Here is a 144,179-nt window from a genome sequence, read left to right on the forward strand (position 1 = left end):
AATATATCTTTTTAAAAATAAAATAAAAATTTTAAAAAATAAACTGATGCAATTTTGCCCCTTAGCAACTGAAATTTTTATTTTAAAATCTTTTGATTTTAAAGAACTGCACAGCGTACAAAAATGTCTTAGAAGCCATAACCAACTATCTCAATTTATAGAGGAAATTTAAAGCTGCCACATGCCTAGAACCCATCTCTACCTTCCACTGGACATTCTCCGAGGCGGAGGACAGGACAGGGAACTACACTGCATTTCCTCAACTTTTAAAGTATTACTGTCCAAATTAGTTTGAAATAACTGAATGTGCCTGGGATGCTAATGGGCACACATACCCCAGGCTAAGTACTTTTAAGTTTCTGCAAGGTAGTTTTAAGTTTTTGCAAGGTTGTCGGCATGTTCAGACTCAAAGAATGATAATTAAAGTAGGGTGTCCTCAGCATATGTACTTGTGTGTACAAAGGCATACAAGTGCTTGTAAAAATGAAAGAGATGGCTATGGCTCAAATTAATTTAATATGCACCTGAAAGTGTCAGTACAACCAACAAATTACTGAGAAAATAATGAAATCATTTTCTTTTAAATGTTAAAAAATGAAATCAAGAATATAAGCCATAATAGAAGTCTAAATACTTACAAATAAAAAAAATGCATCTAATTCTACAAGGGTGGAGGTGAAACAGTAATTTAAAAAAAACCGTTTTAAAGAAAGTATTTTTATTGAAAAAGTGTTTAACAGATTATAGCAACTCGGCTGTCCAGCTGTTACACACATTAACAGATTCAATCAGAGTTACATAATGCTCACTCAATGCAATGATACATTTCCATAATACGCAATACCACCCTAAGAACTGTGCCAAATTTTAAGATCAGAAGACAAATCCAGGAACTTATTAGCAAGATAAATATTTACAAATACAGTGTAGGGAACAAGTATTTCAATGGTTTTATCAGATGTCTTTCTTTTAGGTGTAATATACTAGGGGAAAACATCTAGCAGTCTAGATGAGATGGGAACTTGGCCAAAAACAAAAAAAGCGAATGCTTTCCAAAATATTCCAGCGACCCCAAAGTGAGACAAATATGCAGAAGTCTTAAATTCTCATTAGTTGGCTTTTACTAATTGATGTTGATACCATGCTGCTGTTTATAAATTATGAAAGCAGGCTTTGTTTCCTTTGGTATTCCTGCAATATTTTAATTTGTAAGAAAGCGTGCATAAAGAACTCTGTTTAAACCAAAGCAAGGTGGCAAGGAAACAGGTTACCGTGGAATAATAAGGCCCTAAGAAAGGCAGCAGGTCGTATAGTTACCTCCTTGTGGGCAAAATCCCTGCCCTAAAACTATGCAACCTACTACCTCTTCCTAGGAACCCCCCTTTTTTTCTTGCCAGTCTTCTACTTGGCAGAGGCACTTCAAAATCACCTGTTAAATTAGGCTTTGGTTTTTTACCCTCAAAGTTAAACCAACTAGAACTTTCATTGATGCTTTAAAAATGTTACTGGTCGGTCATATGATCTTATATGCTTAAAATCAAACCTCTTGTTACAAAGAAACAAAAATGTGTCAGAGGAATGCAAACCAGAAGCTAAATAGCTAGTCCACCTTATATTGTTGGAGCCACCAACTTTTAAAAACATTTACTATATGGCCAAATTTAAATATCAAACTTCATAAAACTTACCTCTTTATAAGGTGAAAAATTAGGTGACACTATGTATAAATCCTTCCTGTAGCCAACTGGTACAATTTAACTTTCTGGCAGTCCTCTTTAGATGCTAAAATCCTAGGTTGCAACCAGTCCTTGAACCCAGTTATTTTGTTTTTAATCTTTTAATTATAATAAACAGAAGCAAATTATGAACACCTTTTTGTTGCTATCAAAAACAAGCTTTCAGAGACTATCACACTTTCCACAAAGACACTTTCAAATGCTTTTACAAAATGTAGCATAATTTGACTCACTAACTGGGATTTGGCTAGTAGGTGTTATGAAATGGGTCCTTATGTAACTTAATAAAAGACAGAAATTCATTTTTCTTTAGACCTCAGTTTAAGTAAGGATGAGTTTCCAAAGGCAGAGTGAAGATGACAGCCACAGTGGAAGCAGCACGAGCCAGAAAAATACAAAACTTCACGACTGTACTTGCCACACAAGCAGGTGTCAAGATTTAAGTCTAAGAGAACTTAAACTTTCCCACTTTTCTTTGGCACCTTTTGGTTTCCCATTCCCTCAATTTATTACAAAAAACAAACAAAACAAAACAATATATCCACAATTCTGGACCATGCACTTGCCCATGTATGCTAGGGATGAAACAAAAAAAACATTAATTTGGCCCAGATAAACCTCATGGGTTAGACCCAACAAAGAGAGAATTTGATGTTTTCTCTCATTCAAAGTTCCTGCTGGGAATGGCACTGCACTGTCATCTTAGATGAGCAATTGTTAACCTTTCACCTCATGGCACACATAAATTAGTTACTAAAATTCTGCAGCACAGCAATATATATATATTTTCTGCTGATCTGACAAAAAAAAATGAGGTAGTATTTGGCTGTTATTTATTTATTTATTTAATTTATTACAATTTAGGGGGGGAAAAGTCAGTGCCCTGACTAAATAGTCAGATGTTGCATGTTTTAAAAGTTCTTGTAGCACACCAGTTGAAAATTGCTGTCTTAGACACCAAGATTTAGAATAAATGTAAATATTTGGGAAGAAGTGACCTCACTCACCTCCACATTTTCCTGTTTCTTCTCTGAAAACAAAATAAAAACAGCAAGTACTTAAAACAGGGAGCTCTTAGCCTTGCCTGATTATAAAACCCCAAGAAAACATAGTTTGGCCACTGGAAAAAAGCTACAACGTGAGCCTTTATGGGTGTTAAAAATCAAGCAGCCGGGATCCAAGATGGCTGCGCCCAGGTGAACACCTAGCCGCAGCCGCACACAACAATTTCAATAAAATACAACTAAAATATAAAACGGACATTGCCCAGAACTACAGGAAGGTTGACTGACTGGAAATTCTACAGTGAGAAGCAAGGAGAAAACCAGAAGAAGGTGCGGAGGAGCTGGAAAAGCCAAGGTACGGAGACGAGGCGCGAGGAGAGGACTGAGCCGGAGAGGAGGGAGAGGCGGAGTGCCTGGCGGGCGTTCCCTAGCGGAAAGGAGATAAAACTCCGACTGTACTGGGCCCCCGACTGCTCTGATCCCCAGTTTTAAGCCAGACCCCGGGGACTCAGGCTCAGCCATAGGGAGCCGGGCTATAAGGCGGAACCCCGGGGAAGTGGTGAAAGGAGGTCCCGGCTGTGCGCACGGTCGGCTGTGCCGCGGGATTGCCCTGACGGGAAGGAGACTGGGGCTCCAGACTGCTCTGAACGCCACCTCCAACTCCACTTCCATCTGAACTGAACCCCAATACCGGGCTCATTGTGGGAGAGCATAGACTGTTTGGCAGCAGGCGAAAATCGAGGGCACTTTCTCTCAGAGGCGCCGGCGGCAGCGAGCACTGACAGACCCGCATAGGGCGGGGCTGACAGAAGCCAAAGCTGCAGGCTCCTCCCTGAAACCCCGTCCCATCTGTAACTGCGAAATGCGACAACAAAATAGATCACAAACGAAAGAAATGGAGCACAAAAAACATCTGGATATAGAGTTCAAATCTACGCTTATAAGGTTTTTCAAGAATTTCCTAGAAAAGATGGATAAGGCCTATGAGGATATGAAAAGAGATCAACTAGAATTAATAAGGAGTCATCGAGAAATGATAAGGAATCAACAAGAAATAAAGAATACATTGTCTGAAATAAAAAATATTTTACAGAGTCCTAAAAACAGAAGGGAAGATCACAAGAATCAAGTCAAAGATTTGGAACATAAAGAGCCAGAAGACACTCCTCCACAGAAGCTAGAAGGCAAGAGAATCCAGAAAATTGAAGATAATGTAAGAAACCTCTGGGACAACTTCAAGCGAACCAACATCAGAATTATTGGGGTCCCAGAAGATGAGAGAGTGCAAGATATCAAAAACATACTGAAAGAAATAGTGACAGAAAACTTCCCCCACCTGGTGAAAGAATTAGACTTACAAGTCCAGGAAGCGCACAGAACTCCAAACAAAAGGAATCCAAAGAGGACCACACCGAGACACATCATTATTAAAATTCCAAGAGCAAAAGACAAAGAGAGAATATTAAAAGAAGCAAGAGCAAAGAAAGTAGTAATCTATAAAGGAGCACCTATACGATTGTCAGCTGACTTCTCAACAGAAACCATGCAGGCCAGACGGGAATGGCAAGAAATATTCAAGGTGATGAATAGCAAGAACCTACAGCCAAAAATAATCTACCGAGCAAAGCTATCACTCAGAATCGAAGGCCAGATAAAGAGCTTCACTAATAAAAAAAAGCTAAATGAGTTCATCACTGCCAAACCAGAATTATATGAATTGCTGAAGGGGGTTCTTTCAGAAGAGAAAGTAAACAAAGATAAAAATTATGAACAACAAATACGTAACTATCAACAAGTGAATCTAAAAACCAAGGAAATTAAAAAAATCTGATGAACAATATTAACTATTGTATATAATAGAATCAGAGGTATGGAAGGGGAGTGAACTGATGATTCTTGGGGAAAAGGGGAGAGTGGGGCATGGGAAGAGACTGAACATAAACTGTGCACCTATGGATGAGGACAATGGGGAGAGGGGAAAGGGCAGAGGGTGGGGTGGGAACCTGGTGGAGGAGAGCAATGGTGGGGGGGGAAAAAAGGAACATTTGTAATAATATGAACAATAAAAACTTATTAAAAAAAAAATAAAATAAAATAAAAATCAAGCAGCCCTTTCTAGCATTACCCTCACATTTTCTTTAAAACAACACTATGTATTTCCCCAGGTGACAGCTTCAGGGGACCAGGGGACCAGCCCCATTGTGAACAAAGGACCACTTCAGATTTGGGGGGCAAAGTTCAGGTCTTTGTGACTCACCAGGGAACAGAACCCAACTCTCCTCCAGGCTGGAGAGAGGAAGCCATCCAATCACCTCACCAATGGGCAGAGGTTAACAACACTGCCCAAGGCCACCTCAAACCAGGGAGAATGAATCATAAACAACTCCATTTGAGCTCCAACAGTGCCTTTCCATTCTGTATTTACCCTTATCACCCAGGACCCCCCACAGACATGGAAAGGAGGGTGTAGGGTGACAAGCCTTTTCATAATTCCTTTGGATAGGTCTGCTCTCCATTAAGATTGCCTGAAATTTTCTCCACAACTTTCAGATTTTTGATCAGCTTCAACTTTCTGAAATACATGTCAGTGTTAAATAAATGTCTATTGTAGGTACACTATATCCAAACAGAGAAAATTAGCAACTGGCATAAAAAAAAAAACAAAAAACCTGTAAATACAAAACACTGTCAAAGTTAATTCTTTCCAGTTTCAGTATCATCTACATAAAAAAATGCAGCAAGTCGACTCCGCAGGGAAGGCAATAGATTGTATAGTTATCTCCGGAACAGGGTAAAATAACTACCCCACAACTATACAATCTACTACCTCACTCTGATAGAGCAATCTTTTCTTCTGGAATGGAGAGCACAATCTTTTTCAAAATAAAATGCAACATAAAATTATCAGCATCAATCTAAATAAAGCATAGTTATTTTGATATACAGAAATAAGCAAAAGTATCTTCCCTCTATACAGTCTACTGACTAAAGTTTGTAGTCTTTAAAAGAATAAGCAACTTGTACGCCATGAAGAAATGGTGCACCAAAGCAATTTTACACAAATTAATCTTAAAATATATTGTATAATTAGCTTGCAACTTCCTATGACGCCGCAAGGATGCAGACTTTTCTATCACGTTAGGAAAGACAGTAGATTGTATAGTTATCTCCCAGTGGTGGGTGTGACCCTAAAACTATACAACCTACTACCTCATCCCACAGTGAAGAGAACATCCAGGTGACTGACGAGAAGTGGAGCACTGCAGGAAGGCTTTCTCCTCAGTAATCCTGGTTCTCCTGTGTGATTAAAGGAGGGCAGAAAAAAAGAAGTATTAGATCACTTTTTTCACTTACTTTGAATATAAGTTTAACAACAACAACAACAACAAAAAACCTTACACAAATCAGCAATTTAAATTATAGCTATGGATGATCTATGTATTACTTCCTGAATTCAGTTAATATTATTTTTCTTTTAAAGAAAGAAACATCGATTTGTTGTCCCACTTATTTATGCATTCATTGGCTGCTTTTTGTATGTGCCCTAACTAGGGATTAAATCTGCAATCTTGGCATATCTGAATGATATAACAACTTACCTACCCAGCCAGGGATTGGTTAATGTCATTTTAAATGCTTGGTTATCTAAATCCACTCCTAATACAATATATTTACAAGATCCAGAAATCACCTTTTTACATCACTTGATTATTACCAACTTGTGATCTTATTGTATTTGCTAGAAACAAAAATTTCATAAAATCATGTATCCCACCTAAAAGAAACACACACATAAACCCATTATAAAGTACAAATTTAATGACTTCAAATCCCCAAAGTCCTATACTTCATGTGTACTCCACAATTTAAACATAATGAACAAAGGGAAATAAAAATATACACACAAAGAGAGCCTAATTCTTAAGTTCTTTTTGTTCAGGTTTGTTTTTACTTTTTTGTTAACCCTCACCTGAGGATATTTTCCCATTGATTTTTAGGGAATCAATGTGAACATAGAGAAAGACAGAGAGAAACATCAATGGGAGAGAAACATATCAATAGGTTGCCTCCTGCATGAGCCCAGACCATGGCCCAAGCCAGGGAGGAGCCTGCAACTAAGCTACGTGCCCTGGACCAGAATCAACCCAGGAGGAGCCTTTGGTATGCAGGCTGAGCTATTTCCAATGAGCCAAACCAGCTAGGGCATTAAGTTCTTTTTTAATATGTTTTTATCGATTTCAGAGAGGAAGGGAGGGAGAGAGAAACATCAATGCTGAATCACTGATCTGCCTCCTGCCTATTGGGGATTGAGCCTGCAACCTGGGCCCCGAACAGGAATCCAAACCACGATCTCTTGGTTTAAGGGTGGATGCTCAACCACAGAGCCACAATGGCCAAGAGAAATCCCAATTTTTAAGCTAGCCTAACTCATGTTTTCCATGCTACCAAGGGTGCTTTGAGGATCAAAGTTAGGGTCTAAGATATTTAATACCTTGGTACAATAATCTCTGAACTAAAGCAATATGATCAGTTTGGTTTTGTAATAGAAATCATAATGCCCAAATTAATCCAAACCATATTAGTCTTCAATTTATAGACTTTATATTTAAGAACTGTAGATTACTTACTTTCTAAGGTATGCACTAAATTTAATATCATAGTTACTAATTAGTAACTTAGTAACCAAAACCTGTAATAAAAAACACTCATGGTTTTCAGTTCAATGCAATTCAAAGTCCAGAAATAAACTCCATACTTTGGATTAATTGATTTTCAACAAGGGTGCCAAGACAACTGAATGGGGAAAATAAGTTTTTTCAACAAACAGTGCTGGGACAACTAGATACCCACATGCAAAAGAATGAATTTGGAACACTGCCTCACACCATACATACAAGTAACTTATGACAAATGAAGGCAAAGGATCTGAACAGACATTTCTTTAAAAATATGGCTCACAAGCACATATGGCCACTGATTCAATAGGACACTCATCATCATTCATTAGTCATCAGAGAAACACCACCAAACCACAATGGGACACCAACCACTGCAGGCCCACTAGCATGGCTACAATTAAAAACAGACAAAAAGGCAAGTTAAGTACTATCGGCAAGTAGGTGGTGAAAACAGATCCCTCGTATTCCGCTGGCAGAAATGTAAAATGGTGCAGGTGTTTTAGACTTCATAAAAAAGTCAAATAGTTTTACCATGTGACCAAGAAATTCCACTCATAGGCATACTCCCAAGAGAATTAAACATAGAAATGTATTCAGCAATGTTCACAGCAACAATACTCATTTGAAGTCAATAGAAACAAAGGTTCAAATCACTGTAATTTAGCCTTTCCAATCCCCTCAGCTTTCCTAGCTGAAGCATCAATACTCTAAACTAAATAATCTGTAAGAATTAGGGGGGAAACTTAACAGGCATCCAATACACATATGAAAGGGCTCACGTCAAGTCCTTCACGTGTTCCATCTTATTTAATAGTCATCATCTCTATTTTACATAGGTGCTAAGTTTAACAAGTTGCCCAAATTATAGGAAATATCATTGGATCTCCAAACTTACTGTACTTGAGCCAATTTCTATTCTATAAGACCAGATGATTCAAGGTAAGAACATGAACACAACTGTCCTTAAAAAATAAATAAATAAACAACACAAGCCTTTCTTATTCTAGTGTACAGGGTGTATTCCAAACCAACAGTAAGCCAGTGGTCCCCCTATCCTAACCTCAACCCTGACCGATTTTCTCATTTAAAATGTCTGAATCATCAGCAAATGTAAGTATCTAAAATTAAATGTAGTATCTAAGAGTTCGTCATTTTTCAACCTTGCAAGTGTGACATGCTTTACTTTATTCTATTTTTCTTGACCCAGTAGTAACCAATCTGGCAATTTACCTACCAAGGGCTATTAAAATGATCTTCCATTTGAGAGAAATATATACAAATATAATCCAAAAGTTGGGTGTTGATGGGTGAGGAGCAAGAGGAAGATATTATTCAGCATCACTATTCATTAGAGCAGTGGTTTCTACCTTTCCACAATCCACAGCAATAAAAGTCTTTTATATTTCTAAGTAGCACATGTCTATAAATGTATACTAATAAAACACTAATTCTGTTAAAAAATCAGCACTAATTCTTACTCTTATATTTTATTATATACAATAAATTGATTTTGTGATCCACTGATGGTTCTCAGCCTGCAGTTTTTGTGTGGTTTTAAAAAAATATATTTTATTGATTTTTTTAGAGAGGGAGAGGGCTAGAGAGTTAGAAACATTGATCAGCTGCTTCCTACTGTGGATGTGCCCACATCCAAGGTACATTCACTTGACCGGAATCGAACCTGGGACCTTTCAGTCTGCAGGCCGACACTCTATCCAGAGCCAATCAAGTTAGGGCAGCCTGCAGTTTTTAAGAAAACATCTGATTAGAGCAAATTTTTTTTTCTTTTTTTTTTTTTAATATATTTTATTGATTTTTTACAGAGAGGAAGGGAGAGAGCTAGAGAGCTAGAAACGTCAATGAGAGAAAAACATCGACCAGCTGCCTCTTGTACATGATTAGAGCAAATTTTTAAAACTAATATCTAACAGCTGAGAGGAGGCACTGTTAATTAAGCAAGCTTTAAAAACCACAAAATACAATCCTAATACTACTATTTAAGAATGATAAGGACCCATGGAAATACTCATTAAGAGATAAAGTAAAGGCCGAAACCGGTTTGGCTCAGTGGATAGAGCGTCAGCCTGCAAACTGAAAGGTCCCGGGTTCTATTCTGGTCAAGGGCATGTTCGTTGGTTGCGGGCACATCCCCAGTAGGGGGTGTGCAAGAGGCAGCTGATTGGTGATTCTATCTCATTGATGTTTCTAACTCTCTATCCCTCTCTCTTCCTCTCTGTAAAAAATCAATAAAAATCTATTTAAAAAAAAAAAGAAAGTAAAAACGCTAACATGTACACTTATCACAACCATATATTTCTTGGCTTCTGGGAACGAGAAAGGAGTTGAGTAGCTAGTGCATTTTCTGTTCTTGAGATATTTTCCCTTCTATAAAATGTACTGCAGAATCAAAGAGCTGCTTGGAGCCTGGATTATTTACCATGTCCTCAGATCATCTCTGGGGCTCTGTTATTTTAATTTATATATATTTAAAAATCAGACAAGTCTTAGAGAGATGTTAAGAGAAAATAAAATACAAAAAGCACCAAGTACAATGCCAAATACTAGTGGATGGATTCTCAATATCCCATAGCTGCAAACATTCTCAAACAAGATGCTACCTGAATTTTGCCTTTCAGATAATTCTTTTAAAATAAGTAACATACTTTTATAGCTATTTTCTATCCTTATTCATATAGTTCCTCAATCTGTAGCTTGCCCCTCCCCATTAAAAATTAAGATTGTCCCTGGCAGGGTATCTCAGCTGATCGGAGCGTCTTGCCAATAACCAAGGTTGTGGCTGAATCCCCACTCAGGGCACATACAAGAATCAACCAATGTATGAATGCATAAATAAGTGGTCTCTCTCTGTATACACACACACTGAGTGGCCAGATTATTATGATCTCTGAACATGTAATAATCTGGCCACTCGGGGTGTGTGTGTATATATATACTGTATGTATGTGTGTGTGTGTGTGTGTGTGTATATATATATATATATATATATATATATATATATATAGCCCAGTGCATGAATTTGTGTTTGAGTGGGGTCCAGCCAGCCTGCCTGTCGAACTCCTGGTAGAGTGGACAATTTGCATATTAGCCTTTTATTATATAGGACAGTGGTCGGCAAACCAAATATCAATAGAGCCAAATATCAACAGTACAACAAATGGAATTTCCTTTGAGAGCCAAATTTTTAAAACTTATACTATATAGTTAGGTACAATGATATTAACTTATTAGGATACTTCTTAACTGGCCTTTGCTAAAAACTCAAGGAGCCAAAGAGCCACATGTGGCTCATGAGCCACAATTTGCCTACCACTGATATAGGATATACACTGAGTGACAAGATTGTGTTCAGAGATCATAATAATCAGGCCACTCAAGTGTGTGTGTGTATGTATATATATGTGTATGTGTGTATGTATATGTAAAATTTGATTGCCTAAAAATCATAATTCAACTTGGACAAAATATATAAGAAACAGATTTCAGCCCAACAAAGCAATACAAGAAAGGAGCTAAGAGTAATAGCGTTGGGGTCAAGCAGCTACTTAGAGGCTGCTTTCTTGTGCAAGTTACTGACTTAGTTCTCTCATCTCCAAATGGAAACTATTGCAGCCAGACCTCATGGCATTGCTTTGGGGATTGGGAACACATGCAAAGCACCTTAATAATCTTAAGTATTCAACAAATGGTTAATTATTCTTCTTAGTAAGTTAAATCAGTTTGAGAAACTACGACCATTTTATCTTCTCAGATATATGTGAGACTGCCAAAAATACTTATCTTTGCCCAAATGGTGTGGCTCAGTGGTAACCAAGAGGTCACAGTTCAGATTCTGGGGTCAGGGCACATGCCTGTGTTGTGGGCTAACTCCCCATTTAGTAATACTGTAATAATAATTGTATGGTGTCAGATGGATACTAGGACTTATGGGGAGGGGTCATTTCTTTAATTATATACATTTCTAATCCCTATACTATACACCTGAAACAAACCTATAATAATAAAGCGTAATATGCTTATTAGACCAGACAGCAGAATGGCCTTTCGGACATCCTTCCAGATGAAGTTGGGGCTGCGAGGGCTGAGGCCCTTATACCAATTTCGTGCATCCAGACCTCTAATACAAAATAGTACTGAATGACAACTGTAATTGATAAAAACTTCTTTAATTTAAAAGGGGGAGAGAAATCAACAACAAAAAAGTGCTATGAAGAAGAAATCTACTTAAAATTATGAATAAACTTTTTGTATTAACTGCATCAAGTAAGGTTCCATAACTAATTTTTTTTTCAAATTTTTTCAAATTTTTATTTTAGAGAGGAAGGGAGAGGGAGAAGCATCAATGTGAGAGAGAAACTTAGATCAATAGCCTCCTGTAAGCAGCCAAACCAGGGATGGAACATTACCTTGGCTATGTGGCTGGCTGGGCGTGAACCTGCAACCTTTTGATGCACTTTACTACACAGGACAATGCTCCAATAGAGCCACACCAGCCAGGGCAATATTCACATTTTAAAATCACTGATATTTTAGTAAATGAAGTGTATGATAAATCATAATGTTTAACATACTTGTATAGTCAACACTTTAAAGTTAGGGTTCTTATATCCATAATGGGCCTCATAAGCCCCAAAACTGTTTATACAGTATAGGTTTTCTACAAGAATCCATAGCTTTTATCACATTTACAAATAAGTCTTGACCAAAAGGTTTAGTGTCATGATCCTAAAATCACATTCTGGCTACTTATTGATAAAGTAAAATTTTCATTTACCAAAGGTGGTTTTTTTTTGTTTGTTTGTTTGTTTTATGGAATGCTTCTTGAATTTGTGCCATACTTCATAGGGGCCATACCAATCTTCTCTATCCAATTTTAGTACGTGTGCTGCCAAAGCAAGCAGCAAACTAGATTCTAAATTCTTAAAACATGCTAAATTCACTTAGTCCAGAAACAGGCAGACTCTTATTTTCCAAACACTGAATACCTATTAAGAGCTTAGGCATCTGAGCTAAAATGTCCTTCCAGAAGTCTGGGCTGCCTGCCCTTTACATCAAGATGTCAGACTTTCGGCACACAACAAATATTTTTGCAGTCCACCCAATATAACAGTATGTAAGAAACACTGTAATAAAAATTTAAAAACTTAATTTTTACAACAATAATAATAATAAACTACAACATTCCCTTATGACTGATTACTATAACAGTGTTGCATTCATTTCCCTTATGCACAGGCCCACCATTTCTCTCCACTAATACTAACAGCGAATATTTTAGCAGCCAATTGCCAAGTCATTAGTCTTGTATTGACTTGTTTGGTGTGTCCAACAGGAAATATTTCGCTTTTGGAGAACAAGAAAAATAGGTTTATTTGCGTTAGACTTATTATAATAATTTGTGCAGTTATTCAGTGTCTGATAAGTTAATGTTGAAGAAAAAATTTTAATTTTTATTAAAATGTTCTATTATTTTATGTTAATGACTCATTTATTTCAGCCCTTTGTATTCAGCATGTCTCTATCAAAATAAACCTATGTTCCTATGAAAATTGAAGCTTTTTTTTTTTTTTTTGCAGTCCACGTAAACTTAATCCTTGTTCATTTGGCCTGTGTTAGCCTTTGAATTTGACATGCTCGTTTTACATAAACTTACATACTCATAAAGTAGCTCAGAAAGCTTTATTTTTAAAAGCCTTTATTCACATGCCATCTTATGGTTGTATTCATTTAATTTTTGTCAAACTTCCATACAAGTAACAAGAACTATTTCCTTCAGAATCATCATTCAGTTTGACTTATCAATACAAATCAGAATTAGAATACTGGCTACTTACTAAAGATTTACTTCACTTTCAAATACTCTGGTTGAATATTAATGCAATTAGCTGATGAAGCTGGCTGAATATTACATTATCATTCATCAAACTCTCCGATAGTATTCTGATTCATTGGACAGAGCATCTGCAGTATTTTTAGCAATGAATGGCTCCTGAAATTGACAAGATGTTTTTAGATATAACTGAAGTTAACCTAATTCTAATGTAAGATCCTTGTTTTATATCCTGACCTACACAAACAATGCACCAAAATTTTAAACAGCCAAACACTAGGCCATCCTTGGCAAAAGGACCATTTTCTTTCTCAGAGCAGGTACATAAGATGCTCTTGATGAAACTATCTAAATCCTGAATTTTTAAAAAAATATATATTTTATTGATTTTCCACAGAGAGGAAGAGAGAGGAATAGAGTTAGAAACATCGATGAGAAAGAAACATGGATCAGCTGCCTCCTGCACAACCCCCACTGGGGATGTGGCTGCAACCAAGATACCTTGACCGGAATCGAACCTGTGACCTTTCAGTCTGCAGGCCGATGCTCTATCCACTGAGCCAAACCGGTTTCAACAATATCTGCCATTTTAAAAGATCCTCTAAAATCTCTTAAAATATTCATAGAAAAGCAAAGTAATACTTAAAAGTGTAGCTGTCTGTTGCCTTCAATCTTAGACCTAGAAAAGAACCTTAAAAAATTACTTGATGCAATTTCCTCCTATCCGAAAAGAGGTTGTGAAGGGAACATTTTTTACTAATACAAAACTGCACATACTCATCAGGAAAAAGTTAATTTTTGAAAATTCCCAGTCTCTTCAGTAGCCATTAACCCCATTAACTATTGCGCACCTGGAAATGCAACTAGCCCAAAGTGAGATGTGCTGAATTGCCAAATACACTCCAGATTCCAAAGACTTAGTATTAAAAAAAAAAAAAAAAGTGGTGGCTCTCATTTATCTGGTCATTTAACGAAGTGCACCCACACAGGCAAAGAGCATGCAGTTGACTAGACCGCCTTTACTCCAGTCAGGTCACATGAGGCAGTATTGACAACTCATTACTAGAACTGGGGATCTGGATTCTTCAATTCTCACCTAGCCATTGGAAATAGTAATTGGCAATTAATATTCTAGGGTGGAGAACATCCTTTACTATCTAAAAGCTTTTCAGACTATTAAAATATTAAAGAGATTATAAAAGCATGTTGTGCTAGTCACTGATGACAAATTTCCTCCATACCTGAAAACGAACTTGAGGGGAACATAAACATACTCCACCAAATATAAATAAACAGAACTGCTATTAAAAATACCCTTTAAAATATCGGGTCTAGTAATAATTAATGTCGTTTTTAAACATTCGTTTAAAATCTTGCTTGGTGTTGACTTGTATTGACATAACCTTCAAACACGTGGTATCTACAGAACATGTGAAGTGCAATTAACAAGTTTTGCTTGAAAAAGTTTGTGTTTGGTTTGGTTTTTGTTGCAAAACTAGGGCTAAGAAGATGGCGGATGAAGAGCATATTCGGCACTGCATGCTTTACGAGTTCCAATTAGGAAGAAAAGCAAGTGAGGCTGCAAAAAACATCTGTAGTGCTCTTGGTCAAGATGCAGTTAGCGCCAGAAAATGCCAGCGTTGGTTTGAGAAATTTCACGAGGGAAATTTTTCGTTAGATGACAAGAGTGGTTGAGGCCGTGTGTCCAATTTTGATCAAGAAGCTCTTCAAGCTCTTTTGGTGCAAAATCCTCAAATTACCCAACAAGAGCTTGTGACAACTTTAAATTGTTCACAAAAAACAATTTCCAATCAATTGCGTGCACTTGGCAAAGTCCAAAAGTTTGGAAAATGGGTTCCTCATGAGTTGACAGACAACAACCGTAATCAAAGAGTCACAATTTGCAGTTCGCTCCTCTCTCATCAAAACCGTTTGCCGTTTTTAGAGCAAATTGTTACCTGAGATGAAGAATGGGTGCTGTATGTTAATTTGAAAAGGTGGCCTCAATGGTTGGACAAAAATGAGGCTCCGCAGCCCACGCCAAAACCTGACTTGCATGTGAAAAAAGTGATGTTGTGTGTTTGGTGGAATTTTAAAGGAATTCTTCATTATGAACTTTTACCATCTAACCAAACCATTACAAGTGCAATGTATAGTGCCCAATTGGAAAGGTTAGCCCAAGCTTTAAGAGAAAAAGAACCCGCGCTGATTAATCGGAAGGGCGTAATTCTTCACCACGATAACGCACGACCGCATACTGCAAGAATCCCTGCTGAAAAACTGCGCCAGTTGGAATGGGAAGTCCTCCCTCAACCTGCATATTCTCCTGATGTTGCCCCTTCCGATTACCATTTGTTTCGTTCTTTGCAAAACTTTCTTCTTGGAAAAAAATTTAATAATGAAGAATGCCTCAAAAATGCATTGACCGAATTTTTTGCATCAAAAGCACAAGAATTTTACAACAGAGGGATTAAAATGCTTCCTGAGTGTTGGGCACAAGTAGTAGAAAACAACGGCAACTATATTGTTGATTAAATTTTGTTGTATTGTTTAAATAAAAGTATTAGAAAACGACATTAATTATTACTAGACCTAATAACTTTTTCACTTTTTTTGACGCTGTCAGAAAGATATTTTGCAGAAATACACGACTACAGCTGAACCAACGAATATTTTATATTTTTAAAAAATTCTGATGATTAATTTGATTTAATGACTCAACGAATCTACAGTTTGAAACATTGGTCTATATTTCTAACAAGTCTGAACTAAATGATTTACAAACTTTCTCTTTACTACACTTGCAAAATTCCCTAATCTCTCAAATTCAAGTTTCAATTTTGTGAAGAGGAAAATATCCTCTAGCTGTGATTGCAAAATAACTATCCAAAAAGGGTTCATTTCCCACATAAACTATAATTGTACACTAATGACACGTTTTAAAATGCTACTTAATCGTAACTTAATTTAAAAGGGGTCTTACGATCAAAAAGCTCAAAAGTTTAAAAACAGTACTTTTAACAACTGTGTATAAACATCCTGACTAAACCACTCAAAATAACTTACAAGTTTAGATGTACTGTATTTACTTCCTTAATTATGCATATTCCCTGAACCTGACAGCCTTACAGCAAAAAACCTGGATATAAACAATCGTGTCCTAAAATACATAATTTTACTTTTCCAAGATTTCCAGGTCAATATAAACAAACGCAGAGGACTGCTAAATGAGGTTTTAACTTAGGAATTCAGTGCCAAGAACACAGTACTTATAAGTAAAATTTTACAAAGTAAACTCATCCAGTCTCCTAATTACTTCAAGAATTTAACACTCACTGTGCCCAATGCTTCCTTCTCGTTTGCCAACACTCTCGTAAATAAGTTTATTAAAACACACCCTCATCTCTGACACACAGGGCACGGGTCCAGGCCCTACTGTAAAAGTTGGGCAGAAGGACATTGCCGGCCAAGGACACAAAGGTTACATATTCCTCGCATCGGGGCCCGCCGGGGACGTGTACGGGCAATCTGCACCCAGGAGTGCAGCCACGGCTCAGGGCTGCGGCCGCTGGCGGTGGCCCAGGGCGCCAGGCAACCCTCCCCGCGACCCCGTTTACTCCGCCCGACCCCTCCCCGCCAAGGACGGCCGGCGGCACGGCTGCGCCGGGCCGAGTGGACTGGGAGCGGGGAGCCGGGGCTGGGGCGGCCGGCCCGCACGCCCGCCCGCGTAGGGGGCCCCCCACCCCCGCACTTCCTGCCTTCCCTCCCGCAGCCCGGCCAAGGCCAAGGTCTCACCGGCCCACAAACTTGATGGCGGAAGTGACGTGAGGGGACCTGGCGACTCCAGTAGCCAGTCGCGCTACAGCGGGAGGAAGCGCCGGCCAATGGGCTACGACCGGGGGCCGGACTTCCCGCCAAGCTGGAAGCGGCGGGGGGAAGGGCGGGGGAAGAATGTGAAGAATGACCCCTCCCCCGGCCGCGAGGCGCTGGGCGGGAAGCGGAGGGGGCTGGGGCCAGCGGCCGCGCCACGCGGCGCCCATCCCCCGCCCGCACCGCCGGCACCCGCGGTCCCCCTCGAGGCCGGCCCGCCCGCCCCAGCCCCCGGGCCTCTTCCGGCCGGCCCAACGCCCTTTCTCCCACCGCCCCAGGGAGTCAAGCGGAGGAAAATGGCGACGGGCCCGCGCGCGCCGTCCCTTTACCCTGCTGACCTGGGGCTCGCAGAAAAGGCCACCGCCTGCAGCTTCCCTTCGCGGAGTCGGCCCGGCCTTCGTTCCCGCCGCCACCCGCCATCCCCCGGGAGTGGCGCGCGAGGACGCAAACGGGAGCGCAGGCGGAGGGCCGCGGCGGCCTGAGGAAAAGCTGCGCGGGCGCCGGGAAGGCCGAGGCGGGCGCGGACCCGAGCGCAGCGCGCGAGCCCATTGGCTGGGCCGCCTGATTGACGTTCGCCTCACCCTTTCGCCTGGGCGGAAACGGGCGCCCGGACCCCACTGGAGGGCGGTGGCTGGGCCCGCCCTGTGCGGGGCGGTCACTCGGTTTCCTATTGAACTGCCGGCGGGTGGTGGGCGGTGCTTCTCCCCCCCTCCTCCTCTCCCCCCTCCTCTTCTTCCCCCTCCTCTTCTCCCCCCACCTCCCCTCAGCGGGACGGGCGGTGCCGTCACGTGGCGGCCGAGGGCGCGCTGGGCCGCAGCGCTGGGGTTCCGCACGGGGTGGGGGCCGCTGTGCCCCACAGCTTCCCAAGCTGTAGGTGAACTTGGCATTTCACCGACTGCCTCAGGATTGAGTGCATCTTTTCATGGCAATCTTTAATTTTCCTATTTTCAGAATCAATCGAGCGGAAGAACAAATGGGTGATTTTCTCTCCCTCCTCTTTCCTCCTCTCTTTTTCTCTCTGGAATTAATAAATACATAAATTTTCAATTAACCTGAAACATAGATCCTGTATGCCCATTAGGACTTTTCCAAACTGGAGCCCCAGAGAGCGGAGAGCGCTGGGTAGGTCTGTGTCTGAAGACCCCGCCCCCACTTGGGCTCCCTGTTTTCACTAACTCGCTATAACTTTGTGCACAATATTTCTAAGAGTAAAAACATTAGCATCCTCATGGGTGACATGTTTTTGACGGACTTAGAGTGTACCCATTGCATTTACATTTATGATCTCACTTGTATGAGTACTTGCAATAAATGCCAGAAAAGTTAGGGTGCAGAGTTACTTTGTGGGCTGAAGTGAACAAGAAAGAAAAGAAGCTTGGCCTGAAAAAAAAGGGGGGGGGGGATAGAAGGAGGGCTTTTAACTTTAAAAGACCGACAAATGGGAAAAACAATTTTGTAAAATCTATTACAGACAAAAATATGAATGAAAATGTCTAGTAGTTAAGAACAAAGATCTGCAACCAGACTGCTGAGTTTGAACCCCAGTTTTGCCTTTTCTGCATTGCACAACTATACAACACCAGAAGCCTGGTGCACATCATAGCCAGCAGTTGAGTGGCCGAAACATATCATTAGCATATTATGCTTTGATTGGTTGAATGGATGACCCAACACTTTGCATATTAGGTTTTTATTATATAGAATTTAGCATATTGCTTAATCTTCTGTGTCTCAAGTTCTCATATATAATAATGAGATTATACCACTTACCTTATAGAATTGTTGTAAGAATTAAATATTATAAGTACTTAGAACAGTGCTTAGTGCATATATGCACTACATGAGTATTTGCTAATACTTAAATATATACAGTACATTTTTTCAAATGAGTAGGAGAGAGTATAGACTAAGGATGTAAACTGGCAATTCATAAAATAAATAAAAATGGCCAACAAATACGTAAAGATGTTGATCCTCATAAGCAAGTAAATGCAAATTACAGCTATCTTCAAGTTTATGACAAATCATCAAAACATGCCCTGAAAAACTATGATGGTGGTGTAAACCTATAGTTATAAATATGCCAAGACTGTCAGGGTTATATTGTTATTTGAGAAATAAGGTTACAAAGTAATGTGTATGATATGACCCCATAAATCTTAAACAATAGTTAGCTATAGAATTACTCATGATGTTTGCCTTTACACATTTCTGGGTTCTTAGCATGTATTGCTTTCATAATAAAAAAAAATATATAAATACAAAAGCTATGCCAGAAATAGTTGTTCCTGTCAACCAAATGTTGCCACCAATTCAATGCCAACAGGAAGAAGAAATTTGGGAGACAGTGAAGAGGAAAATTTGATCTGGTGCAACAGCTCAGCAGGGATACAGTATGGCTGTGAATACAGCACTGCTAAGGAACAGCATAAAAGTGCCACAGCAAAACTGCATGGCTGTGGAACTCCTGTAGCAAGCAGTTTTGGGTGGCTCTGCTCTCCCAGCTAAACTGTTCTCAAGCTCTGGTGGAAAGTGTGCTCCTCCAGCTGCAGGGGAACTGTCTTATATGGACAGATGCTCCTACCTCTGATTCCTGATTGGTCTATCCTCATGCAAATGAGGACATCAAATCTTCACAGTTTTATTGGCCCAAAAGGCACTGTCTTGATTGGTTAGAATAGAGCTTTCCTGATTGGTCAGAATAGAGGAGCTCTGATTGGACCAGAGCTCCACAGCTCCCGTTGGACAGGAAAAGCCTCAATACTATTGGTTGAAATGGGATTCCAGGAAACCTTTATAAGGAGCCACTAGCAGACATACAGAGCAAGCAGGCAGTTTAGCACAGAGGCTCCCTCTAAGTATGGTTTGCATAAGAGGCCCTTGTGCAGAAATTGCTGGTAGGCTCTGGTTTGTTTGTTTTTAATTTGAGCCCAGTTAGCCCTCCAGAGCCCTGTTTAGCAGGTGTCCTTAATTTTTCACATTCCCCAATATCCATTGCCTCCCTTTTCTGTAGTAAATAGAAACCCAGTTTTTAGGTGATAGCAGAACTAGAGTGCCTTCGGGTGTAGCTATGTGGCTAAGTTCTGGCTGCTGAGATGTGAGCAGGAGAATGGACTGGGTTTCTGGGTTCCGCCCTCCAAAGGGAGGGTTTGTCCTTTCTCTCCCCCTTTCTGATTTCCAGCTGCTTGGGTGGGGATGGGGTGTGGTAGAAAGACACATGGAGGGGAACCCCATTCCCCCGCTGTCATCATGATGCTTGTACTTTAAGTGAGATAGACATGACTTACCTCATTTTGAAAGGGGGCAGCAATAGAATTTGGGGAGCCAGCTGGTATTATGAGAAATATGAATCATGCTGTGTTAATAGGACTGTTTTATTCTGATCACAGAAGGCACATTCTGCCCTGGCTGGAGCGCACGGGGAGACACAGCCCTTCCTCCCCATTGGGAGCTGCCCGTTATCATGGGAAGATGAACAGCTTTGCTGCAGAAACCAGAACCGCCAGCCCTTTGCACACCTGCAGGCCTCTGCAGCCCTCCAGCCTGCTCACCTGTGAACCGCCCACCTGGCACTCCCCTGGCTATTTCCCCTGTAACCCCAGCCCTTGCACATCACTCAGCCCTTTGAAGACCCCCAGTCCTTTTGCATGTCTGTAAACTGCCTTTTGCCTGCTTTTCCTTTGTGCTTTTACTGTTTAAGCAGCTGGCTTATGGCGGGTGCGGAGCAGATTCCTGAGGCTGACCTGCTGCTCTCCCCATGCTGCAGGCAGGACTGGGATAAACGCTCATGTATGACCCAACCCAGTCTCGGCTTCATTGGCTCGAGTAGTGAGTGACAGGCAGCACAGACCCACTGATTGTCCGGTTACAATTTAAGCCCCTGGAATTTCGGAATACTTCCACCGAAAGCGAGCCTGATGGGTGGGGCATGCCCACACAGTGTGCTCTCCTCCTGCGTGTGGGTTCTTGGGAGATGAAAAGGGCATTCCGTGGGAAGAGCACTGCTTTTGGAACGAAGCAAACAAGGAACAGTGCTGAAGTCCCACTCCTGTTCGGAGATGCGCTCTGGGGCAGGCCCTGTGTTCAGTGAGATCACAGTGGGGGAGTGATTTGGAACTGCTGAGTGATGCGCAGACCTGGTGTCATTACTGATCATTATTCTCAGAGGCAGGAAGAGCATGAATTTGTATCCCTGCTCCCGACCGAGGGGGCAAACTGCTGCCCAGGCAAGCCAGCCCATGGTAATCCTTAGAGTCAAGTCCAAGCCTGTCCAGAAACCTGCCCTCAGTCTCCCCCTCCACTCCCAATGCTTGTGGGGGCACAGTCCACTCACTCACTGCTCAAGCCTCCTGCAATGTTCGTCCCCATGTTGGCCAGCGGGTCCTGGCCATTCAGGTGGCATTTACACTTAGCCGGCTCAGGAAGTCCTTTCCTGACCACCCAGCCAACCAACCCCATCCCTATCTCACCTCCCTCTTTTTATAACCCCTCAGCATGTTCACACTCTGAACCCATCTTGCTTCTTTTATTGTTTGCCCACCAAGAAAGCAAGAACCTTGTCTGTGTTTTCCCAGCCATGTCTCCATCTCCTACGACAGGGCTCCGAAGCTCAATAAGCATCTTTTCAAAGAAGCGTGGAATTAAAAGCCAAGAGACCAGGGCAGTTTGTAGATGGGTTTAGCTCCAAGGATACAAACGGGAAGAGGAAGCAAGCAGGAGTCCACTCCTGAAGGCAGTGACCAGCAGAGAGAGTGAAAAGGCAGAGGGAATACCAGCTAGTCCGGCCAGGAAGGGACAGAGACGCTGAACCCCGAGAAGACGCCAAACTGCTCTGCTGAGGTTCCAAGAGTAGCCCAGCTCCAAAGGCCCCCAGAGACCCAGTGTCCCTGCGGCCGTGCCATCTCAGACCACACTTTATGTCCACGCCTCTCTGCAGGCATCCTCAGGACAAAACCCTCCCTCCACCTTTGTGTTCCTGAAGCCCAAATAAATCAGACAAAGCAAGCACACTCCTGGCAGCCCCCTACCAGGTGGCATTGGGGCTCTGTGCAAGGCTGCTCCCTGAGTCAGCGCTTTGCCCCAGGTGAGCAGTTAGCCCCAGGCTCCCCGTTCTTCACAGCTCAGACTCCCTGCCCACAAACCTGGGTGCCCACCGCGCCTTAGAGCAGAGCATGGGTGGGTAAGTCCGGATGAGGGTGCTGGGCAGGGCCTCCTGAGGTCTCACTCTGAGGCAGGTCCCGGAAAAGGCACACATCCCTGGACACCACCGAGGCTGCAAACTGGTGATGGCCTGGAGTGCCCATCTGTTATGTCCTTGCAATGTTGTAAGTCTATTTTTAATTAGCTGACAACTTTCAAAAGAAGTAAGACATTTAATGTTTTAATAAAATGGGTTTCTTGCTTTTCTAAAAAACAAACAAAAAACGTGGAACCTCTGGCTACACTCAGCCTGTATTCCAACAGGACAACATTTTCTTTATGTACAACATGGCATCTGCTAATTGTCACAGCCTCCCTGTCCTTTAGCCGGCTTCATTTTTGTTAAGAGCCTGACTCCCATGGTCATCTGAGTTTGTGGGCTGGGGCACTGGTTTTGACGTAGGCCAAGCAGAGTCCTTTCGGGAGAAAAGGACCCCTTAGCTTCGGACTAGGAGCTTTAATGGCAGGAGAGAAGAGGGCATTCTTCAGGGAAAAAGCAAAACAACCACAGAAAAATAGACAAAAGACAGATGGGTGCTTCTGACAGTAACTCAGTTTGGGCCCTGTCACCTCTGAGGCCACCCTGTCCTTTCCCCAGTGCTTTTCAACAGTCCCTTTCCTTCCTTCCAGCCGAGCAGGCAGAGCCGGTGTCAACTGCAACCAGTCACCACTGAAAACAAGGAAGCTGGGAGGAGGGCCTTGAGAATGACATTCGGAATCCAAGCTGCTAACTGTGTGATTTTAGACAAACCACTAATCTGTTCTTTCCTCTGTGCAGCGAGGACCCCATTGTTTCCTTCTGAAGGGGAGTGAAATTCCCCTCATGTCATTTATGTGGAGCATCACATGCAATTCTAATTGCATACCGATCTACAAATCGGTGCAACTAAGGATTCCATAGCCGGGACTGAACTTCATGGTCAATGTTTACTAAAAACTGGCGGCTGGAATTCAGAAGGGCGAGCTCCTTCCTGGAGAACACAGGGCCCTTTAAGGAGAGATTTGCAGGTCAGTATTCTGGGGCAGAGGCTGGAGAAGCCAGGCTTTGCATTAAGTCTACTCTTCCAATGTCTGTGTGATCTTGAGCTGCACAAGGTTACATTTAAATTCTCGGACCAGGAGTTTCCTTCTATCAAGTGCAGATAATAAGTCTTACATCCCTCAATTATTTTAAGAACGGAATTAACTCGTTAACATAAACAGAGTATACTAAGTGAAAGGTTTGGGGTTGGGCTGGGGTCACACAGAACAGACTCAAGGCCAAGTGTAATCAAAGCAATATTTATTCCAGGCACCTGGGTGCTGGGTGCGGGTGGTCTGACTCCAGAACAAGTCAGCGGTGAATTGGGGAGGGAGCAGGCTTTTCATGCGCCCAGGGAGAGCTGCAGAGAGGCTTGGGCTTGGCCCAAGTATCAGGACTTTGGTGCTCGCATCGTAGTTCTATGGCCTTGTCCTTTGTCCTTCTGCTGGCGCCAGATATCCTTTCTGAGGAGGGGAGGGTGTTGGTGAGGGGGGCGGGGGAGGCTGTGCAGGGGTGATGGTCTTCAGGGATCTCTCTAAAATGACCACTTAAGGGGAGCATGTTGTGTAAGGCTTAGGCTCACAAAATGAGCTTTCCCTTTGCATTTGTTAGATTTTGTCAGTTAACCCTTTCCCTAAGCAAACAACAAATCGTTGTCATTATTCCTCAGTGAGAATGGCCGGGGCTTCATTCCTGGGAAACCATTGCTATTGTGATTTCCGGCATCTGCAGCTCAGTGAGCTCTCAGTGCTCTGTGAGTCTGCGGAGCAGAGCTTTCCTGCTCAGCTGGGCCAGGGACTCTCCGCTTGCACACCCACACCGGGGCCACACCCGTGGCCCCCCATTCAAGGCTGCCTATGTGAGCCCCAAGAAACAAGTGCTTTTTAAACAGATTCCTGTGTGTTCGTTTTTTAAAGCTTTGGATGATCAATTACCAAGGTAAGACCACTTATCAAGAGAGATACCACAATGTAGAAAAACCTTTTTTAAACGGTGAAATCTAGCAACTTGAACGTTGCAACCAAACGAGGAAAGTTGTAGACTGCTTCCTAGACCCGACCTCACTTCCCTGTGCAGGTCTCGCTGGCGGGGGAAGGCGAGGAGGGGTGAGACGGGCTCTGGGGAAGCTTTGCCTTTATTTGACTTGGCACAGCACCCGGTGCTGCCTTGCACAATACCCTCCAGTGCCTGTTGGGACAGATGGCCCGCGTGGCACAGCCCAGCTGCCCCTGGTGGAGCAGGTCAGCATGGTCAGCATGTGTGGAGGGGTGGGGGATGAGCTCCTGAAAGTAGTGCCTGATCACCTGAAACTATACTGAACCTCAACTCTAATAAAAAATTTGAATTACATTTTTTTTAAAAAAGCAAGCAGTGCCTGATAGAAAGTGTTTTGGGGGGACCTGTTCGCTCCGGGAGGAGTGCGCTGGGCGCTGCAGGAGCGCCCTCCTCTGCTGGGAGAGCTGCGGGACCTCCAGGCGCTGGGCCGCGGGCCCAAACTCCTCCAGCCTGAGGCCTGAGGGCACTCCAGTTGCCCTTTCAGAGTGGCAGCCGGCCCTGATGCCACTGAGCAGGCTGTCTCCGGCAGCCTCGGTCATGGCCCACATGTCTGGGCTGGAGGCGAGGTCCCATGAGCTTGTGTGTGTCCTGTGGAGGCAGCGTGAACATCTCCTTAGGAAAGATGTGCAGAGGGAGGTCCAGGCACCTGGCTCAGGGTGCTGCCTCAGCCTCCCCACCTCCACTGAACCAGGGGCACCTTAGGTGTGGCTGGCACTGCTGGTTGGCCTGCCCACTGCCCACTTTTCACCTCTTTCCTACGCAAAGGACCATGACTCCTCAGGCCAGCAGTGGTGGCAGCTAAAATCACTGTTTTCTGCTCCCCGTGCAGCTAGGGGTGGGTGGCGGTGAGCCACAGAAACAGAAGTGGGAGCTGTTGGGTGGGGCTTCCCAGGAAGCTGCTTAAAAAGAGGCAGATGCCTCTGGGCCTCGCCCTCTGTCTGTCCCTTCCTTCCTCCAGGATGCCCACAGGGAGCAGCCTCCTCGTGACCCTGTGCTGCCAGCACACAGCACCGCTGGAGGAAGAGGGCAGAGTTCAGGAGCCTCCACACCAGCAGCCCTGCCTCCCCACCTCTGGACATTTTATTAAGTACAAAAGCAGAACCCCTAACCTAGCCAATTTGGATCAATGGGTAGAGGGGTCCCGGGTTTGATTCCAGTCAAGGGCACGTGTCCGGGCTGTGGGCTCCATCCCACTGTGGGGCGTGCAAGAGGCAGCCAATCAATGATGCTCTCTCATCATTGATGTTTCTGTCTCTCTTCCTCTCTGAAATCCACAAAAATACATTTAAAAAAAATAAAAATACAGCTTAAAAAAAAAAAAAAAAAAAAAAGCAGAGCCCCAAACTTTTTTTTCAAATTATAAGAGATAGCTTATTTAGAAAGTTAACAGGGGTAGAAATGAGTCGGTAGGGCTGCATAGGCTTAAGAAACAAATGTTGAAGCAAAAGAAGGGACCTTGGAGCTGAGGAGGGAGAAAGGCAAAAGCAATACCCCTCCAGGGAAGAAGAGGGGACAGGAAAGGCCCTAAGGGGGAGTCCTCATGTTTTTAATCAATATACTCAGACATAATCTATCCAATCAAATCTAGATCTTTTTTGAAAAAAAGTAGCCAATTAGAAGGAATTGCCTGAATAATTTTCAGGGGAATTAAATCTCAACCCACCATTGTGATATTTCTAGGAAGCCCAGATGGGTCGACTTGTTTGGTCTCAGCTCATCTTAAATCTCAACTCCAGCATTGCCTCTGTGACCAGTCTTCCCCTGGACAGTGAGGTCAGTTAGCTGGTGACAGAACTTCCTAGGAGTCATATATAAAAATTTTGTTTAAGGCTAGTAGAGGGTGGTTTGATAAATTTAAGAAAATAAATGTTTATTTATAAACTAGAGGCCTGGTGCACGAAATTCATGCATGGGGTCAGGGGAAGGCGGGTTGTCCCTCAGCCCAGTCTGCACCCTCTCTGATCTGGGACCCCTCAAGGGATGTCCAACTACCTGTTTAGGCCCAATCCCTCTCACAATCCAGGACTGCTGGCTCCCAACTGCTCACCTGCCTGCCTTCCTGATTGCCCCTAACCACTTCTGCCTGTCAGCCTGATCACCCCCTAACCATTCCCCTGCCAGCCTGATTGATGTCTAACTGCTCCCCTGCCAGCCTGTTTGCCCCCAACTTCCCTCCTCTGCCTGCCTGGTCACCCCTAACTGCCCTCCCCTTCAGGGTTGATCACCTTCAACTGCCCTCCCTTGCAGGCCTGGTCCCTCCCAACTGCCCTCCCCCGCTGGCCATCTTATGGTGGCCATCTTGTTGTCCACGGGCAGGATCTTTGGCCACATGGGGGCAACCATCTTGTGTGTTGGAGTGATGGTCAATCTGCATATTACTCTTTTTTTAAAAAATATATTTTATTGATTTTTCACAGAGAGGAAGAGAGAGGAATAGAGAGTCAGAAACGTCTATGAGAGAGAGTCATCGACCAGCTGCCTCCTGCACACCCCTCACTGGGGATGTGCCCGCAACCAAGGTACATGCCCTTAACTGGAATCCAACCCGGGACCTCTCAGTCCACAGACTGACGCTCTATCCACTGAGCCAAACCGGTTTCGGCTGCATATTACTCTTTTATTAGATATGATAGAGGCCTAGTGCATAGGTGGGGGTCAGCTGGTTTGTCCTGAAGGCTGTCCTGGATCAGGATGGGGGCATGGGGTAGCCTGAGTGAGGGGCCTGTAGTGGTTTGCAGGCCAGCCATGGACCCAAGTAAAGGCTCTTGTATCTGGGATATATTTACTTTCTACAATTGAAACTTTGTAGCCTTGAGTGGAGGCTTAGGCAGGCAAGGGCAGGTGGAAAGCTTGGCTTCCTTCATTGCCGTGGGGGAAAGCCTCCCTCCTGCTCTCTGTGGCCACAGCCATCCTGGTTGGGTTTATTCGCATACTTGCTCTGATTGGCTTATGGGCATGGCTTGTGGAGTGATGGTTAATTTGCATATTACTCTTTTATTAGGTAGGATTAAACAGTACATTAGACATGTACGTATATAATAAAAAAGGTTATGGAGTCTGGAATGAATTAATTCAACTTACATTATTCCTAATAGGAAAAAAATGATTCAGTTTTTGAACAAATTGCTTCTGGAACAGCCTTCTGGAATGAATTAAGTTTGAGAAATGAGGTGCCACTGTACTTTTCCTGCCTTCTCCCCCCGCCCCCCAAACCCTATCATTTCCTTCAGGGACTCCAGTTACCCACATAGCGGGGACACTTGAAGTTGTTTCAAAGCTTGCCACTTCTGTTTTTTGTTTTAATTTGTATTCCTCGGAACCAAGGTGGCGGCACACGTAAATGCCTGTACTTGCCCCCTCCCACAACAACATAAAAATTACAACTAAAATACAGAACAGCCATCATTCAGAACCTCCTGAAAGCTGGCTGCATGGAAGTCCTACAACTAGAGAAGTAAAGGAGAAAGCACATAGAGACTGGTAGGAAGGATGGAGGTGCAGAACCAGCTGGTTCGACATCCACAGGTGCATTTTTTAATTGGGAGTGAGATCACCTATGGAGGCTGCCCATGAGGAGCAAGGGGTACCAGCCCCATACCAGCCCCTCAGCCCAGGGTCCCATAGCTGGGAAGAGAAGTCCCTCAACTATGGGCTGTAAAAAACCAATGGGGATTGTAGTTGAATGACAAGGAGGCTGCTGGAGATCTAAGTGTTCCTTTTAAAGGGACAGCGCACATGGACTCAATACCTTTGAGCTCCAGCATCAGGTAGCTCTGGGGGACCCAGACATATACAGGGAGGAACTGGACTGTCTGACAGGGCAAGAACCCAGGGGCTGCTTCCTCTCAAATAGGTGCATTGTTCCTGTGCTGGGACCACCTCTGTCAAAGGTCTGACTTGCAGCCATAGCTGAGTCCCCATCAGCCTGAAGCACACTGTTCGCTTCACCCTGGGGATTCCCTGAGACCCCACCCCATCCAATCTGTAGCCCCACCCAAGGTTTCTGCAGCAGCGTTTCCATATAAATGGCCTGTCCTGGCTCAGGCTGAAACCTCTTTGCTAAAACCTCTCAAACAAGCTGCAACTGATGTCAGGTGCTCCAAACCTATCAATAAAAGGCCCAAGAGTCAGCACTAGCGCCAGCCTGCCTTGCTTCACAGCTGGGCTTTGCCTCCTGCACAGTGGCTTTCCCACTGTAGTTGCAGCTGGTCCTGGAGGTCAACTCCTCCCAGAGATACCAACAGCAATCAAGGCTCAACTATAAGACTGTGCACAGCTCACACAGGGGTGCATATAGAGTGCCCAGCTCAGGTGACTAGGGTGGTTGAGCCACTGGACCCTACAAGACACCTACTACACAAGGCCAGTTTACCAACCCCAGGAGACATAGTAGGTCTACCTAATACATAGGAACAAAAACAAGGAAACAGCCAAACTGCAAAGACAAAGAAACATGTCCCTAATGGAAAAAAATGGAACTCTCTGCTGGATAGAGAGTTCAAAACCATCATTTTAAGGTTACTCAAAGATCTTCATGAGAGCTTCAAGGGATTTAGTGAGACTTTCAAGAAAGAACCAGTCAGAAATTAAGTATACATTAATTGAAATAAAGAACAATTTGCAGGGATTCAACAGTAGATAAGAGGATTCTGAGAATCAAGTCAAAGATTTGGAATATAAGAAAACAAAAACACCCAATCAGAAGAGCAAAAAGAAAAAAAGAATCCAAAAATATGAAGAAAAGTGTAAGGAGTCCCTAGGACTACTTCAAGTGAACCAATATACACATTATGAAGGTGCCAGAAGGAGATGAGAGAAAGAAATTGAAAACCTATTAGAAGAAATAATGACAGAAAACTTCCCCTACCTGGTGAAAGAAATATATTTACAAGTCCAGAAAGCATAAAGAGTCCCAAACAAGAGGAACCCAAAGAGGCCCACACCAGGACACATCATAATTAAAATGCCAAGGGCAAAAGTCAAAGAGAGAATCTTAAAAGCAGCAAGAGAAAAGCAGTTAGTTATCTCTAAGGGAGTGCCCATAGGACTGACATCTGATTTCTCAACAGAAACTATGCAGGCCAGAAGGGAGTGGCAAGAAATAGTCAAAGTGATGAATAGTAAGGACCCACAACCAAGATTACTCTACCCAGCAAAGCTCTCCTTTAGAACTGAGGTTCGGCCGAGACCGGTTTGGCTCAATGGATAGAGTGTCGGCTTGGGGACTGAAAGGTCCCGGGTTCGATTCTGGTCAAGGGCATGTACGGTGGTTGTGGGCACATCCCCAGTGGGGGGTGTGCAAGAGGCAGCTGGTCGATGTTTCTCTCTCATCGACGCTTCTAGCCATCTATCTCTCTCCCTTCCTCTCTGTAAAAAATCCATAAAATATATTTAATTAAAAAAAAAAAAAAGAACTGAGGGTCGTATAAAGATTTTCACAGACAAGAAAAAGCTAAAGGAGTTCATTACCACCAAACCAGTATTATATGAAATGCTGAAGGGTATTAAAGAAGAAGAAGAAGAAGAAGGAGGAGGAGGAGGAGGAGGAGGAGGAGGAGGAGGAGGAGGAGGAGGAGGAGGACGAGGACGAGGAGGAGGAGGAGGAGGGGGAGGAGGAGAAGAGAAGGAAGAAGAGGAGGAAGAGGAGGAAGAGGAGGAGGAGGAGGAGGAGGAGGAGGAGGAGGAGAAGGAGAAGGAGACATAAAAAATAGAAACAATAAGCCCTAACTGATTTGGCTCAGTGGATAGAGCATTGGCCTGCCAACTGAAAGGTCCCAGGTTCGATTCTAATCAAGGGCATGTACCTTGGTTGCAGGCACATCCCCAGTAGGAGGTGTGCAGGAGGCAGCTAATCAATGTTTCTCATCAATGTTTCTAAATTCCCTATCCCTCTTCCTTTCTCTTTGTAAAATATCAATAAAGTATATTTTTAAAAATATGAACAATAAAATGGTAACAAATACATATCTATCAATAATCGAATCTAAAAATTAGAATAAATGAACAAGATATTTAAAGAAAAAATAAACTAGTGAATAAAATAGAATCAGAGGCATAGAAGCATGGAATAGACATGAATGCCAGAGGGAAGACACTTAGATGTGATCGGGGCATGGGAGGGGCCAGGCCCCGTAGGGCACCAGGAGTCAGGTAAGACATTTTGAAGGAGGTGTTACATGGCGTACAAAGTGGTTTGCATTTTGTCCGAGAAGCAATGGGGAGCAGAAGAAAGGTTTAACCTGGAAAGGATCATAATAGCGTGGGCCTCGAAAGTGCCTCGAAGTGGCCTCGAAAGTGTGAGAAGTCTGCAGCCTCAGTAGTAGAAGGGCCCAAACGTTCTACACACAGGACAGCACAATTGCCCATTGACATGGGTGCAGAGCTGGCACCCCACGGTTAGCTCCAAGCACTGTTTGCAAAACGTGTGAAAAACTACACACACACACACACACACACACACACACACACACACAGGACAGCGCAGTACTCAGTGCATCCACGGCAGCCACAGGCACGGGACCTGGCTAGGAGACACAGGCCCCGAGGGACACAGCAGGGTTTTGCCCAGAGGATGGAAGAAACACGGAAGCTCCATGAGGCCCAAGGCTCCAGGCGTGCTGGGGAAGGCGACAAGTACGGCCAACTGCCACATCCAGCCCGCAGCTGCTGTTGGTATAGCTTGCAAGCCACACATGGCTTTTTATTTGTTTTGAAGGGATTGTAAGAAAAGAAAAACAACACAAGGTAGATATGCAACAGAGGCCAGACAGGGCCTTGCAAAGCCTAAAATACTTTCTTCCCAGCTCTTCAAGAGTTTGCTGTCTTTTTAGCAGATAAACACAGCAGAGTCCAGCCCACCCCCATGCTGGCTCCAGCCTTTCAGCTCTCAGAGCGGGTGGGGACCAGTGGGGAGCGGGGGCTCCAGCCTGCAGTCCGCAGCCTCCAGCCCAGAGCCCAGAGCCCAGAGCCCAGAGCACTGCCTCTCTCCTGTTCGCCAGCCGCAGTATGATGAAATCAGTGCTTCTGAGCCCCTCTAGTCTTGGAGCCCCTTTCATAAAGGGGGTGACTGCAGCGGCTGGTCTGGCCTTGGGGTTCCTCGGCAGGTTGGCTAGTCTCAATGAGGAGATTGAGAACCTAGGCCCAGCACTTGCCACATTCTCTCTCATTTAACCTCCACACCCCTAAGAGGCTCAAGTAATTAGCTTTTGCCTGAGCCAAGGAAACAGGCACGGTGGGGTGAAATGATGTGTCCATGGCTGCAGGTCATGAAAACATGGCACATCCCATCCGACCCAGAAGGAAAGCCCTGGGGACCAGCAGAGCTCCCCCGCCGGGGCCGGAGGTGCTGCGCTCCTTGGCTGACGCGCGAGTGAGTGGAGGACGGGTGCCCGGGGGACGGGGTGCTGGGAAGACGGGGTGTCCGGGGTACGGGGTGCCCGGAGGACGGGTGCCTGGGGGACGGGGTGCTGGGAAGACGGGGTGCCCGGGGGACGGGGTGCCGGGAGGACGGGGTGCCTGGGGGACGGGGTCCTGGGAAGACGGGGTGCCCGGGGTACGGGGTGCTGGGAAGACGGGGTGCCCGGGGGGCGGGGTGCCCGGGGGACGGGGAGGACGGGGTGCCGGGAGGACGGGGTGCCCGGGGGACGGGGTGCCGGGAGGACGGGGTGCCCGGGGGACGGGGTGCCGGGAGGACGGGGTGCCCGGGGGACGGGGTGCCCGGGGGGGACGGGGTGCCCGGGGGATGGGGTGCCCGGGGGGCGGGGTGCCCGGGGGGCGGGGTGCCCGGGGGACGGGGTGCCCGGAGGACGGGGTGCCCGGGGGACGGGGTGCCCGGGGGACGGGGTGCCCGGGGGACGGGGTGCGGGGCCGCCTGGGTCGCAGACACTGAAAAGGAACCCTCGGCGGCCCAGGCCGGGAGCCTAGGAAGGCGGGCTGAGGCGGAGCCAGAGGATCGGCCTGAGCAGAGCGGGGCTGGGCCAGGCGGTGGGGGCCAGGGGCGGGGGCGGGGAGGGATGGGGAGGCGGGGGCGGGGCGGCGGGGAGAGATGGGGAGGCGGGGGCGGGGGCGGGGGCGGGGGGCGGCGGGAGGGATGGGGAGGCGGGGGAGGCGGCAGGGGGGGGGGAGGGATGGGGAGGCGGGGGCGGGGGCGGGGAGGGATGGGGAGGCGGGGGCGGGGGGGGGGGGGAGGGATGGGGAGGCGGGGGCGGGAGCGGGGAGGGATGTGGAGGCGGGGGCGGGGGGGGGGAGGGATGGGGAGGCGGGGGCGGGAGCGGGGGCGGGGGCGGCGGGAGGGATGGGGAGGCGGGGGCGGGGGCGGGTGCGGCGGGAGGGATGGGGAGGCGGGGGGCGGGGGAGGGATGGGGAGGCGGGGGCGGGGGCGGGGAGGGATGGGGAGGCGGGGGCGGGGGGGGGAGGGATGGGGAGGCGGGGGGCGGGAGCGGGGGCGGGGGCGGCGGGAGGGATGGGGAGGCGGGGGCGGGGGCGGGGGCGGCGGGAGGGATGGGGAGGCGGGGGCGGGGGAGGGATGGGGAGGCGGGGGCGGGGGAGGGATGGGGAGGCGGGGGCGGGGCTGGGGGAGGGATGGGGAGGCGGGGGCGGGGCTGGGGGAGGGATGGGGAGGCGGGGGCGGGGGCGGGGGCGGGGGCGGGGGAGAGGTGGGGAGGGGGGGGCGGGGGCGGGGGAGGGATGGGGAGGCAGGGGCGGGGGACGGGGGGCGGGGGGGGGAAATGGGGGCCAGGGGCGGGGGCGGCGGGGAGAGCCCCGCAGCCGCTCCTGGGACCCGCTGGGCGCGCAGCCGGCCCCCCGCTGTGACCGGATCCGCCGGGTCCGCCTGTGTCTCCGCCGCCGGAGCCGGAGGGCCGGTGCCGGGTGGAGGCCGCGGCCTGTCCGGGTGGCAGTGCCTGACCTCGGGGCGGGGCGGGGCGGGGCGGAGGCTCTGGCGTCCCTGCGGGACTGCCACACGGCTGTTTGGTCCCGGACACAGGCGGGGACATGGCTGCAGGTGGGGTGTGTGCAGCCTGCCCTGTAGCCAAGGCCGCCGGGTGCCGCCTTCCCGGGCGGGGCTGAGCCCGGCGGCTAGTGCTGCCTCTGGGCTGAGGACCGGCTGGGGTTTGGGGTGCGGGCGGGGACCTTGCTACTCCAGACAAGCCGGGTCCCTGGCGCTGGGAGGGACGGTGCTGGGGTCCCCATTTCTTCTCGGTCACTGGGGGACGCCTCAGCCAAGATGTGCAGCTCGTGCCCCGGGGTGCGTGGAGGGGGCACCGCCGTCTCCGAGCTGGAGAGCTCCTGCCCTCGCCAGGCCCCTCGCCAGGCCAGGACCAGGGGACAGGGACTGCCCAGGGCCAAGAGAAGACCCCAAACTAGTCCTGCCGCCCTGTCCATCAGCGCGTCTGTGGGCGGAAACAGTGCACCCACTGCTGGTCCTGGGGGGAGGGCTCTTTGAAATCTGGCATTAGACTGCCTCTTGGCTTTATTTCTCCCCCAACACTCTCCTCTCCTACAGTCCAGGGACAAAGAATGACTTGGTCTCCCCAGAACAAAAGGCCAGAAGCCCCCCCAGACATTGTTTCTTTATCCAGAATTCCCACCCGTGTATTTCCTACCAGGAATCTGTAGGCCAAGCCCCACTGTGGAGCCTCCCCCAGCTCCCCACAGGAATGTGGCCGGGGAGCAATGGGCTGTCCCGCCTGGGGCTGCTGTGTGCTCCCAGGCCACCTGCCCTTCATTGGTGAGCCAGCCCATGTCTGTGTCCCTAAGGCCAGGGGACTCCGAAGGTACCTGAGCGCGGGCTGAATAAATGGCACCAGAAGAAATGAATTTAGACGGTCCTCTATTTAATTCAACGTTCTGCTCTGTGGTTCGGACACAGTGCTTTCTGAAGTACCGTTTCTCATTTGCCTGAGGCTGATATTACACACAGGGTCTCTTTCCAACTCACAGTCCTGGCTGGCGGCCAGGCGGTGCTGTTAGAATTCCCCCGGTGATGACTTCCGGGACACCGGTGGGGAGGTGACAGGCAGAGACCTTTCTGAGGCCCTTTAATTAAATTCAGCATATAAGTACAACCAATGGACACAAAACTCTAGGGAGGGAGGGGATGTGTGGGAGGGAGGGTGGGAAGGAGGGAGGGGGGCAAAAAAAATCAATAAAATATATATATAAAAAAATAAAGGCTCAAAAAAAAAAAAAAGAAAATATTCTGAGAATTCACATTCACAGTTTACCAAAAAGTAAGTGTTAAATGGCAACAACGTTGTCTTTGATTGAAATCAAGAAAGGCTTCTTGGAAGAAAGAATTAGTTTATACTAATAATTAGTCATTGAGAGTTTAGCAACCACTCATGGGATTTAGGTACATATGTGATCCCAGAAACCAGATGTTGTTTAAAGATGAATCCATGAAATGTAAGCAACAAATTTGGACTTTGGATTTTGGACAGTGAAGCTATGTAATCTGTCAGGAACAAATATTTTACATAAGGATTAAAACTTGAGGATTGTTTTGTGACTGAACCTGAAACCTTGGTGTATTGGGATAACACTCTAACCAACTGAGTGGTCTGCCAGGGTTAGCACACAATGCTCACGTACCCTTCAGTAATTTTAAAAGATATATATATTTTATTGATTTTTTTACAGAGAGGAAGAGAGAGGGATAGAGTTAGAAACATTGACGAGAGAATCATTGATCAGCTGCCTCTTGCACACCCCCTGCTGGGAATGTGCCTGCAACCAAGGTACATGCCCTTGACCGGAATCGAACGGGACCTTTCAGTCCGCAGGCGGACACTCTATCCAGTGAGCCAAACTGGTTTGGGCCTTCAGTAATTTCTGATGTGTAGACACTCATGAAACCAATACCACAATTAAACAGTGACAGAGTCCATCTCCCAATGTCTCCTCCAGGCCCTGTGGGATTCCTCCATGGCCAGGCAACCACACACCTGCTTTCACTCACTACAGATTCCTTTGCATTTTAGAGGTTTTCATAAATGGAATCATACAGTCTGAACTTATTTTTTGGCCTGGCTTTTCCACTCAGCACCGTTAGGTTGAGGTTCATTCCTGTTGTTGCTAACTGTATCAATAGATCATCACTTTATTGCTGCACAGCATTCTACGTTTGCACATACTACTATTTAGTTTTCCATTTACCTGTTGCTGGGCATCTGGGTTTCCAGTGTTTGGCTATTCCAAGTAGAGCTGCTATGAACACTTGTGTATAAATCTCTACAGGGCAGTGGTTCTCAACCTAATGCCACAACCTTTTGGAACCCTTTAATACAGTTCCTCATGTTGTGGTGACCCCCAACCATAAAATTATTTTCGTTGCTACTTCATAACTGTAGTTTTGCTATTGTTATGAATCATAATGTAAATATGTTTTCCAATGGTCTTAGGCTCTACAGCAGCAGTTCTCAATTTGTGGGTCATGATCACAGGTTGAGAACTGCTAGCAGGGTCGCCTAAGACCACCGGAAAACACAGATATTTACATTATGATTCATTATGTGGGGGATCGGTCACCAATAGCTTTCCCTGGAGGGGCGGTAGGGAGCTGCAGGAGGTGGTGGTCCCCACTGGTGTTTGACTGAGCAGATGCCGTCAGAAGAGTCTTCCAACTGGTAGGATGTCCTTTGTGCCAGGGAACAGGTGTCCCTCAGAGCTTTCTTGTCGGTGCCTATTGGCAGTCCTGGGCTTCTGCACACAGGAATGATGGGAAGCAAGGGATCTCCGGGTCCCTACAGTGGCATTCCTCAAGCCTCCACACCCCTCGCCTATGTCACCTTCTTTACACCTCTTGGTCTTCCCCAGTTGTTGAGTCCCTTCCATGTGCCAGGCGTTAACAATAGGAGTGACAGGTCTTGTGGATAAAAAGAAAGGAAAACCACCAAATATAGCACCATGTGTTTAATCCCTCTGAGAAATAGGTGTGTAAGTGAACAAGCACTAGACAGGATGTATCAATACAAATGGTTCCGACATGTAATAATGTGACACATTGGGACACTATTTTACACCAGCTAGTTGTGGCAAAAACCAAGAAGTGAGACAGTACTAAGTGCTGACAAGGACGTGGAGCAAACGAGAACACTTGTTCATCGCCGCTGCGGGTATAAATGGGTACACTCATTTTTGGAAACACCTGTCACTGGATAGGAAACTGAAAATGCACATACCCCAACGTCCATAACTTCCACCCTAAGCAACAAAGCCTAGAGACACTTGCAGTGCATCCACATGTTATATTCATGTACACATATTAACCAGCCAGTGTCTATCACAAGCCAAAGGTATAAGTTATGGTGTATCCACACATGGAGTGCCATGTAAGCACCTGTGAACTGCAGCATCACACATCAACCCAGATAAATGTGTGTGCTGAACAACAAAAGCAAGTCACAGAAGGATACACACTGCATTTTTCAATTTATGTAAAGTTTAAAAACAGGCAAAACCAAGTTTGAGGTAAAACTATAGAGAAACACACACAAGGTACAGTATGTACACTGAGGAGGAACAGCAATTTAGTCTTATTCTGTCAGCTTGGGGTACAGAACAAATACCACAGACTGAGCAACTTAAATAACAGACATTTATTTCCTCCCAGTCCTGGAGGCTGGAAGTCCGAGATCAGGGTGTCAGCAGGGCTGGTTTCTTCTGAGAGCTCTCTCCTTGATTTGCAGATGACTGTCTAGTCCTTGTATCTTCACAAGGTCTTCTCTGTGTGTGTGTCAGTGTACTAATCTCTTCTTTTTGTGAGTCATGTTAGATTAAAGCCCATTCTAGTTACATATTAACTTAATTTCCCCTTTAAACACCTTATTTCCAAATTTAGTCACTTTATGAGGTACTAGGGGTTGGGAATTCGACACAGAATTTTAGGAGGGCATAATTCAGCCCATAGTACCTCCCCATCTCTCTGGGATATGGGATAGTCACGTAGCTGAATATAATTACCTTTAACAAAGAGCTAATTAGCACATATTCTGTTCCAAGGAATCAAAGCCAAGTTTGGAAGGACATTCTGAACTGACAGAATGATAAAGTGTTGAGACTTACCCACTCAGCACTGTATAGAAAGAGTGAAGTGTGGACTGAAGGAGCAGCGAGGTGCTGACAACACAGAATTCAATTAGAGTGCTGACAGAGGGAGAAGCTGGCCTGAACAAGTGACGGGGTCCATGTGGACGTGCACTAGACCCGGCTCCTGGCTGTAAGGGGGATATGATTCCTGAGTGTCCCCAGCATCAGCAGAGGGCCAAGCACAGAGTAGGCAAACCTGTTGCTGAAACAACATGTCTCATATTATCCTCCACTTGTATTAGAACTCTACTGTGAGCATACAAAATAGTCTCAGAAAATAATTGGTCATCTAATCTAATTAACTTTGCCAAAATCATTTAGGAGACGATCCACTGGTCCCAGAAATACTGCATTTGGTATTTGGTTGAAATGGCCAATATTTGGTCTTTTTCACCTACAGCAATGGCCATTTCACCTTGGTTAGACCTAATTCAATGTCTGGTTTACATTTTTCTTTTTTTAAATATATTTTATTGATTTTCTACAGAGAGGAAGGGAGAGGGACAGAGAGCCAGAAACGTTGATGAGAGAGAAACATCGACCAGCTGCCTCCTGCACACCTCCCACCGGGAATGTGCCCGCAACCAATGTACATGCCCTTGACCGGAATCGAACCTGGGACCCCTCAGTCCGCAGACCGACGCTCCAAATGAGCCAAACCGGCTTCGGCTACGTTTTTCTTTTTAAGAGAAAGAAAATGACAAAGCAATCCACTGAGTGAAAACCAAGTTGTATTTGCAGATCAAATGGTCATGTAAGGAGGAACCTATTCCAAAATCACAACTACTTCTCCAAATAGGCAATCTTAAGAGCAAAAGATTCTATTTCATTATAACCAAGAAAGGTAGGCAGCAAGGGCATACAGCCTTCTGTAGTGATAGAAGTTGCAGTAGATATATGAAACTCTTTTTAAAGATTTTTTAATTGATTTTTTAAGAGAGAAAGGAAGAGAGAGAGACAAAGAGAAACATCGATACAAGAGTGAAACATTGATCTGCCCTCTTCAGGCCCCCTCCTGGAGATTGAGCCAGCAACCCAGGATTGTGCCCTGGCTAGGAATTGAACTGGCAACCTTGTGCTGCACGGGATGATGCTCAACCCAAGCCACCAGCCAGGTCTGACACTTTCATTTTCAGTGTAAAAGGGCTTATGATATTAAAAAGTGTTATTGCTACACTAGAGGCCCAGTGCACAGATTCATGCACCAGTGGGGTCCCTCAGCCTGGCCTGTGCCCTCGCAATCCGGGATCCCTCAGGGGATGTTGGAGAGCCAGTTTCGGCCCTATCCCCGCAGGGCAGGCCGAGGGACCCCACTGGTGCACGCATCCGTGCATCAGGCCCCTAAGTATGCATATAAGGTCTTTAGTTAATCTCTTCCTGCCCTCCCCTCTCCCTTTCCCTATGAGATTAATCATTCTGTTCCATGTTTCCATGCTTGTACATTGAGCGTCTCTATGGTGGTTATTGTGCATCATAGCTTCTAGCCGGTTGGCTGGTCACTTAGGCATATATGTGTATGTGTGTGTGTGTGTGTGTATAATATTTTATTGGCTGGCTTGCAATGAAGCTTCCCCACAGCTCCACTAGTAAATGGCCCCATTGTGATTATTTATAAATCAGTTTTATTGTCAGTGCTGGGCTAATCAAAGATCAGCTCATGCCTAAAAGCGTGACTAAAAAATAATGCACTGTTGCATAATAGGATTTGTGAAACTTTTGTCATGCTATTTTTATCCGTATACAATATTCAACCACCTCACATTGAAAAGAACAACTTAAAATAAGGTGCTAATCCTGGGCCACATTTATACAAACAAAAAGCATCAAAGGGAATGCTGTTCTTGGTTTACTTGCACTGAAAATACATCAATGCTTATTAATTTGGAACAAAGATCCTATGAGTAAACAGTCACTTTTAAACAAGCCCCCAAACTATTTGTAGCCCTTCAAATATCAAGAACTTAAGGCATGCACTCTGTCTATAAAACTGTTTCTGGAACATTTTTCAGACATCTAGACTAGAGAATAGTCTGAAATAGCAACAGGCATAGAAGCGTTCTCCACTTAAAGAGAAAATAGGAACTTTATGTCTATTAACTCTGACATATTGCTATTTTCACGGAACCTAGAGTGATGAAAGCACATAATCTTTCTCAGATAATACCGGGAGGCTCATTAAAGATATGACTAAGATGATCAGCACAGTACTTTTGAGTTATGCAAATACACAAAGCAATCTTTGAAGCAGCATTACTTTATCTCAAAGAGCATCAGCCAATGCTACAAAATAGCAAAACCCAGAAGTGGCAGAAATCACTCCCTTCCTAAGTGCTGGGCTAGAGATCCTATGAGAGTAGCACAGCCAGTCCAGCCTCTTCCAGAGGACCAGAAATGTGGGCTATTTCCACTGCACTATGGACAAGATGAGGCTCTATGATGCATCATGGAGTTGAATGCTAAGAGAGCCTCAGGGTCCCTGATGGGGCCCTCCATGCTGGGCAGCTCTACCTGGTTCGAAGCTCCGTAGGCAGGTGGTTTCAGGAGGAAGAGAGCATGGTTATTTTCCTTGCTCATTCCTCTTAGAATTCTCCAACCCGGGTCCCCCGACACCCTTGGTCATTCTGAACCAACAGATTCGGAATGGAGGAGAGCTTGGCTAGCTGCCTGTTCAACCCACAACTCAGTCTGCCCATCAGGATAGTCTAACCACAAACTGCATCAGGATATGCATGACTCTCAAGCTAAAGAAGTACAAGATGAGGGTTTGGGTTATTTTTCACTTTTATTCCAATGGATCCTGTAAGTGTACGCAGCCTAATGAATCCCCCCATCAGCTCTCCCTTGCTGGTGGTGCACTTAGATTTTAGAGGTGCCCTGGGGTCACACCATCAGATAAGCCGCGGTGCCACTTGCCCACATGAGACTGAATGAGAAGAGAACAGAGATCTTTTTGGTACAAAACATTTTAATAACGTATCTTTGGATAAATGCAATTGTCTTCTCCCCTAATTTCCTAGATCAGGCACTTGAAAATGAGAAATATCAGGAATGGACAACCCGGTCCATTAAAATTCATTGGATTTGCTTTCCTAAGAAAATACAAACAGTGTGGGAGAAAATGGCATTTAGTGTTTGCCAACGGAGTTAGTAAGACTGATAATGACTAAAATATCTTTAATGTGCTAGAGCTTGATTCACAGATGCAGAAGTTAGAGAAATTTCATTTGTTGTAAATTAGCTTTTTCTTATATTCTGTATTTATGATTAAGTAGTTTCTTTAGTTTGAAATGGTTTGATTAATATCACCCTTTTTGGGAAAAACTTTTGATAGTCTCTGGCCTGGCCTAGGTACCTCACCTGTTCATTTGAATATTAGTTATGGCTTCAATAGCTGACGGATAGTTTGGTTCTACAAGGAACCACTTTAGGTTCTTATCTAAAGCTAGTAGGGCGAATATAACCTAAGTGGGTCAAATTCAATTTAAAAATCTTACTTGTGCTAGTCAAAAGGCAGTCAAAGGCAACTTGGTCTATAGCCTGGGAGGTCTGGGCCAGATCTCACGCTGTCACACCATCAGCATGAACAGACATGGCACTGGGGAGGGCTGCAGTGCCTGGGCAGCAGGGCTGCAGAGCCTGCCCCACGAGGCCGGCCTTTCTGTGGAGTCCTGCTTCAGAGCAGCTTCCCACAGTGCCCACCCCTGATCCCAGTTTCTCTGTAAAGATGTTTGACTCAGCAGCAGCCCAGGGGAGTGGGAATAAGGCATGATGTGAGAGAACCACTCCTGTCTCCTGTGACAGCAAAGGTTGGCAACATTGTCTAGAAGCCTGAGCAAGTCTAGTTTCTGCAACTATCTCACAGTCATTCCTTTAACAGCAAAACTAAACTACTCTGAAAAAGAATACATTTTGAAATCCTTTGCCAGATCTATAAAAAGGAAAAAAAAGATTTCAACAATTAAAAAAAATCCTTTAAAAACATTGTATCAACAACCTTCTTAAGAAATAAGAAACACTTGGTTTAAGACACTTGGTGACTTCCTTATATCATGCATCAGGGATGGATACACACTGACATTTTACTGCTGAAATCTACTTGGTAACAATGGTAGAAAGAGTTCTGTCAACAAGGTAATTGTTCTGGAAAGAAGAGTTACAGCTTTTTCCAAAATGTCAAAAGAATAAGGATGTAAACATACATTACTTGAAATAGTAATGCAACAATATTAATTCAGTTAAATAAATAAAAGTGGCAACAACTTTATGGCAATTTTTAAACACAAAAATGTAGCTCAACGATATCTTAAAATATATAACTGCTCCAAACAGAAGCAGTCATACTTAGCACAAACCAAGAGCATGAAGCAGAGTGCTGGGAGACGAAGCAGCTCCACGCCTGACCTTGTTCATCTATGAACAGAAATGCCGATGGGTCTTCTGGTCCGAAACAGTCGCCAAGAAGGGAGAGGCAGCTGCACTAAACACCAGGCGTAAGGCTGTCTTTTGTCAGTTTTCTTTTTTCTTCAAGTGTGCGCTTAAATATTTTCTTTAGGGTATTGTAAACTATTGGTCCATTTTCAGAATCAAAATTAACCTGGTGACAAAGAAAATTTACATTCAGGACACTGTAACAAGAATTTTAACAGTCTATTTTTGGAGAGAAGAAATGGGATGGGGGAAAAATAACACTTATTAGCAAAATCATATATAAAAAATTTTAAATTAATGAACTTTTTAAAATCCTCACCCGAAGATATTTTCCCACTGATTTTTAGAGAGTGGAAGAGAGAAGGAAAGACAGAAAAAAATGGTGAGTTGAGAGAAACACATTGATTAGTTGCCTCCTGTATGTGCTCTGACCCAGGGCCCGGGCCAGGGCGGAGCCTGAAACCCAGACATGTGGCCTTGACTGGAATTGAACCCGGGACCTTTCAGTCCGTAGGCCACACTCTATCCACCAAGCCAAACTGGTCAGGGAAAAATTATACATAAATTTAAAAGCATATAAAATATGCTAGGCCAGTGTGTCTCAGTGGCTGAATGGCGACCTAGGAACCAGGAGGTCACAGCTCAATTCCTGGTCAGGGCGCAGGCCCAGGTTGAGGCCTTGATCTCCAGTGTGGGGAGTGCAGGAGGCAGCTGATCAATAATTCTCTCTCATCATTGATGTTTCTCTCTCTCTCTCCCTCTCCCTTCCTGTCTGAAATCAATAAAAATATATTTTAAAAAAGTATACACAATACATTTCACACATTCATTTTAATTACATATTAGAATTGCCAATTACATCAATGACAAAATGATCAATGAAAACCCAAGACTTAAATCTAGTGCCTGTATATATAGTCTACTTAGACACTGTGAGGAAGCTGACTGAGTGTGCAGTGTGTTTTGGAGCCAGAACCTGGTCAGTGACATATAATATATAAGAGCAAGGACTCCTCATGAAAACAATGTGCACTAGCTACGTGTTGCACAGGGGTGACCTGAACAGGAGCCTGGCCTCCCACCTGCCAGCCATGCAGCCTCGGGTCATCCCTGACCTCTCTGTAAGAGGGAGGCCGCAATGCCCATCTCCTCAGGTTTCCGTGAATACTAAATATGAGAGCCTGACATGTAGCAGTTTCCTTGGTGGGAAGGCACCATGTACACATGCAAACTGTCTGCCCAAGTTCCCTGTACTGCAGGGTTAGGAGTGATGCAGGATGGAGAACAAGAGCAATGACCATGCTTCCCCACCTCCTCCCAAAGAAACATGTGACTCCTGGGACAGGATCAGACCCCTTGGCCAGGGCTCCCTCCTCCTGCACCTGGAGGGAGGGAGGGCTATCTCCTTGTGAAGGGCTGGGAAGCGTCTGGGGTTTCACTCTGCTCACATACTAACATCTGCTGGCCTGGGGACACTGGAAGGAGACACTAGACTGCTGGGCCAGAGACTAACAACATTGTAACTTGAACAACATAATCACACGTGGGTTCCTTTGCTCCAGGTCACAAGGGGGCGATGCGGAGGGCACAGGTGGATGCTGCACAAGCAGGGCATTTGCATCATAGTCGAGGATCCCAAGTTGGGGCTGCAGCAAGCCCAGAGCTCTGCGTGAGGGGAGACATGGCCTTTTCTACCTGGGAAGCCCAGGACAGACTGCTCCTGTGGTTGTGCACAGGGAGACCCAGGGACTCTCCTAACATTTTTATAGACAGATTTGGACAACTGGTATAGTTAACTCTTCACTAGTATCCCCCTAAAAGGCCAAAAGAAGTTGTAAAGAAATTTGGAGAGGCCAATATTAAGTATTATTTTCAGTTAAGTCAGACACTTATTTTTATCTTAACCATTCATTATATTGTCTATCATATTTGCAGAAACTTACTAACATTAATAACATTATTAACAATCTGCACTGTTTACTTTGGTAAACACCAAACCACAACCTTCCCCACACAAGTAGCTTCTTGGTCTATAAAGGCCTATGAAAATGTAATAAAACTGATGTAGAGGATCATGTGATTGGAGTTTGAGCTGCTGACTCTGGGAACCTAGTGCCATGAAGCTACAGATGGGGAACAAGAAAGCCTGCTGGAATAGTATCACTTTAGAAAGAGCACAGGCGGAGGGGACTGGTGAATGGTACAGATAATGACTGGTATCATCACTAGTGTTTACTGCAGCCACCTTCATTGAAAAGCTGGGTTCTTTGCTTAATGACATTTTCGTATTATAAGTGAGAAGTACCAAAAAATTAACTGAATGGGCAAGGGAAACCTTTTCACTTGGCAGGCCCCCGACTCTTCTTCAGCCAGGAAAGACTGCTGTAAGCCAGAAGGATGTGCAGAGAAAGGAAACGTTTTTTTACTCTCTGCTTAGGATTTGCCAACTAGGACATACTACCGAATCGTCAGTGCATTCTCACTAGATGATTTCTTGTTCAAACCCAAGGTAGAACTGGCTCAACAACAAGATTCTCTGACTCCTACTGGCACATCATTTAAAATACTTTTTCAATACCCAACTGTTTCTCTTTATAAAAGCTCTTTGTTTCAATGTTCTCCTACAACCCCCCCCCCCCCCCCAGGTCAGCTTTTTCTAATATCACTGTTAGAAAATGGGTAATTTTAGCTAAAAGTCTGCAACTATTTTCAAGAAATGTCTAACACATTTCCCTGCGGAAGAGCCATAGCGAATAGTTTTATTTTAGAGGAGGCAGCTGACCTCTGAATTCTAACTTGCAAAGATCATGCTGCTGTGTCTGAAGGAGGGAGAGCACCACTCACCTTTGTGAAAGCTTGGATGGCGTGGGCCAGGACAGCTTCCTCCACATCCACGGGAACCGGCTGCAGGCTCACCAGGCAGTGCAACACACAGAGGATAGTCTGGTGCTGGCCCTGTTTTGTTTTTTTCAGAAATTGAAATCAAACAAGTTTTTTTGAAAAATGCCTCAAGAAATAAACTGAAAGCAAGTGGAGAGCAAGGAACTGGCATGTGACCAAGTGCTTTTAACACCCCCCCACCACACTCTCTACCAAGGGCTCTGCCAGTGTTTACTGTCATGTGTCTGAATGCTTTTAGGAGCTGCTTAGCTATTACATGAAGCACAATTTCAAATGAAATGTTTTCCTTGAAGTGAACTGAAGGGATGATCCACTCGGTTTCCGGACACAATGGCATCAGTTGGGCTGTGTATGCTGACATGTCACGGCAACCAGGGACCTGCTCGCCCTGCTGCCTGCAGACCCTGGGGAGCACGGAGGGGTGTCAAGAGAGACGGGCAGACCCCGAGAAGCATGGGAACTTTAGGAGGTCTCTGACAAAACCTCCGGACTTGATTCCTGGGGCCGTGCACTTAGAGAAACAAAGGAGAAGCCTCGCCCTGCCCAGTGAGCTCCAGTGCACACAGCCCTCAGAGCCACTGGCTGCACCTGGACATCTGCTCAGACACAGAAACACCCAGGCACACAAGATCACAACAGTGACGCTGACAGAAGTAAGCCCCTGAAATGATGCCAACACCTACCCATGGGCATGGAGTGAGTGACGATGGAAGCACACGATGTGCCAGAACAGTGAGCTTGAGTCCTGCTCCCACACAGGCTGTGGGCCTGGGGCAGTATGTCACTTTCCCTTTTCAGTAAAACGGGTCCTCTACCTTTCAGGGCCAAAGGGGTGAACAAAGGTGAACACAGAATCTACATCTCAGCAAGGGCCTGGCCTGCCACCACCCAAAAGGGTAACTGCCTCTCTCAACAGCTCTCCAGCCTCATCTCTGTAATTTCCCTGCTGAGAAACCAGCAGAAGAGGACTCCCAATACAGGAAACATCTCATCTTAAAGCTGTGCGTCATACCACTGAGTGTTTGCCTGTCTGCGTTCACCAGCAGTAGTGCAGATGTGGAAATGAGACACATGGCAGCACAATAGGTAATGCAAGGCTGATTATGAGATAGCAGTTTCCTAAAATAAAAACAAAGCCTATTTTTAAATAAAAATGTAATATTTCTCTATGGTTAAAAATATTAAATTGTAAAAAGGATCTATTGTACAATGACAAGTCAGTCTCCTTCCCTCCCTCCCTAGATCTATTGTCTTCCTAGTACATTCCCTAAGGCAATCACCATTGCTATCTATTGGGGGGTCTTGTTTTCCTTCTATAGTCTTCTACCTTTTATACAAGGACTACATACATATATATGTGACACACTTCCCTTTCACAGAAAATACAAATGAGTGCATATTCCAACCTACCTCACGGCTCTTCACATTATACACTTATTCTATCTAATAAAAGAGTAATATGCAAATTAACCATCACTCCGCTATACACAAACCACACCCACTACCAATCAGGAGTGAGTATGCAAATTAACCCAACCAAGATGGCTGTGGCTATGGAGAAAGGAGGTTTGTGTTTCCCCAGCAATGGAAGAAGCCAAGCTTTCCACATACCCTGGCCGCCCCAGGCCTCCACTCAAGAATACAAAGTTTTCGACTGAAACTGGTTTGGCTCAGTGGATAGAGCTATGGCCTGCGAACTGAAGGGTCCCAGGTTTGATTCCAGGCAACGGCATGTACCTTGGTTGCGGGCACATCCCCAGTGGGGATTGTGCAAGAGGCAGCTGATCGATGTTTCTAACTATCTCTCTCCCTTCCTCTCTGTAAAAAAAAAAAAAGAAAAAGAAAAAGAAAAATCAATATATTTAACAAATATTAAGATGATCAATTTAAACCCAAATATATCAATAATACATTGAGTATGAATAGATCAAAATAAATAGTTAAAAGAAATGGTTGTCAGACTGTCAGATTAAATATAAACCACTCAATCCTATAAAAAAGATTAATTATAAATAAATGAGATTGAGACTAAAAGGATGGTAAAATTATATATGCCATGCAAAAACTAACAAAAAGAAAGCTGGTGTTATCTTCACTACTATAACACAAAGCAGACTTTATGACAAGAAGCATTACTAAACAGACATAAAGATGGACATTTTATGATGATAAAAGTAGGTCTAAAAAGAAAATACAATAATTCTAAATTTGAAAGAATCTAAAAACATGATCTCAAAATACATTAAGAAAAAAAAAACTGGCAAAATAAAAGAAATAGGAAAATCCACATCATGGAGACTTTAACACATCCTTCTCAGTAACTATAGAAAAAGCAAATACGCCATCAATAAGGATATAGATTCTAACACGATTAACAAATGACCGAATGGACATTGTGCCCAGCTAGTGTCAAACACACATTCTTTTCAAGCACCACAGAATGTGTTTATCAAATTGTCCAAAGTCTGAGACAAAAATCTACTTTCAAATTCAAATTTAAGAAAATTTAAATAATATAGGTTATTTCTTGACTAACCACAGTGGAATTAAGCTGATAATTAATACCAAAAAGATAATTAGCCAACATCCTTCTAAATAGTTCATAGGTTAAAGAAGTTAATGAAAGTGAGAAATCTCTGAAATGAATGACAATAATTTTTTTAAATACTATATATCCATTTTTACAGATGAATAACTTAACACCACACTTACAAGAGCTTTTATGGCTTTAAATGTGCATATTAGAAAAATGAGAAAGGCTCAAAATTAATTATCAGAACTGATCTTAAGAAATTAGAAAGGGACATTAAATTAAAAGCAAAGGAAGGTGAAGAAAGGAAAACATAAAGATCAGAAATTAATTTAATGAAAAGCAACCAGATGAGAGAATCCTTGACAGGCCTAATGAAATTAATAAGCCCCCCACCAAGACCAAGAAAAAAGGCAAAAACAAGAATAAAAAAGGACATCAACTGCAGTGCCTACAAACATTAAAATACAATAAGTGGATATTAACAACTTTATGCTGATATAATTGAAATGATAAATCAATTGAACTAATTCCTAGAAAAACATAACTTAGCAAAAGTATTAAGAGTGTCAGTAGTCCTATATCCTTAGAGAAATTGAATATAGCCTGATATTTTTTCATGCAGTAATTTATTACAAGCATTTCCTTATGTCATTAAATATACTTGTTCAGTGATAGAGGACATTTATTAGTTATGACTGGGGTTTCATAAACTTTACTAATTCTTAACAACATGACATTTGGTTAATTATATAACCTCTTAAGGCCACAATTTTGTTAAAAATACTAACCTCACAGATGGAATATCACATTTACTTAGTACAATGTTTAAAAGAATACAAAGTTTTCATCATAGAAGATAAATAAATCCCAACAAAAATTGTGGCAGCCACGAAGCTGGAAAGAGCAGAAGGCTTGAGTTTCCCCTGGTGATGAAAGAACCCAAGCTTCTCCAGCCCTGGCCTGCCTTGGCCTCCTCTCGAGGCTACAACGTTTCAATTATGGAAGATAAATCCCAGATACCAGGGCCTATGCTTGGGTCTCCGGGGACATGATCGGCCTGCAAACTACCACAGACCCCTTTCTCAGGCCTCCCCACATCCTAAGGGAACCCCAACCCTGATCCAGCACACCCTTCAGGGCAAACCAGCCCCCCCCCCCCCCCCTCCCCAATGCACCAGGCCTCTATCCTAATAAAATAGTAATATGCAAATTGACCACCACTTCAACACAAAAGATGGCTGCCCCCATGTGGGCAAAGATCCTGCCCCCATGTGGACACAAGATGGTCACCACAAGATAGCCAGCAGGGGAAAGCCCTTAGGAGGGACTAAGCCTGTAAGGGAGGGAAGTCAGGGATGACCAGGCCAGCAGAGGAGGGAAGTTGGGGGCAACCAGGCCTGCAGGGAAGGGCAGCTGGGCGAGGGGGAGAGGGGAGAGGGGGAACAAGACCTGCAGGGGAGAGCAGTTGGGGGGACCAGGCCTGCAGAGGAGGACAGTTAGGGGCAAACAGGCTGGCAGGGGAGTAGTTAGGAATCAATCAGGCCGTCAGGGGAGTGATTAGGGGATGATCAAGCTGGCAGGCAGAAGTGCTTAGGAGCAATCAGGAAGGCAGGCAGGCAAGCAGTTGGGAGCCAGCAGTCCTGGATTGTGAGAGGGATGTCCAAATTCCTGTTTAGGCCCGATTCTGGTGGTAGGATGGGGCCTAAACGGGCATTTGGACATCCCTCAAGGGTTCCCAGATTGGAGAGAGTGCAGGCTGGGCTGAGGGACACACTTCTGTGCATGAATTCCATGTACTGGGCCTCTAGTGGTAAATAAGTGGAGATGAATACTTGAAAGTGAAAATGGTTGATTATAACATATTCCCACAGTGTTAGAGTATTACCTGTCCATCAAGTTAACATTTATGAAAATGTTACAATAAACATGGAAATATACCAGTTATAATTTTGAGCAAAAATGAAGCATAAAGTTGTATATGAAATGATTTTTACCAAGTTAACATATGTGGTAATAAGTCTGAAAGACGTGAAAATGTTTAAAGTGGTTCTCTTGGGATTATGGGCATTTCTTTTTATTTTTATATCTTCTAAATGTTAATACTGGGTATTACTAGGAAAAACTTAAACATAGAAACTTAAAATTAGACCCAGATATGGGGTTCTGTGTTAATTTCCTTTATACATACATACACACACACACACACACACACACACACACACACACACACACACATATATATATCTATATCTATATCTATATCTATATCTCGTATTTTTCGGACCATAAGACGCACTTTCCCCCCCCCCCCAGAAGTGGGGGGAAAAAGTCCCTGCGTCTTATGGTCCAAATACAGCCTACACATATACTTAAAAAAAAAAAAAGTTTTTTTACTTGCCCGGCTCTGTGTGGTCTCTGTGTGCTTGCCCGGCTCTAAAATGGTTCTAAATGCTGCTGTTTACTTTACAGGGTTGATTACATGTGTTTATGACTGTGATGTTGGGTTTTAATGCAAATATTTTAGGACACTATTTGTTTCAGAATCTTTTTTTCTTCATTTCCCTTCTCTAAAAACTGGTGCGTCTTATGGTCCGGAGCGTCTTATAGTCCGAAAAATACGATATTTATTTATTTATTTATTTATTTATTTATTTATTTATTTAATGTGTGAACTTATGTAATCAACTAGAGGCCTGGTGCACAAAATTCATGCACTGGGTTGGGGGGTGGTGCCCCTCAGCCAGACTGCCCCCTCTCACAGTCCGGGAGCCCTCAGGGGATGTCCTACTGGCAGCTTAAGCCCACTCCCTGCAGGGAGGGGGCCTAAGCTGCAGTCTAGCCTCCCTCTGTAGGCGGCGACCGGGCTGATCACCCCGCTGCTGCTGCCACTACTGGCAGTCCCTTCACCATGAAAAAATGACAACTTTCGTCAGGCATTTTCAAGATGCTTCTTTCATAGGATATGACATTTCTTTCTTTTTTTATCCTCACCTGAGGATATTTTTCCATTGATTTTTAGAAAGCATGGGAGAGGGAAAGACAGAAACATCAATGTGAGAAGGACACTTTGGTTGCCTCCTGCATGAGCACTGACCTGGGCCTTGGCCAGGGAGGAGCCTGCAACCTATGTATATGCTCTTGATCAGAACTAAACCCAGACCCTGTGATCTGCAGGCTGAGGCTCTATCCACTGAGCAAAACTGGCTAGGGCAGGATATGACATTTCTTAGCTCTTCCAGCAGCAGACCTTCATTTTTTCCTCCAGGAGTGAGGTAGAAAAACCCTAGATCTCCTTCTTGATTTATTACCCAAGTTACCAAGACCACTGCGAGTGTTGTACCAGGAGTTTAACCAATGAGCAGTCAGAAAAGGTTTCCTCTGCAGCTCACGTGCGGAGGCTGGCCCTGTCTCCGCTCTGGGGCTGTTCAGGCTACCGCGGCACCTGTGGCTCGCTTCACCTCTCACAGTCCCCTCCTGCCCACCTGTGTACGCAGCCTCCTCCTGAGTGGTTGCGACATTATGGCATCCTGGACGATTTACCTACTATCTCTTTATATATATAGATTGCATCACCTGGTCCAGCAGCTACTTTACCTTTTCTAATAGAAACAGTGCATCTGCAGCATCTGCACATCTGTCAGCCAACATGCTCACATCCTCTTGGGTTATCACAGGCTCCTTTAGCTGCTCCACCCACGACCACATCAAACTGCACAGGATGAAAGGATCCCTCTCATGACATATTCTTTCCCAAGCTCCGTCTCGGGAATTTAGCTCTTTCTAAAAAGAAAGGAAGATAAAAAGAGAGAGAGGAGAGATAAGAAGGAAGAGAGAAGGGAGAAGAAGCAGGCACCATTTGACATCTGATGAACCTCAAGCTATCCAGAAGAAAGTCTCTGGAGAAAGACTGGGGCCCCTCCAAGACCACTTCCAGGAGGCGCATTGGGTTGACACTGACCCTCTCTAAGCCTCAGTTTCCCTCTATGAACTGCATCCCTGCCCCACAGACTGAGGTGTGCTAAAGCTCTTAGCTGCAGAGAACGGCTTAGTTAACCTAAGCTTTCCACTTCACGCAGAAACTGCAGGAACCGGTTAGGAAGGGAGTCTGCCTTTTCAGGGTCTTGTCGAACAAATGAGAAATATTTGCTGCAATGAAGTAGAATGGTAGATGAAAAGTTATAAATAAGAGGATATTTGCAAATTAACCTGGGACAAGGAAAAGCTTCTGACTGAAACTAAATTGTATCCCCCAAAAGTTGATAAATGTACTTTTCAAATTCTTTTTTAGAATCCTATGTAGAATTTAACGAACAATAAGCACTGTACCCTGAAATTTGATAGGGTGTAAACAACTAGGAAGTCTTACTAGTACTCCACAAGCCTGCAGGTGATTTTAAAACTTTGCCTCACAGAGAACAGGGGAAAAGTGAGATAAGAATTTTAATTTCCGACAGAACATTTAATTTGTTTTAGTAAATGAAATATGGTTGCAATAATAGTAATCATAGTAATTGCTGCCATTCATTCATTCACCCGTTCTATAATTATAGAACACTTTCCTTATGATAGGAACTCTTGATACATGACTTACCTGATTCTACAGCAACCCAATTCCCTCTACCGACAAATGTACTGGGGCTCAGGAAAGATAAAATAACTAGCCCCGGAGCCCAAATCGAGAAAGGGGCAAAATAGGCATTCCCACTAGGACTGCTCCACCCAGTCTGTGATGTTTCTTCATGCCATCAGGGTCCTCTGGCATAAATAAGTCAACTTGAGCAAACAGGCTGGGCAGAAACAACAAACTCAAAGACCCTCTTACTAAATGACTGTTACATCAATATGTTTTCTGAAATCTTCAGTGGAATTATGAAAGACATGAGAATGATGAAAAATATTAAACACATGAGTTGTAGCCTGGCTCTGGGGCATGCAGACCATGTGACTGCAAGCATGACATGTGACCCTTGGGACCCATAGTTTCCCCATCTGTGATACTTAATTCATAAGGACTATAATAGATTTAACAAAGAACCTGTGAATTATATCATCTGCCTCAAAGAATTATTGTGAAAATCACGAGATAAAAGACATGAAAGGGCCTAGTATAGGGACAAGGCGGCATTATGCCATTTAAATCATGTTCATTTTATTTTATTTAAAATATATTTTATTGATTTTTTACGAGAGGAAGAGAGAGGGATAGAGTTAGAAACATCAATGAGAGAGAATCATCGACGAGCTACCTCTTGCACACCCCCTCCTGGAGATGTGCCCACAACCAAGGTACATGCACTTGACCAGAATCGAACCCAGGACCTTTCAGTCTGCAGGCCGACACTCTATCCATTGAGCCAAACCTGTTTCGGCTCATGTCCATTTTATTAAAAAAAAATTTTTTTTTTCTTTCATTATAGCTGATGTACAATATTGTATTAGTGTCAAGTGTACAGCCCAGATTAGAGCTTTGTATAACTTACAAAGTGATTGCCTGATAAATCTAGTACCCATCATACACCATACAGTATTGATTATACTACCTATGCTGTACTTGACATCCCTGTGACTACTTGTAACTACCAATTTTTACTTCTTATTCCCCTCACCTTTCCCACCCAGTCCCCCAAGTCCTCTACCCTCTGGCAAGCATCAATATTCACTGTATTAGTGAATCTCTTTCTGTTCTGCCTGCTCTCCTTTTCTGATTTCACATACAAGTGAAATCATCTGACATTTGCCTTTCTCGGTCTGGTTTATTTCACTCAGCACAACACCCTCTAGGTCCACCCATACTGTTGCAGATGGTAAGAATTCACTCTTTTTTATGACTTAGTCATATTCCATTGTATGTATGCACCACTTCTTTATCTATTCATCTGTTGGACACTTATATTGCTCCCATATTTTAGCTATTGTAAATGCTGTTGCAATGAACCTACGGATGTATATGTCTTCTTGATTTAGTGCTTTGTGTTATTATGGATAAATATCCAGAAGTGTAATTGCTAGGTTTTTCCTTATCTCTTGTTATAGCCTATGTTTAAAGTCTATTTTGTCTGGTGTAAGTTTTGCTATCCAAACTTTTTTTTCCTTCATTGCCATTTTCATGAACTATCTTTTCCACACCTTTACATTAAGTCTGTGTCTTTCTTTTTATTTGAAGTGAGTCTCCTGTGGACAGCATATGTATGGGTCCTGTTTTGTTATCCTTTCAGGCACCTGATGTCTTTTGATTAAAGCATTTAAACCATTTACATTTAAAGTAGTGGATAGATATATATCTATTGCCATTTTATTATTCATATTTTTTATCTCCCCCCCCCCTTCTTCTTAAAGAAGACCCTTTAACATTTCTTATAATACTGGTTTGCTGGTGATGAAAATTTTTTGTTTTTTTCTTCTTGTATGGAAAGCTCTCTGTATCTGTCCTTCAATTCTAAATGATAGCTTTGCTGAGTGGAATAATCTTGGCTGCAGGTCCTTACTCTTCATCACTTTGAATACTTCATCCAATCCCTTCTAATCTACAAATATTCTGTTGAGAAACCAGCTGACAGTCTTACGGGAGCTCCCTTGTAAGTAACTAATTGCTTCTCTCCCCCTGCGCCCCCCTACATAAAATATATCTTTAAATTTGTCAAAAAATGGACCTCTAACAGGCAAACTACAAACTGGGGAATTTAACTGCAAAATACATGACTAAGTTGAACCTATTAAGAATTCTTATAAATTAGTAAGAAACAAGACAAGCAACTCAATGGCAAAAGCCTCATAGATATAATCCACAAAATACAAAATTAATAAAGAAAAATTTAAACATACCAAGTTTTGCCTATCACAATGACAAAGAGAGAACATAGCCAATGGTGGTATGTCAAGTTGAAAAAATGATTATAAACAATTTTGTTAGCAATATGATAAACATATAGCTTTGACAGTACATACTTTTGATTTTTTTCTAAGAAAAATGAAAATGAATAAAGATTTAGTTATACCACTGTGGTCAATACTAATAGGTTAAATAAATTATGGCAAACCCATTTAATGAAATACTGTGCACACATTAAGACTGCTGAAATATGACATGGAAAGACATTCACCACTTAAAAGTTAAAAAAAAAAAAAGTCTTCAATGAAGGACACAAAACAGTGTAAGCAGGGCTAACAAGTTTTTTTAAAATATAAAATGTGTACTGAGAAAGTCTAAGAGGATAGACAGCAAAGTATGTTTTCCTTTGTCTGCATTTCTACAATGTACACAGATTACCTATTTTGCTTACTTGTTTTTAAGAGAAGTTACTGAAATTTGAGTGCAGTAAAAAAATCTTAATTTCAAATCATCACAGTTTGAACTAAATTGAATATTTTCAGGTTACAAATGCAAAGAGAGCAACTGATAAAATTACTATAAGCTTTGTTCCAAAGGCTATTGTTGTATAATAAATAAAATGACAACCAAAACCACCTTTATTTTAGTCTTCAATGTTCTTTTCCCCCCCCAAGATAAACATGATTAACTTAAAAAATGGGATTTACAATGCCTCTTCAAAGCATTCCCCTTTAATGGGAAACGTGGCTTCACAGAATCCAGATAGTGAAAGGTTTTAAAAAATGATATTTTGTTGTCAGTATAAAACAAAACAGAATCTAGTGTAAGTCAAGGAAATCCATTCATTCTTCAGGTCTTTCTTCTCCAGGAACCAGCATTGTTACATTATTTCCATTTAGCAAAATCTGGCCTAATTTAGCGATCCTTCTTCTTTATGGTGTGATTTCAAACTCAGTGACATCTTCTAGTATCATACTGACAAAGTCATCAAATCCTAGAAGCGTGCCAACAATTTCCTTATCACTCTTCATCATGATGTGACTTCCTGATCCTATATACTTATCCACAAGCTCTAGAGGCATCAGCTGGGACGGGTTAGTGGTAGTGACAGCTGCCATGGCAACGCTGGAAGTGCATCCTAATTGCTTTTCTCTTGCTTTTAAGATTATCTCTTTGTCTTTAATCTTTAACATTTTATTTATTTTTGTTTTATAGCAGCTTTATTCATAATTTCAAAAACTTGGAAGCAACCAAGATGTCCTTCAGTAGGTGAATGCATAAACAAACTTTGATATATCCAATTAATGAAATATTATTTACCACTTAAAAACTCATGAGAAGCTATGAAGGAACTTTAAATGCACATTTATTAAGTGAAAGAAGTAAATTTAAAATGCCAACATACTATATTAACCCAAATAAATGACATTCTGGAAAAGGCAAAACTATGGAAGATCAATGGTTGCCAGAAGCAGCAGGGATAAGCAATGAATAGGTGGAGCATGGAAGGTTTTTAGGGCAGTGAGAATATTCCGTATAATACATAATGATGAATACATGTCATTATGTATCTGCTCAATGTACAATACAATAATCACCAAGAGTGAATTGTAATGTAAACTATGAACACTGGGTGACCATGATATGTCAATGTACCATCATAATTCCACAAAGTTCACAGTTTACACCATAATTCATCAATTGTAACAAAGGAACCACACTGGGAGGAGATGTTGATTATGGGGAAACTATATTTGTGTTGGGGGAAGTGGGTATGTGGGAACACTTTATGTTCTGCTCAACTTTTGCTATTAAAAAAAAAGTTGTCTGAAGTTAGCACAAGTAATATTGAAAAGCTTCTGCTCAGTGGTCAAGTGTCAATCTATGAACCACTTATAAGAATTCTTAATAGGTTCACATGCTCTGGTTGTGTGCTCAATCCCAAGTAGAGGGCATCCAGGAGGCAGTCGATCAATAATTTTTTTTTCAATCATTGATGTTTCTATTTCTCTCCCTTCCTCGCTGAAATATAGTCTAATAATGTTGAAATAATGAAAGTATTAAAAGCAAAAATGACAGAGCACTTTGAAGACACCCAATAGAATAAATTTGATTGGCTAAATAAAGTGATTGTCTTTTCATTCTCATTTTCAAATACCTCTGCACCATGATATTACTGGCAGAGATGAGAGTAGGAAAGAGATAAAGAAGAAAATAAACCTGTGTGATGAAAGAAAAGATGTCATAAAAATGAGCATTGTATATGAAGTAAAAGCAAAAAATAAAAATAAAATAAAAAAGCACATATCAAAAGACATGAATAGGATATATTAACAAAAGTCAGAGTGAATCCAGAGTATCTTGACATCATCATGAAGAAGGCATTCACATTTCACCAATTATAAATGGTTCTATTGTGGTGAGAGCATTGGCTCGTGCATCAAAGGATAGCAGGTTCGTTCCCCAGTCAAGGGCATGTACCTTGAATGCAGGTGATCCCCAGCTGGGTTAGGGTGCATAAAAGAGAAACCAATCGATGTGCCTCTTTCTCATTGATGTTTCTCTCTAAAAACACAATGGAAAAAATATCCTTGGGTGAGGATTAAAAACAACAAAATGGTTCTATTAACTTTTTCTGATGGGAATCCTCACCCAAGGATATTTTTCCATTGGTTTTTAGAGAGAGTGGAAGGAAAGGGGGGAGAGAGAGAGAGGGAGAAACATCAATGTGAGAGAGCCACATCGATTGGTTGCCTCCCTGTATGTGCCCAACCAGGGCTGGGGATCAAGCCTGCAATCATGGTTTGTACCCTTGACCAGAACTGAACCTTTAGTCTGTGGGCTGATGGTCTCTCTACTGAGCTAAACTGGATAGGGAGGGTGATCTATATTTTTTAGAATAAAAAATTGTAATAAGGCTGGACATAATAATTGAGAAAATGCTATGCAATTTTTTTTTCCATATAAAAATGGCAGCTCAGTCAACTATCAAAAATGCTTTTTAAGATGTTCTGTAGTTGTCAGGCAATGGGAACACCTTGTCCTCTAAGTGCAATTCTAAAAAGGGTTTTTAAGCCACAGGTTCAAATCCATCAGATGAATGTGTGACTACTTCGGGTGAATCTACAATTATTTTCTTCTTAAATAGGGGTAATTCAAATGTGAACTTTCCACATTCTCCACAACCATGGACTCCATATTTCTTAGAAAGTTCTGAGGTAAGGCTCCATTTGATGTAGGATTTTTCCTAAATGCTTATCTAGGTCTAAGCCCAAAGCTGCTACTTTTATGATGTTAGAGCCTGTCATCTCCCAGAGCAAATTTTGGTTTCTCTGCCAAAGGTAAGCTAAAAGCTGAAAATTAAGCCTTTACACACATTTTTCTACTCAAACATGCTGATAACCAGAAAGTATGGAACCTACCGACATTCCTTCACTTCTTTTTCCTGAAGTTTCAAAGCTGATGGAGATATTCAGCCTCATCATCTTCACACTTGGTGTACACTTGTCCTGTACCCACATTCCTTCCTCTTATGGTACGGCAGCAGAGGGGGAAGAGCCATTGCTTCTTTATACAAATCAATGGCATGAGGACCCACTGTCTGATACATGTAGCTATCCAGTTCACCTGACCACACTTGGTTTTCAGCTGGTCTTAGACTTTCTAAAACAACAATCTGATGCCCAGCAGCAATGCACTGCATCATACTGTAACAGCTGTCCTTCCCACCACTGATCAGAGCTACAACCCTCATGCTGGGCACAGCGCACAGGCATGTAGTGGGCCTAACTTTCAGCATTTACATTACAATGAGTCTCGGTGTGGGCCTATTTAGGTTCATTTTGGTTGGGACTCTGTACTTCCTGGACTTGTATGTCTTTTTCCTCTACCAGGTTAGAGGCGTTTTCCATCATTATTTTCTGAAACAGATTCTTAAACCCTCGGTCTCTCTCATCTCCTTTCAGCACCCCAACTATATGAATTTTGTATGCTTGAAGTTGTCCCAGAGGCTCCTTATACTGTCCTCACTTTTTTGGATTCTCCTTTTTGCTGTTCTGATTAGATGTTTTCTAATTACCCTCCAAATTGCTGATTTGATCCTCTGCTCATACTCTACTGATTACAGAAAATGTATTCTCATTTCTGACTGGTTCTTTCACATTTTCTCTCTACATTTTTATGCTTATCTCTTTGTTGAAGTTCTCATTGAGATCACTAAGCATCCTTATAACCAGTTTTTGTTTTTTTTTAACTCTGCATCTGGTGGATTGCTTGTCTCCATTTTGTTTAGTTCTTTTTCTGCCGTTTTGTTCTTTTACTTGGATATGTCTCCTAATCTCATTTTAACTGCTCCCCTATGTTTGTTCCTATGTATTAGGCAGAGCTGCTATGTCTCCTAGTCTTGGTGCAGTGGCATTATGTAGTAGGTGTTCTAAAGAAGTGGCACAACCTCTCTGGTGTGCCCGTGTGAACTGTGTACACCATCCTGTTGTAATTTGTTGCTATTGGTATGTCAATGGGAAAAATTTACCCACAGGCCATTTTGCCATGAAGACTGGCCACTACCATATGGAGGATCTGCTGTGCAGGGGCTGACCCCATGGAGCAGGACTTGCTTCAGTGGGGCTCTGATGCCACTGAGACCACACCTTGAGTATGGTTGAGTGTGTCACTTATGGAGGTGGTTGGGTGGTGTTTTGGAATGTTCTGAAGCTGTCCATCAGGTGTGCTGGCTCTGGGGCCTCCAGAAGGTGCAGGACAAGGTCAGCTGCTGCCTGTGTCCTGCCCAGGGCCACTGGACATGAGCTACAAAGCAATCTGCAGATGGCTGCTACTTATACTAGGCTTGGAGGGGATCAGGAGAGACTAAGCTGCCTACCAAGGCTGGCTGCCAATAATGTCAAGCTAGAGGCCACTTAGCAAGAGGTACAAAGCATGCCGAGACCAGATGCTGCTTGAGATTTTGGGATAGTCTGCAACATGAGCCAATACAGGCTGTTAGATTGAAAAGCCACTGGAAACAGCTTGAGTGGGCCTGAGATTTGGGTGGAGCAGGGTCTCAGGGAATCACCAGGAAAGAGCGAACAATGTTAGTCAGGTTGATGGAGACTCAGATATGGTGCCCACCTGCAGGCTCTATAGGACGATTCAGCAAAGGAAATATGGTCTCTGACAGCACTTCTGTCTGGGAGAAAGCTACTCCTCCAGCCCTTGCTGAACAGCTTAGTTCCTCCCTGTATGTTCCTGGCACATTTCAAGCTGCTGTGAGTCTGTGTGCACAGGCCCTTTAAGTGGAATATCTGGAACTCCAGGAGCCCTCCGTCTCATTTAATCACCATCTATGCTGGTTTTAACAGCCAGAAGTTATGGGAACTCCTCCTCCTAGACTGGAAGATAGGACTGGTGAAATGTGGTGTGGGGTTGGGCCCCTTGCTCCTCAGGAGGAACCTCTGCAGTGGAAATTTCCCTCCTTATTTAAAACTGTCACACTCTGGTTCTGAGTTCTGCCCCTCCTACCGGTCTTCACATGGTTTCTTCCTTATTTCCTTAGTTATAGGAGTTCTGTTCAGCTAGGTTTCAGGCGGTTTTTATGATGGTTCTTCTGTAGTTCAGTTGTAATTTTGATGTGGTTGTGGGAGAAGGCAATTACCTTCTGCCATCTTGACTGGAAGCCCTCTGATTTTACTCTTTCCAGAATTCAATTTATTTGTTCTTACTACTGAAAGACTTATAATAAACTCTAAAAAATAAAAAAAGGCAACCTATCCAAACAAAACAGCTGTAGTTTCCTCTAAAAAATGCTTTGCTATATGTCACATGTTGAAGCAGTGCGGGCACAGAGGGGGCTGGCCCACGAGGGACATGAGCTAGCAACACCTGAAGCTAAAGGGCCTGCTGCTAGCTGCCGTGACACACAGCAACGCAGCAGCAGGACCTGCCCACGGGGTGGAAGGCTTGCTCAGGTATGAGTAGAAAATAAAGACGACACTTCATGCTGAAAAAACCCCCACCACATTTAACTCTTTACTAAGCAAACCAATTCTGATGGAGAAAGTGTGTGAGGTGTTCTCCTCCTGTTACACAGTTATAAGCTGACATGAGGCTCCATGTCTATGTTCCTTCCTCTGTAGCAGGAGGTTCTGGCCCTCCTACAAAGTGTACACACCTTGTTTATTAAATGGCAGATATTGAACAGCAGCCATACAAATAACTTGTAGTTGATTATGGGCTAACAAGTCAAAATTTCATTAAGCCAGGCCTCCCTGGGTCAGCCCCACACTGGGCAGTTTATTTCTGAAAATTAATTTTATAAGGCCTGCCTTTCCTCTAGATCAGCTGCCATTCAGGGCAGAGAGTGTAGTTGATTTAAGACTGTCTTCCTAGTGAATGTACTACTCAAAAAGGGGTTAACATTTTAAATTTCAAGTAAAAGCTAAGAAAGGGACCCAAAAGACCTAACCTCAGAAACCAACGGCACACAGGTTCGCTGGAGTTGCTTCCATTTGCTTTTTCAGATCTGACAGGTGCCTCACTAAGGAAGGACTGAGGAGTCTGTAGATGGAATGCTGAGCAGACAGCATCTGTCATGATCCCTCCAGATCTCACTCAACACTTGTGTGGATGACCTTTGGAAAAGAATTTGCTCTGACCTCATTTATGTGTTAGTGTTCTCAAAATGTGGCTCCCTGCTAGGCGTTGGGTTGGCCTAGAGATCCTTCAGGTCAGTTTACAGCTGTCTGCTATGGCCTGTACATCTGTCTGTCTGTCAGTCTATCCCACAAACCCAGCAAGAAAGAAGGAAACTACCAATATCAGTCCTATCCATGCCTCTCTCACTCAGGCACTCTGCCAAGTGCTAAGTGCTGCTTTCACAGGAGACTGAAAACAGTGTCATTTCTATGACATAAGGCTTCTATTACAGCTAAGGAACCTGAAGTTTCAAAGTATTATAACAAACATGTCTTCATAATTCTACAAGTAAGTCCTGGAAAATATATGATGTTTTTGCTCTGACATAAGTATTTCCCAAGCACATATAATGAAATGAAATGCAATACCTGCCACATTTCTACCTTCCTTTTCACTTCCTCCTTTTCTGCAAACTCACTTAAGTTTGCCAGGGCTTTGGCTGCCAGTATCCTCCTTTCTTCAACACTCAATTCAGACTGTAGAGCAGTGTGTGAAGCGACTTCAGAAACATCTTTGCTGCTCTGTGTTTTAGGTCCAACCGAGGACTGTGCTTTGAGGCTGGAGCCATAGTACACAGGACTGCTGTAGCCACCATGAACTTCACACTGACACGGGGCCCCTTGCTGGAGAGAACAGTGTGGTTTCTTGAGGGTATCTGCAACATTGGGTGTAACTGGTTCCCCAGGATTGGATGAACCTGAAGAGAAGGTTTTACTCCGCTGTATTTCCTTTGGAATATTCTTCCTTTGGGAAATTGGTGACCCGTCATCTTTGAGTCGTTCTAAGCCTCCAAATTTAGTTGGATTCCAGAAAGAAAATGTATTGTGGACCAGCATGTCCTTATTGAAATCCAGCTGTGGAGTCTGTGGGGTGTCACAGTGGCCTACAGGCGTCCGCTGCCTAGGGATGTAGAATGAGATCTGAGCAGATGCTGTCCACGGGGTCCCTGACTGCTCCAGAAGTGACTCGGCTCTCTGTAAATCTGAGTCGCTGTAGCTGAGCTGCCTTTTCAGGTGAGTCAGGGGCTGAAGGCACTCTACATTTCGTCGCTTCCAAAGAGGGTCAAACTCTTGCTCACTGGAAAGAATCCTATCCTGAGTCTCAACATCCACCGCTACTGCAGTGGGAGTGAAGGAGTCCGACGCCTCACTGTCGTGCCTCAGTAACTCTCTGTCCAGTTGCTGTGTGACCACCTCAGACACGGTCTTCTCAATTTCCGCCAAGAGGCCAGGTGCTTCTACCACTTCTTCTGTCACTACGGGCCTGTTCTCAGCTAAGTCAAGCAGCAATTTGCACACAAGGTGGATAATTTTTGGCACGTGTTTCAGAAGTCGCGCCTCATAACCATGCAGTAGATGCCGCTGGCGAGTCAGATACTGTGTTAAGGTGACAGCATGTGCTTTGGGGTCACAGCAAGAGAATATGTTGCGAAGAGGAATCAGAAACTGAGTAAATTCCCTCACACACAGTAATTGTCCTCGAGTCTGAATGGAATTCGGACGCTTTGCCCGAACAAATATAATGGCTTGATCAGCAGTCATTCTTGTTGCAAAAACTAAGTAACAAGCTATTAAAACACCTACGTAGTGAAAAAGAAAAAACTGGATGAGAAAGCTTATATATTTTTTTATTTATCACTCTCAGATGATTTAAATTTTATATGTGTTAAAAACCGTATCAATAGGGAAACGTTTTAAGGATAATATAACTTTGTAGATTTTTGCAAAGATGTTTATATATTTATTTGTCTATATGGTACACCTTGTCTTGACTGAGTACACTCAATGACCACTGTACCCAGAGGAAGCACAGAAACTGTCTCAGTGAAGCTAAGTGTGGAGTAAGGGGAGATGATGAAGTAATGGCAGAGTGAGTGGGGATGACTAAGTGTGGAGTAAGGGGAATACGGAGTAATTGTAGAGTGAATGGGTTGACTAAGTGTGGAGTAAGGGGGATGACGGAGTAATTGTGGAGTAAGTGGGGGTAAGGGTGGAGTAAGGGGAGATGACGGAGTAATTGTGGAGTGAATGGGGGTGACTAAGGGTGGAGTAAGGGAAATACGGAGTAATTGTAGAGTGAATGGGGTTGACTAAGTGTGGAGTAAGGGGGATGATGGAGTAACTGTGGAGTAAGTGGGGGTGAGTAAGGGTGGAGTAAGGGGGATGACGAAGTAATTGTGGAGTGAATGGGGATGACTAAGTGTGGAGTAAGGGGGATGATGGAGTAATTGTGGAGTGAGTGGGGGTGATTAAGTGTGGAGTAAGGGGGGATGATGGAGTAATGGCCGAGCGAGTGAGGGATAACTAAGTGTGGAGTAAGGTGAGTTAGCGTGGAGTTGGGCAGAATCACTGAGTGAAATAGGGGAATGACTGTGTAATTGGGGAGAATGGGGAGGTGATCTAGCATGTTTATCCTCTTATGCACAACTCTAACATGGGAGAAATAAAATCCTGCTTCTATTTCCCATTTAACAGTTTCTGAAAATTTCCATTCATATACTGCACGTGGAAGTTCCCACTCGTGCCTTTGCCATCAGTTGCTGGAACATTCCTGCCTGGCACTCTACCAACCTGTACATTTTTAAATTTGGGAAGTATTCACATTCACAATCTATTTTTTCCAGGCAATCCTTCTTATAGACTTGTCTCTACATGAATATGTGGTTTTTTCCATACTATGAAATTAATTCTATATTTCTATAAGCACTTTACATTAAGGAAAACAACCTTAACAGTATAAAACACTATGCATTCCCTTAACGAAGCTCCTGAGCAGGTGGGAGACTCCACGGCAGGTACACAGGTACACTATGGCCAGAGTCAAGCTCAGGTATCTGGGTGAACCAAATGATAATGAAGATTCCAACCCATCGGTCTTTATTTCTGCCCCAGTATCAGCATGATACTGAGATTCTGCTGTCTGATTAAGTAAAATATTTTTATATAGAATTCTAGGCATGGATAGACTCTCCTTCACAAAAAAAATTCTGACAATCATGAATTTAAATCTTGGCCCTTCCACTTACTTGATATAGCAAATTTCTTAGTCTTTTTCAAAACTTACTATGTTGCTAAAGATTTATTAATAAGACAGTAAGTGTAAAATGCTTAGAACAGTAGGTAAAACAATGCTTGCTATTTTCATTACTATTTTTAAAAAAATATATTTTATTAATTTTGTACAGAGAGGAAGGGAGAGAGATAGTTAGAAACATCGATGAGAGAGTCATCGATCAGCTGACTCCTGCACACCCCTACTGGGGATATGCCCGCAACCAAGGTACATGCCCTTGACTGGAATTGAACCCGGGACCCTTCAGTCCCCAAGCTGATGCTCTATCCATTGAGCCAAACCAGTTTCAGCTTCATTACTATTTTTAAATACATTAGATATTTAAAAATGTTATTCTTTTTTTAAAAAATATATATTTTATTGATTTTTTACAGAGAGGAAGAGAGAGGGACAGAGAGTTAGAAACATCGATGAGAGAGAATCATCGATCAGCTGCCTCTTGCACACTCCCCACTGGGGATGTGCCCGCAACCAAGGTACATGCCCTTGACCAGAATTGAACCTGGGACCTTTCAGTCCCCAGGCAGACGCTCTATCCACTGAGCCAAACCAGTCTTGGCAAAAATGTTATTCTTTTTATGTTTAAATATACTACAAGGCAATAAAACAACCTTCTAGAATTTACCTGTTCGACCAAGCCCTGCATGACAATGGATAGCTACTTTTCCTTCTTGTAAGGCAAATGTCATCACCTTCACCATATCTAAGATGGTGGTAAGCGACGCTACACCATAATCCTTCCATCCGAAATTGTAGAAATAAACTGCAATGAAAAAGAGAACAGGAATAAAACATCAACATACAGGAAAATACTTGCAAGAATATGCGAAGAAAGAAGTGAATTCATGAAGAGTAGAAGCTGTAAAGCACGCATATCTCACTAGATGTGTAGGCTTAGAATAATAAGCTTTTTACATTTCCAGTAAGTTTATTGTTAAAATTTCTTACAAAGCACATTCCCTGTTACTTAAGGCATTTCCTGCTAAACTCAGCCAGGAAGAATTATGGAAAGCAGGATTGCAAGTTAATAAAGTAAGTAATCTACATTCAGATACCTCAGCTCTGGAGAGAAAGCATAATCCTGATGAAGCATAGTCTAAATGACCGATAAACGGCAGAAGATGGTACCGATTTTTTTACCCAGTGGGAAAAAAAGAACTAGGTAAAAGCTTCTTTAAAAAAGTTCTAAAATCGCACAGGTTGATCCTTTCTTCATAAGAACGTAGGATCCCTCCCCCACGTTCTTGTGACTAAGGAGCTTCTGAAAGTATCACATAAGGAATCCTAGCATCCTACCCAGGGGCAGAACTCCTGTGCAGCAGCAAAAGCATCAGCAAGTCCCGAGTCCCAATCCTGCTAACACAGTTAGGCTGTGTGACTGTGGACAAAGCAGAACTTGCTAAGCCTGTGTGGCCTCATGTGAAGCAGAAACAACTATGTTACTTGACTGCTTTAAGGATACAATGAGATGACAGGTCTGACATACTGTTAATGTTAATGCAATCACTAATCAAATATTACCATTATTTCTACAGGGTCTCCTCCGAAGGTCCCTCTCAAAGAAAAAGAAAGCCTGCCCTTTCAACAGCAGTACCACAGAGGAACGGCAGCCTTCTTTAAAGCTGAAGTGAGGAGCCCTACTACTCCTACACAGTTATTTCCATCGCCTTCGAAAGCTAAGAGCAGAGGGACCACAGTCTCTGAGTACTGTCTTGGTAACTCATGGGCAGCGAGTGGAAGGACTTACTGCCAGCCTCCATGAAAGCCTCAGGAAGGTACGTGAAGCCACTTTCTTGTTCCAAAGGATTCCCACAGCTGGCATGCTCACCAGGCCGCTGCAGGTTAATGACTGTTTTTAAGCCATGGCTTAAAAGAAAAAGAAAAGAATGAGTCATACTGGGAATTAGCTAGCATAAAAAAAAAAAAAGTAATCACGTTTAGCATTAATAAACATTACGAATTATTCTCAAATATCTTATGTGAAATACATTCTTTATACCTATTATTAAAATGAAAACCCTTTCCCATCGATGTCAAAAGCAATGGAAGAGAAAACATGAGCTGGCTTATTGAGCTGTATGAACAATGTGACATTTTACCTACGAAACTGCTCGATGATGCAGTATTTCTCAAGGAGCTCAGTGGACGGGCGAGCCATGGCCAGGATGTTATCAGTGATCCTACAGACAGAAGAAAGGACGGGTGAAATCACAAAACCTAGAACATTCCAGCTCCATGGACTGAGAGCAGGGTGTCAAGCTACTACTTTTTCTAGGATTTCAATAACTCTGTAAGATAAAAATCTCCTTATCCAAATTTGGCTTAAATTTTGCATTATGATGAGGGCACTAAAAAACAAAACAAAACAAAAAAACCCTACCTAGCTGCTTAAATCTCTGAGAAAATTCCAGGACCTAAGTATGTACTACAATAAAACATTTTCAAGGACACTCAAGAGATTCTAGTGGACATGAAGAAGACACCTTAACTGGCAGAAAGGTGACAGTCTAGGTTCGTTACCCAAAGTTTTTTTTAAAATATAAAATATATTTTATTGATTTTTTACAGAGAGGATGAGAGAGGGATAGAGAGTTAGAAACATCGATGAGAGAGGATCATCGATCAGCTTCCTCTTGCACACCCCCTACTGGGGATGTGCCCGCAACCAAGGTACATGCCCTTTAACGGAATCGAACCTGGGACCTTTCAGTCCGCAGGCCGACGCTCTATCCACTGAGCCAAACCGGCTTCGGCCAACGTTTTTTAAAAAAAATATATATCTTATTGATTTTTTACAGAGAGGAAGGGAGAGGGACAGAGAGCTAGAAACATTAATGAGAGAGAAGCATCGAACAGCCGCCTCCTGCACACCTCTCACCGGGGATGTGCCCGCAACCAATGCACATGCCCCTGACCAGAATCAAACCCCGGACCCCTCAGACCACAGACTGAAGCTCTATCCACTGAGCCAAACCAGCCTCGGCTATATCCACTGAGCCAAACCAGCCTCGGCTATATCCACTGAGCCAAACTGGCCTCGGCTATCCAAAGGTTTTTAACCGTGAGGAGGACAAGCAGGAGGCATTTTTAGTTCTTGAGCTATCTGCAGTTTAGCTATCTATGTGTTAAATAGAATAAAAACACCTGCTTTGGATGGCTGGTGTGAAAATTCAACATGATACAGATGTAAAGTCTTCAGCAAAAATCCCCACACGTGGTTATTAATAAGTGATGTTATTGCAATTTAGCAAAAAATAAAATCTTTGGAATCAGTTGGGCCTGGTTTCAAATGCTGGCTTTTCTACTTTCTAAACGCTGTGTAGCATATATTACTTAGTTGCTCTGGACCTCAACCACTTATCTCTTTAACAATGCCTACTTTACAATAGTTTGATGAAGAAGAGGTAATAATTTGAAAGTGTCTAGCACAGTGTCTGGCCTGCAGCCAAATGCATGTTTATTGACTACACAAATGGGCAGAGACCAAACAAATGGCTGCATGAAAGGTACGTCATGCAGTCTACCAAAAGATGGGGGTCACATGAACCCGAGGGGAGTAACATTAAATAAACAGGGCAGGATCCAAAAGATACCAACCCCTTGCCTTGGGGTAATGCCTGAAATTCAACAGGGCCCCCCAAAACATCAGAAGATCCAAGATTTAATAGTATTTGGTATGAGATGTAATGTAATATCATCAGAGGCAAAAAAAGATTCAGGTGGTTCAGTAAAAAACAAATAAAAAATATTAATGTGGCCTTCAGCTGGATTATTAGAAATTTACAGCAGGAATAGTGTTGGCTTTCCCACAAGATTCTTTAAGAAAGACAGAGACGGACTAGAATATGATCTGTGCAGCACAGTGACACTGTAACCCCCACATTATCCAAATCCATGTCCCCGGCAAATCTAGTATGAAGAAGTGTGGGTTGTAAGTTAGAGACTCTGGTCAACAAATTATCTAATCTGTAAATGGATTCTTGCTATATAAATTGATTCATCACTAGAATTCTTTAAACAGTGATTTTCAAATAGGATTTGGTCTGATTATCAAAACTTTTCAGGTATCACTACATTGAAAAGATCTACTTGACAGTTTACTATTAATAAACCATAAAAAATGCAAGCATCTCATACTGTCTACTGAACTGACAACTTGTACCACTCCTATTGAGGCAGACTAAAGATGTATTTATGTGAAAGTGGGTCCTTTCACACAGAGAACAGGACCAAAATTAAAGCAAGGTTAAAACTTACCTGTATGAAATTGGAAACTACCTCATAATTTTTTAAATTTATAGCTCAGCATTTAAAAAAAATATATTGATTTTTTTACCGAGAGGAAGGGAGAGCGATAGAGAGTTAGAAACATTGATGAGAAAGAAATATCGATCAGCTACCTCCTGCACACCTCCTACTGGGGATGCACCCGCAACCAAGGTACATGCCCTGGATCGGAATCAAACCTGGGACCTTTCAGTCTGCAGGCCAATGTTCTATCCACTGAGCCAAACGGGTTAGGGCAGCATTGTTATTATTTCTAGCAATTTCTGAAATTTAAGAGCTATCTTGTTATCACTTAAAATATTTATATACATTATTTCATTTAATTAAAAAATAGCATTGGTTATATTATTTCCATTTCACAGATGAGAAAACTGAGGTTCAGAGTGCCTATGTGAGTAGGCCACAGTTTGTCAGGCAGCAAGAGATGGGAGGCAAAGGTTCTGACTTCAAAACCCCATACATCCTCTTCCACGGCCTCCTGCCATCCGGCACCACATACATCTTCACTACCTTTTTCAACTTAGCCGCAGGGAAGAGCTACAACAGACTGAATCACTCACCAGGACGAGTAGATCCCTTTAATGGCCTGCTCCTGCTCACTCCAGCGGGCTGGATTTTCATATTTGCAAGCTTTGCCCCCACAGGCCATGGAGCAGGCCATGTGTCCAGGAATGACATGCCGTAAACGCTCTCCGACTTTTGTATACTTCGGCGTTGGACGTCCTGAATTGCCTAGAACATGCAGGAAGGGACTTGAAATTCCACTCTCCCAACAGAACAGTGACTGGGAAATAAGCTTCCATTTTATATCAGATCGCAGATGAGGGGCGTGTGTTAACCACCCTTTATTGTGTCAAAATTAAATCCATATCCATTCACTATCTCTTAATGTAGGAAACTCTTTTTACACAATCTCCACGTCATACTGGTCACAGAAAAGAAACCATAAAAGCAGATCTTTTATAAGGGCATGAGGTTTGTTCAGAACTACATTTTTAAACAAAAACACACAACACTCAATCATTTCATCTATTATATATCCACTGAAACTCTAAGCATAACAGACAGTAAAAAGAATAATGCAGAATGGTCAAAAACTAAAAAGGTATAAGCACAGTACAGCCTTTTCACATTCCTTAAATTCAAACTCAAAGTTGAGGCAATCTTTAAGAAGAAAAGGAGTTTTACTTTTTCTCTCAGGGCAAGTTGGATTTCTCTTGGCGCAGCTGAGAGAGGACACAGCTAGCATCACCTGGAGAGAGGATGAGGAGAGCATCCTGGTGGCGGAGCCGGAGCCGGAGCCGGAGCCGGAGCCGTGCTGCCCCTGCGGCAGCCTCAGTGCTGTGTCTGAGGCCGAGTGCCGGCGGCCCTGTAAGAAGGAGCTGAGGAAGGGCATGGCCGAGAGCCGCCGGGGCGGGTCCTGCATGGTGCTGGGCCCCAGGAGGAGAGCTGGAGGCCAGGAGATGTCAGTGCCAGCTTGCTCCCTGATGAAGTTACACTGAGATAAGAGCATCACTCTGCATGATTTAACAGCCATTCAGGATAGGCTGACTTGTTTCCATAGTGATGAACAAAGAAAGTACTGATTCCCACTCAGAGTTGCACAGGCAAAGTCCCACATGAATGAGCTGTGTTTTGGACAGATTGTTCAAATATGTGGAGGAAACATGTATTTTAAATGAATTATTCCTAAATTACGACTATTCTATTTTGTTTTTCAAACATTTAAAAGCTCTGACTGCCCAATATATTACATCTACAATACTGTAATGATAGAAAGTTAATTGTAATGAAGTGGGACATGCTGGATATCTTATAACATTATTAAAAAAACACTCCATTTTTTTTTAAACCAAAAAAACCTTGTTTTCTTGGCAGAACTACTAAATACTTGGATAGAACAAATAAAGATTTCTGTAGGGTTGATATATTAATCAGAAGTCATTTACTTTTATGATTTTATTTTTAGAATGTAAAAATCCAATTCTTAGTGATGCCTTTATTGGATAGTTATAATAGTCAGGATTCTCAAAAATTCAAAACACAATTCTATGCCTTTTGTTGGCTGACCAGGAAGAAAGCAGCTCGGGTAAATTCTTGGCAGAGGCCTACAAACAAACCTCACTGAATATCTTTTTTTTTTTAAAGGAACTGGGTGAGGGGGTGTTGTAACTTGAGGATAAAGAACATAAAGGAAACAGAAACCCTAACAACCACCAATTGTTCTCCTCTTCCTTGGTTAATGTCAGGCTGTACCGCCCCCCACCCCAACATTCCACCCCTCATCTTTCTGTCTGTCTCCAAAATGGTATTTTAGCCATGTGCACATGGAAACTGCCATAGATAGGGCTTTCTTTGTTTTGTCCTTTTTTATTTTAACAATTAATGATGCTTTAAGCAAGCACATTTTAAAATGAACTCATCTCCCCAACATGATGCACTCTGTCAAATAAGACAATTTGGTGCTCAAATTCCTACTCAAAGTGTAACACCCTGCCCTTGCTATTTTGTGTACAGCAACAGAGAATAGTCATTTTTAATGTAACCAATCCAGAAGCACAGCTTCCAGAACTTTACAGGAAAGAGAAGAGTTGGTGCTGTGTGGAAGGCACGTTGGAACCTGATGGCAGAAGGCCCCCGATTAAGAGGTACACATCTACTACCTGGGGATCGGGGAGTCAGACTCAAGTTCTGAACAAGTCTGCATAGACAGGGCCGGAAGCCCAAAACTAGGGACCTACGGACAGTAACTGGAGCAAAGCACGGGTGTGAGACAGTGCAGAGGCAGACAGATGGCTGGAGGACGGGCTCGAGACAGTGCCGGGACTTCCTCCCTAAGTGAGCGGCAGAGAGACACTCTGCTAATGCTGAACACAGGAGCCGGTGAGGAGAAGGTGTGTGACAACCTGGCAGGCAAGCTCCATTTGAGATACAAGGCATGTGAGGTGGCAAAGGCAGTCTCAGCCAGCGAATGGGAGATCCCTATGTCTGCAACTCTTAAGGACAACTACAGAGGAGAGTCCAGCTGACTCTGCTCTCAATGGTTCTGAAGCAGAAAATAAGTTTGATGAGGGGGACTAGTCTGGATGAAGTAAGGATGGGATAGTTAACATATCTCAGGAGTAAGTTTTGCTGTGATATCTTAAGAACTGGGCTGACCTCAAATAGTAAACATGAAACCATTTAAGCATACTCAATTACTAGACATTCAGGGACCCTGAGTAGGGATATTTAGGGAAGTGGAGCCAAAGCAGCCCTCTTTCTTGGCATGTCCTCGACATCATCCGGGGCTCCGATGGGTGCTGGCATGTGCCTGCCACTAGACTGGTGCTGAGGTGGAGCGCAGCTGACCTGTGGGCATGGTAGGCGGGGGCAGAGGCCTGCACTTCCCCTAGACACAACGGAACTGTCACTCCACCAACTCATGCTCCAAACTATTCCTTGGCAAAACTCCCAACTCACAGCCATATCCATTTTTAAAAACTAGATTTATTTATGTCAAATGGCTTTAACAGGGAAGTGTAACACCAATCACATGCTGAACATTCTAGACTCATTTCCCTCCAGTCTTTGTCTCTAGGCATGTGGGTTTTCTGCATGTTTATAATCATATTGTAAATACACTTTTTGCTTTAGTTTTATCATGATTTTTATTTAATGGAGACAGTAATTATGACATATTTACCGTATTTTTCGGACCATAAGACGCACTTTTTCCCCCCCAGAAGTGGGGGGGAAAAAGTCCCTGCGTCTTATGGTCCAAATATAGCCTACACATATACTTTTAAAAAAAGTTTTTTTACTTGCCCGGCTCTGTGTGGTCTCTGTGTGCTTGCCCGGCTCTAAAATGGTTCTAAATGCTGCTGTTTACTTTACAGGGTTGATTACATGTGTTTATGACTGTGATGTTGGGTTTTAATGCACATTAAAATATTTTAGGACACTATTTGTTTCAGAATCTTTTTTTCTTCATTTCCCTTCTCTAAAAACTGGTGCGTCTTATGGTCCGGAGCGTCTTATGGTCCGAAAAAAACGGTAGTTGATGCATCATAATTTACCTATTCATTCATTAGCTCTAAGATATTTATATTCGTATCCATGATTTTATTTAAAAATAAAACAAACATTTTCAGGACTAAACCTTTTTGATTCTATGCTTTCTTATTTAGTAAACTAGAGGCCCACTGCACAAAATTCATGCAAGAATAGGCCTTCCTTCCCCTGCCTTCGCTCCTGGAAGCTGGCAAGTACCCGCTCTCAGCCAGCTCTCTCCACCCCATCCCTCCCTCTCACAGCAGGCATCTGCGCCTGCATATGCAAATTAACCTTCCATCTTTGTCGGGTTAATCTGCATACTCACTTCTGATTGTAGGTGTAGTGGAGGTACAGTCAATTTACATGTTTGTCTATTATAAGGTAAGAGATCCCTAGGAATGGTATGACTGGTGAGCAAAATTAATTTTCAAAGCTTTTATTTTTACTAGAGACCCAGTGCACAAAACCCATGCACTCGAGGGAGGGCATGGTCCCTCAGCCCGGCCTGTGCCCTCTCGCAGTCTTGGAGCCAACAGTCAGACATCTTTAGTGCTGCTGCAGAAGCAGGAGGCTCCTGCCACCACCACTGTGCTAATCAGCTGTGAGCCTAGCTCAGGGCTTCTGGCTGAGCAGCGCTCACCCTGTGGGAATCCACTGACCACCAGGGGCAGCTCCTGCATTGAGTGTCTGCCCCCTGGTGGTCAGTGCACATGATAGTGACCAGCCATTCCACCATTTGATCAATTTGCATATTAGCATTTTATTATATAGGATCCACATATTTCAACAACTAAGTATGAAGATGCTGAAAGAAGGAATATTTTTAGCAACTCAACACAGGCTTTATTTCTGAAATCAGAGAGAAATACAGAACTAAAATACAGATCAAGAGATGCTGTCCCTGATAGGGTTTTGTGCCAACCTCCTGGACCCCAGAAATCTCCGATGATTAATTTTGTGGATCAATTTTATATACCCACGTTTTTGTTTCACAAATCTATAAGAAAGCATGTTTGTGCCATAACCTAAAAATCAATTAAAAATTTTAAACAGGGATCAGTTCTAGTTTGATAATGATAAATTGTTCAGACTCTTAGAAATAAATTTTTATTTTTATTTAAGTTATCAATAGAAAAACCCCCAGAAGCCTTATCTTTAGGTAAACAGGAGCAGTAAGACTATATTGGTTTGTATTTCATATTTTATAGAACATGGAATTTTTCAGTGATTTTATTAAGGGCCATGCTTTCAGCAGACACTTGAAAGGCACAGAACCCTTTTCCTGGTGGCCACAGAGAGCTTCTGTAGAAGCTCGTTATCCTCAGCCGCATTCACCTTTCTCTGCTTTCCTTTCCTCCATCCTGCACAATCATTACTCATTTGCAAGGCCACAAGCACCAACACTACTGTTGTTTCCCCACATACCTCCTAACAACTGATCTATTTTTTCTCCTTTGATGCCATATTTTTCTAAACATATAAGAAAAATGCCTCATTACTGTCCCTACCCTTCTCATTTCTAAATATGCTGTCTCTAAAAAAAAAAACAGTCAGCCTTCAAGAAAATGTAGGAAAACAATGCAGAATATAATCCCTACAAGCAATCCTACACTCTCCTGAGCTGCTGTGATCATCAATGTATAAAAGACCCCTCTCCCAGCATAACAGTGCTGCCACTGGCCTGCTTGCACGTGTGTGTGTGTGTCCCACCAGATATTGTTGTAATTAGCTAGCTATTAACAACAGAAAAGGAACAAAGAGAAGGCCAGACATTACAGACAGGTCATTTGGGCAGCTTCACCAGGAGCTGCAACTGCAACCCCCAGGGAACCACCTGCCCATTCTCTGCAGATCGCTGGGGGGAGGGGCCCAACAAAGGACAGACACATGTGCAGTGAAGCTGGGGTGACCAGGGAAAATACCTATCAGTCAAACCTGGGGAACCACGGATTTGTCAGAATGGATGGAACCAATGAAAGCCTGCAAATATTTGGGAATACATAATCTCATAATAAAGGAGTTCTCTCTCTTGTTGTTCTTGACTCGTGGCTTCCTTGCATTCGCCAACTACACATGCAATGCACTAATGTACTGATGCTGGACTGGACTTGGCTCCAACATAGAAAGAAAATTCTGGACACTGGCTCTGATTTTAGCTCTGCCGAATCCCCAACTATACTTCTTCTATGACTGGACTAAGAGAAATAGCATCTGGGAATCTCAGGGGTATAATTCCACAGAAATAAAGCTTTCTACAATATCTCATCCTCCCTCGCAAGTCTCAGAAAATTCTTTTTCTTGGGATACTGCAAGAAATCCACCCCCATGAGCAACAGGTGGGGATGAGGACCTCTCCCTACCAGTAACACACCAACAGTTTTACTCAGAATCATCCAGAGTAATATCTAAGGAATAAAATGAGATATTGGTCACTGCAATGTGAAATTCTCTACACTTGTAATAAGCACAATAAATAACAAAATTAATGATGAACCTTAAAAACTGGTAATTTCCTATTATACTCAAACTTTCAGAAAGGGCTAAGAATTCCTACTTAAATATTCCTGCAACAATAGGCCAGAGAATGGGGTAGAAGTAGGAGGTCGATCTAACCTCATCCCTAAACCAATAAAGGAGTCACGTCCAGGAACTGGGCTGGAACACCACCTTTCTAACCTCTCGTTTTCCATTTTTTGTGACAAGAGGCTCACTTCTCACATAGCAACTAATTATTCAACTGCTGTACAGCTCAAGGTTTTCTAATGTTGAGTCAAAATCCATTTTCACTGTAAGCACTTGTAAATTCATCCCTCTAAAATAAACAAAAACAACATGAAGTACCAGACTTGCAAGGTTTTCAAATATCTGAAGACAAAACCTCTACAAGATCTCCCCTATTTAGGATAATTTAATTTTTTTCAGACATCCTAGTATATCATTGCCTCCAGATCCTTCACTATGATTCTCCTTCTAAGGGCCCCTCTTCTCCCTCCACAGCTAAATTCTGGAAAAAAAAAACTGCCCATGGCTATCATTTCCATTTGTCACCGGTCTCATCCTCAACTTCTATTCAACTCTGGTCTCTGCCTGCCCTGAAACGGCTCCGCTTAAAAGTCTTCGAAGGCCTCTGCTTCAAGATGGACTGGTTCTGACTGCCAGCAGCATGCAAACCAGCTAAACAACGTAGCTTTAATTTTAAACACTCTTTGGAAAAGATCTTATTTTGAACCAATATCAAATTTACAGAAAACTTATAATGAAGAATATTTTCTCCTGAACCATTTGAGAAGAGGTAGATAACTGCAGATAAGCTGTCCCATTACTCCAAATAACAGCATTTATTTCCCATAAATAAAGAGGTTCTTCTCTATAATTTCCCCAAATTATTATTGATACATTACTAGTTGCCCTTTATTCCACAGACCTCACTCAAGCTTCACTAATTATCTCAATTCTAGAGGCTCAATGCACGAAATTTGTGCAAAGGACTTGGCCCCTGCTGTGGCTTCATCTGGAAGGTTGTCAGTTTAATTAGCATATTACACCATTATTATTATAGACTAGAGGCCTGGTACATGAAATTCATGTATTGGGGGGAGGGTCCCTCCTCAGCTCACTCTGCATCATCTCCAATCTGGGACCCTTTGGGGGATGTCTGGCTGGTTTAGGCCCTACCCCAAAGATTGGGCCTAAGCCGGCAGTCAGACATCCCTCTCACAATCCTGGAATGCTGGCTCCTAATCGCTCACCTGCCTGTCTGCCTGATTGCCCCTAAATATCCCCCTGCCAGCCTGATTGCCCCTCACTGCCCTCTCCCTGCCAACCTGGTGGCCCCCAACTGCACCTCCCACTGGCCTGGTCACCCCTAACTGCCCCCCTGCTGGCCTGGTCACCCCCAACTGTGCCTCCCCTCTCCCCACTGGCATGGATTCCCCATGCAATCTGCTGTTCAGTCGTTTGGTCGTCCCTCACAAACCCCCCTGCTGGCCTGGTCGCCCCATGCAGCCTGCTTGTTAAGTCATTTGGTCATCCCTCATTAAGCCCCCTGCTGGCTTGGGTTGCTCCATGCAGCCTGGTTGTTCAGTCATTTGGTCATCCTTCAATAATGCCCTGTCGGTCTAGTCACCCCACACAGCCTGCTTGTTCAGTTGTTTGGTCGTACCTCACTAACCCACCGCCCTGCCGGCCAGGTCATAGGCAGCCATCTTGTAAGGGCATGAGGGTCAATTTGCATATTACTGCTTTATTATATAGGTTTCCTTATAGAACATTGGCCCATACAACATTTATACAATGCTATATACTTAGTCATCCTGTCTCTTTCATTTATTTCACTCTAGAAAAAGTTCCTCAATCTTTCCTTGACTTGGATGCCCTTGACTTTTGAGTACAGGCCAGTTATATTATAGAACATCTCTCAATTTGGATGTGTCTGTTTCCTCATGATTAGATCCAAGAAGCCCTGGTGCTTACGGGTGAAGAATAGTATTTAGAAACCAAGTCTGGGTGATAGGCATGCTCAGTGCTACTAGTGTTGTCACTACCAGGCCCTCTCAGTGGACAGAGCTAAGGAATAGGTGCACTACATACATGCAAACACACAAGTCACACATTTGCATATGTACTTGTTTCTACATGGATGCATGTACACTGAAATCCAAGAGTTCACCATGAAATTACCAATTCCAATCAAACAACTCAGACTTCCTCACGATTTCTCCCTTTTTCTGTAACCATAACTCCCTTTTCTGAAGGTGAGAACACTGCTACCATTATCTTTAACACTAGAGGCCCGGTGCATGAAATTTATGCCCAGGAGTGTATGTCCCTCAGCCCAGCCTGCACCCTCTCCAATCTGGGACCCTCGAGGGAAGTTGGACATCACTCTCACAATCCAGGACTGCTGGCTCCCAACCACTTGTCTGCCTGCCTGCCTGCCCCTAACCACTTCTGCCTGCCAGCCTGATCACACCCTAACCACTCCCTTGCCAGTTTGATTGATGCCTAACTTTTCCTCTGCTGGCCCAATTGCCCCTAACGGCCCTCCCCTGCTGGCCTGGTTACTCCTAACTGCCCTCTCCTGCTGGCCTGCCACAACTGCCATCCCCTGCTGGCCATCTTGTGTCCACATGGGGGAAGTCATCTTTGACCACATGGGGGCAGCCATCTTGTGTGTTGGAGTGATGTTCAATTTGCATACTATTCTTTTATTAGACAAGATTAGATAGGATAGACTGCAGGCGTCTTCAAACTGCGGCCCGCAGAGGAGTCTGATCCGGCCCGCCAGGTTTTTTGGGCAGTGAGCGCAGCCGAGGTGTTACAGTAGGAATTAGTAGTTCATATAGTCCGGCCCTCCAGCTTTCTGAGGGACCGTGATCTGGCCCCCACTTTAAAAAGTTTGAGGACCCCTGGGATAGAGGCTAGCTGGTTTGCTCTGAAGGGTGTCCCAGATCAGGGTAGGGGTTCCCTTGGGGTGTGTGAGGCAGCCTGAGCAAGGGGCCTGTGGTGGTTTGCAGGCTGGCCATGCCCCATGGTGACCCAAGCAGAGGCCCTAGTATCTGTGATTTATTTATCTTTTATAATTGAAACTTTGTAGCCTTGAGCAGAGCCAAGCCTCCTGCTTGCTCCATGGCTGTAGCCATTTTTGTTGGGATTTATTTATCTTTTATAATTGAAACTTTGTAGCCTTGAGTGGAGGCCAAGGCAAGCCAGGGCTGTGGAAACTTGGCTTCCTCCATTGTCAGGGACAACTCAAGCTTCCTGCTCTCTGCAACTCCATGGCTGCTGCCATTTTGTTGAGATTTATTTATCTTCTGTAACTGAAACTTTGTAGCCTTAAGCAGGGCCAAGGCAGGCCAGGGCAGGCAGAAAGTTTGGCTTCCTCCATTGCTGGGGAAACCCAACCATCCTGCTCTCTCCATGACTACAGCCATCTTGGTTGGGTTAATTTGAATACTCACTCCTGATTGGCTTGTGGGTGCAGTGGAGGTACAGTCAATTTGCATATTATTCTTTTATTAGACAGGATATTAACCTTTAATTCTCTTGCAGATTTGAATGCAGTTGCCAAAAGGGCAGGTGCCCAAATGAGCAAAGAAAAATACCCATCAGGTTTTGGTCTCTATTGAGAAATAGTTGGCAGCCTGTGTATTGCCCTGCAGGCCTGTGTCACCATGCCCATGTCAGGGGTAGCAAAAACCTCAACGTCAGGAAAGTGGGGGAGGCCTATATGGAACGGAGGGGAGTGGTAAGTGTCTGCCCTCTGTCACAAGAATTACAGACCCTGTGAAGCTCTGTGACACGTGAGAACCTGCAAAGGGATAAAGCTCATGTGGAAGAGCTACTCCCTTAGTCCGTTCTGAGAGGTCTGTCACCCCTCCCAGAGACTATATGTAGTTTAAGGATAAGTAAAGTAGTGGGAACCCTACTACAGAGACAGCTGTAATTGTCTATTTGAATACAGACACATTTTGAGTTTGTTCTTGCCATTTGAAGGCAGTTATATTACTCTGAAGAGTCCTTGAAAAGGACTGACAAGGAAAGTCAGAAGATCTTAAAACAAGTATATTTTTCTCCTTATATAATTTCTCCGAAATTTGGTAACACTTAAACCATGGCAAAACATTTCTTTGCATAAATTCAGTAAGACTGGCTTCCAACAGTGGTTTTATTAACTGAAAACTCTGACTGGAGTATCATGTTTTAAAAAGCCCTGTCTGGACTCTGAAGACTTGAAGCCAATAAGAGTGCCATGGAAAAAACCTGGCATCCTGCTTGGGAGCCCTGAAAATGGCTGGTGCTGGAGCATCTGGCCCATGCCCTACCATTGCTAGCGGTTGGTCAGAGTGGAAGGGAAGCAGTAAGGGTTTTCTGCATCCCTGCAGAACCCCACGCACTCTACGCCACAGTAAGTAGTAGAGCTGCTGAAATGGGCCTTGAAGCCTAGGGCTGAGGCCTGAGTGAAGTCACTGCAAGTCAGGAATTCACCAAACTCAGCAGATACTATGGGCAGGCCTGTGGTAGTTGGATGGCTTGGCTTCCTGGCCCTTTGGGGCACATTAAGATTCAATCATGATGAGAGGAGAAACTAAGATGGCAACATAGGTAAACACCTAACAGCAGCCTCACACAGCAATTTAAAAAAAAAATACAGCTAAAATACAAAATGGATATTTCCAGAACTACAGGAAAGTTGACAGACTGGAAATTCTACAACTAGAAGGAAAGAGAAAACCAGAAGGAAAGTCAGAGGAGCTGTAAAAGCCTAAGGTACGGAGACACGGTGCGCATGTGGGGAGAGGACAGAGCCGGAGAGGAGGGGCGGCTGAGTGCCTGGCTGGCGTTCCCTAGCGGGAAGGAGATAAAGGCTCCGGAGACTGTGCTAAACCCCAGTTCCGACTGCACTGAACCCAGTTCTGGGCGAGACCCTGGGGACCCAGACTCATAAAGAGGGATTCTAGGCTGTAAGATGGAAACTCAGGGGAGCGGCCAAAGGCAGAGCCCTGGAGTCATGTACATTGCGCATAGAAGACGGACTGTTGACTGTGCTGCTAGATTGCCCTAGCGGGAAGGAGACAAAAGCTCTGGACTGTGCTGAACCTCAGTCCCGACTGCACTGAACCACAGTTCTAGACCAGTCCCTGGGGACCCAGGCTCATATGGAGGGAATCTGGGCTATAAGGCGGAAACTCAGGGGAGTGGTGAAAGGCAGAGGCCTGGAGGCGCACACATTGCGCGCAGAGGATGGACTGTTGACTATGCCACTGGATTTCCCTAGCGGGAAGGAGACAAAAGCTCCGACTGCACTGAACCCCACTTCCAACTGCACTGAACCCCAGTTCCGGGCTTGTTGGGGGAGAGACTAGACTTGTAGTGGGCGAAACTCAAGGGCACCTTTCTCTCAGAGGTGCTTGCAGCGAGTACCGAAGGACCCTGAGGAACACTGAGACTCAGGAACCTCATAGGGTGGGGCTGGCAGGAAGCCAAGGCTGTAGGCTCCACCCTGAAACTCTGCCCCATCCAAGCTGAATACAGAGGCTTTTGCAATTTTCCAAGTCTGGTTGAATAAGGCTGTCTCCCAGCATAGACACAGCTGATCCTCACAACCAATTGGCCTGGAGGTCAGTCCCTCCCAGTGATACCAACAACAATCAAGACTTAACTACAATAAGGCTGTACACACAATCCACAAATGGGTTGCACCAAGAGTGTCCACCTCAGGTACCTGGGAGGCTGATCCACTCAACCATATAGGACATATTAGCACACCAAGCCACACTACCAACTCAGGGAAGCTGCGAAAATGCTGAAACAAGAAATCAGACCACACACACATAAAAAATGGAGGACAAAAAGTGACTGAAGACAAAAAAAATCTTGAAAGGAATCAAAGAGAAATGACAGTTACAGAAAAAAGCCCAATTTGAATGACAGCTATTTCTCACCTAAAAGAATGAAGTCTAGAGGAAGGGGCATAACATTTTTTAAGTTTTTTGATAGAAAAGGACTGTCATAACCAAAAATATTCTTCAAGAATAAAAGAGAGAAATGACACTAACAGGACAGAGGAGTAGGCATCTCCAAACACACCATCCTACTAACAAAAACATCTAAAACAATCAGAAGCTGTCAGAACCAACTTTGCCAGAACTCTGGGAAATTCTGAGAGATGTACAGCAACCAAGCAAAGGCTGAATCAAGAGAAAAGCAACATTTTCATTTATCCTTGCCCAATCCACTCCCAACCCCCAATCCCCTGCTTGGCAGACTCTGAACATTATTGTGTGTTTGTTCTAACCTGTCTGGGAATACATGAAGGAATCATACAAGTTACTCACTCAGGGCAGACAAATAATGGCTATTACTTGAAAATATTGAGTAATGAACAAAAATCTGTAGCCTCCTAGAGCAAATGACTACTGCTGAGATATTAGAAAATGCTAACTTTTAAATAATTTAAACAATTTCACACACTATCCTTCATAAAACAGAAGAGAACAGAACATTTCCAACCCTTTTTATGAGGCTAGGATCACTCATCTAACACAAAGATAGTAAAAAACAAACAAAAAACAACTATAATTCAATATCTTTTTAGAACTTAAGTACAAAATTCTCATAAAAATATTATCAAACCAAATTCAGCAATTCATAAAAATAATTATATACCATTATCAGATGGTATTTAGTGCAGGCCTGTAAGAACAGATGAATATTCAAAAAAATCAATCAATTTAATCCAATATATAGAAATATCTCAATAGGCTAAAGAAAAAAAATCATATGAGTAGATTTCTCAACTGACAGAAAAGGCATCTGATAATTCCAACACCTATTCAAGTTAACAAGAAAAGGCAATTGATTCGACTTGTTATAGAGCATCTATTGAAAACAATATCATACTGAAAGGTATGAATCAGGATAGAGGCAGGATGTCTGCTCTCGTGACTCTTATTCTGCTCAGTAGAAGTTCTAGGCCACTACAATAAGGAAAGGGGAAAAATAAAAATCATGTCTGTATTTACAGGAAATTCCAAGGACTCTCCAAAATCTCCTACGCCTAATAAGTGAATTCAGCAGACTGCAATGAGATACCACAAGAAACCTACTAGAATACATAAAATAAATAGTGACAATACCTAATGCTGATGAGGCTGCAGAGAAATTTAATCACTTACATTGCTGGTAGGGATATAAAATTGTATAGCCATTCTGGAAAATAGTTTGGCAGTTTCAATATGAAACTAAATATGCAACAACCATATGACCTAGGAAGTACACTCTTGGCCATTTATCACAGAGTAATGACACAATTCATGTTCATTCACACAATAATCGGTATGTGCATGTCCACAACAGCTTTATTCATAATAACCCAAAACTGGAAACAACCCAGATGTTGTTCAACGAGCGACTGGATAAACTCAATACCAGAGACTACTACTCAGAAATAAAATAAAAAACCACTGTAGATATGCACAACAACCTGGATGAAATTCAAGGGAATCAGGACAAGTGAAAAAGACCAAATCTAAAAGGTTGCATGTTATAAGATTTCCTTTATATAACATTCTTTTTTGTTTGTTTATTTGTTAGCCCTTATCCAAGGCTACTTTTTCCATTGATTTTAGAGAGTGGAAGGGAGAGGGAGAGACACATTGATTGGTTTCCTCCTACACACACAGAACAGGGCCAGGGAACCTGCAACGAAGGTACATGCCCTTGATCGGAATGGGACCTGGGACCCTTCAGTCTATGGACTGATGCTCTATCTATTGAGTCAAACCTGCTAGGCATTCTTAAAATAACTTACAGAAATGGGAAACTGGTTAATGGTCAACAGGGGCCAGAGTCATGGGGTTTGACTATACAAGACATTAGGAGAGAGCCTTGTAGTGATAGAAGTGACCTTATTTATACTGTAACAATGTCAATATCCTGGCTGTAATATTGTATAGTTTTAGTTTAGTGTAAGATGTTACTATTGTTAGAAACTGAATAAAGGGTAAGTGGGATCTTTCTGTAATATTTTTTTTTAAATCAATCTTTATTGTTCATATTATTACAAAGGTTCCTCATTTCTTCCCCCCTCCACCAGGTTCCCACCCCACCCTCCGCCCCCTCCCCGTCCCCCATTGTCCTCATCCTTAGGTGCACAGTTTATGTTGAGTCTCTTCCTCCCTCCCTTTCCCCGATAGTAAATCCCTTTTCAGATAGTAAATCAGTTACTTAGCATTCTCTCATATCAATAATACCTCCACATGCCCAAGGATACACTTCACACAAAAGACATTTCCAAATAGGTCAACCAGCCTCATCCAGGCCCCACCCAAGGCACTCACAGATCAACACCCCAGCGCTATACTATAATAACTCAACACATCCAGATCAAAGCCTTCATCACTTGATTCAGCAGACCCTCAAGTTCCCACAAAAGTTTCCAGCCATGTCTGAGAGGCAGCTGTGGGGCAGGGGCAGGCGAGGAGCGAGCTGTTCCGGGCCTGGCCGTTCCGAGCCTGGCAGCTGCTGCTCTGGGCCTGGCCGCACCCAACCCGGCTGCCCCAGGCTCGGCCGCTCCAGTCTGGCCGTTCCCTGCCTGGATGCTCCGGGCTTGGCTACTGCTGTTCTGGGCCTGGCTGCTCCCAACCCGGCTGCTCTGGGCCTGGCTTCTCCGGGCCTGGCCACTCCGGGTCTGGGTGTTCCTGGACTGGCCACCCTGGGCTTGGCCACCTCCGCCTCAGGCCTGGCTGCCACTGCCCCAGGTCTGGCTGCTCTAGTGCTGGCTGTTGATGCTCTGGTTCTGGCTGCTGCTGCTCTGGGGCCTGGCCATTGCTGCTCCAGGCCCGGCTGCCGCTGTTCCAACATTCTGTCCCTTTTTTTTTTTTTTTTTTTTTTTTTAAACACATTTATGTTGCAATGTTGGCTGGTGAGTTGAGTTCTGACTTAGTCTTTGATTTTTCAAGATCTTCTTTGTATTCTTTCTTAAGTAATTTTACTATCTTTTGCTCTCACTTCATTTCTTCACACTGAGAACTTCTTTGGTTTCTTCCTCCTTGTCCTGGGAGCTCAGCAGGTTGGCCTGTGGCACCCCTTTGTTCTCCACGGGCTCCTGCGCTGCTTCAGCCTGTTGCCGGGGTCGGTGCCGCCCAGGAAGCAGCCCCCGGCCTTGGCTCCGTTGCCTGCGCTCAGTGGTCGAAGGCTCAGGGGCCGTCTCCCCCTGCCTGAGCCTGGGTCCCCGGGGTCTGGCCTAGGACTGGGATTCAGAGCAGTCAAAACTGGGGCCCAGCACGGCCGGGGCTCCTGTTTCCTTCCCTCCAGGGCAATCCCGCATCAGAGTCAACATTCCTTCCCTTGCAAGCAATGTGCGCAACTCTGGGGGCTCGGCCTTTCGCCGCGCTCCCAGGACTCCACCTCACAGCCCCTTCTCCCTCTGCTTGAGCTTGGGTCCCCAGGGATTGGCCTAGAACTGGGGTTCAGAGCAGTCCAGACTGAGGCTCAGCGCTGCCGGAGGCTTTGTTTCTTCTGGCTAGGGTAATCCAGCATCAGAGTCAACATTGACTCCGGGGGCCCTGCTTTTCGCTGCTCCCCTGGGATTCTGCCTCACAGCCCTGTCTCCCCCTGCCGGAGCCTGGGTCCCCAGGCTGGGAGTTTTATTTCCTTCCTGCTAGGGAACGCCAGGCAGCACCCAGCCCTCTCCTCCTCTCTGGCTGTGACCTCTCCACGCGCATGTGCGTGGGGGTGCGCAGCATGTCTCCGTACCTTAGGCTTTTTTCAGCTCCTCTGATTTTCCTTCTGGTTTTCTCTTTCCTTCTTCTTGTAGAATTTTCAGTCAGTCGACTACCTGTAGCTCTGGGCGATGTCCACTCTACATTTTAGTTGTATTCTATTGAAATTGTTGTGTGCTGCTGCGGTTAGATGTCTACCCAAGCAGCCATCTTGGATCCCTCTGGCCTGGTCACTCTTAACTGCCCTCCCTTGCAAGCTTGATTGCCCTCAACTGTCCTCCCTTGTAGGCCTGATCCCTCCCAACTGGCCTCCCCTGCTGGCCATCTTGTGGCCATCTCGTGTCCACATAGGGGCAGGATCTTTGACCACATGGGGGTAGCCATCTTGTGTGTTGGAGTGATGGTCAATTTGCATATTACTCTCATTAGATAGGATAACTAAACAGCAGTTTTCTAATTCCAACATTCCTTCTGGATTTTTAAAAATATATTTTTATTGCCGAAACCGGTTTGGCTCAGTGGATAGAGCGTCAGCCTGTGGACTGGAGGGTCCAAGGTTCAATCCGGTCAAGGGCATGTGCATTGGTTGCGGGCACATTCCCCATGGCGGGTGTGCAGGAGGTGGCTGGTCGATGTTTCTCTCTCATTGATGTTTCTAGCTCTCTCTCTCTCTCCATTCTTCTCTGTAAAAAATCAATAAAATATATTAAAAAAGAAAAAGGAAATTTCTTTAAAAAAATAAAGATATATATACACACACACACACACACACACACACTCACTCACACTCACTCGTGTTTCCCCGAAAATAAGACATCTCTGAAAATAAGACCTAGCACATGGAAAGATAAGACATCCCCTGAAAATAAGACCTAGCGCAACTTTGGGAGAAAAAATTAATATGAGACACTGTCTTATTTTCGGGGAAACAGGGTATATATATTATTTCAGAGAGGAAACGAGAGGGAGAGAGAGATAGGAACATCAATGATGAGAGAGAATCATTGGTTGGCTATCTCCTGCATACCCCCCACTGGGGATTGAGCCCGCAATCCAGGCATGCACTCTTGACTGGAATTGAACCCAGGACCCTTCAGTCCGCAGGCTGACACTATCCACTGAGCCAAACCAGCTACATCTCCTTCTGCATTTCTTAATTGTCATTCTACTGTATGGAAGAACTCTATCCATTTATTTGTTTAGTTTTTTTGTTTTTGTTTTGTTTTTCTATTTCACTGTAGATTCCTATTCTGCTTAATGGTGTATATACACTGAGTGGCCAGATTATTATGCATTCAGATATCATAATAATCTGGCTTCAGTGTATATATTAGAGGCCTGGTACATGAATTCATTCATGGGTGGGGTCTGGCCAGCCTGGCCAGGGGGAGGGGACATGGCCAGTTGGCCAGCCTGCCTGCTGGTTGAACTCCTGTTTGAGAAGACAGTTTGTATATTAGCCTTTTATTATATAGAATATACACTGAGTGGCCAGATTATTATGCGTTCAGAGATCATAATAATCTGGCCACTCAGTGTAATTCTTTACTACCATTTGTTTTGATGCTCATATTGTCCCTTATTAGGCCAGTAAGAGCTCCCTCAAGCTGTTAGCTATATCTTTTGACATTTCCCCACCATTCCTGCATTCCTTGCTTTCTAGCTCCCCAAGCTCTTTTAGTCTCATCTTTTCCTGTCCCAGCTCTGAAATCAGCTATTTCTCCATAGGGTCTTTTGGGGAATGGATTTAAAAATGAAGATGGGCTCACTAATGGATGTGCACACTACTATTAGAATATCATAATTCCCAAGCTTCCTAGAAGACAAAAGCTGGGAAATAAATGTTAGTATATACACATGTATGTCTATCCATTTTTACATGCATATTTATTACTATGTGTTTATATTGAAAACCATGAGGTTATGTTGGTACTTTCCATATACCATCATTCTAGCTTTTCTCACTTTTTATGCTTATAATTCTCTTCTACACTATTTGTGAAACCTGGCTCTTATTATCCCCAATGTTTTTACTTATTTACCCATTCCTCCTTTTCACAACCAGTCTTTGAGCCCTGCCTGGCCATCAACCACCTCGGGTCTTTTTTTCCACTCAGGGCTCACACCCTGCCTGGTCACTGTACTAGTTGCCTCCCCTGCCTTAGTCCAGATCTCTGCTAAATGACATTTACTTAGACTTGCCTAATGGCTGTTTTTTCTTTGGCTGTATATACACTTTTAATTAAAAAACTGAAATTATGATACAGTCACATGTAAATGTAAGAAATAATACAGAAAGAGAGGATCCAAGATGGTTGCTCGGGTAGACATCCAACCACAGCAGCACACAACTAAATTGCAATTTCAATGGAATACAACTAAAACGTAGAGTGGACATCGCCCAGAGCTACAGGTAGTCGACTGACTGAAAATTCTACAAGAAGAAGGAAAGAGAAAACCAGAAGGAAAATCAGAGGAGCTGAAAAAAAGCCTAAGGTACGGAGACATGCTGCGCGCCCGCACGCACGTGCGCGTGGAGAGGTCGCAGCCGGAGAGGAGGAGAGGGCTGGGTGCTGCCTGGCGTTCCCTAGCAGGAAGGAAATAAAACCCCCAGCCTGGGCTGAACCCCACCGGCAGTGCTGAGCCCCAGTTATGGGCCAGACACTGGGGACCCAGGCTCCGGCGGGGGAGACGGGGCTGTGAGGCAGAATCCCAGGGGAGCAGCGAAAAGCAGGGCCCCCGGAGTCCTGTGCACATTGCGCGCAGAGGACTGAATGTTGACTCTGATGCTGGATTACCCTAGCCAGAAGAAACAAAGCCTCCGGCAGCGCTGAGCCTCAGTCTGGACTGCTCTGAACCCCAGTTCTAGGACAATCCCTGGGGACCCAAGCTAAAGCAGAGGGAGAAGAGGCTGTGAGGTGGAGTCCTGGGAGCGCGGCGAAAGGCCGAGCCCCCAGAGTTGCGCACATTGCTTGCAAGGGAAGGAATGTTGACTCTGATGCGGGATTGCCCTGGAGGGAAGGAAACAGGAACCCCGGCCGTGCTGGGCTCCAGTTTTGACTGCTCTGAACCCCAGTCCTAGGCCAGACCCCGGGGACCCAGGCTCAGGCAGGGGGAGACGGCCCCTGAGCCTTCGACCACTGAGCGCAGGCAACGGAGCCAAGGCCGGGGGCTGCTTCCTGGGCGGCACCGACCCCGGCAACAGGCTGAAGCAGCGCAGGAGCCCGTGGAGAACAAAGGGGTGCCACAGGCCAACCTGCTGAGCTCCCAGGACAAGGAGGAAGAAACCAAAGAAGTTCTCAGTGTGAAGAAATGAAGTGAGAGCAAAAGATAGTAAAATTACTTAAGAAAGAATACAAAGAAGATCTTGAAAAATCAAAGACTAAGTCAGAACTCAACTCACCAGCCAACATTGCAACATAAATGTGTTTAAAAAAGAAAAAAAAAAAGGGACAGAATGTTGGAACAGCGGCAGCCGGGCCTGGAGCAGCAATGGCCAGGCCCCAGAGCAGCAGCAGCCAGAACCAGAGCATCAACAGCCAGCACTAGAGCAGCCAGACCTGGGGCAGTGGCAGCCAGGCCTGAGGCGGAGGTGGCCAAGCCCAGGGTGGCCAGTCCAGGAACACCCAGACCCGGAGTGGCCAGGCCCGGAGAAGCCAGGCCCAGAGCAGCCGGGTTGGGAGCAGCCAGGCCCAGAACAGCAGTAGCCAAGCCCGGAGCATCCAGGCAGGGAACGGCCAGACTCGGAGCGGCCGGGCCTAGGGCAGCCGGGTTGGGTGCGGCCAGGCCCAGAGCAGCAGCTGCCAGGCCGGGAGCGGCCAGGCCGGGAGCGGCCAGGCCGGGAGCGGCCGGGCCCGGAGCAGCAGCAGCCAAGTCCAGAGCAACTAGGTCGGGAGTGGCAGTGACCTGACCCGGAGCAGCTGGTTGTGGAATGAACCAGAGCAACAGAGGCCAGGCCCGGAGCAATCAGGCCCAGAACAGCTCGCTCCTCGCCTGCCTCTGCCCCACAGCTGCCTCTCAGACATGGCTGGAAACTTTTGTGGGAACTTGAGGGTCTGCTGAATCAAGTGATGAAGGCTTAGATCTGGATGTGTTGAGTTATTATAGTATAGCGCTGGGGTGTTGATCTGTGAGTGCCTTGGGTGGGGCCTGGATGAGGCTGGTTGACCTATTTGGAAATGTCTTTTGTGTGAAGTGTATCATTGGGCATGTGGAGGTATTATTGATATGAGAGAATGCTAAGTAACTGATTTACTATCTGAAAAGGGATTTACTATCGGGTAAAGGGAGGGAGGAAGAGACTCAACATAAACTGTGCACCTATGGATGAGGACAATGGGGAACGGGGAGGGGGCGGAGGGTGGGGTGGGAACCTGGTGGAGGGGGGAAGAAATGAGGAACCTTTGTAATAATATGAACAATAAAGATTGATTTAAAAAAAAAAAAAAAAAAAGAGTGACCAGGCCAGCAGAGGAGGGAAGTTGGGGGCAAACAGGTTAGCAGGGAGCAGTTAAACATCAATCAGGCTGGCATGGGAGTGGACAGGGGGTGATCAGGCTGGCAGGCAGAAGTGAATAGGGGCCATCAGGAAGGCAGGCAGGCGAGCTGTTGGAAGAGGGATGTCAGACGGGCAGTCTCACATCCCTCGAGGGATACCAGATTGGAGAGGATGCAGGCTGGGCTGAGGGACACCCTTGGTGAATTTCATGCACCGGGCCTTTAGTCTAACATAGTAATAGTTAATATCACCAATAGATGATAAAACTACTGGGTAAAAGTTAAATGAGGACCAGGGCATTTACATTAATCTTAAAGCATCACTCCATAAAATATTATGAAGTTATAAAGGGAAAAAGAATAATTTAAAATGGATTAATCTTGGCAGACACCACTTTACTGACATAATCAAACTTATCATTTCCAGTGATGGGGCAAAATGACATCTATCCCATGATGGATGTAGTGAGAAAAGCACAGAATCACTTCTGTGATGTTTCTGCCCAAAATGTATAACCTCAATCCTATCATTACTAAATATGAGATAAAATTGAATTAACATGCTGCAAATAATGGCATGTCATCTTCATAAAGGTCACAAAAGAACAAACTATGGTCGTTGAAAGAATCTACAAATCCATGAGAAGTATCATTTTACTATTAAATTTTGGTATATCATATACCAAAGAATATTTTGGGCCATTTGACAAAACTTGAATGGTGATGATCTCTGGGTGAATAGTATTGGGTCGGCAGCTAAGTAATTGCGGGTTCCACGCATATATGGCTTCAGTTGAATTTTTAGGTTTGCAGACGTAGTACAAATGTAAAACACATTTTGTTATTTGATAGTTGGCTATTCAGCTGTTAATCAGTAAAAAAAGTTTTTTGATCTGTTTTGTAGTTTTCGTTTGGTGTTCGTTGAAAAATGGAAAATCAAAAGGAACATTTTCGTCATATTTTGCTTTTTTATTTCCACAAAGGGAAAAACGCATCGCAAGCTCATAAAAAGTTATGTGCTGCTTATGGTGATGAAGCCTTAAAAGAACGGCAGTGTCAAAATTGGTTTGCCAAATTTCGTTCTGGTGATTTTCACTCAAAGATGAAAAACGCTCTGGTCGTCCAGTTGAAGTTGATGACGCCCTAATCAAAGCAATAATCAATTCGGACTGTCACAGTACAACACGTGAGATTGCAGAGAAGCTTCATGTATCACATACATGCATTGAAAATCACTTAAAACAACTTGGCTATGTTCAAAAACTCGATACATGGGTTCCTCACGAACTGAAAGAATCACAGTTAACGCAACGCATTAGCAGCTGCGATTTGCTAAAGAAACGTAATGAAAATGATCCATTTTTAAAACGACTGATAACTGGCAATGAAAAATGGGTTGTTTACAACAATATCAAGCGGAAAAGATCGTGGAGCAGGCCAGGTGAACCAACTCAAACAACATCAAAAGCTGATATTCATCAAAAGAAGGTTTTGTTATCAGTTTGGTGGGATTACAAAGGAATTGTCTACTTTGAACTCTTACCACCCAACTGAACGATCAATTCTGATGTCTACATTGAACAACTAATGAAATTAAACAATGCAGTTGAAGAAAAGCGGCCCGAATTGACAAATCGAAAAGGTGTTGTATTCCATCATGACAATGCAAGGCCACACACATCTTTGGTCACTCGGCAAAAATTAATGGAGCTTGGTTGGGATGTTTTGCCACATCCACCATATAGTCCTGACCTTGCACCATCTGATTACTTTTTGTTTCGATCTTTACAAAACTCCTTGAATGGTAAAAATTTCAATAATGATGATGATGTCAAATCGTACCTGATTCAGTTTTTTGCTAATAAAAACCAGAAGTTTTTTGAATGTGGGATTATGATGCTGCCTGAAAGATGGCAAAAGGTCATTGATCAAAATGGGCAATACATTACAGAATAAAGTTATTTAGTTCCATGAAAAAATTGTCTTTGATTTTCTTTAAAAAATCCGCAATTACTTAGCTGCCGACCCAATATATAGAATTTTTGTGTGTGCTTTTCTGTAAGTCTAAAATTATTTCAAAATAAAATAACCAACATCACAACAAAGACAACGAAACATCATGGGCATCTTGATAAAAAGACAACAGCATCATCCATGAAATATTGCTGCCAAAAAGAAGCCAACCTGACTATAGACTCTACATCCCTCTACCAATTCCGTTTATAGAAAACACTATCTGTAATAGTAAAAGTGTAATACACCAATTAGACCGGATGTCCTCCTGAACGCCCTTCCAGCCAACCTTCAGGATGAAGCTGGGGCTGCTAGGGCTGAGCCCCTTGCAAGAATTTAGTGCATCGGACCTCTAGTGTGGATATAATCAGCAAAATATAGATCGTGTCAAACTCTATTAGGCAAAAAAACCTGGTTTCTTCAACAAATAAACTATAAAGAAAAAAGAGATAGAGGGAATAGGGAGAACCCCAAATTAAAAAGATATAAGATACATATCTATACTAATAAAAGGGTAATATGCTAATTAGACTGGATTTCCTTCCAACAAAGCCACGGTGGTAGGGGCCGAGGCAAAGGCAGTTAGGGGTGATCAGGCCAGAAGGCAGAGGCATTTAAGGGTGATCCAGGCTGGCAAAGGCGGTTAGGGGTAATCAGGCAGGCAGACAGGCGAGTGGTGAGGAGCCAACGGTCCTGGATGTGAGGAATGTCCCAGATTGAAGAGGGTGCAGGCTGGGCTGAGGGACCCGCACCCCTATGCACAAACTTCATGCACCAGGCCTCTAGTCTATAATAATAAAAGCACAATATGCTAATTAGACTGGACGTCTTCCGGACAACCTTCTGGATGAAGCCAGGGCTGCAAGGGTAGCCCGGGTCCCAGGTGCCAGAGGGAAGCCGGTGCTGGCAGCCAGGTGAAGGCAGGCCTACACTTGCACAAATTTTGTGCATTAGGCCTCTAGTTGAATTATAAAATATTGACCTTTATTGGATCTCAATTCACGACTGCCGCTTGTGAGTCCCTGCGCAGCGCTTGGAATAAACCTCCTGCTCTTTGCATCAAGACTCGGGCTCTGCGTTTGATTTGGGGTCGCCGCTCATCCTTTGGACCGGGGGTCTTTCAGGCCTTACAATACATACATCTATGAAATAATTAGAAATTTGAGCAGTGTTTAGATATTTGCTAACATACAGCAATTATTAATTTTTTAGTTACTTATGATGACATGTTTAATAAATAAAAAGGAGGGGAGAAAGTAAGTTAGCTGAAGTCGTTAAAGCTGGGTGATGGGTAGGTACCTCCATGATTATCTTTACTGTATTCTTGTAAATTTTTGAAAGTTACCAAAATAAATGTTTGATATTTTCCCCCCAAAAGTAGAACTAAGATTTAAATCTGTCTGTTTCATTCCAAAGCTAGTTCTTGATAAGTTATTTCTTTAATAATAATTAAGTTATTTCTTTAATAATAATTTAAGTATTTTATGTATCCCCTAATTAATTTTTTCCATGATTCACTAGCGAACATTTAAAAAAAGAGTCATCCCAATGTTAACTCAATAAAAAATAACTGACTAGTGTTATAGATAAGATTCACTTTGAAAAAGTTATATGTAGCCCCAGACAGTTGCTTAATGGTTAGAGCACTGACCCATGGACTGAAGGGTCTCAAGTTTGACTCTGGTTAAGGACACGTACTTTAGTTGCAGAGTCAATCCCGGCTCCAGTTTGGAGGCAACCAATCAATGTTTCTCTCTCACATCGATGTTTCTCTTTTTTCTGTCTCAACCCCTCCCTTCAACTCTAAAATAAATAAATAAACAAACAAACAAACAAACAAATAAATAAATAAATGGAAAAAATATCCTTAGGTGAAGATTAGCAACAACAAAAATATGTAAATTAATTTTCCAGGTTTTTCTCCAAAATTTAAAATGAGCTACATTTATATAATGTGGACAATTTTAATTAAAAAGATGTTTTTTGGCCCTAGCCTGTTTGGCTCAGTGGATAGTGTCTGCCTATGGACTGAAGGATCCCAGGTTCAATTTCAGTCAAGGGTATGTAACTCAATTGCAAGTTTATCCCTTGCCGCAGCCCTGATCAGGGCACATGCAGGAGGCAACCAATTGATGTGTCTCTCATCGATATTTCTTTTTGTCTTTCCGTCTTCCACTCTCTCTAAAAATCAATGGAAAAATATCCTTGGGTGAGGATAAATAAATAGATGGTTTTGGGAAAGATAAAAATCAGCTTACCTGTAGGGAGCGACTATTGTGTTAAGCCTCAGACTGACCTGTGGCAGGGCCACAAACAAGTCCCAGCTTGGAGGGCAGAGCCCTCTTAGCATAATTAAGCTTGACCTTATAGCCCTCCCTAGTTTCTTTCTAGGTAGCTAATGAGTTGTGGGAGGTGCAGCAAGTGCTGCAAAAACAAGGTGAAACTCACAGGATAATTGTAAACATGTTGACAACTACCCGTTTTGATCTCCCTATGAAATGAAGCCTCGGTTACAGGCTGGGTCTTTCTATTTCCCCATTCAGACAAGGGCGATCCCCCAAGCCCCAGCTGTATTCTGTTGCCTGTCTTTTCTTTAATCCTTTACCACTTCTCTTCAGGCTCACTGAACTCTTGGCACAACACACTTACCTATGAATCACAATAGAAGTGTTTGGAGAAGTCTAGAGTTTTTTGATTGTCATTGTAATTTGGGGACATTGATGGACTCAGTTGGGAAAGACCCAGGGAGTAGTGCTGGGGTGCTCCTGCACAATGAAGAGGTGCCTCAACTCTACAGCCAACAGAATCCCCAAAGAGAAACACCAACTAAAAAGTAACACTGCAATAAAAGAAAGGACAGGGGGAAAGGTTCATCTGACTTTCACACTTATTAGATGAAGAGTTAATAAAAACCCATTATTCTACTATGGAAGCAGTAAGTATATACTATTGTCGCATTTGTTGTAGACAGCATTTCTTTCTAAGCCAGTGACACTAACATACAGTAAGTGTGGCACACAGATTCTGTCCACAAATGATATTGCTCACACTATAGTCAGATACAATATAGACAGACCAAGAAGGATCTAAGAGGGTCATTAAGTGGGAAACACTGGTTTTCTTGGTGAAAGAGAGCTCCCTCTGGTGGAGGAGATTCCAACAAGTGCACAAACAACTGAGAACACTCTCAGCAAGCATTGAACTCCATCCAATAACTTTAGATCCATATTCCCTTACTTTTCCTTATATTATCTAACCCATATTTTGGGGATAATCCTAAAGATCTCCCTATCCAGAAAAGATAAAGTGAACTTGGGCACTAGGAAAATCATGCAATGGGTACTATTAAAAAATACACCAAATTACTCAACATCTCTTGGCTGACTGAAGTGCCAAAGAGGCACAAAATCAAGGTATGCTCCAAGCTTACAACTTGGGACAGTAAGAAAAAGTGAGAAGCAAGGGGCAGTGAGAGTCCAAGTTACAGCACCCTTCCTTCCTGGTATAACATGAAGGCAACCAACGAGAGACAAAAACTGATGGAGCAGGGCTAGCGTGCTTCTGAATGTGCTTTACAAGTGATACTGCAAGTAACCAAAGAACAAAAGAAATGAAAGTCTGGTTCACAAGCGTTTGCTGGGAGGAATAAACAGATAATTTCAGTCTAATAATTATTAAGGAGACAAACATTGTTTTCAACATTTTTTCTTAACAGGCCAAGGATTTAGAAAAGGAATTTTAACAGGCAAAACAGTCAGGCAGAAATAAACAAAAGGCCACAAGTAGTACCTATAAAATGGGATTTCAATACGAAGAATCATGCCTTTTCTTTCATGTCCATTTATTAAACTCTAGTTTGCAGAGACAAAAAGAGCATACTAAAGAATGATTACCTTTTATGTTTTCAGCATGCCCACTGTTATTCACCAAAGTGGAATATGGTGGTTCATTCTGAGGCAAGACTCCTGCAGCCATGGTCTTCTGTTGAGAGAGAAAAAGTTATTTTTTTGAAAGATTGCCTATTGGTTATTCTTTACTAATTAACTGTGATATGCTAGACCTCTGCAGCATAACACAGTAGTCATTAGCTAAGTGGCTGCTGCGTACTTGAAATGTGGCTAGTACAGATTTGAGATGTATAGGAGTAAAGTACAAGATTTTGAAGACTTAATACAAAAAAAAGAATGTACAATATCTCACAAATGTTTTCTTACATTCATTCTACGTTGAAATATTTTTATATACTATACAAAATTTTTAATGTTGCTACTAGAAAATCTAAAACTGAACACATGGGTCACATGATAGCCTACTGGATGGTTCTATTGCTATATATTAAGGACATTATAGAATAAACCAGACATGTTCTGCCTTATACATTTATAATCTGTCAGGAAGATGAAAAGTAGACATAAATAATGCTACTATGTGCTTAGTGTCGCAAGACAGCTTGCACAAGCATGAGGGCTGTCCACTTCAGGGTGGCTGCAAGGCATCAAAGAGAAATTAGATCACCAGCCTGATCACCCCCTAACCACTCCGCTGCCAGCCTGGCTTGAGGGAATGGGGTGGCTCTTGGGGTACCACTGAACTAAGTCTTTTCAGAAGCCCCCATGGGAGAATGAAGTGTGGCAAAAAGACTATTTGCATGGGGGTATATTCCTTGGGTTGCAAAGTCCCATGTCCTTTAAACCAGTCCTGAAAGAAGGGCAACTACAGTTCCAGTAAAGCCAAAAGCAAGGCCAGTGTCCAGAGCCTACTTCCATGTTGCAGCCGGGTTGAGTCCAAACATTTAGGTTAATTAAAGTCCATTAATCCATGGTGTGAAGTCCCACAAAGCCGTGAGCCATGTGGGTGTAAGGAGTGTGCCCCCTGCAACAGGAGAGCCAGGAACCCTGTGCATGAGAGATTGCTTTGTGTAGTTTATGTATTCAGTTTTCACACTCTTGCAGTGGCCACACCTATTCTGGCCACTCACAAGGTGTGACTGACAGACATCCCGTATTGCTCAGACCTTTCTGGGCATGTGTTTCAAATGCCTTTGTCCAGTCCCTTTCCCCACTGATGAGCAGGGAACAGGCTTGGAGAGTGTTAAATTAGTAAAACGATATAAATCGCAAGCCTATATTATCCCTTTCCTGTTAAATAGTAACCAGATTATTAGAATGATATCACCTACATTCTGAAAGTATCTTTATTTTTTTCTTGTACTCAGCTAATAATCTGGCTACTTACAGAATTCTAGGTTGAAAACCATGCCAGAATTTTGAAGGTATTTTCTACTGTATTTTAGCTAACAATACTGCTGATGACACTAACCTGAGACTACTGCAGTATCTGTATCTTTGGTTTCTAAAATTTCACAAGGATATGAATTGGGAACAGACCATTGTTATTTACCTCAGTTGGTTCCTGCTGGGCCCTTATAATATGCAGATCGATGGCTCATTCAGTAGTTAAAATTGACTGGACTCCAGGTACCATGAGGAGGTGTGTACTATCCTTATCTTCTTTTTCTCAGGTGGGAAACCTTGTCTGAGCTCACATATTTCTACCTGCATCTTTTCTCTCTTCAGTAAAGCTGGGCATTTCAAATATTTTTAATAGAATCATCGTTTTACTTTGCATATCTTTATTTAGTGAGGCAAAGTAGTTGTTCAGAGGCTTTTTAAAAAGGAATTTATTATTAATTAATTAATTTTGTTGTTAATCCTCACCTGAGGATATTTTTCCATTGATTTTTAGAGTGTGGAAGGGAGAGAGAGAGAAACATAGATTGGTTGCCTCCAACTAGGGCAGGACTGTGAGCCTGCAACCAAGGTACATGCCCTGGACTGGAATCAAACCCAGAACCCTTCAATGTCTGGGCTGACGTTCTACCCACTGAGACAAACCAGCTAGGGCAATTTTATTATTATTATTATTATTATTATTATTATTAATAAACTAGAGGCCTGGTACACGAAATTTGTGCACGGGGTATGTGTCCCTCAGTCCAGCCTACACCCTCTCTAATCTGGGACCCCTTGAGGAATGTCTGACTGCCCGTTTAGGCCCAATCCCTAAACGGGAGTCAGACATCCCTCTTACAATCCAGGACTGCTGGCTCCTAACTGCTTGCCTACCTGTCTGATTGTCCCTAACCACTTCTACCTGCCAGCCTGACCACCCCCTAACCACTCCCCTGCCAGCCTGATTGAAGCCCAACTGTTCCCTGCCAACCTGATTTCCTCTAACTGCCCTCCCCTGCCAGCCTAGTCACCCCTAACTGCCCTCCCCTGCTGGCCTGGTTGCCCCCAACAGCCTTCCCCTACAAGCCTGGTAGCCCCTAACTGTCCTCCCTTGCAGGCCTGGTCACCCCCAACTGCCCTCCCCTGCTGGCCGGGTCACCTCTAACTGCCCTCCCTTGCCAGCCTGTTCCCCCCCAACTAACTGCCCCTGCCTGCCTGGTCATCCCCAACTGTCTTCCCCTGAAGGCCTGGTTGCCCCTAATTGTCCTCCCCTACTGGCCTGATTGTCTACAACACGTGTCAAACACAAGGCCTGCGGGCCAAATCCGTCCCGCCAGGCCTTGCAATGTGGCCCGCACCACACTGTCATCACTGCACTCCGCTGCGTTTCCATCACAATGACAGTTTATGACTGTTCAGTAAACCATTTGGCCTGCGATTTAGGCTGGATTTTAGATTTTGGCCCCTTCTCTGATTGAGTTCGACACCCCTAGTCTACAACTTCCCTCCCCTGCCAGCCATCTTGTGGTGGTCATCTTGTGTTCACATGGGGACGGCCATCTTGTGTGTTGGAGTGAGCATCAATTTGCATATCACCTCTTTATTATATAGGATTGCTTGCTGCAGAACTTAGCCCCATTTCCTACTGGACATTTGTCCTTTCTTATTGACTTGCAAGATGATCTTCTATATTAAGAATATAAATTCTTCACCAGTTAGGCATCAATCAATGTGAAATATTGACAATAAGGCAGGCGGGCAGATGAGTGGTTGGGAGCCAGCAGTCCTGGAATGTGAGAAAGATCCCAGATCGGAGAGGGTGCAGGTTGGGCTGAGGGACACACACACACCTTTCCCTGTGCACAAAATTCATGCACGGGGCCTAGAGTAAGGTTGTAAAATCCAGACACATTTTCGATACACCTGTTGTCACTTACTGTGTGATCTTTGGCATATTTATTAACATCTGAGATTAACTCTCTGTCTAGTTGTTGAAAGATTATCTGAGAGCCTGTATACCAAGCATGTCAAACTCGTGTCCTGCGGGTTGCATGCCTCATTAATTTGGACCATGTTAGCCTTTGAGTTTGACATGTTTGCTATATACAGACTTAATTTATGCCTGATCCATATTCAGTTTGTTCTTAATACAGTAGTCAGAGTGATCTTATTAACTTCAGCTGGCTCATGTCATCCCTCTTCAAAATCCTTCTAGCTACCCTATTTGCAATTTAAATCAGCTCTCCTTCACTGTTTCACTTTCCTCCTCTGGACTTAGGAAGAAAACCTAACACACATCTTATTTACTTACTTGTTTCGTGTATTGTCTGTCTCCCCCTGCTAAAATGTAAGCTAAATGAAGGCACAGATTTCTGTCTGCTTTGTCAACTATTCTGTCTCCAAAACCTACAACAGGACCTGACACATAGTAGGGGCACAATAAAGATCTGTTGAATGAATAAATGAATAAAGATAAATGCTCAATAAAAGGTAGCTGCCACCACCACCATTATTTAATCTCTCTGAAACTCACTTTTTCACCTGTAAAGGAGTGGTGATCATGCCTTAGCTAATTCAAGGTAGTAATTGCTAATAACATATCAATGACATGACAGAGCCTCTATGCAAATACAAGACTTTATTTGGTTTTCCTTATCACATCTATATCTTCAACTTGTTGCTGATCTTCACTTGACATATTTGTATTTCTTCTAATTCCCTGAAGATTGAATCTGTTTTCTTTTCCAACAAATATGCATGGTGACAATAACTCCAACCCTCAGCCCATTTTTTCTCTCCTTTAGGATGCCTTTGCCGGATAACAATTACACATTTTATTCACATCTCCTCCTCCTGAAGGACTGATTTATTCAGTGGCTCAAATGCTAAAACATAGTTTCCTAATATTATAGTAGTACTAGTGGCCTGGTGCATAGATTAGTGCACATTGAAAGGAAATTAATTAGGAGAAATATTTTAATATCACTATTCGCCCTTTTTCTATAATAGAAGTGTCAGAGATGAAAGAAAATTAGTAAAATGTATATAAAAATAATATAAGTTTATTAAAAAACAATAACATGATATAACAACAAAGGTATAATATAAAAACAACATTGATAAATTGATTAAACTTATTCTAATATCTCCCTGTATACCACATTAAGAGTAAAAATACTCTAAGAGTGCTTGACTAATTTCCCTTGTGATGAAGTATTTACAACTTTAACTTTAAAAGTCACAAGCTCTTTGAACTTGAGAGAAAGTAACATATAACTGACCATGAAAACGGGTTCAGGGAGGAATATTCCTATACTGTCTAGAGTTTATCCTTGTGATTTATTAATAGTCAATGCAAATGCTGGTATCATGGGACACTGTCTTCACATTCATTTAAATGGGAGGCCAGTGTCAGATGGGGACAAATCAATCCTTGGAATCAGAACCACCTCTCCTTCTGCAGATCCTGTTAATACTTCAGCTTTGATTATGTTAGGTTACAATCTTTTGATAATAAATCTAGTACCATTACAAAGACCCCATTTTCTATTAAGATTTCTCAGTAGCATGATGATTGCGTCTACTTTCATTTTTAGTTTATGACATGGTATTCCCAAAGGAGTAATAATACTAAGAAATTCGATGGGGCAGCTGCCTCCAGGTTCTGAGAAGATGGCGAAGGTGTCAGAGCTTTACGATGTCACTTGGGAAGAAATGCGAGATAAAATGAGAAAATGGAGAGAAGAAAACTCAAGAAATAGTGAGCAAATTGTGGAAGTTGGAGAGGAATTAATTAATGAATATGCTTCTAAGCTTGGAGATGATATTTGGATCATATATGAACAGGTGATGATTGCAGCTCTAGACTATGGTCGGGATGACTTGGCATTGTTTTGTCTTCAGGAGTTGAGAAGACAGTTTCCTGGCAGTCACAGAGACAAGCGACTAACTGGCATGAGATTTGAAGCCATGGAAAGATATGATGATGCAATACAGCTATATGATCGAATTCTACATGAAGATCCAACTAACACTTCTGCAAGAAAGCGTAAGATTGCCATTCGAAAAGCCCAGGGAAAAAATGTGGAGGCCATTCGGGAACTGAATGAATATCTGGAACAATTTGTTGGAGACCAAGAAGCCTGGCATGAACTTGCAGAACTTTATATCAATGAACATGACTATGCCAAAGCAGCCTTTTGTTTAGAGGAGCTTATGACGACTAATCCACACAACCACTTATACTGCCAGCAATATGCTGAAGTTAAATATACCCAAGGTGGACTTGAAAACCTTGAACTTTCAAGCAAGTATTTTGCACAGGCATTGAAACTGAACAACAGAAATATGAGAGCTTTGTTTGGACTTTACATGTCGGCAAGTCATTTTGCTTCTAATCCAAAAGCAAGTGCAAAAACAAAAAAGGACAACATGAAATATTGCTAGTTGGGCAGCTAGTCAAATAAACAGAGCTTATCAGTTTGCAGGTCGAAGAAAGAAGGAAACCAAATACTCTCTTAAGGCAGTCGAAGACATGTTGGAAACACTGCAGATTACCCAGTCTTAACGTTTCAAAAACTCTTTCACGTTACATTTCACAATTGCACAATTGAACCTATTGGCTTGTGACTTATTTACTAAATGCCCAGTGCTATTTATATGCTAATTTTCTTTTGAGGCAGTTGTAAAGAATATGTTTATATAAACCTAAAAATGCCTTTAATTGCTAAGCAGAAAGATCATGAAGGTCCATAGAAGAAGGATTTTAGAGTTATTGATTGTACATCATTCTCTTAATATCACACTGCTTTCAAACCATAATCTGATGTAGAAATAAACTCATTAAATAAACCATGATGATTTATTAAACTTGCAAAAAAAAAAAAAAAGAAATTCGATGGGAAATTTTCCTTTTCGGCATTATCTGAGGAATCAATGGAATCATCACTCAAATGTCAACAAAAACAACCAAATTCATGATCAACAATAACAGATAAAAACACACACATGCAATTGGCGCCAGTGAGAGTTTTATATGTATCATGCATGCATAAGTCAATGTTTATTTTTAAATTGCCAGTGTGTGTCATATGTACCTGCCAGCTGGTTGGTTGGGCAGACAGATAGCTGGTCACTTAATCTTTTATATATATACTAGGGGCCCAGTGCACAAAATTTGTGCACTGGGGAGGGGTCCCTCAGCCCAGCCTGCCCCCTCTCACCTACTGGGAGCCCTCACGGAATGTCTTATGAATGGCGTAGGCCCACTCTCCCCGTTGGGAGTGGACCTAAGCCACAGTCTGGCCTCCCTTTTTGGCAGGTGACCAGGCTGGTCAGGGGAAGGCACCAGCCCCATCACCCCACTGCTGCAGCCACGGCCAGTCACTGCAGCCGTCAAGGTATTTTCATCAACACGAACTCCAGTCCCTTCACCATGAAAAAATGATAACTTTATTTAAGCGTTTTCAAGATGTGTCTTTCATAGGATATGACATTTCTTTCTTTTTCTTTTTATCCTCACCTGAGGATATATTTCCATTGATATTTTCCCCTTCTCTCTGATCCCAAGCCAAAAGCCTCCGCCCCAGGTTTAGGCCTGGGAAGAGGTCCCCCCACCCCCCTCAGAACCTCTTGGAAAGAGAGAAACATTGATGTGAGAGAGAAACATTGATTGGTTGCTCCCACATATGTCCTGACCAGGGCCAGGGATCGACAACATAAACTGAATCCAGGAGACACACCTTCACAACCTCTGATCGTAGGCTCGGCCCTTCCCCAAGCCTAAACCTCCGCCCCAGACCTTAGGCTTGGGAATGGGTTCCCCCCAGCACCTCCCCAAGCCTAAAGCCTCCGCCCCAGGCTTTAGGCTTAGGAAGGGGTTACCCCCGCATCCCTCCTCCTCCCCACCCTCCCGCCCCCCACACCTCCGATTTCAGACTCGGCCCCAGGCTTTAGGCTTGGGAGAGAGTTCCCCCACCCGCACCTCTGATCACAGACTTGGCCCCTTCCCACACCTAAAGCCTCTGCCCCAGGCTTTAGGCTTGGGAAGGGAACCCCTGCCTCTCTGATCGCAGGCTCAGCCCCTTCCTAAGCCACTGCCTGATGGCCGGCTGGGAGTGATCTGGGTGCCGGCTGGGAGTGATCTGGGTGCCGAGGGGATTCCCTGGACCCAGGTATGTATGCAAATTAACCACCATCTTTGTTGGATTATTTGCACACTCACTCTGATTGGCTATGGGCAGTCAATTTATTTATTTATTTATTTAAATATATTTTATTGATTTTTGTACAGAGAGGAAGGGAGAGAGACAGTTAGAAACATCGATGAGAGAGTCATCGATCAGCTGCCTCTTGCACACCCTCTACTGGGGATATGCCCGCAACCAAGGTACATGCCCTTGACTGGAATCGAACCCGGGACCCTTCAGTCCCCACACCGACGCCCTATCCATTGAGCCAAACCAGTTTCAGCTGTGGGCGGTCAATTTACATATTTCTCTATTATTAGGTAAGACTAGAGACCTGGTGCATGAAATTTGTGCATTGGGGGGGGGGGGAAGTCCCTTCAGCCTAGCCTGCACCCTCTCCAATCTGGGACCACTGGCGCCTAACTGCTCACCTGCCTGCCTGTCTGATCACCCCTAATTGTCCCCTCTGCTGGTCTGGTCACCCCCAACTGTCCCCACCTCCCGCCTTGTCACCCCTAACTGCCCCCCACCCCAACTGGCCTGGTTGCCACTGTCCCTCCATCCCCCTCGGGCCTGGTCATCCCATGCAGCCTGCTGTTCAGTTATTTGCTTGCCCCTCACTAACCCCCCTGCTGGCCTGGTCGCCTCAAGCAGCCTGCTGCTCAGTTGTTTGGTCAATCTTCACTGACCCCCCTGCCAGCCTAATCACCCCACACAGCCTGTTGGGTCATCTGTTCAGTTGTGATGGTCCCTTAGGTTTTTATTATTATAGATACTAGAGGGAATGGGGAGGATCCCTCACCCTGGCTTGTGCCCTCTCACAGTCTTGGACTCCTCACTCATTACCACCCCCCTGCTCACTGCTCCTTACCATTCAGCTCACTGATCCTTATAGCACTGCTGCTGCCATGGAAGCAGGAGAGGCTCCTGCCATCGCTGCTGCACTCGCCAGTCTTGAGTCTTGAGCTTGGATTCTGGCTGAGCAGCACTCACCCTGTGGGAGTACGCTGACCACCAGGGGGCAGCTCCTGTGTTGAGTGTCTGCCACCTGGTGGTAACCGGTCATTCTACCAGTAGTTCCAGCGTTCAGTCAATTTGCATAGCAGGATTTTATTATATAGGATATATTTTTGTCCTTAAAGAATTAAAGTACTCCTTATGATTCGTTATGTAGTAAAACAAAACAGACTAATTTTAAACTGAAAAGTCCTCATTTCTGAATCTGCAACCTCAAATAAATGACAGAACTATATAAAATTTCTTTTCTCCTCAAGTCACCCCTGAGGTAACTTTTTAAAAACACCTTTTCTTTTTATAGCTTTCCCTCCCCCCAAGCCTTTTTTTTTTTTCTTTTAAATATATTTTATTGATTTTTTACAGAGAGGAAGAGAGAGGGATAGAGAGTTAGAAACATCGATGAGAGAAAATCATCGATTAGCTGCCTCTTGCACATCTCCTACTGGGGATGTGCCCACAACCAAGGTACATGCCCCTGACTGGAATCGAACCCAGGACCTTTCAGTCCACAGGCCGATGCTCTATCCACTGAGCCAAACCGGTTTTGGCTCCCCCTAAGCCTTTCTAACATGGTAAGTCCCCATAAGTCCTCAGGGAAAGCACTAAGGGCTGAGGCGAATATACATGTCTAGAAGTTCTCTATGGACTTCACTGGCTCCTGTGTCTCTCATATCTTAAATACACCTTCGGGAGAGTCCTCACTCTCAGAAGACATGTCGAAGGTCAGGGAAAAACAACACTACATCAAGATTCTCAAGATTTCATCATTTAAATAAATATACTGTTTAGTTCAAATTCTTCAGGAAACACATTATGATAAGACAGATAGATAAATGAATCTGGTTTTCACAAACAAGATTTCCATATACCCTTGCATTTTCTCACAAACAGCCAAATCTGACTAATTATTCTTATAGGTTTAAATTTATTTTATTTTATTTTACTTTTAAGAGAGAGTGGACATGTGAGAGGGAGGGGAAAGAGACAAACATTGATGTGAGAGAGAAACATCGATTGGTTGCTCCCACACATGTCCTGACCAGGGCCAGGGATCGAACCTGCAACCCAAGTACATGTCCTTGATCCAGAATCGAACCCGTAACTCTTTGGTGCACTAACCCAGCGTTTTTCAACCGCTGTTCCGCGGCACACTAGTGTGCAGCGAGATGTTGCCTGGTGTGCCGTAGGTGCAGACAAGACAAGAATTTTATAATTTTTCACTATTTTGTTTACTTAATATTTCATAATAAAGTAATTATAAAATACTTTATTTGTGTTTATTTGATTCCTATTCAAGAGAATTACTTTATATATAGTCAATATAGGCACAGAGTTAAATTTTTTAACATTTTCTAATGGTGGTGTGCCTCGTGATTTTTTTCATGAAACAAGTGTGCCTTTGCCCAAAAAAGGTTGAAAAACACTGCACTAACCAACACACTACTTAGTTTGCATTTACCTAACAGTAGTAATTCATACAGATTATTGTGAAGGTGTGTCTCCTGAATTCTGTTTATGTTGTCAAATCACAAAGCCTTTTAACAGTTTCTGAGCCAATTTTCACAAAACCTTGAAATATATAATACAATCTCAGCCAAAATCCCAGCAAGTGATTTCATGAACATCAACAAACTGATTCTAAAGTTTATATGTAGAAGCAAAAAACCTAGAATAGCCAGCACAATATTGAAGGAAAAGAACAAAGCTGAGTGACAGACACTAACTTCATGACTTAGGACAAAAAGTAATCAAGACAATGTGGTACTGATAAGAGAACAGACACACAAATCAATGGAACACAACAGAGAGCTCAGAAACAAACCCACATAAATATAGTCAACTGATGTTTAACAAAGGAGACAAGACAATACAATGGAGCAAAGACAGTCTCTTCAACAAATGATTCTGGGACAACTGGATATCTACCATGCAAAAAAAAAAAAAAAATGAATTAAGACACAGACCTTATGCTCTTCACATTAACTCAAATGAACAACAGACATAAATGTGAAATGTAAAACTATAAAAGATAATAGGAGAAACCTAGATGACACTGGGTATGGTGATACCTTTTTAAATACAACAAAGACACAATACATGAAAGAAATAATAAATTGGACTTAAAATCTTCTGATCTGCTAAAGACAAGAATGAGAAGATAAGTCACAGACTTGGGGAAAAATATTTGCAAAAAACTCATGATTGTTATCCAAAATTTATAAAAACTCTTAAAACACAACAATAAGAGAACAAACAACCTGATTAAGAAATGGACCAAACATCTTAACAGATACCTCCCCAAAGAAGATATACAGATGCAAATAGCATATGAAAAGATACTTCACATTATATGTCATCAGGGAAATGCAATTAAAACAATAATGAACCTTGGCCAGGGTAGTTGGTGCATCATCCTGAAAACCGAAGGGCTGAGGGTTTGATTACTAGTCAGGGCACATTCCCAGGTTGCAAGATTGATCCCAGGTTAGAGCACAAGCGGGAGGCAACTGATCGTTGTGTCTCTCTAACATGGATGTCCTCTCTCTTTCCTCCTCTCCATTCCTCTCTCTCTCAAATGAATAAAAACATAAACTCGGGTAAGGATTTTAAAACAACAACAAAATACTAATATATATCTATGAGAATGGCAAAAATCTGGAACACCAGATGTTGATTAAAATATGGAGCAACAGGAACTCACATACATGGCTTATAGAAATGCAAAATAATATAGGCAGTTTGGTGATTTCTTACAAAACTAAACATTCTCTTACTATATACTTCAGCAATTGCACTCCTTGGTATTATATTTTCCCTAAGGAACTAAAAACTATGTCCATGCAAAAAACGTGCACCTGGGAAAGACAAAATGGCGGAAGACTAGATAGATGGGTTCTGAGCCTTGTCCCGAAGCAGAGAGAGAGAGCAGCTGAGTGTTGCGCTGGGAGTGTTGATTAGCAAGCTAAGAGACAGACAACTCCAGGAGAAAGTGGGGGTATGCTGATCAGGGTGCCCGACAGGGAAGTACCCACGGCGGGGCTGGGTCCCCTCCTGAAGTTACCTACAGGCTTGGATGGGGAAATCTTGCCATCTTTAAAGGAAGAGTGGATCTTGTCAAAGGCCTGAATACCCACAGCGGCAGCGATTGTAGAGCAACTGTGAGCCCCAGAACACTGGTCCCAGGTGGCGCAAACATTTGGACTCAAAGGAGCGCACCACCACACGGCAAAAAGGTCAGATTTCGCTGAGATAGGGTGAGTCCCCGTGGCAGAAGATAGAAGCCTGTGCACGCTGGGTGTGCAGAAGCTGGAGAACTGGGGCAGTGTTTACAAGGAGAAGCCCCTGGCTGTTGGGCTGGTGTCACTCGTGAATATGGACGGGGCTCCTATAGGGGAGATATCTAAAGAGCAACACGTTTTGATCTGACTCGAGGCATATCCGGAGAATTACAGGGGGGAGTGCAGTCAGCTCGGACTTGCCCCCACCCCATTTCCGCCCCCCTCCCCCCCTCCCCAGATCAGTGTCTCAGAGAAGAAAAAAGCAAGCTAGAGAGGCTTTAGAGCCCTGGAAGTCAACCCAGAAACACTGTCACCCAGAAGCTACATCACAAATTGACCCTAGTGTAATAAAAAACTAAAGCAAGGCCTGCTTAAAAATCAGGACTGGATTACAACACTGAGGAGCAGTGAAACGCAGGGAACTGCAATACTGTCCGGACTGGGAAACAGGCGTGCCAAACAGAACAATAGAGGAAGTGAATGACCTTCACTACTACAAATTTTATTTCATTTTTAATTTTTATTTTTTAATTTTTAATTTTTGTTTTTTATTTTCATTATTTGCAACATTTACTCAAGAAACTATTTTTTTCTTTTTTCCTCACTTGATTTTACCTTTTTAATACATTTTTATTTGTAATCAGCATTATTACTACTACTACTATTTTACCTTTTTTGTCTTATTTACTTTTGTTTATTTTTATTATTTTTTTAAGTGTCATATTATTTGCTCTTTATTTTACTTCGGGATTAGTGTTCTACAGTCTATTTTTACCTTTTCTTCACCAACGCTTTATTCTATCTCAACCCTACCTTTATGCCATCACTCTCTTCCTAACCTTTCCTTCTTTGGTGTCCTGTTTATCTTAACCTTTTCCTGCTCTAGATTTTCCCTATTCTTTGTTTACCACCTCCTAAAATTTCACCCTTCTTATGTATATCTAATTTCCAACCCCCTATTCCAAGCCATATACACCTCCCTTTCTGCTGTCCTAAAAAACGAAACAAACAAAAAACAGCCTTTTTCTTTATCCCCTTGAAGTTGTATGTTGAATGTTAACTATATCGAAGTTTTATGCTTTTTTGTGAGATTCTTTTGCTTATTCTTTTTGTTTGATTGTATGCTTTTGTTAGCTGTGTTTGAGTTAGTTATTATTTCTGCTTTCCCTTTCCTCGCTTGATATTAGTTGGTGTTGTAAACTGTATTAATCTCCAGATACTTGATGCTAGCACTCGCTGTGATTAAGGGTTGTTCTATTGGGGGTGAACAGGCTGGCAGGCAGAAGCAGTTAAGGGCAATCAGGAAAGCAGGCAAGTGAGCAGTTGGGAGCCAGCAGTCCTGGATTGTGAGAGGGATGTCCAAATGCAGGTTTAGGCCCTATCCTGGTGGGATCGGGCTTAAACGGGTAGTCAGACATCCCTCAAGGGGTCCCAGATTGGAGAGGGTGCAGTTGAAGAGGGTGCAGCTGGACTGAGGGACACCCCCCACCCCCCGTGCATGAATTTCATGCACCAGGCCTCTAGTTACGAAATAAGATCCTGGAACATACACGCTAAAAGAATAATTATTCTATGATCTCTTTACAACAACTAAGACCATTAAGGGCATTCACACTTTAAAAATACACAATTCCATGTTTGAAATATCTAATCATTTGCAGCAGATGGAATAGAAGAAAATTATCTAAATAAGAATACTTTTCCCATGTGCACCAGGAATCACACACAACTAATCAAAGAGAGAAGAAAACCTCCCCTGTGGTCTTGCTTCTCATTTCTGTTCTCAATAAGCTTTTGCTCAAAGGAAAGAAAACACTGAACTAGAGTCAGCTAATTGTGTAAACCCTTTTACTGATAAAATTAGGCAGGCTAAGTTAGATGCATGCTAGGTCCTTTGCAAAACATTCTAAAAGAATAGAGAAAATGTGGAGATTATGGGGCTGAGAAAATGAACTCAGCTATGAGGAAGAAAGGGATAAGCTGTCCAATAACAGTGCTCACTAGGACATAGTAAAGGTAAGCCTGTCCGGGTAAGCTAATACGAAGTACAGAGATACAAGGCAGGTTCAAGAAATAAGAACAATGATGACTGTAAATACTATAAAGTTTCCAGGTCAGATGGTCAGCATCTAGAAAGAACCCGGCCTGCAGAGCTCAGGTGGGGGAGCTGGGAAAGACAGATATTGGCATTAGCTGCAGCACATTATTTCAGCAATGTATTAAAATATTAAAAATTGACAGAATGGTAAAACATTTCTCCTAAAGAAAGTCAAATACAAAAATTGGGCACATAGCATGTAAAAAAAAAAATAGAAAGAGAAAAGTCTCTTTTATAGATTTGAAAGAGATTGACTGAAATACTGATAATGGGAGTATGACTGACTTTCATTCTTTTACTAGAGGCCTGGTGCACAAATTCGTGGAGAGGGGTTCTAAGGGGTGGGGGAGAAGGGACACGATGGGCCCTCTGGGTGGGCTGTGGGACGGCCTTGCTGGCCTGGGATCCAGGTCTGTCCCACCGACTTTTGCGCTGGTTGTCGGGAGCCACCTGGTGGACGCTTTTATATTTCTTCCTTGCAAAGCATCTGAGAAGGGGAAGAAGCTGAGGTGTCAAGGTTGACTTCTAGGAGGCAGGCAGCGCTGTCAGGATTGTACCTGCGGCACTAGTCCATCAATGCCTGGCCCTTTCTCTGGAGATTAGACCTGCAGGACTATGGAGAAAGTGAGTGGCTGCCGCTGGGCTGGTGAGCCACCTGGATGGTTGGTCAGCTGAGCAGCAAATTAGCAATAGATGTAATAAAACTGCTAGAGAGTTTGAGGTAATATACAAAAGGCAAGATGGTGTTTACAAGTTGGGCAATTTTCTTTGCAACAAAAAAACTTTTAACTTGAATATATGTCACTCAACTCGAAACACATTTTTGTTCAGGTACCTCTCCCTTCCCTACAATCTGAGAAAGAATCCCAGCATATGTTTTTATTTTCCCATGTTACTCCAAGCGCCTCAATGCTTTGTCTTCAGCAAATAAAGTAAAAAATAAAAATGGCGAAGGATTGGCTGAAAAGGTTTGACAAAAATGTAAAATATTAACTGTGTAACTGACAAGATAAACCTTCCTTCAGAGATTCCCCCAAGAAAACCCTCCAGTGGGTGGGGATGGGTTGATGGCTGGTTTAGGGCAAAGGGAATCAGAATTCAGGAAGGAAAGGAGAAATGGATTTTCTTCCCCTGGTGGGTGGTTTGAGTGTCTTAATTTATCCTGCAGAGCAATTTAATAAATAGATTCTTTGGACCCTAGTCTAACAATAAGATAACAGCTTTAAAAGAACTGGAATCATGTGACTGAAAAGCATTGGCCTGTGGACCGAAGCGTCCCCGTTTGGATTCCTGTCAAGGGCATATGCCTGGGTTTCGGGCTTGATCCCGTGTAGGGGGCGTGGAGCAGCCTATCAATGATTCTCTCATCATTGATGTTTCTCTCCCTTCCTCTCTGACATAAATAAAAATATATTGTTTTAAAAAAATGCTACCTGGATCACCAAATGGAATCACCTAGGAGAGTGGTTAAAATGCAGACCCCTTAGGCCTGGTTCTAGACACCCAATCCACATTTCTGAAGCAGGGTTGGGAATTTGCATCTGTTAAAAGTCAGAAGGTAGAATTCTTTTATTTTACTTTTTTAATCCTCACCCAAGAATATTTTTCCCAATGATTTTTAGAGAGTGAAGAGAGAGGGAGAGGAAGAAATAAATATCAATTGGTTGCCACCCACATGAGCCCCAACCAGGGCTGGGGATCGAACCTGCAACTGATGTGATTTTGGCTCGAATCTAACCTGGGAACTTTCAGTTCTCAGGACTATACTCTATCCAAATTGGCTAGGGCCACAAGGTGGAATTCTGGTGCACAAGGAGATGGGGACATGCCCAGACTGGAGGCGAGACAGGATGAGCAGGTGGGTTTGGAGCCAACCTGACTCGGTTTAAATCTCAGTTCTTCCATTAACAGCTCTGACGGCGACAAGTCCCCCAAACCCTCTGAGCCTCTGCTTCTCATACAAAGTGGGATGAGGCTTCCCTTGTCATGAAGACCATATTAAACTACCTGTGAGGTGTGTGTGAATGCTCCTTTGCTTTACACCTTAATGTACTAGAGGTACAAGTTAATAATGCGTGTTTTTTTTCAATAGATGGAGTTACACCTATGTTGATATATATTCGACTTGATATGTATGCTATTTTGTTGTATTAACAGTAAGCTTCAGAACTTCATATGTCAAATTTTCTGAAGGTGTTAACATCATAGATATTTTTACGCTTAAAGTAATTAAGAATTTCATGCCAAAAAAAGAGAGCATTTGCAGGAAGTTTTATTACTTTATTTTTAAGAAAGTTATCGTATACTTCGGGAAGCTTATGGTGAACATGCTCCATCTCAAGATACTTGTGAACGCTGGTTTAAATGCTTTAAAAATGATTATTTCAATGTGAAATACAAAGAACATCCAGTCAACTGAAAAAGTTTGAAGACCAACAATTACAAGCATTATTGGCAATTACAAGCATTATTGGGTGAAGATGCATGTCAAACTCAAAAACAACTTGCAGAAAGATAAAATGCTGTTCAGCAAATGCACAAAATCATGGGTTGATTCAGGTCAACCATCAACATTGACTGCAAGGCCAAATCTCTACGGAAAGAAGACAATGCTCTTCGTTTGGTGGAATCAGGAAGGTGTGGTGTATTGCAAGCTCTAAAACCAGGTGAAACCGTTAATACTGATTGCTACCGACAACAAATAATCAATTTGAACCACTCTTTGATAATGAAATGACCAGAATGTGCCAGAAGACATGGCAAAGTAATTTTGCTTCATGAAAACACACCACAATGCACTTCAAAACCAGTTAAAGACACGTTAAAAGATCTTGTCTGGGAAGTATTAAACCACTTGCCATATTCATCGGACCTTGCTCCTTCAGATCACCACTTGTTCCCATCGATGGCACACGCCCTTTCTGAGCAGCAGTTGAAAACATACGAAGAAGTGGAAAATTTGGTCTCTGAATGGCTTGCCCCAAAACAAGAAAAGTTCTATTGGGTCGGTATCCACCAATTACCTGAAAGATGGGGAAATGTGTAGCTAGTGACGGACATTACTTTGAATAAAGCCCGTCTGATGTTTCTCTTGAAGTTATCGTGTTTTCTTTGATTACAAAATCCGCCATTAACCGGTACACCTGGTACAGACAGTTCAGGAATGCTCGCATCTCTTCCCCTAAAGCAGAGTTTCGCCCCTTTTCCTCATTATCCTTGTCTTTCTGGACATTTTCCCTCCAAACCCCCTGCCTCCGGACACGGAGACGCACAGAGGCTGCACACCTGCTTCTGCTCCGCACCTTTGGGGGCGCGGGGCACGGAGCCGGCGAAGCCCGCTTTGCCTCCCAAGAAGAGCGGGACCGCGGTGCTGAGGGGCCTCGGTCCGCCACCCCCACAGAGGCCGAGCCGGCACCCTCCCCCCCCCCCACAGAGGCAGAGCCGGCACCCTCCCCCCCCCCCACAGAGGCCGAGCCGGCACCCTCCCCCCCCCCCACACCCACAGAGGCCGAGTCGGCACCCTCCCTCCCCCCCCCACCCCCACACACAGAGGCAGAGCCGGCACCGCTCACCCCACCCCCGGGGGCAGAGCCCGTCCCCTCAGAGGCAGAGCCGCCCCCCCCCCCCCCCGGGGCAGAGCCGGCACCCCCCCGCCGCCCCTCCAGGGGCAGAGCCGGCACCCCACCCCCACCCCCCAGGGGCAGGACCGCTCCCCCCGCCCCCGGGGGCAGAGCGGTCCCCTCACAGAGCCGGTCCCCCCACAGAGGCAGAGCCGGCACCACTCACCGCCCCGCCCCCGGGGGCAGAGCCCGTCCCCTCACAGAGGCAGAGCCGGCACCCCCCCCCCGCCCCTCCAGGGGCAGAGCCCGGCCGGCACGGCCCTCCTCCCCCCCCCCCCCAGAGGCATCAGAGCTCCAGAGCTGGCCCCCGCCCCCCAGGGGCAGAGCCGCCCCCCCCCCCCGGGGCAGAGCCCGTCCCCTCACAGAGGCAGAGCCGCCCCCCCCCCTGCTCCCCCCGGGGCAGAGCCCGTCCCCTCAGAGGCAGAGCCGCCCCCGCCGCCCCTCCAGGGGCAGAGCCGGCACCCCCCCCCCCCGCCCCCCCAGGGGCGGAGCCGCTCCCCCCGCCCCCAGGGGCAGAGCCGGTCCCCTCACTGAGGCCCCGGCGGCTCCCGGCGCGCGGTGACTTACTTTAACTCGCTGCACCGTCAGAAAGCCGGAGCTTCCACCGGGAACCCACAGTCCGCTTCTCGAGACCAGGGCGGTCCGGGCGGCGCGGGCCGGCAAACCCGAACCTGCGGCCCGGGACCCCCTCCCCCGCACGGACAGCCCAGGCTCACCCCGTAGGAGCCGGACTTCAGGACGCCCGGGAGCCGCCGGCGCCGTGTTCCTGCGGAGGTCGGCCTCCTCCCGGCTCCGCCCCGTCGGCCCCGGCCAGGCAGGGCTCTCCCGGCGGCGCTGCGAGCCTCCGCGGCGGGTCCCGGCCGCGGGCAGGACGGGCAGCACCACCCTCCTCACGGCCTCACCCGCCGCCACACAACCGCCGCGCGCGCGGACACTCCCCCCGGCTGGTTGCCCCAGCCGAGGAGCCCCGCCTCCACCAACCCGTCTGCCCAATCGCCTCCGCGCTCCGCCGCACGTGAAGCGTGCCAGCCAATGGCAGCCCGTATTGGCCGTGACGCAACCGGAGGCGCTGGGTGCTCTCTGGCGAGCGGCGCACGGCGCGGCCGCAGGGCGTCGGGAGCGCGAAGGGTCGGGGGTGCGGGCCTGGAGGACTCGGGGGGCCGCGCGGAGGAGGGCGAGGGCGTGAGGGGCGAGCGGGCGGGCGGGCGGCGCTGGGCGGAGTGGGTGGGGCCAGGAGCGGGCGTGGGGAGCTCAGGTCCAGCTGTGCTGAGACCAGCCTGGAAGGTCTGGGCAAGAAGGGAAGAATCCAGGGTGTGGGCCGCCCTCCCCCTTCCCCCAAGTCTGGGAGCTGCTCCAGGTTCCCGCCTTTGTACTCCATCCTGGCTGACACTGGCCACCAGCTGTTACAGAAAACCGGATAAGAACCAAGCAACACGTAGAGAGATGGCGTTATATTTATTACCCGGGGTTCCAGAGGAAAATGCCTCTAATTCTGAGCCCCAACATGGAGGAACTTTCCCTATTTATATGTTTTTATCTTCTTTGTCTCCCAAATATGGGGTGTTTCTGGCCCCCTTTGCAAGTTCTTAAAGCCCTTATGTGGGTGGCCCTTAAGACCTCAACCAAAGGCCTGGCCTGGTGCCAGACTGATAATTTTGTCTGGGAAGGTTTAATGGCCTCTCTGAAGTGGGAATAGTCTTATTTTCCTTATTATTAAAGCAAGCATTTACAGAAGCCAAATAGCAGGGTTAAAATTTCAAACAGCAGTTTTTATATAAGATGAGTGCTTCACCGCCATCCCAGAATGTTCCCAAGGGCTCTGCTGGGGAGGGAAATGCTGAGGTGAGCTGCTGGGGTTCATGGACATGTAACAGAAGCCCCAGAATTTTGATATTCCAAAGGTTTTTAAGACTGTACCATGGAAGAAAGTGTTAGGTAGGTACCCCGGGGATCCAGACTCTTCTGATTTTTCATCTTTACATATTGGCTTCCACCTCAAGTTTACCTCGTGGCCAAAAATGGTTGTTGGAGCTCCAGCCATCATATCCTTATTTTCCAAGTGGCCTGTCCAGAGCCTTGCCCAACAACTTCTACCCACACCTTATAGGTGTAAGCCTAACCACATGGCCTCCCCCAGCTGGGAGATGTAGTCTAAGCACATTTCTGCCCTCAATAAAATCTCCTTCCAAAAAAGGGAAGGATGCATTTAAATAAGACAACTAGCAGGCCCTACTACATCCCATTGTTTTTTAACCTTTGCAGGAGTGAGTAGGATGTCCTGTATCACACAGCTCAGTAGAAATAAGTCCTTCCCCTGGCTGTGCTCAACAACTTAACTAGGAAAAACATAGTCTGTGACTCCGGTGCTAGATGCCTTACATATATGTTCCTATTTAATTAACTCCGCAAGGCAGGCATTCCTAGCCCCATGATGCAGATGAACACGAAAGAGAGTAACAGTAACAAACTAGAATGCAGAGGAGCTTTTGGGAGGACCAAACAATTTGATGGGACTTGCTGCTCAGTATTGCAATCACTTGGGCTTAAAGCAGTGGTTGGCAAACTGAGGCTCGAGAGCCACATGCAGCTCTTTGGCCCCTTGAGTGTGGCTCTTCTACAAAATACCATGGCCTGGGCAAGTCTATTTTGAAGAAGTGGCATTAGAAGAAGTTTAAGTTTAAAAAGGCTCTCAAAAGAAATTTCAAACGTTGTACTGTTGACATTTGGCTCTGTTGACTAATGAGTTTGCCGACCTCTGGCGTAAAGAATATAATTTTGTGCAAAACAAAGGGCACTATACTCTGTCTAAGGCTGACAAGTATAACAAATATGATGAGGATAAGACCACTGCCCTGTAGCTAGGGAAGCAGGCCTCATGTTATACCAAAGAAAAGATACTGTCATGTCAAAAATACCAATACGGAGGTGTAAAAACAAACATTTTTGGTAAACAATCTAAAAGAATTGAAATGTTTGAACTTCGTATTTGCCAGCATAGGCAACGAAACTCACTTTACGCATTCAATAAGCTTTAATGCCCATTGTATACTTGCTACTCCATCAAGCCTCCAGCGTTAGTGAGGGAAGGCAGACATTGCCCTGCCTTTAGGGAGAAAGGAAGTTCACAGACAATGTGAACATAGGACAACTGTGGGTGGTATGGGAGCATGTGAGAAAGGCATCCAACCTGGAGGGGAAGCAAGGGAGGAAGGATGTTGTCAGGAAAGACTTGTTAAAGAGATGATGACTGAACAGGGGATTGAAAGTTGAACTGGAGGAAACCAAGCGCAGTGTAGGGAATGACAGCACAAAAATCAGTAAATGGCACAGAGGGTGGCACGTGCACCTGCTGGGCGGGTCTAAAGAGAGAGGAGGTAGGAGAGGGCGGTGCCTTGTTATGATGGCCGTTCATGCCAAGCCAAAAAAAGTGGCATCCTTTGGCCACTGCTACACATTCCTCCCTGGCTTTGGGAGGAGTCCTATTATCTTGTGTGCAGTCTTGGTGGGATTCTTAATTTAAACACCTCTGCTAACCCAGCAGATGGATGGGCAGTTGACTCAAGCTAAGCCAATTGAAACATTACCAAGTGTGAGAGGGAAAGTAGGTAAGGAGAATATGGAAACATCTTCATTAGAGAGGAAGTGATGGGGGGTTCTTTGGGTCATGAGAAGATGAGGAGATTGGATGGAAAGCCAAACCCAGGGTAGAGATGATGTGTGATGCTTTCCTATAGCCTGGATTCTTGGTATTTCATTTTGACATCTCATAACTGGATATAAATACTGTGTTTTATTGTCCAGCTGGCATGGCTCAGTGGTTGAGAATTGACCTATGAACCAGGAGGTCATGGTTCGATTCCTGGTCAGGGCACATGCCCAGGTTGTGGGCTTAGTCCCCAGTGTGGGGCATGTAGGAAGCAGGGGATTGATGATTCTCTCTCATCATTGATGTGTCTATCTCTCTCCCCCTCTCCTTTCCTGTCAATAAAAAATATATCTTTTTAAAATTAAGTAACTAAATACTGTATTTTATTCACTGGAAATATATACTCTATAGTTATTGTAATCATATTTTTAAAATACGTTTGTTGATTTCAGAGAGGAAGGAAGAGGGAGAGGTAGATAGAAACATTAATGATGAGAGAAAATCCTTGATCAGCTGCCTCCAGCACCAGAGATTGAACCCACAACACGGGGATGTGCTCTGACTGAGAAACTGTGACCTCCTGGTTCAGAAGTCAATGCCCAATCACTGAGCCACACAAGCTGGTCTGTAATCACATTTTCTAATAAAAATTTAAATAGTGTTTTAATTCAGTACTGTTATGGAAACTTCAGACTAGGTAGACATCATTTCTCTATGACAGTTTGGATGGGCTGTTCTATTAATACTTTTTTTTGAGTAATTTGTGCAAAAACCCTGTCCAATTTTACTATTATCCCATGTTCACTTAATAACCTTTGTGAAGTTTCAACCCAAGAACAAAAAGGTTTCCAATAGAAAAATAACTTCTGTGTTATTTATGTTATATGAGAATTCTACATACCTGGTGGATATCTTGAGACCATACCAAAGCACCACCCAACTAGTGCCAGAAAGAAAGCACCAAAAGGGTGAAATTGGCAGGCACCAGCCATGCTAAAACGAATCCCACTCACGAGGTCAGGCTCTGCACAACAGCTGACTGCTGTAGTGATGACCAGTCTTTATAACCAGTAAACCCGAGGGTCAGTCTGATGTGCCTACAGCAATCAGGGTGCACCTAGAGCAGGAGGGCACACAAATCCACAATGGTACATTGTTGGGCACCTGCTTGGAAAATCAGGGAGACTGTGCCACTAGACCTCACGGACACCTACCACATGAGGCCACTCTGCCAGGACCGGGAAACATAGCAGATCTACCCAATACTTAGAAACACACACAGGGAGGCAACCAAAACGAGGAGACAAAGAAATATGTCCCAAAGGAAAGAATAGGACAAATTTCCAGAAAAGAACTCAATAAAATGGAGGCAAGCAACTTATGGGATACAGAGTTAAAAACACTGGTTATAAGAATGCTGAATGAACTTAGGGGAAGAACAGATGATTTCAGTGAGAACTTTAACAAAGAGATAGGAAATATACAAAAAGGAGGTAAAAAATATAATAAAGAACCAGTCAGAAATGAAGGGTACATACACTGAAATGAAGAATACTAGAGTCAATCAAGAGCAGATTAGATGGAAAGGAGGATCGAATCAATGATTTTGAAGTCAAGGTAGTAAAAAACACCCAATCAGAACTGCAACAAGAAAAAGAAATCTAAAATATATATTTCAAGAAATGAGTAGTTTCACGGATGTCTGGGAATACAGCAAGTGTTGTCCAAAAGTAGGAGAGGGAGAAGAGACAGAGAAAGTGATTGAAATGTACTTGCTGTAATAGTGATGGAAGACTTCCCTAATTTGGTGAAGGAAATAGACATACAAGTCCAGGAAGCACAGAGAGTCCTAAACAAGATGAACCCGCCCTAGCTGCTTTGACTCAGTGGATAGAGCATTGGCCTGAGGACTGAAGGGTCCTGGGTTTGATTCTGATCAAGGGCACATGCCCAGGTTGCAGGCTTAATCACCAGCAAGGGGCATGCAGGACACATATTTCTCATCATTGATGTTTCTATTTCTCTCTTCCTCTCCCTTCCTCTCTGAAATCAATAAAATGATATTAAAGATGAACCCAGGAGATGTTTGGGGGCTGGCAAATGTGCATGGGATGTAGAGCTGGTGCTGCCCTCTGAGCGCAGCTGGGTGGGTTAGCGAGTGGGGGGCGGTAGTCCAGGTGGTGGGACAAGGAGGAGTAGGAAGAGAAGGAGGAGGAGGAGGAAGAGGAGGAGGAAGAGGAGGATCCCTATAACTGGTGGCGAAGCAGGACCTGAAGCCTAAATTCCAGGAGAGTGAGGAGTACTGTGCTTTCATGGGCCTCTTTTTTATGAAGCAAAGTGTGTGAAGGTTTGCCATAGAGGACAAACAAGTGAAATACTTGATACATTACAGTGGTTGGAATAAAAATTGGGATGAATGGGTCCCAGAGAGCAGAGTACTCAAATACGTGGACACCAATCTGCAGAAGCTGGAAGGACTTCCAAAAGCCCACCAGGAGCAGAATGCAGAGGGAAGATGAGAGGGGTGGCCCCAGGGAAGACCTGGGGGACTGCAGCAGAAGAGCTGGAAGTGAAAACAAAAAGAACCAGCAAAAAACACCTGGGAATGGAGACGGTGGCAGCACCAGAGAGACCCCTCAGCCTCCTCACAAGAAGAGAGCGTGAATGGATCTGACTGTGGAAAACGAGGAAACAGTCATGAACAGAGGTGAAGTCAAAGTGAAGATTCTTTCACAAAGTGCCCAGGAGGCAGGAGAGTGGGTGCTGCTCGCTGCACGGGACAAGGGAAGGCAGTGGAGGAGGAGCTGAGGGCTGACCTGCGATTCTGTGGGAGGGAAAGGCCCTGACATGAGGCCATTCTCCCTGAGCTGTGTGGGCAGCAGAGGGCCAGGCCTCCTTTGGAACTGCAGGGCTTCAGCCCTCCCATGGCTGCTGTGGGGCCTCCGCCCCGGCCACAGCTCTGCTTGCTGGGTGGGCAGGGCCCTGCTCAGAGCCTCAGCCTTCCCACCCAGCCTGAGCCTGGGAAGGAATCAGAACTTGAACATGGGGAAGAGGCATTGGCCGGAGGCAGGGGGTTCGGGCTCCTCTTTGTCTGTGGGATCTATAGCAGGGCCCACAGCAGGTGACTAGGGCCCCTCCCTCAGCCTGGATCTCAGCTCCCACCAGCCCTGGGCCACATGTACCCGGGACCCTGCCGCCCCTGCGGGTGGCGCTGGTGAAAGGGCCCAGGGGTGTGAAGAGGACCTGTTCCCACGCGGATGTAACTCTGCGTCAGCATCTATCACACAGAGCCAGCCATGGCTGGAGGGAAGGGACAGCAGTTGTGGCTCCTTAAAACCCCATTGTCCCTGAGCACAGTCCCCAGCCACATCAGATGGGTCCTCCTCCCCCAGCTGGACAAGACTGTCCCGCACAGAAATCCCCCAAGGGACTTGGTATCCTCCCGCCATGTCATTCCCGTGTACCCACCTTTAACAGGCGTGTCGCCATTACTCCCTCTCACCTCTGTTCCAGCCTCCCCCCACCCCCTCACTCTCAGTCACCCACTGAGACAGGATGCTCCCCCTGCAGGAGGCTCAGGGGGACAGCCTGCCCCTGAGGCCCAGCCTGTCCCTCTCAGCTCAGGCCTCAGTCAGGCCTTAGGAGCAGAATGACAGGAGGGGTCCCCGGGGATGAGAGAGCTGTGTGCTCCCAGGAGCAGTGGGAGGAGGTCCCTGTCAATCAGGAGGAGGGACTGAGGGTCCCTGTGGGTGCAGAGCGCCCAGGACCTCCCGCATCCTCCCTTCCTCTCAGGTCCCCTCCAAGGAGCAGCGCAGACCCAAGTATGGACACAGCAGCCCCAGAGCATTTTCAAACAAAACTATCTTTATTCATAACTGACCCACAATGCCCCACAGGTGCTAGCCCTACCCCCACCCCAACCCCCCCCCCATGGTCCTGCCCTCCCTCCTACCCCCCCCAGGCCCACCCCTCCTAATGGTCCTGCCCTCCCTCCTAACACCCCAAGACCCACCCGCTCTTTAGGGCCCTGCCCTCCCTCCTGCCTCCCATCCTCCCAGGTCAGGGGACCAGCAGGATCAGCCCTGCCATGAGAAGGAGCCCGGGGCTCCTCTGGGGGACAGCCAGGTCCCATCAGGTCTGGGCCCCTCGGGGCGCGGGCAGTGGGGGGCACTCCCCTCTGCTCCATTCTGGCTGCAGTGCCGCTTCCTCCAGCTCCCTGGGTCAGAGGGCTCACGCTTTCTCTTGTGAGGCTGTGAGGAGGGAACCGGCCCCAGAGCCAGTGCTGGCCTCCCCCAGACCCCGAGGTCGGCCCCTGGGCGGGGGATCTTCTCCGCATGGGCGGGGCCGCCCCCCAGAGCGCACTTCTGAGGCTGGCAAGCTGCAGGGGAAGTGCGGCTGAGGCCTCCTCTCTGCAGGGACCGGGCCTGGGCAGCGCCCCGGGGCCCCGGGCCTCCAGGGCAGGCCGGGCCCAAGGCAGGGCCAGGGCTCAGAGAGAGCGTGCAGGGCAGCAGGCGGCGGGGGGAGGCCCAGAGGAAGGCCAGGCTGGGGAGGTCCTCCTCGTCCTCACGGGGCCTGGCCGCTGGCCCCAGCGTCTCCCTGACCACAGAGGCCTCTCCGGGGACGCAGGCGGCCCTGGGTGCCCGTGCAGAGTCCGCAGGCCGGTGGCCCTGGGCAGCAGCGCGGGGGCATCCAGCCCGGAGCGGTGGCTGCTCCTCAGGCCCCAAAGAGACAGCACCAGCCGGGGGCCGGGAGCGGGGGGCGTCTGCTGGGCCGCGCCTCTGAGGGTCCTGGAAGCCAGTCTCTGGTGGGCAGGTTGTGCCACTGACCCCCAGCTGGGGGCCCTGGTGACGCCTCCGGGCATCTTGGCTGCTCGCAGGCTCAGAAGGACGTGAGTCCCATAGGGGAGCACCGAGACTCAGGTGTGCCTGCACGCCCCCCTCCTCGGAGGCCAGGAGTCGCCTCTCTGCCAGCTGGAGGGAGAAGGGACAGTGACTGGCGCTGCACACGTGTGTGAGGAGGAGGAGCAGCGATGGGACAATGGCACTGGGGGGAGGGGAGGAGGTGACACCGTGACTCGAATCCACGACAGTCATGAGGCTCTACTCCTTCCCCTGTGCCATATTCCCAGCTTTGTGCCCCCCTTCTGGGCTCCCATACCCCCTCCTCTCTGTAGCCCGCTCCTCCTTGTCCTTCCACTCTGCTCCCACCCAGGCTGGCCCCTCGGCATGCGCTGCCTGCAGGTAGGGTGGTGTGGACACAGGCTGTGTGTCCTGGTTCTGGGGTGCTCCCTCCCCTGGCTCCTCCCCAGGCCCATGATCTACTTTGGTCCCTCCCTCCCTGACTCAGCAGGGCCTGTCCCTCCTCTAACTCCGCTGGGGTTCCTGGGTCCTATGGTCACTTGGGGTCCCCCCATCGCCCTAAAGTGGCACCCTCCCCTGGCTCACCTGGGCAGCAGTGAGCCCTTCTTCCTGCTCCAACTCCTCAGCGAGGGCCAAGGGGTCCAGCTCGGCGTCTGGGGAATTCAGTTGCTTCAGGAACTGGGGGTCAATGACCTCCTCCACCTGGGACAGAGGAAGCGGCCGTGAGCCCCTTGGCATGGAGGGAACTGGGAGGCAGCGGGGCCCGGAGGACAAGTGGGAAAGCCAAGACCCCCGTCCTCCTGCACAGGTGGGTGTTCCCCTCCATCACGGTCATCAGGTACACACATGTACACACACACACACACGTATACGTACATACATGCACACATGGACACACATACAGTCTCAGGCGCCCAGCTCAGGAGCAAAGAGCAGAGCCCCATCCCATCAGCCTGGGGAAACCCGGGTCTGGGGGCAGTAGCGCCACCCTCTGGGACCTTGTAGGCCCGGAGCTGCGGGCCAGCCCACCTGGGTGACAAAGTCTTCCTGGGAGCACAGCTGGTCCAGGTAGCTCAGGAGACCCTCATCCTGCAGCCACTCCTTCACTTCCTCTGCCCATCCTCTGCCGGGCGCCCCCATGGGCAGCGCCTCCGTGAGGTCCAGGTCCTCCTGCTCGGCCTCAGGGGGGATCCTGTCGTGTGACTCGGTCTCCCAGGGCGGCTGGGCGGTGTGGGCGCCCTGGGCGCTGGGTACAGACTTCCTGGGAGTGGGTGCTGGGCAGAGGGAAGAGGAGGGAGCGTGAGGGGACAAAGCTCCCACCTGCAGGGCACCCGATGCGGAGGGCAGTGTTGGGGCAGTAACAAGGGTGCGGCTGGTTCGGGCCACTGAAGCCTGTGACTGTGTGAGGGGAGGCCAGAGGGGAGCACCCAAGAGGGTCAGCGGTGAGGACGTGGGGTGCAACAGAGTTCCAAGCGGCCCAGCAGCCAGCCCGCTTCTCAGCAGACTTTATGTGGGCCCTTGGCAGGGAGTGGGTCGAGGGGATGAGAAAGGGGACCCGGTCCAGACCCCATGGGCACACAGGGCGCTGAGGCCCGGCTCTCTGGGCTGCTTCCCTTCAAGACCAAAGCCCCCTGAGGAGAAGGCCATGTGGGGGACAGTGGCCTGCGCTGGGCCTTGTTGCCTGGGGTCAGGGGTTCCTGTGGGAACATGCTGGCTTACCTGGCTGCGCGCCCACCACTGGGGCTGGGGGCCCCCGAGGACCAGGTCTCAGTGGGGCAGGAGGAGGCTGGGTCTGCGCCCCCTTCTCCAACTGCAACTTCTGAGCCTGCATCTGCTCCTCCGCCTCAAACGCCATGAACCTGGGGTGAGGGCACAGGCTGTGCTGAGAAGGAGCCGCCAGGAGCCCGCACAGGCAACAGCGGGCGGAGGATGGAGAGCAAGGGTCTTGGGGCTGTCAGGGCCCGGACCCTGGGGAGGCAGGAGGCTGCTGAGCACATTGCTGCACAGCCCCTCTGGCTGGGGTCTGGCCCCCTGGGTAGGCACCCCCTCCCCAGCCTGTCCTGAGCCTTCATGTCCCGCCCAGGACGGGTCAGCCTCAGAGGAGGGGGAGCTCCCGGGAGGTGGGACAGGAGCACCCATGGTCTGAAGCTGAGGGTGAGGCTTCCCCAGGAGAAGTGCCTCTGGGCTGTGGGGACCCCGTGCTGAGTGACACCCTCCCACCCCCTGTTCTCTGATGAGACCTCACTGCTGGACCCTGCCCCACAGTCAGCCTCCTCCCCCGGTGTGGGGACCCAGGACCCTGACTCACTTTTCTGCCATCTCGAAATAGACCCTCCGGTCACAGTGGCTCTTGCGCTGCCATTCCTGCATGGCCCGCCCTATTCCCTCCGCCAGCGTCATGGTGGGCTTCAGGCGGGACAGGGGCCTGAGCTCTGGCCTGTAATGCCTCAGGGTCAGTCACAGCCCAGCCTGGCCTCCGCCTGCCTGGCCACCCAGCTCAGTGGAGCCTGTCCCTTCCCCACCCGGCAGGACTGAGCACCTGCAGGTGAGGGAGGAGGCATCTGTGTGCAAAGACAGGCCTTCCAGCTGCTGCTGTCAGGGCCTCACTACACACTAGCCAGTGAACCAGGCCTGGAGGTGACCTGGCACTCGCACCCATAGCTGGGACCCCACCCTCAGGCCTTCCCCCCAGTGTCCCTGCTTCAGCCCGCCTACAGGGCCCTCCCACCCCCTCTGTGATGGGAAAGTTCCAGGGGTGCCCCTGCCCTGCCCAGTGCACTCACATGAGGAAGCAGCAAAGAGCGTCCACATCAGGACTCTGGGGAAGGTGCCCCCGGGCCAGGGCCTTGAAGTGCCGCCAACGAAGGAAGTCCTCATACATACTCTTGGGGTCAGAGGCGTCCAGCGAGGCCTTGGACTGGGAGGCGGCCAGGCCACCCTCCCTGGAAGCCTCGTGTGGCCCTGTTCCGGGGTCCACTCGGGGGACGATGGGGATCAGCTGGGCAGCTGGCAGTGGAGCTTGAGGAGAAAGGCTGGGACACCAGCCTCCATCGCCGGCCTGGGTGCCCCCAAAAGCTGAGGCGGGCATAATGTTCTCCACCGCAGTGGCTTCCAAGAAGAGGGGTGCAGGACACACAGCACCCCCACAGGCGGCACCTGGAGCACTCCCGTAGAGGGGGGCCTGGGTCAGGACAATGGTCTGAGTCTGGGAGGGCTGTGGTCGTCCCCCTTCTGACCTGACCTGGGCCATGATGTTGTAAGCCCCAGTCCCAACGTGGCCTTGACCAGCATCTCCTGCCACCAGAGGTGTCCTGGGCCAAGCCGGCAGCACCAGGGGGCGGCCAGGAGGGAATGACGGGGTCCTGGGGGGCGGCAGGTGCTGCTCCCCAGGGGGCCGGTGTGCGGGGCCAGTAGAGGGCGGGGGACAGGGCTGGGCCATGAAAGGAGTCAGGGAGGCACCGGGCTTCAGGCTCACATCTGCTCCCAGCGCTGCAGATGCTGTGGAGACAAAGGAAAGGGGGAATGGAGGAGGAGGCCCAGCAAATAGCACTGAGGCGCTCTGGGCCCCTTTAGCCGCTGGGGAACCAGGGCAGTGAGTCTCACCAGGGAGGGCCCTTTGGATGGGCAAACGGGGGAGGTGGCAAATGTCCTCAGGTCATGGTCACACTCTGACCTCCAGTTGGGAATTATTCCACTGGAGAGCTTGCTCCCCATTCACCAAGCCTCCGTGACCCCTGTCTGCGAGAAGCACCAGCCCAGCCAGCGCTGCCCTGAGAGCCTCCCTAAGGACTCCCCGGCACCGACCCTGCCAGCCTCAGAGGCCTGGCCCTGGGAGATGTCTGCTCTGGTGGCCTTGGCCATTTACTACTGACACAGACTTGGTCCTCCTGCCCCTGTGCTCCCCTTCCCCCTTTAAAAAGGAAGCCGCCTTCGCAGACGTTCCACGGAACATCACCCACGCTCCACATCTGTTATCTGTCCCTGAAGCAGGGACGTGCACTGTCAGCAAAACCCTCATCCCAAAGATAAAGGGCAGGCAGAGGGTGCGCCATGAAATGCAGGACAAGAGGGAGTCGGCTGAAGACCTGGGTGGCACGGGGGGAACCATTGGGGACAGCTCAGGGAAGCGGGCCCTGTCTTGGTGGAAGTTTCCCGGCCGCCCTGCCCGTGTGGAATCCCAGCCACCAGGCAGCTCCCTGGGCTGAGGAGCAGTGAGCTCTGGGCTGGAGGCAGGGGAGAAGCTCTGGGCGGCAGCAGGAGGAGGACCTTCCCGCCAGCCCTTGGGAGGACATTTCATTGTGGACTTGGCCACACACAGCCCCACTGGACAGCTTTCTGGCTAAGACCACCCTCCCACTGCCCCCATTGGCTCTAGCGCACTCAGTTCAATCCCTTAGAACACATGTGTCAAACACAAGGCCTGTGGGCCAAATCCGTCCCGCCAGGCCTTGCAATGTGGCCCGCACCGCGCTGTCATCACTGCACTCCGCTGCGTTTCCATCACAATGACAGTTTATGACTGTTCAGTAAACCATTCGGCCCGCGATTTAGGCTGGATTTTAGATTTCGGCCCCTTCTCTGATTGAGTTCGACACCCCTACCTTAGAAAGATGCTGCGGGGCCAGCTCCAGGTGCCAGCAGAACAGCACACAGAACTGGGCTTTCCCGTGACCACCCTGTGCCACTCCCACGACATCACCCTCTACTCCCCACACAGATGGAAGTGGGTCGTCTTCCCTCTGAGAAGAACCCACGTGCCTGCTGCTGGCCTTTCTCTACACACAGGCATGTCCCTGAGCCCCCCTGACCCGCTCTGAGGAGCCCTCCCGGCCAGTGCCGTCACAGATTCCCACTGGCTCCCAGCCTCCCCAGGTGACAGGTGCTTGGATGATCTGTGCTCCCCCCCCCCCCCCCCCCATCCCCTTACTTCAGTCCAAAGGTGTTTCCCCAGTGTCACATTTCAATCCCAAGTCTTGAGGGACAGCTCAGTGTTTAAAACACACCCTCTCCAATCTATAGTCCTACCTCCTACTGAAGCCATCTCCGTGGGCTCATTCACGGACCACCGCTGCCTAGAAGCCTCCACAACGAGAAAGGTCAAGCCGAGGATCCAGAGAGTGACCTGCTCCAACAGCTGCTCACCATCCAGTGGAGGGAAGGTTGGGATTTAAACTGTAGAATGTGGGGCTCCTGACCTTCTGCAGTGGGGGAGGGGCAGAGGACTGGTTGGCTGGGGTGGTGGGGGCATTCCATGGAGGGCTCTGATAGGTAGGCAAGAACCAGCAGTTCCGTTCAAATTTAAAGTCACTAATTTAAAGACACACTAACAGTAATGACCCCCAAGGTTAGGTTCTAGGCACCCAGTCATTGATATGCCCTTTATCTCTGTTCTTGATCCATCACCCTAGTTCTGGGCCCCTCAACCTGCTTCCTATCTGGTCTTGGTTTACTTCAACACAGGCTACACTTTCTGAACAAAATTCAGAACATGGGGTCTGAAGAAATAACGGGAATGTATCGCTCATGGATCCCAGTGTTTGAAATTAGGATTGACCCCACAGAGGCAGCATGCTGGGTTGCTGTGTGCACCTCATTCCTTAGGGAGCAGTCCTGTGGTCCCAAGTTCCGCCCAGTGCTGGTAGCCCTGCAGATGCAGCCGGCCCAGCCTTACAACCATCCTTTTTGCCCCTGTCCATCAGGGCAAGGCCCTGCAGCCTACAGGGCAAGACCAGAAATCATCGCTTTTTGTTTCTCAGAGTACTATGTTGTTCAATGTCTAATGTTCTACCTTTTGTAATATTTTAAAGAAGTAATGCCTTTGTGTGGTTCAGAGTCAAATTGTGCAAAATGGAAAAATACAGTGATGCGTCTTTCTTGCAAATGATTGGGAAGGGGATCAGATGATTTTAGTTTCTTTTGAAAGTATTACAAATTCAAGTATATTTATTCTGCTAGTATACATAAGTTTTTATTGACGACTGAAATTCTGCAATATAATACAAAAATGAAGGGCGGGCAGGTTGACATTGTTCCCATGCTACATGCCACGTCAAGGGAAACTGGCCCATACAGCCACCTTTTGACCAATGTTTGAACAACAAACTTGCAAAGGAAACATCTGTTAAGCAGCATTTATTGAAAAACCTCCACAGACTGAATAGATACAGGAGCGACGGGGTTAGGGTCCCCTTCCTCTGCTGCAGGGACAGCCAGGACAGGACGTCTTCCCAGGGTGCCTCGCGCCAGGACGCAGAAGCACGCTCACTGGGGGCGGGGCTCTGTCCTGCAACCGCTCCCAGAGTCTATTGCAGCTGTTGACTCCCATAGGCGCATGCGCTAAGGCAGTTGGCTCCCATAGGCGCATGCGCTAAGGCGGTTGGCTCCTATAGGCGCATGCGCTATGGCAGTTGGCTACCATAGGCGCATGCGCTAACGGCAGGGAGCTTCCCCAACCGCCTCAAAGGCTGCACGTGGTGCCTGGCATGGCGGCTTGAGGAGTCCGTTAGGTGAACAGGAGGGAAGGGGCGCGCGGCCTCCGCACCCCTCAGGTGTCCCCCTCTTCTCTGCTGTTTGCCCCCAGGTCTGTGTTCCCCACCCCTCACTTCCGGTGGTGCTCACAGGGGAATGGGCTCTGACTGGCGGTGCTGGGCGGGCGGTCAGTGTGCGGGGCCTCCACGGGGTCCAGTGATGCCCGTGAGCTGTCCGCCCGGCCCCTCTGTGTCCCCGCTTTCTGGACACGCAGCTCCCGGCAGTTCTTCCGGATCTGAAGGCGCCTCGGTGTCAGCAGGAAGCTGCCCTCATTGGAAATGAGCGGACATGGCGGAGCCTCCCCTCCCCACAGGTCCCGGGGCTCCTTCCCCCTGGAGCCCCTCAGCACGAGGCTTCCTTCCCCCGCATCCCGCCCTGAGGGCAGCGGCCTGTGACCACATAATGCCTCTGCCCCGAGGCCTGGGGTGGAGGGCAGGCCTGGGTGTGTGAGGCCTGGGGTGGGGGTCAGGCCTGGATGTGTGAAGCCTGGGGTGTGTGAGGCCTGGGGTGGGGGTCAGGCCTGGGTGTGTGAAGCCTGGGGTGTGTGAGGCCTGGGGTGGGGGTCAGGCCTGGGTGTGTGAAGCCTGGGGTGTGTGAGGCCTGGGGTGGGGGTCAGGCCTGGGTGTGTGAAGCCTGGCTTGGGGGAGTGGGAGGCAAGCCTGGGATTTGGGCCTGTTCACTCAGTGGCGGGAATCTGAGGAGTGGATTCAATGTGTGGGCTCGCAATGTCTGTGGATATCTGTGATCACGGGAGGTCATGCCTGTGTTTCTGTGAGTGTGTAGGATTGCGTGCTGTATTTGGAGAGTGTTGAGATATAGTGCATGAATACTCAAGGTGATCGTGGTTACAGGTTTGTAATTTGGTGTTTGCTGAAATGTTACCCGTTTTGTTTCCCCCCCCCCCTTTTTTTTTTAAAAAAAAATATATTTTATTGATTTTATACAGAGAGGAAGGGAGAGAGATAGAGAGTTAGAAACATCGATGAGAGAGAGTCATCGATCAGCTGCCTCTTGCACACCCCCTACTGGGGATATGCCCGCAGCCAAGGTACATGCCCTTGACCGGAATCGAACCCGGGACCCTTCAGTCCCCAAGCCGACGCTCTTTCCATTGAGCCAAACCGGTCCCGGCTGTTTTTCCCCCTTTGAATTCTGTTTTTTTTCTACTGGCTGATTTGGAAGAATTATAGCATTCGCATAGGGCAATGTTAGGACAAGTGCAGGCGTTCATTAGCTTGGGTGTATGATCTGTGTTTTGCATTTGGGGAATGTAGACATCATTGTGTATTTGTGGCATGTTGTAATGTTATGTGTATTTCTTTTTGTGATCTACCCCCGTTTCAGTGTGCAGAGGGCAGGTCTGTGACTATTTTAGGACTGGTAGGTCTGTATATGCGGGTATGCAGTAGTGCTAGTGTAATTTGGTGTGTGTGTGTGTGTGTGTGTGTGTGTGGCTATATTCTGCAAGATGGAAGAGTTAACTCTGAGTGGGAATTTGGGAATGTGGGGTTCTGTGTATGCAGGTGGTGTGGCATGGAGTTTATTGAGGACATAAGTATAGGGAGGTGGGTTTGCATATTTGAAGTATACTTGGTGTTCTTGGGTCTATTGGGGGCTTGTAGAGAGTTTGTATATGAAGTTTACATGTGTGTTCCTGTGTATTCCAGGGCCATGGCCTTTGGGAAGGATATTTGCTGAATATTTGCTACGTGTTTGTTTTTTTTCCTGTTTTTTTTTTAAATAAATCTTTATTGTTCAGATTATTACAAATGTTCCTCTTTTTTTCCCCTCTTACCCCCATTGTTCCCTCTACCAGGTTCCCACCCCACCCTCTGCCCTTTCCCCATTCCCATTTGTCCTCATCCATAGGTGCACAGTTTATGTTCAGTTTCTTCCTGCACCCCTCACTCCCCTTTTCCCCAGAATTGTCAGTCCACTCCCCTTCCATATCCTGATTCTATTATATTCACCAGTTAATATTGTTCATCAGATTTTTTAATACCCTTGGTTTTTAGATTCACTTGTTGATAGTTACGTATTTGTTGTTCATAATTTTTATCTTTATCTTCTTCCTCTTCCTAAAGTATCCCTTCAGCAATTCATATAATTCTGGTTTGGTGGTGATGAACTCCTTTAGCTTTTTTTTTTTTTATTTGTTAAGCTCTTTATCTGGCCTTCGATTCTGAGTGAAAGCTTTGCTGGGTAGAATAATTTTGGCTTTAGGTTCTTGTTTTTCATCACCTTGAATATTTCTTGCCATGGTTTCTGTTGAGAAATCAGCTGACAATCGTATGGGTGCTCCTTTATAGGTAACTACCTGCTTTTCTCTTGCTACTTTTAATATTTTCTCTTTGTCTTTTGCCATTATGATGTGTTTTGTTGTGGTCCTGTTTGTATTCCTTTTGTTTGGGATTCTGTGTGCTTCCTGGACTTGTAAGTCTATTTTTTTTTTTTTTTTACTAGGTGGGGGAAGTTTTCTGTCTCTATTTCTTCCAATAGGTTTTTGGTATTTTGTTCTCTCTCTTCTTCTGGGACCCCAATAATTCTGATGTTGGTTCACTTGAAATTGTCCCAGCAGTTTCTTACACTATCTTCAACTTTCTGGATTCTCTTCTTGCTTCTGAGGAGGAGTGTCCCCTGGCTCTTCGTGTTCCAAATATTTGACTTGATTCTTGTGATCTTCCAGTCTGTTTTTAGGACTCTGTATAATATTTTTTATTTCAGACAATGTATTTTTTATTTCAGACAATGTATTTTTTATTTCAGACAATGTATTTTTTATTTCTAGTTTATCTCTTTTCATATCCTCAAAGGTCTTGTTTATTTTATCGGCCTTTTCTAGGAAATTCTTAAAAAACCTTATAACTGTGATTTTGAACTCAATGTCCATTCTTTTACTTTCCTCCATTTTCTTCCTTTGTGTCCTGCCTCTTCTCTGCATTTTAGCTGCTTCCCTGATTTGATGGAATAGTTTTGTGTGCTAAGTGTCCTGGCAGAGCCCAGTTGCACAGCCTTCCCAGTTACCTGAGGTGGACAATCTTGGTGCAGCCTTTTGTGGGCTGTGTGTGCAGTCTTGTTAAGCCTTGCTTGTTGTTGGTATCACTGGGAAGTGTTGAGCTCCAAGCCAATTGGCTGTGAGGATCAGCAGTGTCTCAACTAGGAGGGCTTCTGTGCTCCGCTTGGATGAGGTGGAGTCTTGGGGTGGCGCAGACAAGCCTTGGTTCCCCATCAGTCCCGCCTTAGGAAAGTCCTATTTGTGGCGAGTCCTGCAAGACTGGTGCACCACTTGGGGAAAAGCTGTTCTTGAGTTTTGCCTGTTCCCTGACAGCCAGTTTTTTCCCAGCTCAGAGTTGTCTCTCAATGCAGTTGGGAGTTTTTTTTCCTCCTGAACGAGAAAGCTAGCCACTGGGAGGGCTTCTGTATTCTGCTTGGATGGGGCGGAGTCTCACGTGGTGCAGACAAGCTTTGGTTTCCTGTCAGCCCCTCCCTAAGAAGGTCCAGTTCCTGAGTCCCGCGCTAATGGCTGTTTGCCACACGCACCTCCGAGAGAGCTTTGCCCACTGCCTGATAGTCCAGCCTCTCCCTGACTGGGGCTGTCTATCAGAGCAATAGGGCGGTTCTGTTTTCATCCCGAACAAGAAAGCCAGATGCGTGTTAGCTGCCCTCCCTCTCCTTGTGCCAGGAGTTAGCCAGCAGCGAACTAGGCCTGCCCTCTCCATGCGCGAGTAAGCCAGCAGAGAACTAGGTGGCTGCCTTTTCTGCAAGCACAGATCTCCACACCTCCACAGTTCCTGAGGCTCAGCGTCCCTTTTCTTTCCTTCCTAAATGGTAGAGCTTCCACTCAGCCAGCTGTCTGGTGTTTCAGGGCAATGTTTCCTCTGGTTTCCAGTTGTAAATTTAAAATTGTTATAATAGGCTGCATTTAGGTGTTTATTTTATGCCACCATCTTGGTTTCTCTGTTTGTATTTTTCAATAGGGGATCTAAGGCTTACATATTTTGGGTACTGAGTATGAGTGTATTTGACAGAGAGAGGAGTTTCTGTGCTTATACAGGGGAGTGGGAGGATTGTGTCTATGTATGGGAGGTGTGTGATAAGATTATTTGTTAGTATTTGTGGATGCGAGAGCTGACTCATTAGGGGTAATTTGGAAGTAATTTCATATGTTATTTGCTGGAGATATTTTTTCATGTCTTGCCCATGTATATTGGTATGTGCTTTATCACCAGGTGCTTGAATTATCAGTTTGTTCAGGGGTTCTTAGGTGTACTTAAAGTGTATGTCTTTGGAGAATACTATAGTGTTTCTACATATATTTGCTAATAGTTAGCAAGCAGTGGTCTGAATATTCAGAGTGATGCTAGAGAAGAAATGTGTACAGTGTGCTTTTGTTACATTTGCAGAGGAAATGTGATGAGGTTGTATTCTGGAGAGGTGGCATAATGTATAGTGTTTGAGGGTTCTATATATTCAGGGAATATTTGTGCGTGCGCGCGCGCGCGCGCGCGTGTGTGTGTGTTTCCATAGGTGTGTGAGAATTGTGTATGCACATTAGTGAGAGTTAAGGGATTGTCAGTGCTTTTGTGTTTTGCATGTATCTGTCCGAACGTGTAGGGTGTATATTCATGAGTGGTTTGAGGTCTGTGTATTTGGGATTTGTGAGTGTGTCCGGAGGCTTAGTGTCCTCTTGGTTTTGTTTTGTTTTGTCTTTTCGTTTTTTTTAAAAAAATATATGTTATTGATTTTTTTATAGAGAGGAAGAGAGAGGGTTAGAGAGTTAGAAACATCGATGAGAGAGAAACTTCCTCCTGCACAGCCCCCACTGGGGATGTGCCCCAGAATCGAACCTGGGACTTTTCAGTCTGCAGGCCAATCCTCTATCCACTGAGCCAAACCGGTTTCAGCTCAGTGTCCTCTTTGCATCTGTTCCAAAATGTAATACTTGCAGAATTTGGTGGTGTTGCTTGTATGTGTCCTCTCAGTGTGTGTGAGGTGGACTTATATGTATTTGATAAGGAATTGTTTGTGGCTCTGTATGTGTTTGAATCCCTGGAGATAATGGATGGGCTGTATATTCTAGGGAACGTGAGAGTTCACTTTGAGTGTTTGGAGACAGAGACTGTCCAGGTTGTGTGAGTGTGTGTGTGTGTGTGTGTGTGTGCGCGCGCGCGCGCGCAAGAATCTTGGAGTATGTGCATTTTAGGGCTGTAGAGTTGCACATGGATCCTTTTTGGGTGACACACAAGATAGTTGTGTACTTGGTATTTTTAGAGTCTGAAGTATACAGTATTCAGTGTGTATATCTGGGTAGTATGTTATTTGCCCATGTTTGTATACAGGCCCATGTTGTGTGTGTATATAATTGTAGGGGTAGAATGTGAATATTCAGGACGATTAGGGTTTTTTTTGGTAACAATTTAGGTACTAAGAGATGGCCTATCTGTATATTCAGGGAGAGTGAGGGTAGAAATGAACATGTGTGTTCATATATGTAAATTTTTGTTTATATATCTGGGTGGGAGTGGAGCTTTCTGCTCCAGGTGTTAATGCATTGCATGCACATAATCATATGACGGGATGGGGTGAGCTGGAACAGCTCATAGCTTGGGATAGTTGATGTTGCATATTTCTCTGGAGCTCTGTTCATCAGGTGGGTAGCTTGAAATTAGTCATGCTGGGAATATTTGTACCGGGTACTCACCACAAATGATGTCTTTCCTGTATCCTCCTGAGAGTGGTCAGCATTTACCAGCACCCCACTTGTGTATGTGTATGTCTGGATGCATGTGTGTCTGAAGCAAGAATATTCAGGTATCAGTGGGCATATGCATGAGAGGCTCTCTGTGAATTGCAAGTGAGGCATCTGGGGCTGTGGGCCCTCCTATGTGTGCCTGGACCCTGGTCATTCTGAATCATTGCATTGCTCTTAATCAGAATGGTCCATTCTTTAGGGCCAAAGAGTCCCATAGGTGTTGGTGATTTCTGGCCCCTCTTCCTACAGATGGATTGGGGTGTCTGTCCTTTAGGCAGGTGGACATTTCTTTATTCTTTAGCATTTGTATGGTCCTGGCATCGGTGGCCCTAGATGGGTGTGCCTGGTAGACAGATATCTGTGCAGAACAGAACCTTCACAGGTGTACTGCTGGCCTGACAGGCTGCAGTCAGAAAGATGGGGGAGGGGGCTTCCTGGACAGACAGGAGGCCATATGGCAAAGTATTCTCCCTGGAAAACTTCCTAAAATCAGCTAGGCAGGTACTGGTGTTACTGGGTGGACAAGGACAACTTTCACATGGGGTCCAGGTGGTGAGTTGTGTTGTGTATCAGGCTGGTCAGTGATGTCACTAGTTCTTAACACACTTATCTCCAGGAAAACATCGACCCTTTTGTATAAGAAGGACTTTAGGGGTCAGTGATATGACAGGGATGGAGGTGAAGAGGCTTTGTCCCCAAGGATGGCTAGGGGCTGACACCCAGAGAGACGGGAAGTCCCATTCTGAGGACATATATGACTCTGACATTTCCGAACCTTTAGACATGCTCTCCTTTGTTTTCTGAAGGTTCAGGATGATTCCAGCACTGAGATTAATCTCATGTCAGCCTCATGTTTCACAGATAGGATGACATGACCCTCTTTGCTCTATGCCATGTTGATCTGCAAAGCACCAGAGGGAACCACATGATGAGTGTAGCCACCAGCTGACCCACAGCTGCCTCCTACTTTTCTTAATCCCTCCTAAGAATTTGATGGGTTTTCCTTCTCTTATGGTGAGTCTCCTTCTGGTCTTCTCTCTCCCATGGTGAATCCTCCTGCCAATAGAATGTACCCCTCACTTGTTTGAATGTCCCCAATAATTGCTTGTCTGAGTATAAGCAGATTCCAAGTAGCTCTCACTGTCTTCTTCATAACCTAGCCCCAATAAAATGGGGCTACCAGAATGGAGCTAGGCCTAGTTTTATATTTTAAAACATTACATATTTAAATAAATATGCAGTATAATGTATACAAGATAGATGTTCTTGGCGGGGAAGTGGGGGGACATTTGTTGAAAAAAATTTTTTTGCTTTGGTTCTGAAATAGGAAGGCATGGCTCTGAGTTTTATGGGTGAGAAATAGGAGTACCTTTGTATCTTGACTCAGCACTGGAAATCCCCTATCAGGTGCAATTAATGCAAAATGCTAGAATGGCTGTGCTTGGACAGAGCTGGATATTTTTTTTTGGAGTGTAGTCATTCCCCTGTCTCTCCATTGACAGAAGGAATCTTCAGTTCTTTTTTAAAAAATAATTTAAGAAAATGTTTTATTATAGTTGCCATACAATTATTATATTAGTTTCAGGTGTACAACATAGTGATGAAACATTTATATAATTTATAAATTGATTACCTTGATAGGTCTAGTACCCATTTGACACTATAAGTGTCAATAGTTCTTACAATATTATTGACTTTAACCCAGGTAACAGACAGAGACTTGGCCTGCAGCAGCTGCCCTATATCTAAATCCAGCATAGCACCAGGAATGCTCAGGACCTACTCAAGAATGCAAATAATCCTTTCCACTAATATTTACAGGGTAAACTAAGATTGTTGTTAAGAGTATTAAATTTGACAGTAAAATAGTAATCAGGTTTTCAGGTTAATTTAAATTGGTTAATAGAAACAAGTAAACATCCAAGAAAATTTAAGTGTACTGCATATAAAGCTGTTCCTAAGTATTAACTAAAATTTCTTTTGGTAGTGCATTTCACGGTAAAATTGCTTAACATGAAATGAACCTAAAATAGTCTTATTTTTGTGCAAACACTTAAAATTTAAAGTTATTAAGACTGCATTACAAAATGTACAAAAGCATCTATTAAAAAAAATGGAGGGATAGTATTGTAATATCATGTAAGGAAAAATATCCTGTAAGTAAATTACATCTATAAAATTTTTATTGTAGAAAATTAATTTTCATTTGTAATGCTAACAGCAAGACACCCATGAAAATCAGACATGTTGTCAAAATAAGCCAAAGGAAAATCTTTTGGGCAAAAATAAAAAAGGATCCCCAAGTCAATTTTATAGAAAAGATTTCTTTATTAACTTTTGGTTGAGAATATGGTTGTATATTTTCAGAAAACTATTCCATGACCATGGGGATTCCTGCAAAAGAGAGGAGTTGTCAGGTCTGCTCCAACCACGAAGACAAGGGGAGAAACACCCCAGAGATGGAAACGCTGATTACCCCTGGCCACGCTAGCAGTCAGCAGCTGTGCGTTGATGCAGGTTGCCTAGGACCAAACCAGAGAGGGTTGGATTTGCATTGCAATCATCTGTCCAACATCCAGATATCATTGCTGAGATGTACACATAAGGAACTATTTGATATTGAAATTGGGTCTCAGAACTGTTGGACATTGAAATTGGGACTCAAAAGTTTTTTGTTATTATATGTATATTTCTAGTCTGCAGTTGCAAGATTTTTTAAAAGAAAAGAAATGGGGGGAAATAGTTATAGAGATAAAGAACCATTGAACAGACTGTCAAACTAAGCAGGAAGGCAAGGGAGGTTGGGGGTAAGGGGCTGTAAGAGATCAATGGAAAGACTTGTATGCATGCATATAAACATAATCAATGGATACAAGACACTGAGGGGGGGTGCAGGTGAAGTCATATGCTGGGGAAGTCAAGGGGGGAGAAGGAGACATATGTACTACTATTTGTAATGCTTCAAACAATTAAAAAAAATAAAATAAAGTATTCCTATCTTGTTTGTTGGTTAATTTTGTACTTTACATTCCACATGTAAATGAAATCACATGATACTTGTCCTTCTCCATCTGACCTATTTGGCTTAGCATAATGCCTCTAGTTGCAAATGGCAAGATTTCATTCTCTCTTTTGGTTGAGTAAAATTCCATTGTTTGCAATACCACACCTTTATTTATTTATTTATTTATTATCCATTCACTTATTAATGGAAACTTAATGTTTCTTCCATGTCTTGGCTATCCTATATAATAAAAACCTATATGCTCATTGTCCAATTGTCTGGTCGAACATTCAACCAATCAATGTGTCATCCTTTATAATAAAAGGCTAATATTCAAATAGACTGAGCAGCAGAACAACTGAACTACCAGTTGCTATGAAGTACGCTGACCACCAGGGGGTGTGTTCAGAACATGGTGAGCATTGGCTTTGGTGGGATGGTGGGGCAGGTGAGAAGGGGTGCCAGACTAAGGCAGGCACCAGTTGCTGTCATTGAGGCAAGACTCTGGTAGTTACTGAAAATTCTTTGCTCCCCATGCCATGGTCCCTTCTGGTGCTTGCATCTGCTGCTTGAATCTGCTGTGGCGCTGACCCTGCTAGCACCTGCTGATGGTGCCTGGAACTGGCCCTGGTTGCTTGGCATCATCAGCAGATGTGAGTGGTGACTGCTGGCCCCGATCGTACCTCAGTGCTTCTCCTCTCCCCCCTGCTCCTGAGGGGCAATCGGGGCAGTAACCACCACCCTCACCGGCTGATGTTGCCAGCCCCAATTGCTCCGCACCACCAGCGGGTGTGAGTGGGGCTGGCACTGTCAGTACATGGGAGTGACATTAGCGGGAGCGGGGCTGCTGGCCGATAGGAGATTGGGAGCCGTTGTGGGATGGACTGTGCAGGGGCATGAAGGATGGGCTGAGACATGCTCCTGTGCCCACTGCAGCTTTGTGGCCCACAGTTCCTTTCAAGGTGCACGAATTTGTGCACTTGGCCCTTAGTATACTAATGATATGCTAAGGCCATTCAATTGCTCACTTTGTCATGTGCTGACTATCAGGGGACAGTTGACCAGTTGCTATGATGTGTACTGACCACCATGGGGCAGACATTCTGGTAGGTTAGCTTGCTGCTGAGGTCCAGCCAATCAGGATTGAGTGAAACAGGTCAGACATGCCCTGAAGCCCTCCTGCAGTCCCTTTTTGACTGGCCAACCACCCACATCCCTCCCTGGCCCTCGTGCAATGGTGGGGTCCCTTGGCCTGGACTGTGCCCTCTAGCAATCTGGACCCCCAGGGAGATGTCAGAGAGCCGGTTTCAGGACCCCACTGGTGCATGAGTTTGTGCACCAGGCCTTTAGTTGTAAACAAAGCTGAAATGGACATATAATGCATATATCTTTTAGAATTAGTGTTTTGTGTTTTTTTGAATAAATACTGAGAAGTGGAATTGCTAGGTTCTTCTTGTTTCTTGTTATAGCTGTTGATTTAAAGTGTATTTTGTGCAATGTAAGTATTGTGATCCCAGCTTTTAAAAATTTCCATTTCCATGAAATATTTTTTATTTACTTTAGATCTGAAAGAGATGTCTTGTAAGCAACATATGTATGGGTCTTGCTGTCTTATCCATTTAGCCATCCTGTGTCTTTTGAATGGAGCATTTAACACATTTACATTTAAAGTAATTATTGATAGGTATGTTGTTGTTGCCATTTTATTATACTAGAGGCCCGGTGTACAAAATTTATGCATCAGGGAGGGGAGTCCCTCAGCCTGACCAAGAGCCCTCAGGGGATGTCCTACTGACAACTTAGGCCCGCTCCCCACAGGGTTCGGGCCTGAGCTGTAGTCTGGCCTCCCTCTGTAGGAGGAAACTGGTTGATCAGGGGAAGGTGCCACCCCCATCACCACGCTGCTGCTGCCACTGCTGGCCACTGCAGCTGCCAAGGTGTTTTCATCAACAAAGACTCCAGTCCACCACAAAAAAATGACCACTTTGTTTAGACATTTTCAAGATGTCTCTTCATAGAATATGACAGTTCTTTTTTTTATCCTCATCTGAGGATATTTTTCAATTGGTTTTTAGAGAGCGTGGAAGAGAGAGGAAAAGACAGAGAGAAACATCAATGTGAGAGGGACACTTTGATTGGTTGCCTCCGACATGGGCCCTGACCTGGGCCCCGCCAGGGTGGAGCCTGCAATCTAGGTACATGCTCTTGACCAGAATTGAACCCAGACCCTGCGGTTGGCAGGTTGAGGCTCTATCCACTGAGTCCAACCGGCTAGGGCAGGATATGACATTTCTTAGCCCTCCAGCAGTGGACCTTTGTTTTTCCCTCTAGGAATGAGATCGCCTTCTTGGATTCTTATTACCCAAGTTACCAAGAACACTGAGAGTGGCACACGGGGATCTTAGCCAATGAGCAATCAGAAAAGGTGTTTCTCCTGCAGCTCATGTACAGAGGCAGGACTGCCGACGTGTGGCTGACAGGCCCTGTTCTCTCTGGGCCTGCGCCATCCGAGGTTTGCCTCACCACACTCACAGTCCCCTCACGCCCACCTTCGTGCACAGCCTTTTCCTGAGTGGTTGTGACCTTACAGCGTCCTGGATAATTTGCATATTACCTCTTTACGTATATATAAAATTACTCAGCAGGGCTATCATGCTGTTTCCTTATGAACCACCTCGCTGCTATTCATCGGTTTCTTTTTATCTTTTAAATGAAAATGGTTTTCGTACTAAATGAATGTGTTAAAATTTATCTGATCCTAAGCAATAAAAACACCCGATATCACCAAGAGTGTGAAGTAGTTCATTATTCCAATGAATCCAGTTACACTACACTGCCCAGTACCCGTGGGCCCTGCCGCCTGCCTGGTGCTGTCGGGCCTCATCCACTCAGGACTCCCACTCAGAAGGCAGTGAAGAGAGTGAAGCCAGCCCAGTGCAAACTGAGACAGGAATTTTGATAATCAGGTAAATTTTAAAAATAACAGGAAAGGAGGGACTTCCCACTGTGATGCCATGTTGTTAGCGCTGTGCTTGCTGACCGTCCACAGTCTGCAGTTGTATCCCCGTAGAGACTAGCCCAGGTCTGCCACTCACCCAGTGTGGCCCTGCTTTCCCGACCTTGAGGCATGAAAAGAGGACAGTGAGGGCCAGAGCAGGGCCAGCTGTTCATCAAAGCCACGCTGACCAGGCGGCAGGAAGGTTCCGCCACACAAGCCACACCGAGCACCTGCTGGGGGCCCAGACCCAGGGGCAGAGACTGGGACCCCACTGAAGTGTGTCCTTGGAGGGAGCAGAGGCCTCCCAAGGCTGTTCATTGGCCATAGAACAGGGGTGGGTAAGGTGAAGCCTGAGAGCTGGCTGCCCAGCGAACTCCAGATGTGGGGCTTGGAGTGGTGGGGGTGGGGAGAGCAGGCTGACCCCAGGGCATCAGACCGAGTCTGAGAATGAGATCAAATTCCATTTGCTCTCCTGTCCTGTCTCCCAGAGCCCAGGAGAGTTAATGGAGGCGGAGGGGAGGGAGAAAAAGGAGCCAGATGCCCCTCTTCCTGGGTCTGTGCTACCAGCCTCAGGAAAGATTGGGGGCAGCTATCCCCCTATGGGTGGGGTCTTCCTTGGGTTCACTCTTAATCACAGCGAGACAGCAGCTGCAGGACAATGACACAGCGTAACCAGAATTAACCTCCCCCTCTCCACCCGGGCAAGGAAGCAGCAGGGAGGACCTGCCCACAGTGTGGCCAGTTTCCTGCCAAAGGGGCCTCCCGGGCATGAGCAGGCACGAGCAGGCACGCGCTGAGGGACAAAGGCACGTCACAGTCCCTTCGCAGGCACTCCCAGCTCTGCCCCTGGTCACAGGAAAGGGCAAAGGTGCCCGAAGTGGCGTCCTGTTTGTTCTGTAGGCAGAAGTCAGGTTCGGCCGATGCACAACCCCCTTATTGTGGCAAAAACACATCACCACCTAAAGCAGCACACGCTCCTTATCTCAGCTGCCTGCGGCCCGGAGTCCCGGCTGCGCCTGGCTGGGAGCTCGCTCTGGCTCTCACAGGGTGGCAGCCAGGGCACTGGCTGGGGCCCAGGAGGACCGGCCCGCGTGGAAAGTCACTTGGGCTGCCAGGAGAATGTTCCTGCTCTCAGCTCCTGGAGGCTGCCCAGGCATCCTGGCCCTGGGTTTCTCCAACGTGGCCGCTTGCACGGAAGCCTGGGGAGAACCAGCTGACGCAAGGGAGGGCCCCGGTCCCTCTGAACGGACCGCCTCCTCAGGTTAGGTCCAGATCAATTCAACACTTACCCGTTAGGAACCTCAGTTACATCAGCGAAAGCTTTTCCTTTTTTCCAGCTGAGGTAACAGGATCAGGGCAGGGATTCCGGAAGAGGGATTACACAGGGCTGACACCAGGGGGCAGTCTTAGAATTTGACCGGCCACACTTCCCTTCTCAGAACTCCAGAGATGGGGTTTGCTGTACTCTGTAACGGAGGAGGCACCGAACAGCAAGGCGCTAGAGTTTTAGGTTTCTAACACGAAGAGCACACATCCGGATAGGTTCCCCTCCCTTGTTTCCACACGTGGCTTTCCATCTGGAAAAGGGGCGTGCAGAATGTCCTAGAACCCCCATTTGGCTCTACAAGAACAGAGGGAAACAAAGGATGGGCTGGACACAGTGTGTAGGTTGTGTACTGCACAACCAGGCAGTGCCACTCACACAGCTGATGACACGCTCGGGAGTGATGTGGTTACAGCCGGGGTCTCCAGACCTTTCCCAGGACCCTGACAGCGGTCTCTAGGCACCAGGAGGTCTACCATTATAACTCCCTGGCGGACAGCAAGCTGCTGTGGCCCCATCGAATGCCAAGCCATTTGGGAACAACCTTGTTTCTGGGACAAAAGCCTTTCAGCCTCAAAGTGGTTGACTGTCCAGACCTCCCAGGTCTTGGACCCCACTCTGAGCTCAGTGTTCCCAGCCCTGGCAAATGGCGCTGCTCAGCCTCCGTGTGCCTACCTGCCATTCCAGGACGGACACTCAGCTGCCTCTGCCCCTGCCTTCCCTGACTCCCCCTTGGGTTCCCAGGTCGGCCTGTTCTTCCCAAAGCCAGCACCTTTTGTCACCGCTGCCCTGGACAATCTGCTCTCCTGCACAGCTGAGATGGGCCGGGGTTGGGGCCAGCCTATGCAAGGGACTGTGTAGCCTGGCTGCCCCACCCTCCCCGTGGGGACACCCTACCTACTGTGTGTGCTCTGGGAGGAACAAGCCCTGCCTCCCAGGGCCCTCCCTGCTCAATGGTCAGTGAGGCTTATCCGCACCCCTGGCTGTTTCAGCTGCTCTATCCCACCCAGCCCAGGCACGCGGAGCAGGAACAACAGCCTGGGAGAGGCGGGACATGAGGAGCCCACCTTTGGACACAGTAAGTGGGCCCATGGACACTTGCCGGAACTGACCTTTGGCAGCTATCAGTCTGAACCTAGTAGCAATCAAGGCTGGGGAGAAAACGAGGGAGGACCCCAATAGCCCGCTGTGGTGCTTTGGAGGGAGCCTCCGCTCAAATCCTGGCTCTGCCACTTGGGCAAATTGGTTGCCCCTCTCTTCTTGTTTATAAATTAAGGGTAAAGTGTCTTCTCACAAGACCTGAGATGAAAGAAGATACTTACAAGGGGGAGGTACAGTGAATGCACAGGGGATGGCTCCACAGGTGGTTCTGGGCTGTACCAGGTCCAGGAGCGCACGCAAAGCCCGTACCTGGACTGACAGACTCCCCTTCCCAGCAGCAGGAGCCAGCAAACTTCGCCATGGACCTGGAGGAGAAGCTTGGGGCATGGAACCGGGATGCTTCTGCAGGCCAGCTGTGGCTGCCATAAAAGTATCCGAACATTTAACAACTGACAGGAGCAGCCAGCTCACCGGGGACATGCCCTCCGGAAGCCTGAGCTCCCCATGTCTGGTCTGCCATCGCGCAGCCTTCCTGTCCGCGGCGAGTACCTCTGTCTGCCTCACTCCTGAGGACACACAAAATGCCTTTTTTCTTGAATCCCCACATCCTACAGGTGCCTGGTACATTGAGGGGAGAGAAAGTCCTGGATAGGTTTTCCTTTTAAAGAGGAAAATAGTCTGAGTGAGCCTGGTTAGGACTCAATCTGGCCAGCAGAGGGCACAAGAAGCTTAGAGGAAGCAGATGGGGGTGAAGTGTCCAATAAGCAAGATTTCCTGGAAACTCTTTAGCAAGTAGCACATTTATAATGTCGATGTTTCTGTCATATTCTCTCCCCTTGCTTATTCCTTGCAATATTTGTCACTTGGCAGCTTCAAAGGCCTGCAGAGGCTTGGGAGACTCCCAGAAAAGGAAGGCAGGGCCCCTTGGTCCACGCACATCGCCCCAGCTGGAGAGGATGTAGATGGAACTGAGAAGAGACAGGGAGGGCTGGCCAGAGGGAGCACATGCATCCACAGCGCCTTCGCCTCTCAGGCTGCTGGCCGGTCACGAGTTCTCAGCAGCCTCAGAGTCTGTGAGGACTGCCTTGTAAGGGGGTGAGCACCCTGTCACCTGGAGTGTGCAAGAAGCTGGAAACAAGGGTGAGCGCTCTCTACTCCAAAGACTATTGTGTAAAGCGCCCATCCCAGTGTCTAGATGTATTAGTATCAGGATGATATTAAATTGTTGAGAATTCAGATATGGGAATAGGGAATGTACATGATGATTCATGTTTATAAGGCCCCAATACTGTAGGAAAAAAATAATTATAACAATTTTAGATAAGGCAACACTTGTGATATGTAAGTGCATTCATTTATGCAATCAGAAAAAGTAAATCTAGACCAGGAGTTGGCAAATTATGGCCTACTGCCTGTTTTGTTACCCCCCCCCCCCAAAAAAAAAATGTTTTTATTGATTTCAGAGAGAGGAAAGGAGAGGGAGAGACAGAAACATCAATGATGAGAGAGAATGGCCCATTAGCTGCCTCTTGCATGCCCTCTACTAGGGATTGAGCCAGCACATGCCCTGGCCTGGAATCAAACCATGACCTCCCGGTTCAGGGGTCCATGCTCAACCACTGAGCAACACTGGCTGGGCCCCGTTGCCTGTTTCTATATGGCTGTGATCTGAGAATGGTTTTTACATTTTTAATGGTTGAAAAAAAATCAAAATAGGGACAAAATTTCACGAGGTGAAAATTACATGAAATTAAGTTATATTGTACATACGTATGGCTGATGGAAACACAGCCACACTCACCATTTACGCGTTACCTCTGGCTACTTTCACGCTAACAGCAGAGTGCAGCTGCTGCGACAGAAATGCACGGCCAACAGCCTGAAATATTCCTGGCCCTTTACAGAAAAAGCCGTGTGACCCCTGAACCAGTCTGTTTAAATTGGCAAGGAGGACTCATCCCGCCCACCCTAGCTGTCTTTTCATACGGGAAGCCTGAGGCGTGGTCAGGGAATGGCCGTGCTCAAGGCCCGCAGCAGAAGAGGCCCCGGGCTCCCTGTAGGTTCTCTGTGCTCTGCATGGCGCTTGGGCATTGTGAGCAGGGCCTCTGAGCCCGTTCTGGCACCCTGGCACCGAGAAGCAAGTCCCAGAAGTGCAGAAAGCACAGGCGTGATGGGGAGGAGGGGGCAGGAAAGACCAGTAACTCTGGATGGGGCACCAGGCTCCTGGCTCATTCCTCGGGGCTCAGACCAGCAGGAGGACTGGCGGGGGCCCAGGAACCAGAGGCTGGTCCTGGCCCGGATGGGAGGGACAGAGCGGCTGTGGCCTCTCTCTGTTTCCTGTGACAGCCCTCCCATCCCTGAACCCCCACCCACCATCACCACCTCCATTCTCAGATGGAGAAGGAACTTCTGTGTCTGGGAGGAGATGCAAGTATGAGTCCCTGCTTGAACAGGCAACGTCATCTGGCCTCTCCCCTGCTTCTGGAAGATCCTGGGAGAAGGCAGATCCTGCTGGGGGGCGGGCTAG

General features: G+C 45.6%; 3 protein-coding genes, 1 long non-coding RNA gene and 2 pseudogenes across 13 annotated transcripts; 1 reads left to right on the forward strand and 5 right to left on the reverse strand.

The window, feature by feature from the left end:
• Positions 1 to 15,952: 15,952 nt before the first annotated feature.
• LOC123652356 lies at positions 15,953 to 17,608 on the reverse strand. Its single transcript, XR_006741651.1, has 2 exons — positions 17,476 to 17,608; positions 15,953 to 16,702 (listed from the first exon to the last, which is right to left on the reverse strand). It is a non-coding gene; the product is annotated as an uncharacterized LOC123652356 (long non-coding RNA).
• Positions 17,609 to 40,267: 22,659 nt separating this feature from the next.
• PTPDC1 (protein tyrosine phosphatase domain containing 1) lies at positions 40,268 to 113,375 on the reverse strand. 10 transcript variants are annotated; one of them, XM_036437669.2, is made up of 10 exons: positions 113,157 to 113,375; positions 94,902 to 94,989; positions 68,800 to 68,971; positions 66,052 to 66,132; positions 65,700 to 65,818; positions 64,578 to 64,715; positions 61,249 to 62,459; positions 50,956 to 51,141; positions 44,772 to 44,882; positions 40,268 to 42,093 (listed from the first exon to the last, which is right to left on the reverse strand). In XM_036437669.2, exons 2-10 carry the CDS (start codon positions 94,981 to 94,983, stop codon positions 41,977 to 41,979), a joined length of 2,217 nt encoding a protein of 738 aa, XP_036293562.1. In that variant the 5' UTR covers positions 94,984 to 94,989; positions 113,157 to 113,375; the 3' UTR covers positions 40,268 to 41,976. The 10 variants fall into 10 exon arrangements, with proteins under 10 accessions (XP_036293562.1, XP_045437620.1, XP_036293563.1 ...); XM_045581664.1 differs by having other exon boundaries at positions 113,008 to 113,375; XM_036437670.2 differs by lacking the exon at positions 113,157 to 113,375 and adding an exon at positions 98,551 to 99,141.
• LOC118718846 lies at positions 54,815 to 56,909 on the reverse strand (annotated as a pseudogene).
• LOC123652357 lies at positions 57,024 to 61,239 on the reverse strand (annotated as a pseudogene).
• On the forward strand, positions 99,878 to 101,128 carry LOC118718844 (ER membrane protein complex subunit 2-like). The gene is given in 2 exon segments (XM_036437675.2): positions 99,878 to 100,679; positions 100,681 to 101,128. Coding segments are annotated over 2 exon segments (924 nt in total). The 5' UTR covers positions 99,878 to 99,881; the 3' UTR covers positions 100,807 to 101,128.
• A 6,773-nt stretch (positions 113,376 to 120,148) lies between the features above and the next one.
• On the reverse strand, positions 120,149 to 124,440 carry LOC118718841 (NUT family member 2G). Its single transcript, XM_036437665.2, has 6 exons — positions 123,729 to 124,440; positions 123,254 to 123,382; positions 122,665 to 122,804; positions 121,975 to 122,219; positions 121,531 to 121,647; positions 120,149 to 121,056 (listed from the first exon to the last, which is right to left on the reverse strand). Exons 1-6 carry the CDS (start codon positions 124,382 to 124,384, stop codon positions 120,163 to 120,165), a joined length of 2,181 nt encoding a protein of 726 aa, XP_036293558.1. The 5' UTR covers positions 124,385 to 124,440; the 3' UTR covers positions 120,149 to 120,162.
• Positions 124,441 to 144,179: the final 19,739 nt, after the last annotated feature.

Source organism: Pipistrellus kuhlii, unplaced genomic scaffold, assembly GCF_014108245.1.
Source record: "Pipistrellus kuhlii isolate mPipKuh1 unplaced genomic scaffold, mPipKuh1.p scaffold_m20_p_149, whole genome shotgun sequence".
NCBI classification, from domain to species: domain Eukaryota; kingdom Metazoa; phylum Chordata; class Mammalia; order Chiroptera; family Vespertilionidae; genus Pipistrellus; species Pipistrellus kuhlii.

Coding starts and splice junctions, on each gene's coding strand:
- PTPDC1 (XM_036437666.2), bottom strand. CDS start 69,776: ATGGCTGTTAAATCATGCAGAGTGATGCTCTTATCTCAGTGTAACTTC. Junction 68,972..69,427: donor AACTTGCCCTGAGAGAAAAA/GTAAAACTCCTT, acceptor TGCATGTTCTAG/GCAATTCAGGACGTCCAACG. Junction 42,094..44,771: donor CCATCCAAGCTTTCACAAAG/GTGAGTGGTGCT, acceptor CTTTGTCACCAG/GTTAATTTTGATTCTGAAAA.
- LOC118718841 (XM_036437665.2), bottom strand. CDS start 124,384: ATGGCCCAGCCCTGTCCCCCGCCCTCTACTGGCCCCGCACACCGGCCC. Junction 122,220..122,664: donor AGTGGTGGGCGCGCAGCCAG/GTAAGCCAGCAT, acceptor CCCTCTGCCCAG/CACCCACTCCCAGGAAGTCT. Junction 121,648..121,974: donor AGGAAGACTTTGTCACCCAG/GTGGGCTGGCCC, acceptor CCTCTGTCCCAG/GTGGAGGAGGTCATTGACCC.